Here is a 144179-nt window from a genome sequence, read left to right on the forward strand (position 1 = left end):
GAATTACGGCAAGATAGGACTGCATAACATCTAACCTTTCCCTCACAGCAAGTTGTGGCAGACTTTGGGTGAGCTTTTCCAGTAAAGTTGACCTATTTCCTAAAATGTTTAAACACAGTCAGCCCTATTGGCATAAACAGCAGGCACTATGCAGTCATGCACCTTTGTTAAACAAAACAAAGTTTGCTGTCTTTCCACTATGTAGTGTATAGAAATAAGCTTTTGTGAGCTCTTGTGAGCTGTACCCTTTTCACAAGTTAGCTGTTAATGGAAAGGCAACTTTAAACTATCTGCCTAATATTCTTTGCTCCAGAAAATAAGAGGAATCTAAACAAATTACTGAAAGAAAGGTGGCACAGTCAGAAATTTCACTGCACTATATCATCAAAGACTTGTGCTGATATGTAACATGGCAAGAGACAGAGAATGATGACCTGTTCCATGGTCTAATTTAAGAAAAATAAAATAAACACATCAGTTATCTGTTGATGGGTATGACCTTGCAATCTTTTGCTAATTCAGGTAGTTCAAGGCAGACTGGTTGTCTGAAGAGTAGCTAAGGAAGCAATCTATTCGTTAAATGCATTCAGGATCAGGACAACTGGTCTGAGCTCCAATGTGAACCTCTCCTTCTCCCCAGAGGGAACCACACACACCGGCATCATTTGAGATCACAACAGGGCTCACCAAAGGGGAGTACCTATCAAGATATTCAATAGGTTCAGCTACTGAAAAGGAGAATCTGGCACCACCATAGTAGTGGGGACTGTCTACTACTCCAAGGCTTAGGTACCATGGTCTAACATAACAGCAAATATGTGAGCTTGTGGTAGCTCTAAAGTCACTGATACTTCAAAATCTACAGTAAAATCTGCATCTTAATGCATGCAAACATTAAGAGGACTAACAGCCATCAAACTCAGAAGGCACAGAAAGTCTGATGTTGGACCCTGTGACTGCATCCTCACACACTAGGCTATAACCATGACCTCTTGAGTCCATATCAGGGACAGGAATGACTGACAACAGAAACTGTCCAAATGTTCCCGAATGAAGAACTTCCTTTGTTGGCATCAGACAGGTTTCTTCCAATTCACAGCTACCTCTAGTAAAAATATCCATAGCAGCCCTCAAACCAGGGCTAAATAGAGGGGAATCCTAGAACATGGCAACAAGGAGCTATACCCTGGGTACTAAGAAAAACCCAAATAGAAACATTTACCACTGAAGGGATTCCCACCAAGGTGAGTCCGGACAAAGTTCTTGTGTGACTCCAAATACTAATGTGAAAAAGACCATTTACCAGACTTAGGTGCAAAATCAACAAGAACTGTAGATGCAAAGGCATGATCCTCTGTACTATCTGTAAACAAAAGTAAAGGGTGTGCTAGCTGAAGCCATTGAGGTCTAAAATAGGATGAACATGAGCCATCTTTGTACTATGAGTACCCTTGAGCTGAGTACTATGAGCCATCTTTGTAGTATAAGTACCCTTTGTACTATGTATGTTTTCTACCTACATTCCAAATTTCAGCTGTACACCAATATTTTTTGTTTGTTCTCTCCACTGTAACTGTTGATGTGCTGCATACCACTGTAAAAACATGTCTTTTGTAATTTGTGCGTATACTGATCATGTCTAAATAACTAAATGTATCTGTAATTTTTCTATGTGGAGCTTTTCTCCCTGGGCCTCTGCTGAAAAGGGGCCTTTTCGGCTCAGTCAGACACCCACGGTTAACAAATGTAAAATAAAATAAAATCTCCTTTGGGACCAAGAATACATGGAAGCAAGCTATACATTTCTATTCAACCAGCACAAGAGCCTCTAAAGACCCTTTTCAGCAGTACTTAATTGCATGAGGAGCAACTGGTTCGCACATAAAGCAGCATTACCCTAGAAGTTTAGACCTAGATTGTGGTCTCTACCCATAAAACACCCACACAAATCAGACTTAGGGGGGTTGAAATAAGAAGTTATGTACTCACCATAACGTTCCATCTGAGTAGGTAAACTTCATTTGGCAGCAACCTATGGGTCTTCGAATCCATATTGGATCCGAGTTGGCTGTTTCCAACAGCTGAGATCCGAGCTTCAAGCTCCTCCCCTACCCATAATCCCCTGCCATCCCTACCTGACCTCAGATCGAGTTTGCCTAATGCAAGACCTGCATTAAATAGCCAGTCTATGGTCTGACCTCGATACAATCAGATGACAAAAAGAGTAATATAAACATCCGACGGTCAGGAGGAAGGAGGAGGGATGGTTGCTGCCAAATGAAGTTTACCAACTCAGATGGAACGTTATGGTGAGTACATAACTTCTTAATCTGAAGTAGTTAACTTCATTTGTGCATCAACCTATGGGACAGAGTCCCCAGCTACCTAAATCTTGGGAGGTCCTCATAGAAGGATGTTCCGGAGCACTGCAGAGCCAAAGGATGCTCTCCCTCTGGAGACCAGGTCCAACTTATACTGATTTATAAAGGTATGAGATGAAGCCCAAGTGGCTGCCGAACAAATTTCATCCAATGAGACTCTAGAATGAAAGGCAGCAGAGGTGGAAATTGACCTAGTCGAATGGGCGTGGACTCCCTGGGGTGCAAGCCGGCCAGAACTTTCATATGCTAGTAGAATACACTGTGAAATCCATCTAGAAAGTGTGACTTTTGAAACTGATTTTTCCAAAATTAGATTTAGCAAAGGAAATAAATTGATTGCCTATGACCAGCTGTTCTGTGTAAGCAGAAACGTAGTTGTCTATGAACATCCGAGTGCAACTTATATTTGCCTTTGTTTTGGTAAATGGGAAAGAAGACAGGTAAGTTAATAGTTTGATTGATATTCAATTCGGAAGCAATCTTAGGAAGAAAAGAGGGATTGGTCCTGAGGGATACCCTGTCTTTGTGAAAAGGCAAATACGGTGGCTTGGCGGAAAGGGCTTCTAGTTCAGAAACCCTTCTGACTGAAGTGATAGCAACAAGAAAGGCAGTTTTCCAGGATAATAGTTTAAAAAGTGATTATGACTTTTCTGCTTTTCTTGCTGTCTTAACTAATTCTGCCTAAAATGCCAGTTTTTTTTTCAGCGAATCTGTAATTTAAAAAGTTTGTTTTTGTAGACAACTCCGCACAGCTCTTCGCGGTGTCCTGCAGAGTGATACAGGCAACTGGTAGGCTACACACTCAAGTGCACTAGCCGAATTAAAGCATTTACTGTGTTTCTGTACCTAATTTCTGCTACTTAAAAAAAAATATATATATATATATCCTTGTTTCCCGCCTTTACTGAACTAGAATAGTCCAGTCTTCAGGTATTGCTCATCTCTGGGCTGTGTCATAGCTCCTCTGTTGCCCATATCCTTATTTGGATAGGAGGAAGCTTCATTGTTCACCACTGAGAGTGGGGAGCTCTGAGCTGCCTATCTGTCCCTTGAGGAGTGGTTCCAGCCCAGTGATTTGCAGCTTATTGGCCGTTTTGGGCCATTTCCTATCTCTTTCTAACCCCCTGCTTTAAAGCAGCTTTTGCTCTTGTAATTTAAAGTTTGTCCTGTTTGTTGCATTTACCTGTTGAGGCTACACACTCAAGTGAGCTAGCCTATGTTACACATTTATTGCATTTTCCTGCTGTTTGTTGCCAAAAATATATATATATCCTTGTTTCCCGCCTATCCTGACCTAGAGTAGTCCAAATACAGGCTTTGCTGTATTCTGGACTTTTGGAAAGTTCCTGTGTTACCCATCTCCTTTCTTGGATAAAGGGAGGCTTCTTTGTTCACCAGTGGCAGTGGGGAGCTTAGAGCAGCCTATCTACCCTGGAGGAGTGTTCTCAGCACAAAAATCTGGTAGTCTATTGGCTGTTTTGGGCCAAATTCTAGCTCTTTCAAGTCCTCCTGTATAAAACCCGGTTTAGCGCGGCTTTGCGCATAGCGCAGCATCAGGCAGCACCGCTTAATTGGGTTTAAAACTTTCTCTGCTCCACAAAGTCTCCTCTTCACTTTTTCCCTTAGAAATGATCTAGTTCTCATAATAAACACCCTATTCCTACTCTAAAGCCTGGCACTTGCTCACTAAAGCAATTATATAAGTCAGCACTAAAAAATTAAAAGCACTACACCCTCACAAACTCCCCTTGAGTACCTTGTTCCCCATTTGGCCCTTTTTTTTCAATTATAAAAGAATTCCCAATACTATTCTAGCATGCCCAAAGGTCACTTGTCAATCTCCTCTCCGGTCCAGCTGGTGAACCTGGGAATCTTGAGGCAATGTTACAACTGCCTCATGTACACAGACAACCCTCTCCTCCTCCCAACAAATTCCAACACATGTGAGAGATGCAACCATATAGCCAAACTGGAGGCTAAGCTCTTTCAACTCAGTACTGGCGTAACCAGTCAGGAGAAGGAAACCACACTCACTACAATTCCAGTCTCACATAGACCTACCACAACAGCAAACCAAACACATAAACACACAAAAACATACTCGGAGGCTCTAAATAAAAATCTGTCTAAGCAGCAAAGACCTACAAAGCAGACACCCAAGCAACCGCTACCCCAAAACAAAACACGTGCAACACATAGCTCACAAAGCCAGTGTGCCGAACAGTCACAGCCCTTAAGGCTAAATAACATACCTAATACATTTGTAATAGGTGACTCTATCGTCAGGCACACTGATTTCCCGCTCATCAGGCTGAACAAGGAGAAGGTCATGGTGAGCTGCCTGTCGGGCGCTAGGATCCGCCACATAACACAAGCACTCAGGTCACTCCAAGGCAAGTACAAATATGACTCAGTCATTGTCCATGCTGGTGTGAATGACCTGAGACATACCTCCCTGAACTACATGAAAAGAGACATAAAAGAGCTCTCTGAGCATGTAGCCCAGGCCAGTATGACCCTGACCTTGAGTAGCATCTTACCCTCACCAAGAATGATGCCACAATATGAAGACAAGATGATCAACTTCATCAATTGGCTTAAGTATTGGTGTCATTCAAAGGGGATCCAATGCCTGTCAGTCTGGGATGACATGCTCGACAAGCCACGATGCTTCGCTAGGGATGGCTTGCACCTATCACCCCTGGGCTTTCAGATATTGGCAAAGGCTCTTGCCACCCCCCATAGTGTCTTATTTAGGCAAGGCTCAAAAGACAAACCCACCTCCATAGGTATCACAAGGGATAAGAAACTAAGAGTAATGCTACTCAACGCCAGAAGTCTAAACCTCAAGATGCACGCACTCAAAAGTTTCCTTAGCATGGAGAACATCGATATCTGTGCAGTAACAGAAACCTGGTTCAAGGCTCCCGAGAGCATGCCAGCACTACCAGGTTATACCTCATACCATGCTTTTCGGCCCCAAAACTTGGACCAAACCACAAAAGGAGGGGGAGTATCAATATTCATCAAAGATACCCACACCTCCAGGTTGGTGGCACAGCACGGAACATCAGAGACTATCCATGTGCAACTAACTGTGGGTAAAACTGCCTTCCAGTTTATAGCCTGCTACTGACCACCCTCCCAAACCCAGGAACCCCACTCGGCCTTCCTGAGAATACTGGAATATATGAAGGTCTCTCCAAACACTATTATACTGGGCGACTTCAAATACCCAAACATAGACTGGGAGCATTACTCTAGCTCCAACACCCTATCCCAAAGGTTCCTAGAATTTATAAACTCAAATGCTATGGAACAACTTGTTACCACTCCCACAAGAGGGGAAAACATACTGGACCTGATCATCACCAACATGGGGACTCTCTGCTCCAGACCAGAAGTGTATCCCTCACTGGTAAGATCAGACCATAAACTAATCTCACTGGATATTCACATACCGACCCCACCCCGTACCCAGAAAACCACAGTGAAAAGCTTATCTAAAGCAAATTTCACACTCCTCAAAACCGAGATGGAATCCTTCAAAGCCCCCAGGCCTGTGGAAAATACGGCCCAGACCGCAGAATCCTTTATAAACGCATTCTATGAACACCTTCAGGAATGCATGGATCATGCAATCCCAAATAAAACCAAGACCCAATCCTCTAAAGGCAGGCGTCCTGTTTGGTGGACCCCAGCCATAAACAAACTATACAATAGAAGGAGGAAGCTACTACATGATAGAGCAAAATCCCAAAAAGGGAAGGCATCTCTGATCAGTATTAGGAAAAAACTACGGGCACTCATAAAATCGTCTAAGGCCAGCTTCGAGAGAAAAACTGCACAGGACACTAAGGACAATCACAAGGCTTTCTTTAGTTATGTTAGGAACCTGGGTGGGAATTCCCAGATATGCTCAGAATTCGTCCAAAATGACAAAAAATACACCGAACCCACAGACATTGCCAACATTCTAGCTGACAGGTTCAGCGCAAACTCCACCCCTTCCCCACCAAAAGGGCAAATATCTATCCCAGCAGAGTGCTGCCCCCCTGACATCTCAGATGCTTAGGTAAGAGCCGCCCTCTCCAAAGCAAAAAACACAGCATCAATGGGACCAGACGGTGTCCCGGGCTGCATCCTACATGAACTCCAAGAAGAGCTAAACCCAAACATAAAACTACTGTTGAATCTCAGCCTTACTATACGATATGTACCCAAGGAGTGGCGTACAGCAACAGTGGTCCCTCTCCACAAAGGTGGTGCATCAACGGATCCTGGAAACTATAACCCCATAAGCCTGACTAGCTTGGTCTGCAAAGCTATGGAAAGGATCATCATGGACCTCATAAATAAAGATATTGGGGACCTACAGACACTGGATCCTACCCAGTTCGGCTTTGTTAAGGGCAGATCCTGCCTCTTAAACCTGGTCGATTTCTTTGAAACAGTCACCAAGGCCATTGACGAGGGCAAGGTGGTCCACACAGCCTACCTGGACCTTGCAAAAGCCTTTGATACCATACCCCACTCGGGCATTATAGATAAGCCCACCAGCTTAAATATAAACCCCTATGTCACTAGATGGGTTGCAAACTGGCTCAAGGACAGAACCCACATGGTTAGAATTGCTGGAGCCATGTCAGACTCCAAACCAGTTACAAGTGGCATCCCACAAGGCTCAGTCCTGGGACCTCTCCTGTTCGGTATATACTTCTCGGAGTTACAGGCCAACACGGAAGGACTGTGGCTGACCAAGTTCGCAGATGACTGCAAACTGGGTGCCATAATCAACTCTCCAGCCAACACAAACATCCTACAAAAGGGCCTCATAGAAACAGACAACTGGTGCCAGAGCCATGGCCTCAAGCTAAACACCAAAAAGTGTATAGTCATCCCCTTTGGCAAAAACAAAGTGCCCACAAATTACCACATAGGTGGTAATCCATTAAGTATGGAAGAAGTAATTAGGGACCTGGGACCCAAGTTGATAGCAATCTCTCATTTGACAACCACGTGGCCAAAGTGGTTAGAAAAACATTTTATATAGCCCACCTAATCATAAAGGGATTCGCATCTAGATCAGGGGAGGTCATCGTGCCTCTTTACTCATCCCTCATCAGGCCCATTATTGAGTACAATGCCCCTTTTGGGATGTACCTTACCAGACACCTGCAGCAACTGGAAAGACCCCAAAAGTACCTCACTAAGAGGATCAAAGGGCTCAAACAGATGCCATATGCTGCCCGGTTAAAGAAACTCCAGCTCTATTCACTGGCATACCGCCTGCTCAGAGGCAATCTGTGCCTGACGTATAAAGCCATGTCCAACCTGGAATTAATGGACATGCTGCACCTCAGAAAATCCAAATCCCATTGAGCTACACGCTCGAGAGACTTGAACCTCAGCACTGAAATAAATAGGACATGCTGGAGGGACAGATTCATAACCCAGAGGCTTCCTTCACTCTGGAATAAAATCCCAGTCCAGGTTAGGCAGAGTCCCTCATTGACTCTCTTCAAGAGGAATCTTGATGAGTGGATAGGAAATCGTAGGTTTACCCCGGGTATCACTTCTGTGTCACTGTTAGACAGAGGCACAGTATACTAACCTCGAAAAAGGGCATAGCAAAATTCATTTAAAATGGGTGGTGAAAGCCAAACACACTCTGGCTAGGCTTATAAATGCCCTAGGGCAGATAGCCTAGTATGAACCTATGAAGCTGCAGGCTCAAAGGGAGGAGTTGTCGAAGCCTGGAGCACAAGCGCTAAATCCCAAGGAGGGACTACGTCCTTCACCGGTGGTCTTAGTAGGAAGGTACCCTTCAAAAAGGCCTTACACAATCTGATCGAGATCAAAGGGCCTAGGTCACTACCCACATGATAATGTGAAATTGCTGCCAGCTGAACTCTGACCGCGGAAGAGCTGGCTCCTTGGTCAAAAAGTCCTGACAAGAAGTCTAACACCGCAGGCAACGGAGCCGTAAAGGGGACTAAGCTATGCTTCTCTGCCCAAACAGAAAAACGTTTCCATTTGCTATCATAAAGTCTTCTAGTAGACGGCTTGTGGGCCGCCACTAAGATAGCTTTGACCGGGGAAGAGATACCGGGAGTCCTAGCTAGAAGTGGAACTGGAGCAACCAAGCTGTGAGCTTCAGATTGTCCAGATTCAGGATCGGAAGGTCTAACGGGTGTGAGATCAGATCCGGGATGGGATCTAGAATCCAGGGAGGATTCACTAGATGAGACCATAGATAAGGGAACCAAGCCTGACGAGGCCAGAATGGGGCAATGAGGATTATTCTGTTCCCCAGCCGACTGGCTTTCTATAAGAACTTCTGCATTAGAGGAAGAGGAGGATAAGCATAAAGGAGACCGGCCGGCCAAGCATGTACCAGAGCATCTCTGGGGGATTCTCTGGGTGGGGGAATTAGAGCGAAGTAGTCGTTGCACTTCGTGTTTGAGGGAGAAGTGAAAAGATCGCAACAAGTTTGACCCCATTTGGAGAAGATTTGTTTCGCTACTTCAGGATTCAGAGACCACTCGTACGGCAAGAGAATCATGTGACTCAGTCTGTCCGCTAGGATGTTGGACCGTCCCAGGATGTTCGTTGCTATGAGAAAGCGGTTAGTGGAGATCGCCCATTCCCACACTCTCATGACCTCTCAGTAAAGTGGATAGGACCTGGTTCCTCCTTGTTTGTTGATATACCAGACTACCGACATGTTGTCCGTCTGGACCGCAATAGTCCCCACGTGAAGAAGGCTCTGGAGTGCTTGCAACGCCAACAGCACCGCCCTCATCTCTAGGACACTGATATGCAGTGAGGTCTCCGTGTGGTCCCACGTGCCTTGGACTGACCTGCCTAGACAATGCCCCCCCCACCCAAGGCGAGAGGCGTCCGTGGTCACCGTGGTTAAGGGATGGGACATAGCAAAGGGCCGACCTTTGAGGAGGCCCGGGGACTGGAGCCACCACAAGAGGGCCTTCCTGCAAACCTTGCTGAGGTGAATGGGATGGTTTAGAGGGTAATGCAAGAAGGATCATTGGACTTGTAGGGTCCACTGCAGGACCCTCATGTTCAAACGCGCCATGGGCAGCAGGTTGATGGCAGCTGCCATCGACCCTAGGGCCCTCAGGAACAAAGCTGCTGAAGGAGTTGGGGATTGAAGAATAACCCGCACATGGAGTCTCAGGGTCCAAAGTCAAGAAGGCTAGGAGCCGGGGCTTGTATCCAATCTGGCCCCGATGAAGTCTATGATTTGGGTCGGCAGAAGGGAATATTTTTCTACATTGACTGTGATCCCCAGCCGGGGAGCTAGACAGATGAAAGAGTCCCTGGCCGCACAGAGTAGATGCCTTGTGGGGGCAGTCAGGAGCCAGTCGTCCAGGTAGGGGAAGACCTGAATTCCCTGGAGTCTCAGGTGGGCCGCTATCACTGACAAAACCTTAGTAAACACCCTGGAGGCTGTGGTGAGACCAAAGGGAAGGACCCTGAATTGGTAATGGCTGGCTCCTAGCCAAAAGCGGAGGAACCTCCTGGAGCGTCTGTCCATCAAGATGTGGTAGTACGCATCCTTGAGGTCTATAGAGCACATCCAGTCGTTCTCCTGCAAGAGGGGGAGAATGGATTGAAGTGTGACCATCCGGAACTTTTCCTTGGTTACAGACAGGTTCAAGAGGGATAGATCGAGGACTGGCCTCAAGTCCCCTGTCTTTTCTGGCACCAAGAAGAACCTGGAGTAAGAGCCCGATACGGACTGGTCTGGGGGGGATGTGCTGAATGGCTCTTTTTCCTAGCAGCTGCTGGATTTCCGCAGCCGCGGCCTCCCTCTGATCGGGGGGGACATCGGGGAGGAATCTGGGATTGTGAGGGAGATGAAGAAACAGGATTTGGTAACCTATTGATATGATACGAAGCACCCAGCGATCTGTCGTGATGGACTCCCAAGCTGCCAGGTGCCTCGAAAAATGCCCCCAGACTGCTTCCAGAGGGATGCAATCGGGTCACCCCTCAGGGTTGCTGTGTGGGCCGATCAGAAAGCGATTCTCTGGACCCAAAACTCCTCGGACCCCCTCTGCCCCTAGGGCAGCATCCACCCTGTCCTCCTCTGCCTCGAAAGGACTGTCATGGGGCTGTTGCGACTTACAGAACCACATCTTCTTCTGTCCCTTTTGGTTCTTAGAGAAAGACCTCTGGGAAGCAGAGAAGCGGACTCCAATGGCAGACGTCTTCCTGTCCTGCTCGCTCTGGACTAACGTTTCGCGTACGGTTTTGCCAAAGAGGGCAGAACTATCGAATGGGGCATTAGCGAACGATGCCTTAAAGGGTTCCATGAAATCACAGTGTCGGAGCCACACCTGTCGCATCATGATGACGCCCGCTCCGCTAGCTCTAGCGGCTCCTTCCGTAACATGGGATTGTAGCCGCATAGAGGTATTAAAAATCGACCTAAGAGTGGCCATTCAGGCAGAATACACCTGCTTGTCCTCCACCGACATGGACTCCGGGGGCGACCCAGCGTACTTTTTAATAAGGTCTCGCTGGAGCCGTATGACATGTGCCATGTAGTTCAGTGACCTTACCGAGAAGGTAGCTGAACTGAAGACTCTGTTCCCAAGGCGGTCCATCGCCCGAGACTCCTTGCTAGGAGGATGGACCAAGGGACTTTCTTGGGCCAGTTCCCTCTTGGTGGCTGCCGCCACCAACATGGCATCTACCGGGGATCCCTTACTCCAGTGCACTCTGTTGGAGGGGGGACTAAGTATCCTATCAGGTCTCTTCGGGACGGGCTGCACAGTGTCCGGCTCCTTCCACGCCCTGGTAGTGATCAGGTCTACCAGGGGGTCAGCTGAAGGGGACACAAGAGGTAGACTGGCCTGCTTCAAACGCCTCCAGGAACACAGACTCGTCCGAGGTAGGCTTTGGGGCGGACCACCCTCCCCTTATTCTGAGCATCTCCATGATGTCTCCAAAGGAGATATCTTCGGGGGGGGGTGATCTTGGGGAGCCTTCCTCTTCCTCCAAATCTGTGCCCTTGGTCAAGGACTCAGGGGAGTCCAAGTGCCTCCTTTTGCACTTGCGCTTGTGAGGGACCTCCTCGGGGGGGCTGTCCGAGGAGGCCTCACCAGGCTCATCATGTCCCAACAAGGGAACTACCTGGGACATTAGAGCAGGCTGTCCCTGGGGCCGGGTGATAGAAGTCGGAGCCAACTGAGAGGGAGTGCGAGGTGGAGTCATAGCTGTGGCCAGGGGCCTGGAATCCCTCAACAGAGCCCTCTCCACCACGTGGAAAGCCGAAGGAGAGCTGCTCTCTCTGGGATCCGAGTGCAAACCCTCCCTCAGATCCGACGAGCAGATCGGGCCGATGCTATCGGATCCGACGGGCCAGTATGCTCAGACACAGATGGAGCCGAAGGCACAATGACATCCTCGGATCCGAAGCTCAGCTCTCGGCTCTGAGAGCTCGGATCTGCCGAAAAGGGACCCGACAGACTCAAGGGGGTTGTCTGCGCTGAAGTACCCGATACTATCAGTGCCGACACACCCCCGGCTCCAACGCCACTCGGCTCCGAGGACTCCAAACCCGGGAAGTGGGTTGGAGAAGGAGCGACTGGAGCGAAAAAAGGGGTCGAGCTCCCCCCCGGAGGAGGGGGAAGCACGAGCACTCCCATCTGCAGCTGGGCCTGGAGGAATCTTCTCATCATCCGGTCCAAATCTGCGTCCGTTAAACTTTTGGTGGACCTAGAGGAGGCCACCGAGGCAGGACGGGAGTGCCGCCTCGATGACCTCGAGGGAGATCGGGCCTCCTCCTCCTCCGGTCCCAGTGAGAAGCAAGGTGACCGGAGCCGGGAAGGAGAAGGCGAGGAGGTCTTGGAGGGAGAAGCCCGCTTAGCTGGCGGGGCCGATGTAGAGGCCTCGGCCCGCCGCTTGTGGTGCTTCTCCCTGCTCTTCTCTTTTCTGGCTTCCCTATCTTCCTGGCCCGAGGTGGGAGGTTGAGTTCCGGTCAGGGGAAGGGAAGCAGTCGTGGGTACTGCCGCAGCTGTAGCAGGCACCACAGGGGGACTGGAGGTTGGAGCTGAGTCCGGGGGCAGAAGTCCTGCCAGAATCAACTTCGACCTCCGGTCCTTAAGTGTCCTGTGGTTGAACGCCGTGCAAATAGTGCAGCCAGAGGAGAGGTGTTCAACCCCAAGGCACAACACGCACCGAGTGTGGCCATCTGCTGGGGCTAGCTTATGGCCACACTCGGTACATTTCAAAAAAATGTCTTTGGGGCCTCAGACATTACATTAAGAAAGACGCACACACTAGGCCCCAACCACACACAGACACACGCCCTAACGCTCTCACGAGGAGGGGGAGGAAATAACTAAAATTAAAATTTGTAGAGAAAAAAACTACAAGGGGAAGCTAAACACACACACAACACTCTTTTTTGACAGGAAAGTTAAAGAAAAGGATCAAATTTTCTCACAAGTCTTGATAAGCAAAACCCAATGCCTGGAACTCAAAGATCAAGCTGCTGGCTTCAACCGCGGCAAACTAGATCTGAGGTCAGGTAGGGATGGCAGAGGATTACGGGTAGGGGAGGGGCTTGGAGCTCGGATCTCAGCTGTTGGAAACTGCCGGCTCAGATCCGAAGACCCATAGGTTGATGCACAAATGAAGTTAACTACTTCAGATTAATGGTTAAGGTGTTTACCTCTCAAACACAAACTAAAGGGTTTGATTCCTACCTTTGGGAAATTGTCGAAGCTTAAAATGACCCAGAAGAACAGCTAACCTAGTATCTACCTATGAACCTATGTACTGCCCTGTACGCCCCTTGTAGTTCAAGCAATAAGTATCTGAAACCATGGACATGCACTTTCATAGAATCTCTGTAGCTAGCTTTGTAGAAATGGGTATCCTGAAACAATGTTCCATTTGTTTCAAAGGTGATTTAGCATCCACTGGTCCTTTGTGATAATTCTCCAAGTTGGGTGCAAATGAAGAAAAAACTCTCTCAACCTCCATGGGCCATCCAAGACTGGAGTCAGGACTGCAGCAAGATGAGTGGGAGAGCCATCAACTTGGGTGAGTCTGTTAGCACTGAAGTAGCAAGAATGTAACATGACTGAAGGTCTGCCTCAAAGGCTCGGGAGAACACTTTTTCCAACTGGACTGGCTAGCTCTAGCATATAAAAGACTTTTATGGTAAGCAGGGGATCACAGAAGCCCTCTACAGAGTTAAGAACATGTTTCTTCCTCAGCAGATCAGTAAGCAAGTTTTGGACAGGGTGCCCAAACTGTGCTTTCCATAAACCATAGGCATTTAGGATCTTGTTTCCGAACTCCTTGAATGAAAACAGTTTCATACACACCATCTTGTGCACAGCAGATACATATCAATGTTTCTGGTCTTGGTTTCAAATGATGAATTGTTTGACTATGCTGTCTGAGTCTTCAAGCAACTTTTTAGGGTAGATCATAGTCTGTTAAATTAGTTGACGACATAACAGAGGAAGTGAATAAAAAAGATCAGACTCCTTTGCACCAAAACCTAGAAAGCCAATAAAACTAAAAGAGAAGGCTTGTGAGAGTGGAGGGTAGCCTAGTCTCTTCTGTGTTTAGATTTACAGAAGAAATCTAAGAGTGTGCTGTTGTGACTGGCCAGAAGGCTATTTTGCTTTGTTTGTTGATTTTCTCTGCCTGTATGACGTCATCTTATTTGTGCAATGCTCGGTTCAGTTACACAGAGTTCACAAATGCTTGGTGACCATGCCACTGAGATACAGTGATTCTGCAGATATTCAGCCTCCTTTTAGACAGAGAAGTACTTTACATGCTGCACTGCACTTGTTCCTATTATTCTGAAGAGTTGTTGATTTTAGACGGTGTTACTTGCTGAGATTCAGATAAAGTTTCATTAAGTGATCCAAAAGTTAGAGACGTTTGGTCTGCATTCTATTGGGAGTGGAGGGTAGTCTGATGCCTTCTGTGGTGATACTGGAGAAAGAAAAAAAAAATTAAAGAGTGTGCTGCTGTGACTGACCTAAGGGCTATTTTGCTGTGTTTGCCGATTTCCTCTGCCTGTACAAATCTGTTGCATTTACATGATGCTTAGCATCACACGGCTTTGTCTGGCAGTGCTCTGTATAGACAAAGGTGCATAGAATAAGAAGTTATGGATTCGGATCTGAGCCGGCAATCTTTCATAGCTTAGATCTGAGTTCCTCGCTCCTCCCCTTCACTCATAATCCCCTGCCATCCCTGACTGACCTCAGATCAAGTTTGCCCATAACCAATAAGGCTGAAAAGGAAACTAACTACCTTCCTTAAAGGGCAGAGTAAAAACTTCTGGCCAAATAACATCTGAAGGTCAGGGGGAAGGAGTGTGGGATGGTTGCAGACAAATGAAGTCTACCTACTCAGATGGAACGTTATGGTGAGTACATAACTTCTTAATCTGGAGTAGTTAACTTCATTTGTCAGCAACCTTTGGGACAGAGTCCCCAGCTACCTGTACCTTGGGCGGCCTTCATGGAAGGATGTTCCAGAGCACTGCAGAGCCAAAGGATGCTCTCCCTCTAGAAATAATATCCAATTTATAATGGTTGATGAAGGTATGAGGTGAAGCCCAAGTGGCTGCTGAGCAAATATCATCCAGGGGTACTCTAGACAGAAAGGCAGCAGAAGTAGACATGGACTGAGTAGAGTGGGCACGGACTCCCTGAGGTGCGGGCCTGCCAGAACTTTCATAAGCCAAAAGGATGCATTGTGAAATCCACCACGACAAGGTGACCTTCGACACAGATTTACCTAAATTAAATTTGGCAAAGGAGATGAACAACTGGTCGGATTGTCTAAGACCAGCCATCCTATGAATGTAAAAACGCAACTGTCTATGCACATCTAAAGAATGTAGTTTGTATTCTCCTTTGTTCTGGTATTCAGGAAAGAAAACTGGCAGGTTAATGGATTGGTTAATATTTGCCTCGGAAGCAATCTTAGGAAGGAATGAGGGATTGGTCCTGAGGTAAACCCTATCCTTGTGGAAGGTCAAGTAAGGAGGTTTTACACATAGGGCTTGAAGTTCAGAAACCCTCCTAGCTGAAGTAATAGCGACAAGAAGGGCTGTTCTCCATGACAAATGTTTGAGATCAGCTGAAGCTGCAGGTTCAAAAGGGGGAGCTGTCAAGGCCTGAAGTACTAAAATCAAATCCCAGGGAGGCACTACTTCCTTTACTGGTGGTCTGAGTAGGAAGGTGCCCTTCAGAAAGGTCTTGCATAACTTCGTGGTGATCAACAGGCCCAGCTCATGTCCCACGTGGTAATGAGAGATAGCTGCTAGTTGAACTTTGACTGTGGAACAGCTAGCCCCCTGATGAAAAAGCCCTGAAAGGAAATCCAAGACGCTGGGCAATGGGGCTGTGAAAGGGTCTAGGTTCTGACGTTCCGCCCAAATAGCGAAACGTTTCCATTTACTCCTATAGACTTTCCTAGTAGAGGGCTTGTGTGCTGCTACTAGGATAGCTTTAACTGGGAAGGAGATACCGAGAGTCCTAGCTACGAGTGGAACTGCAGCAACCAAGCCGTAAGCTTGAGATTGTCCAGGTTCGGGACTGGGAGGCCTAGGGGGTGGGAAATCAGATCCGGGAGGGGATCTAGAATCCAAGGCGGATTCACCAGATGAGACCAGAGATAAGGGAACCAAGCTTGGCGAGGCCAGAATGGGGCAATGAGGATCATTTTGCTCCCCAACCGACTGGCTTTCTGTAGAAGCTTCAGCATCAGAGGTAGAGGAGGGAAAGCATAGAGTAGACCGGGAGGCCAAGCATGCACCAGAGCGTCTCTCGGGAATTAGAGCATAGTAGCTGTTGCATTTCGTGTTTGAAGGAGAGGCAAAGAGATCGCAACAGGGTTGTCCCCATACGGCAGATATCCGCTTCACTACCTGGGGATTGAGAGATCACTCGTAAGGAGACAGTATGGTGCGACTGAGTTTGTCCGCCATGATGTTGGACCGTCCCGGAATGTGCGTTGCAATAAGAAAGCGGTTGGTGGAGATCGCCCATTCCCACACTCTCATAGCTTCTCGACAGAGTGGGTAGGACCTGGTTCCCCCCTGTTTGTTGATGTACCAGACCACCGACATGTTGTATGACTGAACTGCAATTGTTCCTGTAGGAAGAAGGCTCTGAAGTGCTTGCAACAACAACAGCACTGCCCTCATCTCTAGAACATTTATATGCAACGAGGTCTCTGTATCATTCCACATGCCTTGGACCGTCCTGCCCGCATAATGCCCCCCCCCCCACCCGAGGCGAGAGGCGTCCGTGGTCACCGTGGCTAGTGGAGGGGCCATGGAGAAAGGGCGTCCCGCTTGGAGGTCCGGTGATTGTAACCACCATGCGAGAGCCCTTTTGCAAGCCTTGCTGAGGGGAATGGGGTGACTGAGACGGTATCGACGGAATGAGCACTGGACTTGGAGAGTCCACTGCAATACCATCATGTTCAGGCGAGCCATGAGGAACAGGGTAATTGCGTACGCCATGGAGCCCAGCGCCCTCAGGACCAATCCCGCTGGGGGAGCAGACGATACTAAAATGGCCCGCACATGTAGCCTCAGGGTGTAAAGTCGTTCCGTGGTTAAGAAGGCTAGTAAGCTGTTGGTGTCTAATCTGGCCCCGATAAAGTCTATCACCTGAGTCGGGTTGAGAAAGGATTTGTCCATGTTGACTGTGATCCCCAGCCGGGGAGCAAGGTGGAGAAAGTAATTCCTGGCTGAAAGAGTAGATGTCTTGTTGGGGAAGTCAGGAGCCAGTCGTCTAGGTATGGAAACACCTGCATTCCCTGGAGCCTCAGGTGGGCCGCTATCACTGCTAATACCTTGGTGAACACCCTGGGGGCTGAGGTGAGACCGAAGGGAAGGACCCTGAACTGATAATGACTGAATGACTGGCTCCTAGCTGGAAGCGGAGAAACCTCCTGGATCGCTTGTCCATCAAAATGTGCTAATACGCATCCTTGAGGTCTATCGAGCACATCCAGTCACTCTCCCGCAACAGGGGGAGAATGGATTCAAGGGTGACCATCCGGAACTTTTCTTTGGTTACTGACAGGTTCAGGAGGGAGAGATCGAGGATTGGCCTTAGGTCCTCCGTCTTTTTTGCCACCAAAAAGAACCTGGAGTAGTAACCCGATCCGAACTGGTCTGGGGGGACGTGTTGGATGGCTCTTCTTCCTAAAAGCTGCTGAATTTCTGCAGCTGCAGCCTCCCTCTGATCGGGTGGGACGTCGTGGAGGCGTTTGGGTTGGTGAGGGATGTGAGAAAAGGGAATTTGGTATCCTCTGGATATGATGCGAGGCACCCAGCGGTCTGTTGTGATGGACTCCCAAGCTGCCAGGTGCCTCGAAAAACGTCCCCCGACTGCCTCCAGAGAGGAGCAGTCGAGCAACCGCTCAGGGTCGCTGGGTGGGCCGGTCAGAGAAAGCCTCTCTGGACCCACCATTCCTCGGGCCCCTGCTGCCTCTAGGGTGGTGTCCACCCTGTCCTCCTCTGCCACGGAAGGACTGGGGATCCAGAGCGGACTGGGATTGTTGCGACTTCTGGAACCACATCTTCTTCTGTCCCTTTTGGTTCTTGGAGAAGGACCTCTGGGGAGCAGAGAAGTGGACTCCAACGGCAGACAACGTCTTCCCGTCCTTTTCCCTCTGGACCAAAGTCTCACGAACGGTCTTGCCTAACAGGGCAGAACCATCGAAAGGGGCATTCGCAAATGACGTCTTGAAGGGTTCCGCGAAATCGCAATGCCGGAGCCATGCCTGACGCCACATGACGAGGCCTGTTCCGCTGGCTCTAGCGGCTCCCTCTGTGGCGTGGGACAACAGCCACATAGAGGTGTTAGATATGGACTTGAGAGTGGCCATCCGAGTGGAGTACAACCGGTTGTCCTCCACCGACATGGACTCCAGGGGCGACGCAGCGTACTCTTTGATAAGGTCCCCTTGCAGTCGAATAAAATGTGCCATGTAGTTCAGTGACCTTACCCAGAAGGTCGCTGAACTAAAAGCCCGCTTCCCTAAACGGTCCATCAAACGGGACTCAATCCTCGGTGGATGGACCGAGGGACTCTCCTGAGCTAATTCCCTCTTGGTGGCCGCCGCCACCAACATGGCATCTACGGGGGGACCCTTGCTCCAATGGGACCTCTCAGAGGGCGGACTGAGGATCTTGTCTGGGCGCTTGGGGACTGGCTCCACAGTGTCTGGGCTCCTTCCATGCCCTAGTGGTAATAAGGTCCACTAAGGGGTCGGGCGGAGGGGACACCCAAGAGGTAGATGGGCCTGCTTTGAATGCCTCCAGGAACACGGATTAGTCCGAGGAAGCCTTGGGGGCAGACCACCCCCCTCTGATCCTGAGCATTTCCATGATGTCTCCGAAGGAGACATCCTCGGGGGGTGACCTGGGGGAGCTTTCCCCTTCATCCAAATCCGTGTCATCAGTCAAGGACTTGAGGGAGTCCACATGCCTCCTCTTGCACTTTCGCTTGTGAGGGATGTCCTCGGGGGGCTGTCCGAGGAAGTCTCACCAGCCATGTCCTGTTCAAAGGGAACAACCTGGGACATCGAAGCAGGCTGTCCCTGGGGCCGGGTGATGGAAGCCGGACCCAACAGAGAGGGAGTGCAGGACGGAGCCGAAGCAAGGACCGGGGGCCTGGAAGCACTCGACAGTGCCCTCTCCACCACATCAAAAGCCGAGGGAGAGACGCTCTCTCTGGGATCCGAGAGCAAACCCTCGCTCAGATCCGATGGTCGGATTGGGGTCGCTGCCGAAGCCATCGGATCCGATGGACCAGTGTGCTTCGACCTAGACGGAGCCGAAGACACACACTGATTCCCTCGGATCCGACGCTCAGCCCACGGCTCCAAGAGCCCGGATCCGACAAAAACGGACCCGACAGGCTCGAGGGAAGTGTCGTTGCCGAAGTACCCAATACTGTCGGCGCCGACCCACCTCCGGCTCCAAGGCTGCTCGGCTCGGAAGACTCTAAACCCAGAAAGCGGGTCGGAGAAGGAGCTATCGGGGCAAAGAAAGGAGCACTCCCATCTGCAGTTGGGCCTGGACAAACCTTCGTATCATCCGGTCCAAATCTGCGTTGGAAAGGCTACGAGTCGATCTCGACGAGGCCACCGAGGCTGGCTGGGAATGCCGCCTCGATGACCTCGACGGAGATCGGGTCTCCTCCTCCTCGGGGCCCGGTGAGAAGCACGGAGACTGGATCCAAGAAGGAGGAGACCTGGAAGCCCTGGAGGGAGAAGACTGCTTGGCTGGGGGGGGGGGGCCGAAGCAGAGGCCTCGGCCCGCCACTTGTGGTGCTTCTCCCTCCTTTTTTCTTTTCTGGCCTCCCTCTCCTCCGGAGCTGCAGCGGGAGTTTGAGTCCCGACTGGAGGGAGAGAGGCAGGAGTGGCCGCTGCTGAAGCTGTGGAGGAGGCCACAGAAGCACCGGAGGCCGAAGCCAAATCCGGGGGCAAAAGTCCCGCTAGGATCAGCTTCGACCTTCACTCCTTCAGTGCCCTGGGGTTGAACGCCGCGCAGATGGAACACCCAGAGGAAAGGTGTTCAACCCCAAGGCACCGTACACACCAAGTGTGGCCATCCGCTGGGGAGAGCTTATGGCCACACTCGGTGCACTTAGAAAAGATGGGTTTTGGGGCCTCAGACATCTTACAGAAAAAACACACTCGTTAGGCCCCAAACACACAACACACAGAACTACGACCAGCGAAGGGGAGGCTGGGTAAGTTTAACCAAAAGGCATTAGCCAAAAAGGGAAACCAGACCACAAAACACACTCGTACACTTAAAGGGGATAATAAAAAAAATTTAAAAACTCTCACGAAACTCTCAAGACCCTATGAAACAAGGAGCTCAAAACCTAGCTGCTGAAAAGAAGCACGGCAAACTAGATCTGAGGTTAGTCAGGGATGGCAGGGGATTATGGGTGAAGGGGAGGAGCTAGAAGCTCGGATCTGAGCTATGAAAGATTGCCGGCTGGGATCCGAGATTGGATCCGAATCCCAAAGGTTGCTGACAAATGAAGTTAACTACTCCAGCTTCTCAATTTTCCCTATAAAACCTACCCCTGAATGTTCTTCAGTACTTAGCTGCATGAGGAGCAACTGGTTTGCATATAAAGAAGTACCCCATGAGTTCAGACCTAGAATGCAGTCTCTACCCATACAACCAAGCTAATCAGGTGTAAAACTGTCCTGTAACTCCCCCCCCCCACTTCAAGTAATAAGTATCTGGAACCATGGATATGCACTTTCCTACCATCTTTGCAGCTAGCTTGGTAGAAATGGGTATCCTGGAACAGTGTAGCAATTGACCCGTGTACTAACAACCACTTAATTCTTAAGCAAACTGACTGTGTCTGTGAGAGATGGAGTTCCATGACATCAATACAGACTAAGTTCTTACATAGAGACACTAACAGTATTAACACACTAACCACACACAGTACAGACCAGACAAAGACTCAGTCATGCTGAGGCTCTTAAGTATAACTTATCCCAAAAAAATGCAATCTACCTAAATGACAATGGCTTCTTAGTTGCACACATATTAACAAGCACCTTCGGCAACCTTGAAAAAACTCAACTCAAACAGCACCCATCGAAAAACATGCACTGATAACTCACAGTGTCTTAACTCGTAAGTCCATATGGCAAACCCCCATACAATCAAATGTTCTAGCCATAGAAGATTCCATTGTGAGATGCACAAATGCACCACTCAACAGTATGAGCAAACAGAAGGTCACAGTCAGCTGTCTACTGGGAGCCAGGATTTGCTACATGAGTGCATGCACTCAAGTCCTTGTGCCAAAAGTACACAAATGACACAATCATAGGACATGTGGGAGTAAATGACCTGAAGTATACCCCCTGGATTATATGAAGAGACATGATGAAGCTCTTAGAATATGTGTTCAGGGCAGGCATGAACCTATCCCTGAGCAACATTTAAGCCTTCGTCTAGTATGATGCCCTAATGTGATCAAAAATGATTGGCTTCAATAACTGGCTTAGCTCCTTATATCATTCGAAGGTGGTACAATGCATATCTGCTTGGATGACATGGTAGACGGTCCTAACTGCTTTGCCAGGAATGACTTGCACCTGGTCCTTCAAGGTTTTCAAAACCTTATCCACCCCACAGTGCATTTGTTATTCAAAGTCAGTCTGGAAAAGCTTGGAACTTATAGCAAATCAAAATTCAGAAAACATGAAAGTAGTACTGATCAATGCTAGGAGCCTAAACAGAAAACTGCACTCCCTGTGGGCATTCCATACCCTAACATGCATCATTACAGAGATCTGGTTCAAGAATACGAGAGCAAACCATCAGTACAAGGTTTCAACATCTATGATACATTTAGACCCACCTGACTAAATGGAGGCACTAAAGGCATTGGTGACTCTATATTTATAAAATAAAACTAAACCTCCATACCCATTAAGGAGGATAACAAGCTGGTACTCCTCCATGTTCAACTTAACATTAACAACATTCCATAACACAATGCAGCCAACTACACAACCCCTCTATAACTTCCTCACCTCATGACTCCTACCTATCTAATATGGAAGTCCTAAGCATTCAGCCAAACACCGTTCTCTTTGGTGAATTAAAATCTACCCCCAACACTACTACCATTAACTAGGAAATGTATACATCCCCAGACACATATGTCCAGAGATTTCTGGACTTTGTAAATACAAATTCAATGGACCAGCTAGTTTATTTCCCAACAAGGGGTGACAAAATCTTGAACTTGGTTCTTACCAACATGGGACAGCTCTGATTCCCTCTAGCTGTAACACTCTATCTAGTCAGATCAGACCATAAGTCAGTCATATATATCATAAGACTGAAGCTGGAAACATCCTCCAGTAGCTCATTATTCAGAGATTATGTCGAGGCACATTGTTTATTCCAAGAGTTTAAAATCGATAATGGAGTTAAGAGTACTTATTCCACAAGTTTAAAATCCACAAATGTACTTAAAAAGTTGCAAGTGCAGAAGACACTTTCACCCAGATAGACTTCATAAGGCAAAGAAACTGAGCAACACATTGTACTTAGCTTATATAATCAAGGTGTAGTCACATGATCTTGTCACATGGTAAGATAAAAATAAATAAAATATGTGTAAAATTGTATGTATAAAAATTTAGGTGACAATAACAGTAAGAAATGTGATAAATAATGAAGGTACTTGTAAAATTTTGATTTTTCATTTTTGTAAAATATATAGGGGTACAGACAAATGCAAAAAAACTTCAGTGTATTTGAGCATGTAAGTACTTCAAATAAAGCTTAATGGTAACCATGTCATTCAAGCTAGAGGGATATATGTGCCTTAAATCTAAAAATTCATTGCGGTTCTATCCTCTCCATGTGTAATCTTACGTCACCCCCTCTAAGCGGTGTACAAATAACTTGCAAAATAAATGTAAAAGTATGAGTTAGATCTATGTTTATATAAGGCATTTGTTTGAACACTCCTTCTGATGTCTGACAAGTGTCGGTTGACATATTCTCTCTTTTAATTTTCTATTTGTCTTGCCTATGTAGGATGCTTCGTACTTGGAGCAGTTTGCTATGTATATTAAGTGTTGTGTGTTGCAATTACCAAATGCTCTTGGTTCAAAAGCTGCATCTTTGACTGGATGTCTAACAAACTTGCCAATATTAATGTACTTGCAAAAAGTGCAATCATTACATCTGTACGTTCCTTGCTTATTAGTGTAAAAGCAAGATGTATTTTTGGTTGCTCTTTATAACAAAGAATGTTCTCTAAGTTACTAGCTCTTCTATAACTAAAACTTGGTGAATCTGATACAATATTCCTCAGCTCAGGTATCGCAGTTAGTATAAACCAGTATTTTTTAATAGTGTTCTTTATGACTGGTGTATTTCTATCATGTGTAAGAGTGCATCTTAGTTTGATATGATTATGACTGGTGGACGATCGTATGTCTCTGTTGGTGACTTTTGAAACATCAAATACTACATTTATCACTATTGATGTAATAGATCTTTTTTCTAGCATCCCACATTTAGAAGGGTTTATTGTTACTATTCAAGTTGTTTTATATTGCCTTCACTAAGTTGGTTCACTACCTATACGTTGGATTAAAAAGCAGAACAGAACACTTTGTTTCCCCTGGATGTTTTTTTTTTATTTGCTTTATGACTGGTGTATTTCTATCATGTGTAAGAGTTTTATCTTAGTTTGATATGACTACTGGTTATGCGTCTGTTGTTCCTCCTCCTTTCATTCCTGTTAGTCGGTAAAAATAATCCCTATCTCAGAAATGTGACATTTTATAAAAGGTTTGTGGATGACCTTTTCTTATTACGGAAAGGTACACTAGAAGAATTCAGGACATTTGAGTCATACATCTCTACAATCACTGATTTCTTAAAGTTTAAATGTGAAGTATCCTTTCAAACAATTATTTTTTCTTGACATAACCCTAAACAAACTTCATACTGGTCAAAAAACATCCAGGAAAAATACATATCTAGATAGAACCAGCTTATACCCATCACATATCTTTACAAACATCGTTAAAAATCAACTTGTTAGGACAGGTAAACTAAATACAAATGATTCACTAATGGAACAGCAACTAGAAAGAACCGTTTCAGAATTTATACAGAGAGGTTATAGTCAACAAGTTAAAACAATTAAGATATTATAAACAAGAGATCCACAGAATGCACACCTCTGCTAACCACCAACTTTTGAACTAAGAACCCACACACTGACCAAGAGCTTAATTTTAGCTCTCCCAGTGTGAAAAAAGAAACTGATAGACATAGGCTAGTAATTCCGCCCATTTTAGTAAAATTCAATTACTGGCTAGTAAGTACACTGCCTGGATGCCAGCAAAGAAGAAACCTATCTTTTCCTGAAAGAAAATTAACTACAAAAGGTGAATAGAAAATACTGACTAGGAAGAATCATGCAGCTGTTTAAGAAAAAAACATTTCAAGCTCCAGCTTTGGTATAAGAAATAATAATAATAATAACAATAATATTTTCCTATAAATTACTGGATAATTATGTCAAGTGTCCTCATACCTGATTAAAATAAATGAAAAAATGAATGAATATAACAGGCTTTAAACAACTATTCAGATGAACTGATAAAACTGCAAAAATCAAGAGGTCAAAATGAAGAAAAGGTTGGCTGAGTATGAGACTGTTGAATAAGAGCTGTTTCAAAAATGCTAGAGTTAGAGGCGAGTGTAAAGATTATACCTAAGATTTTCTGCTGCTCCACTAAAACTGGAAGGAACAGACTGTATTAATTTTATGAAAGCTCAGATAAGTAACTGGACTGGTACTTCAGGATTTGTTAGCTGAAAGTATATGCTCTGAATCTGTCCTTGAGAAAGCAGAAAAGACCTTTATTAGTAAAGATGCAACCACAACCAGCAGAAAGAATTGACCCTTCAAAACTGTGGCATAAGGGCAAAATATTAAAAACTGGAGTCAGTAGAGGGCTTGTAGAAAATGAATATGTGCTGTACATCAAGAAGAGAAGGAAATGTATCCCAGCAATTAGGGATTGTTGAGAGACAGGTGTGAGATTCAAGCCACTGTATCCAGCTGTTTTCAGAATAGTTTTTTTTCCTGGAGAATCAGCTATTTTGATATTTTTATTTAACATTTGTTGACCGGGAAAGTCCGACTAGGTTCCACAGATCCTGTTTTCAGCAGAGGCCCGGGCAGAAATGCTCCAGAAGCATGTCTTTAGAATGTAGGAGGAAACCAGAGTACCCGGAGGAAACCCACGCGAACACAGGGAGAACATGCAAACTCCACACAGAAGGCACCCCATCCAAGAATCGAACCGGAGAACCTCTTGCTGTGAGGTGACAGCATTAACCGCTGCACCACTGCACCGCCCATAATATGGGCCCATGATATGGAAGAGACAAAGAAGGAAATACAAAAGCAGAGAGCCATCCAACAGAATGGGACTCTGCTTCTCATTCTTCTGATAATAAAACTCAGAGAGAGAGTTTGAAAGTGAAACCATTTCCAATGTTCCAAAGGAAAATGCTTGAGAGTATTGGGTTGGGAGATGGTGATGGACAGGAAGAAGACCAGCGACACTGAAATTAGTTAATAAATGTGAGACTATAATGCATCATTTGTGAAATATGGATTTAGAAGAAAAAGTGTCTGAGGAAGACTGCATTTTACTGACAGGTATATATCTCACACTTATGTCATTAATGTTTGGAAGGCCACCTCAATAATGTTTGGAAGGACACTTAAATGGGGAAAAAAGCAACTGTAAGTAAAACAATTTTTGTTCTTAACAGTACTTGTTTAAAACTTTTCATAATGTAAATTGCATGTTGCAAAGTAAAGCATTTTCAAGTAATTATTGTAAGTGATAAAGATACTACAGTAAACAAGTGTTTTTTTCCCTTTTTTAGTTTTAAGAAACGTAGGCAGCAATATAAAAAAGAAGAAAGGCTGGACAAAACCATATTTAAGTTTAAAAGGCTTTAATCCTGGGCTGTTGGGGTGGGTGATGGGGTATAAAAGTCCATAGACGATAACATATGTACAGCTAAAACATTTTCTTTTACTTGTGCATAGGTAAATTTTTGGATTAATGGCCTTGGCTTAATCTAACGACAATTTTTTTTGTGTAAGCAAGTGGGTTTAAAAATTGAGATGCCACAATGTAATGAATAGTTTTTCTTTAGAAAATAAACGCTCAATGTGAGATCAGGAGTACATTCTGCTCTTATGTTTTCATTGGAAACAATCTGAGTAACGGTGAAGACAATACATCGAGAGGTCTGGATGTTGTTTACTGAGAGAAACAAAATTTCTCTCAGGGCAAGCACCTCAGTAAAAAAATAAAACTTGAAATTATTGGAAGAGAATAAGAGATAACAGTTTTCTGGTAACTAAATACTTAAATGCATTTACTACAACAGCACATAATTTAGCTTTATTTAAATATCACAAGTGCACTTCTTAAAGCTAAAAGTTAATGTTTTCAGTAAACATACAAGCTGTTTTTCATATCTGGAAGGGGAATAAAGATAGGACAAGACAGACACCAATTATTGTAAAGTAGTATCACAGGTTGTAACATGTGATTTAGTATGGGCAAATGAAAGTTATGTACTTGGCATAACGCTAGAGTTGTGTTGTCTGTTTCCATTCTTCCTCAGCTGATGGGGCTTCAGCTCGTACTTTGGCCATATTTTCCAGACTTCGACTATGAAGCTCAGGCTCCTCCCCTTACACAGAACCCCCTCCTATCTGCAACATTACCTAAAATCAAGTTTGCCCTTGAATCATCCCAAACCATTACATTAATTATAAATATGCATTACCAGAAACAAAGTATCAGAAGACTGTGTGACAGGTCAAAAGTAAATTTGCACTGAAATTTCAAGAGTATGTAATGCTGTATCAAAGGCAGCCCATACAGTCATACCAAAAGCCAAAAAGAAGAAAATTATTTTTTCATGAGATGGAAAGGGAGCAGAATGGAGGGAATTTGAGGAAGAACAGAAACAGACAACACAGAACTAAATGGTAAGTACATAACTTTCATATGGGATGTTTTTCCGTCTATTCCTCAACAGATGAAAAACAGTCTGCAGCTACTTAGTTCCACGGGTGGTCTCATGGAAGGATGTTCTGAAAGAAGCAGAACCTAAAGTTGGCCTATCTCTGGAAAAAAATCCAATTTATAATGGGAAATGAAGTTATGAACATTAGACCAGGTGGCAGCAGCACAAATGTCATCAACTGAGGCCTTAGAAAAAAGTCTGAAGAAGTGAAAACAGATCTAGCTGAATGTGTTTTTGGTGGCCCAGGTAAGGTCAGACCTTTTTTCTTATATATGTAGGAGATACAGCCAGTCAACTATCTTGTCAAGATAACCTTAGACACAGCTTGACCAATATTAGCTTTAGAACATGAAACAAACAACTGATCTGACCTCCTAAAAGATTTGGCTTGATGAAGGTAAAAACATAATTATTTGTGCATATCCAATAAATGAAGTGTGTATTCTCCTTTATTCAAAAAATTGGAAAGACAACTGGGAGATTAATACTTTGATTGAAGTTTGTGTAGCTGTTTTACACAAAAAAGGATTGGTGTGTAAAGAAACCTTGTCCTTGTGGAAGACAATTTATGGAGGTTGGCAAGACAGGCTTTGGATCTCTGACACCCTTCCAGCTGAAGTAACTGCAACCAAGAAAGGTGTTTTCCAAGTCAGAAAATTTAAGTCTATATTGCCTGCAAGTTCAAAATGAGCTTGGGTCAAATCTTGTAGCAAGATAGTCATGTCCCAAGGGGAGTAGGATCTTTGAGTGGAGGTCTAAGAAAAAGTACCACTCAGAAAAGCTTTACACAACTTAAGTGAGGCTAAGGAAGTGTGGTTCTCTCCAACATGGAAGTCTGATATCTCCGATGGCTAAACCCTGACAGCTGAAAAACTAGTTCAGGTAAGTTTTACACAACTCAGTGAGGCTAAGGAATTGTGTTTCTCTCCAACATTGAAGTCTGAGATCTCTGATAGCTGAACCATGACAGTTGAATAAGTAGCTCAGTTAAGGAAAATGGAGGCAATGAAATCTAACACTGCTGATACAAGTGCTGAAAAGGATTTAAATTTCTATGTTAAGCACAAATGGAAAATATTTCTATTTACTTTTGTAAACTTCCCTAGTGGACATTTTCTGAGAAGTAGTAAGAATACAGACAATGGACAGTGCAGTGGTGCAGAAGTTAACATTGTCACCTCACACCAACAGGTTCTCCGGTTCGATTCTCAGTTAGGGTGCCTTCTGTGTGGAGTCTGCATGTCCCTCCTGTGTTCACATGGGTTTCCTCCGGGTACTCCAGTTTCCTTCCACATTCCAAAGACATAGGTCTGGAGCGTTTCTCCACTGAAAATAGGCTCTGTCTTCGTCGGACTTTTCCAGTCAACAAATGTTAAATAAATAAATTAAAAACTTGAAATGAAAGCCTAGACTGATGAGCCATTACTGGAAGTGGAGAAACCAAGTGGATAGTTTTAGGACATGAATATCCAGATGAGGCATTCTGGATGGATGAGACATGAGATCTGGATTCGGATCCAGCAGCTAAGGGGAAAGGTGTACTAGAGGAGGCCCAAAGGAAGGTTAACCACATTTATCTAGGCCAAAAACAGGCAATGGTGATGATGATGTGATCTGCTGCTGCAATGCTTTCTGCAGGAATTTTGGAATAAGGAGAGTTGGTGTGAAGGCATATAGGAAACTGGAGTGCCAATCATGAATCAGAGCATCCCTTGGGGACTCCCCCTTCAGGGGGACAAGAGCAAAGAACCTGCTGCATTTTTATTTGATGGGAGAAGCAGAAAAATTGCAGCATGCTTGGCCCCATTAACAAAAGATTTGTGCCATCACTGTTGGAGTGACAGGCAATTGGGAGGTAGTAAAACATCTGCTCAACCTGTCCACAAGAATCTTGGTCTTCTCTGGTATGTGTCTTGCTACACAAAAGGTTGAAAGATATTGAAAGAAATTGGAAAAGAAAGGAGCCCGGAGAAGAAGAGACTAAAATACCACAAAAATGCATTCAAGGATTTCAAATATCAAAAACACTTAGATGACTCACAGCCTGAACCATGAATCATATCCAAACTCTGAATGGCAAGCAAGATGTGATATAAATGTTAAGGACAGTAGGGGATTATGGGTAAGGGGAGAAGCTTGAGTTACAGATCGTAAGTTTGGAAAAAGCTGAAACCCCATCAGTTGAGAAATGGATGGAAAAGACAACATCAGAACGTTAATTTTAGGTTAGTTAATGCTGTGGGTACAGCTGTTGATTTGGGACAACTGTTCTTATCAGAAGGGTTAAACTTCATTATTTGAAGATGTATATAGTTTAGTTTTGTGTGCTTGTTTTAAGTTAATATGTTATGGAGGTGTTCTGGGGGTCTGTTTTTTTTGGTTTGTTTGAGGGTTTTCCTTAAAACAAAAAATCTTGTAAAATGGAACATAGGTTCAAATGCAGATGAGAAGAAACAACTATATGAATGATCGAACTGCCAAATATCAGTGAGTGCATGTAAAACAAAAGCTGCAAACAGACATTTAAAAAAGCTGTCATATATAATAGATGGGAAATAATGAATATTTCCTTATTTTATCACACTTTACCTTGCTTTATTACAGGGATATCTACTGTTTTCTGAGCATTTTGAAAACATTTATTTTATTTTGTGGTAAAAATAGTAATTTCTCTGTTTGTTGGCTTTTCTAGTTCTGTTTGCCTCCTAATCACCTTGCAGAAGGGCGAATTAGCCAGGGACTTAGTTGGTGGTCGTAGTTTGTTGTTTAATCTGCTGAGAGCTGTTTCTGCTGCACCTGAACATTTATGATATTCCAGGCTCATCCATTCTGTGGCAGAAATTGTTTACCTGGTCTCACTGAGCTGGGAAGCACCCCAGGAAACTCACAATGTGGTTCTTTATTGACTAGAGGGCATATAAGTCAGCTTTCTAGCTTTTCTTATCTACTATACATCAGGCAAGTTTGCAAGACACACTGTTCATTTACATAGAACTCTGAAACATGTTTCATGTTTCAAGTGTTTCAACTGCATCCAGAGTCATCTAAGCTAAGATAAAATTGTTTTCTTAATTTATCACATTTGTACTTGCTTTACACAGTGATCTCTACTGGTTTTGAACATTTTCAAAGCATTTATTTTATTTTGTGTCAAAAATAGTAATTTCTTGGTGTGTTGGTTATTTGCTTCCTAATCACCTTGCAGAAGGGCAAATTAGCCAGGGACTTAGTTGTTTGTTGTTTAATCTGCACCTGAAAGCTGCTTTTGCTGTGCTCATCTATTTTGCAGCAGAAAGTCTTTACCTGCTTACTCTGTGTTGTGAAGCACACCAGGAAGCTAAAAGTGTGGTAGTTTATTGGCTAAAGGGCATAGAAGTCAGCTTTCAAACTTTTTTCTCTACTATAAATCAGGCAAGTTTGCATAGACCTGCCAACCAAGCAGCAGTGGTTAGCAGTGCCCTGTATAGTAGCAAATGTCTAGACAGTAATATCGCCCTATAAACTTATGATTAGATCAGAAATTTGTTTAACTATGTGGCATTGAATGGAACTCAGCTTAGAAGAGCTAACTTGTGCATCAAATAGCATTACCATATCCTAGCACATATTACTTCATGTCCTTAATCCCAGAACTAAGTACCCTAGGTGACCCTTCTTAAGACCTAATCCTTGATCCTAAACAGCCCATGCTATTCCAGGTCTGGGCAACATGAATATACAATTTCCAAATGTATCTGTAGTCAGTTTGGTAGACTGGGGCATCCTAAGGCAATGTAGTAATTGTCCCATGTTCTAAGACAACCAGTTAATCATTAAAAAAACAATATGATATGTGAGAGATGTAAATACACAACTTCCTTGGAGGCAAAAATCTCACATACTAACGAGGTTGTCAGGAATACCTGCACTATATCCCTAACACACTCTGCTTATCAGACACACACACAGATCGTCTTATGCTGAAGTGCTTAAAAGAAACTTTTCCAAAATCTCAAATAACTCCAAAGCCATCTAATGGCAGCATTGCTCCTCAGCAATCACTTAAACACACACCAAAAGCAACAGCAGCATTTCACATAACCCTATACCCAATGGTCCTCAAGATAAAAGCCCATAAGGCAAGCACATGCTTTCATTGGGGATGCCATTGTGTATCACACAGATACCCCACTCAACAGGTTAGATAAGGAGAAGAGAACGGTTAGTTGACAATGTGAAGCGACGCTCAGCAATATCAAACACTCAAGTCACAGCAACAACTCCACACCATTCTAGCGCTCCTGACTCTGGAGGATGTAGACATCTGTGACGTGACCAATATTTGGTTTAAAACCACAGAAAGTACTCCAGCAGTAGAAGATTACAGTGCTTCCCACACATTTAGACCAACAACAGCACAGACTGAGGCCAAAGGTGGAGATGTGTCGATCTATGTTAGCAACAAATATACCTTCAGTTCGACTAAACAGGATGATACCATGGAGATCATCCATGTGCAAGTCACCAAAAATAAGGTCCCTCACCATATCATGGCTAGTTACAGCTCACCAGCTGTCTCTTTAGAGTCTCGCGACTCCTACCTAAACCTATTACTCACTCACCAGCCAAACAAACACTCTATTCATGGGTGGCAAACTACCCACCCACCCATAGCCTGGGAAATGTACACTCTCTCAAACTCAAATGTACAGTGTTTCCTGGACTTTATTTAAACACAAACACCTTGGAAAAGAGACTACACACTCCAACCAGAAGACCAAGCATAATGGAGCTGGTACATACTAACATGGGACAGCATTGCACCGTCCCCCACCCCCGTGTTGTGACCTTACTAGTGAGGCCGGATCACAAAGTTGTCTCCTTTGAAGTAAAAATCAACCCAAACATACCAGTAAACCAGTAACAATTAGGAACTATTCTAAGGCAAACTACATCCTATTAAGTGACAGTTTGTTAAAATTCAAGACTCCCCTAACTCCAACACCACAGCTACCTATGCAGACATATTCATGGAGTGCCTATACAAACATGTGAATGGCTGCATAGAGGCTGCCATACCTACCAGAAATACACCCAAAACAAACACTAAAAATACACCCCAATGGTGAAATCCTCACCTAAACAGGGTAAATAATAAAAGAGGAAAACTCATGGCCAAAATCAGGAAAATCAACTCCCTTAAAGACAAGTGCTCTAGTATGCAACTAAATAAGAAACTCAGAGGTCTAATTAAGTCCAACAAGGCCAACTATGAAGTCAGGAAAGCCTTGCAGGCTAAGGACAAACACAACACTTTCTTCAGCTATGTCTGGAAACTTAAAGGCAATATAAAGCAGTGTGCCTAACAGGTGGTGAATGGTATTTGTCTTCATCATTCAGTGTGACAAAGCAAATCTACTAGTTGATAAATTTAGCTCAAACTTCACCCCCCTCCCAACTTGTGCAGGTGAAATCTCCTCACATGTACTCCCCTCCCCCAACTAAACCAGATACTGGTGGCACTCACTAAAGTCAAGAAGACTGCATCCAAGGTTCCTGATAACATCCCAGTTGCCTCCTGAGCAATCTAAAACACAACCTAACAGGACCACTCAAAGCACTCTTCAACTACAACCTTGAAAAAGGATATGTTCCAAGTGAATGGAGAAGTGCAACAGTCATTCCCCCTCCATAACGGTGAACCATCAAATGACCCAGGAAACTGCAGGACCATCAGTATAACAAGTCTAATATGCAAAGCCATGGAACAAATTATCATGGAAATGACAAACAAGGATACTGACAACCTGCAGACACTGGACCCATCCCAGTTTGGTTCTGTTAAAGGAAGGTCATGCCTACTCAACAGGTCCACCAAGGTAAATGGATGAGGGTAAAACAGTGCATTGTTGATAAGCTCTCTGAACTGGGCATTAAACCTTACATAACTCACTGGATGGCCGGCTGACTCACACACAGGACCCAAGAAATTAGGATTGATGACACTACGTCCACCAAGAGGCTAGTCACCAGCGAAGTACCCCAGGGATCTCTGCTGGGCCCACTCCTGTTTGGCATCTACTCCTCAGAAGTCAAGGTTAACATTCAAGGCCTCTGGCACACCAAGTTCGCAGGCGACTCTAAAGTGGGAGCTATTGTCTAGATTACTAATGGCAGCCAAGAACAATAGTAAAGTAACAGCTTGTGAAATCAAGAAACGTATAAAGATTTATTGATAAAAGCTAAAGCAAAGCTTTCAGGTATAACAACCCTTCTTCAGTGCAAGATAAAACACATATTCACTTTAACATTTAAATACCAACTATTAAACAATTATTCAATATAGCACAGCCAATAAAATCAAATCAGTTTCAACATATATTCATACGAATCACAATAATTTTTTATAAAATTATATAAAACATATATAAGTAGAACCAATGTATAATACATTTAGACTACTTATATTATTTTAAATGAAGTATTCTATCTTTCAGTACTGGTTTAAGTGTAACCATTTTAGTAATACCAGGAGAAATATCAGCTTGCAAGAGGGTAATCCATTCATATTCCTTAAGCTCCAGTTTGTTACTTAGATCACCTCCCCTAATATTTTTCAAAACCGCATGTAGAACTCTAAAGGTAAAATTATGAGGTATACCATTTTCATCAATAAGTTTAGCAAATTAATTTGTTAGGTTTCTTCTTTTTATATCCGATCTATGTTCTATTATTCTGTCTTTAAGATGTCTTGTAGATTTCCCTACATAAAAACTAGGACAAGCCTGACATGTTGCTAAATATACTATACTGCAAGTAATGCATGCTGCAAAATATTTTAAATTGTAAACGTCACTATTAATGGGAAGTACAAAGTTTACTTCACTATCTTTCTCAGCTCGGATAGATGAATATGACAAAATGCTACAGAGAATACAAAGCTATGGCTGCTACTTAGAAAATGGCAAGCGCAAAAAATTGAATCAGGATATACATGATTTTTCAAATGGACATTTTTTCATGGCCAAAAAATAATGACAAATCGAAACTAGGAAGTGGAAGGGTGATGAATATATATAAAGAGAGTAATTCTGCTTTAATGCAGTGTTCAGATGATGTATTTACTCCTTTAAATCAAGCTGTTCCTTTAAATGAAGAAATGAATGCAGAGACCAACCCTGTAACAACACGCGCTGTTATAGAGATGCCCACATCATCAATGAGGTCAATTAATGTTCAGGGAAGTTCCAATTCAGCAACTGCATCTGCCAGTCACTCCAACACTATGGCTTTTTCTCGGCAGGCTGTTTTTCAGCTAAAACTACCAAAAGAGATAAAAATTATGGCAAGCAAATGATTGCAATCAAGGGGCTGCTCTTTACAAAGAAAACGTGGGAGATCTTCAAGCATCCAAGAGCATGTGAACAGCAGCAAAAAAAAAAAAAAAAAAAATATACAACAGAGATGCTAATTCCCAGTTTTGGTATTGAAGGCAACTGTGAAGAATGGTGCCCCATTACTACTAAAAGTGGTAACTCTACTGTTAACATTTCTGAGTTTCCACTGAATGAATTTGTTATTTCATTGCTCAGTAAGGGGCTAAAATTTATACTGATTCTTTAACAAGTGCATTAACTGATTTGAGGATTTTTTGCTGTAATGTGAATTTGAAATTAACTTTTGGAAATTCAACAATGCCAGAAAATACTTGTTTTAAGCACTCTAGTCTGTTTATTCCGTTTAGTCATCCTATAGTAACAGCTTTTTATAACATTTGTGAGATACAATTACGCAAATTTTATAATGAGAAACAGAGTTTTAGGAACTTTTTTAATCTGACATCATGTGAAAGGGATGCCCTTGAAGCTTTACGTAAAAAAATAATGACATAATTATTAAAGTTTCTTTACTGTGCCATGTCCAGTAATACCAGTGCTGTATGGCCTCCCCAAGATCCACAAATCGGTTGCCCAGCCCCCTTTGAGACCAATAGTATCAAGTAGAGGCTGGCCAACTGAACCGATTTCACTACATTTGCAAAATACTCTGGCCCAGTACCTTAAATATGTGAAAATAAGAAGTTATATCTTACCATAACGTTCCATCTGAGCTGTTGATCTTCTTCCAGTCATTACTGATGGGTTCGGTTCCGACGAGTCGGCCTTATACCTAGCTTGTGCGTACCAAAAACTCTCAAGCTAAGCGGCTACCCACAATGCCCTTTGTTCAGTTACCTCAGATCGAGTTTGCATGCAATATACAGAGAAAGAATAAGCCGGAGGCCATCTCTGCACAGAATGCTAATACACCACGAAGACCCAGATCATCTAACAGGAACCTTAGGAGGGGGTCGTGGGAGGGACTGGAAGAAGATCAACAACTCAGATGGAACGTTATGGTAAGACATAACTTCTTTATCTGAAGATGTTAATCTTCTTCCTATTCATCACTGATGGGACAGAGTCCACAGCTACTCGGAGAACCTGGGTGGCCCTTATGGAAGAACCTTCCTGAGAACCATTGAGCCAAAGCTGCTCTTCCCCTGGAGATCAGATCCAATTTGTAATGCTTGATAAAGGTGTGGGGCTTAGCTAAATGGCAGCTGCACAAATGTCATCCATGGAGGCCCTAGAATGGAAGGCAACAGATGCTGCAATAGCCCTAGTTGAGCGAGCTTTGATTTGGCCCGGCTTACATCCTTCTGTAAGTGAATATATGAAGGAAATGCAATCCTGGAGCCATTTAGACAAAGTAACTTCTGATACTGCACCTCCCACTCTAGGGCCTGCAAAGGAAACGTAAAGCTGGTCTGACTCGCGGAATGATTTAGTTCTGTCCAGATAAAAGCGTAATTGTCTATGAACATCCAGGGAATGTAGGCAGTATTCTCCCTTGTTCGAGTAATTTGGGAAAAACACAGGGAGCTCAATAGACTGGTTAATGGAAAAGTCAGACACCATTTTGGGGAGGAAGGATGGGTTAGCTCGAAGTGATACTCTGTCCTTATGAAAGATCAGATAAGGGCTTTCGATACATAACGCTTGTAACTCCGAAATTCTTCTTGCTGAAGTTATAGCCACCAGGAATAAGGATTTCCAAGATAAGAATTTTAGGTCACAGGTAGCAGCCAGTTCAAACGGGGGCAGAGAAAGAGTCTGCAGGACTCAGGACAAATTCCATGACTCCACCAGCTGTCTGATGGGAGGCCTGCTGTGAAAAATACCCTTGAGGAAGGTCTTACAAAGACGAGAGGAGATGAGTGGTACTCTTTCAGACCCGTTATGGAAATTCTAAAGAGCTGCTAGATGGACTCAAATGGTGGAAGCCAAGGCACCTTTGTCGAACAGCTCAGCCAAATAATGAAGAATAGGGGCCATGGGGGTTGCAAACGGGTCTAGCTCCTGATCATGTGACCAAATAGAGAATCTTTTCCATTTATCCTTGTAAAGTTCTCTGGCAGATGGTTTATGAGAAGCCAAAATAATATTCCGAACAGGTGAAGAAATGGTTTCTTGCCTGGCAACTAACGGAAGTGGAGAAACCAAGCTGTCAGCTTGAGGGTGGACGGATTCGGAGGAGTCAGCCCTTGCAGGTGAAAAATTAGTTCCTGACGAGTGTCTAGGATCCAAGGAGGTCGTAACAGGTGAGGGCGTAGGAAGGGAAACCACACTTGATGAGGCCAAAATGGAGCAATGAAGATCACTTTGCTTCTCAACCGAATCCCCTTCCACAGAAAGAGGGGGATCAGAGGAGTCGGAGGGTAAGCATAAAGGAGACCCATGGGCCAATCGTGTACTAGAGTGTCTCTCTGTGACTCCCTGAGAGGGGGAAAGAGGGCAAAGTAGCTGCTGCATTTTGCATTTTTAGGGGAGGCGAAAAGGCCGCTGCATGGCTGGCCCCAGTGACTGAAAATTTCCGTCGCCACCCTCGAGTTGAGAGATCACTCATGCAGATGAAGTATGCATCTGCTCAGTCTGTCTGCAATCACATTGGAGCTTCCCGGTATATGTGTTGCGATCAGAAAGCAGTTGGAAGCTATCGCCCACTGCCAGATTCTCATGGCTTCACGACAAAGGGGGTAAGACTTGGTCTCTCCCTGTTTCTTTATGTACCAGACCACGGACATGTTGTCCGACAGCAATTGTTCCGGATGGAAGAAGCGGATGAAAAGCTTGCAATGCCAACAGCACCGCTCAACTCCAGGACACTGATATGCAAATTGACCTCTACATCTGACCACGTGCCTTGGACTGACTTTCCCTGGAAGTGGCCCCCACACCCCATCAGGGAAGCATCCGTGGTCACCGTGGCACTGGGCTGTGGAACCTGGAAGAGACAACACCAAAGATTTTCGTCTGTATGCATCCACTAAAGGAGGTCTTGTTTGCAAATGTTGGTGATGAGAATCTTTGAGTTCAGGGGGTGAAGATTGGGCATCCACTGGGTTGAAGGAGCCATTGTAGTAATATCATGTGTAGTCTGGCTAAGGGAACAATGGGGATGGCTGCGGACATAGATCCTAAGGCTTGAAGAATCTCCCTTGCAGACACCTTGCTTTGGCAGAGTATCACCTGAACTTTTGCCCTGAGTCTCTGAAGCCTGTGGGGAGGAAAAGAAATTAGGCTTGACTGCGTGCTGAATACTGCCCCTATGAATTCCAGTTGTTGCGATGGATGGAGGTTTGATTTCTTCCATTGTATGGTGATGCCTAATGACAAGGTGTAGAAGAGGGCCCTGACCAGGAGACACTTGGTGGGGGCAGACAGGAGCCAATCATCTAGATATGGAAACACCTGGAATCCATGAAGTCTCAGATGAGCTGTTACCACTGCCAGACATTAGGTGAACATTCTGGGGGCCATTGAGAGACAGAAAGGCAAGGCTCTGAATTGGTAGTGAATTGCTCCCAGCCGGAAGCAAAGGAGTCTCCTGGAGCGTTTGTCCATCCTGATATGGTAATACTCATCCCGGAGATCTAATGAGCACATCCAAAAACCCTCCGGCAGATAGGGGAGAATGGATTGAATCATGACCATGTGGAACTTGGTCTGAACTACTGATTTGTTTAGATGACTGAGATCCAGGATGGGTCTCCAGTCCCCTGTTTTCTTTGGCACCAAAAAGAATCTTGAGTAGAACACTGATCTGGGGGACCTTTTGGATGGCTCATTTTTGAAATAGCTTTCATATCTCGGAAGCTCCCTCCTCCCTTTGACTAGGTGAAACATTGGGAAGGAATTTCGGGGGTCTTGGATAGGATATTAGTGGAATATGGTAGCCTCTGGTAATGATTCTCTGCACCCACTGATTGTTAGTAATGGACAGCCAGTCGTCTTGGTACAGAGAAAAATGCTCCCCGACTGCTTCCAGAGGAAAGCAATCGGGCAGCGCCTCAGGAGCACTGATATGGTCTACCTGAGAAGGAATCTCTGGAGCACTGGTTCCAGGGACCCCCTCTGCCCCGAAAGGGGCGTCTTCCATTATTGGAACCCCCACTGCCTCTAGGAGAGTCCTCAACACGTGCGTCTTGGAAAGGACCTTGAGACTTCTTGTGCCACATTTTTCCACTCCTCTGGTTCCAGAAAAATGACCGCTGAGGTTTGGAAAAGCGTAGGACAATGGCAGACAAGGTCTTCCAGTCTTGCTCGCACCTGGCTAGTGTACCCTTGATCTATGCACCAAGCAGAGCTGAGGGCTTGATAGGGGCATTTAGAAAGGAAGACTTGGAGTCTACGAGGTCACCAATGTGCATCCAGGCGTGATGTCTCATGACTACGCCTGCACCCACAGCTCTAGCTGTTCCTTCGGTTGCATGTGACAGCAACTTCATGGATGAATTTGATATAGATTCTAGAGTGGCAAGTTGGGAAGCAAACTTATCTCGTGCTCCATCCGATACCTGACCCGCGACAGTTCCGAAGAGTTCAGAGATAAGATCTCTCTGGAGCCTCATAAAATGTGCCATAAAGTTCAGAGACTTAATCGCGAAGGTCGCTGACACAAAGACTCACTTCCGTAACCTGTCCACTGCCCGGGACTCTCTGTTGGGCAGATGAACAGCAGGACTTTCTTCTGCAAGGTCCTTTTTGGTGGCAGCCGCCATCACCATAGCGTCCACTGGTAAGCCTCTGGACCAATGGGGTTGATCCCTTGGAGGGGAGAGTACTTTGTCTGAACTTCTGGGGATGGCCTCAACAGAGCCGGGGTTCTTCCAAGCCCACTGCACAATGAGCTTAACCTGCTCATCAGCAGGAGGGGTCACCCAAGAAGTACAGGGCCGAGAGTGAAAGGCCTGCAGGATTACAGATTCCTCTGAGGAAGGGGTTGAGGACTTCCAGTCACCCCTCTGTTTCAAGATCTCAATGATGTCACCGAAGGAGACATCGTCAGGGGGTGACCGAGGGGACCCTTCCCCATCACCGTAGTCCGTATCTTCTGTGAGGGACTCCTCCAGGGAGTCCGTGTGTCTCTTCTTACACACCCATTTCTGAGGGGGTTCTTCGGTGGGAACATCCGAAGAAGACTCGGAAAGTGAAATTTCCTGAACAGGGGTCTCCTGGGCCTTGCACTCTCAGGGTCCTGGGAGGGAGGTGCACTTTGACAGCTGCAGCTCAGAGGGAACTGGGGAATAACCAACTGTGGAGGATTGCTGGCAGCAAGAGCCCTTTCCAACACCCGGAAAGTGGGCCTGCCCGAAGACGAATGGGAGACCAGAACCGAAGAAGATTGAATCAGAACTGGGGTCACTCCCCACACCAGATGGTCTGCCCCCGGGGACGGAGCCTCAATCACGCTCGGAGCAGTAGTCACCTTCAGCTCCGAAGATAGGGCCAACAAAACAGTCGGAACAGACAACAGGACCGGGGGCTCAACCCCCCAAGCATGAGATCAAGGAAGGGCGTGTTCCGACAGAACCGGCACCCAAAGAGATCTCATAACCTCAGACAGAGTTGCTGTCGGCGCCGAGGAAGGAATTCCTCTGTTAAAAGTTGGACAGATGAGCCTCAGAACCGAGGGGTCCAAGGGAAGAGAGTAAGTAGGGGTTGCTGGAGAAAAAGACCCAAAGCCAGGAGTGGGATAGGGTCTAGGCAGATTTGAAAATTCCCCTAGTAGTCAGCAGCTGACCAAAAAGTTGCACCACAAGCAATTTGGAAAAGCTCCTGGTGGATCTCACCGATGCACCTGAAGGGGAGTCAGGCTGGACCAAAATGGGGCTGCAGGCTTGTCCAGCAAAAGTACAGTTGTGTGCACTTACCATAAATGTAGATGTTAAGAGTGTATTCACTGTTGCAGTCACTACATTTGGGTAATCTGCTAGCAGGTTGCCCTCAGTCGGCCTGATTAACAAAGTCTTGGGTCCTGCGTCAGTTGCTGTTCCTTCTTCCATGACGTCAGGTCATCAGGGGTATATAACATGCAGCCGACGTCATTACATCAGTTTTTCTTGCCCCAGATGTCAGGAGCTCCCCCCAAATGGGGAGCAAAATATTATATATATATATATATATATATATATATATATATATATATATATATATATATATATATATCTATATAAATTTAAAACACAACAAGGCTTTTAAGCATAGTAAAAGAAAGTAGAGGTATAGTAAGAGAAAACAGGGGGCTGGAGGGTGGGTAACCAGGACTGCAACAGTGAATACACTCGAACATCTACATTTATGGTAAGTGTACACAACTGTGCTATGATCTTCATGTTTCACTGTTGCAGTCATTACATTTGGGTAGATTCCCAAAGCTAAGGTTGGGAGGATGGATTTATACAGCATAAGGACCAGCTATAAGGCCCTGCAGGACAGCAGTGGCAAAGCCAGCTCTGGATTTAGAGAAGAAAGGTAAGAGGTAATGCTTGGTGAACGTATGAACTGAGCACAAGTTAGCAGCTTCTAGAATGTCTCTGGTAGGAACACCTCTGAGAAAGGCAGTAGATGTAGATGCAGCCCTGCTGGAATGACATCTGATCCCCTGGGGGATAGTTTTACCATGGTGCATATAGCAGAAATTAATACAATGACTTATCCATTTGGAAATAGACTGCTTTTAAATAGCCTTTCCCTCTGCCCCCGCAGCAGCAAATGCCACCACTAGTTGTTCAGATTTTCTTAGAGATTTTGTCCTAAGTAAAATCTAAGTTGTCTGTGTACATCCAAGGAATGCAGAATTCGCTCCCCCTTGTTCTGTGGATTGGGAAAGAAAGTTGGTAAATGAATGGTCTGATTAAGAGCCACACTGGATACCACCTTAGGCATGAAGGATGGATTGGTCCTGAGAGACACCCTGTCCGCATGAAAAATAATGAAAGGCTCCACTGCTATACGAGCCTGTAATTCAGAAATCCTTCTAGCTGAAGTGACTGCTAAAAGGAAAGCCATTTTCCAGGAAAGAAATTTTAAGTCTGCAGTAGCAGCTGACTCGAATGGAGGGAGAGTGAGTTTTTCCAATACAAAATTGAGGTCCCAGGCAGGGGTTGGAGCTCTCCTGGGTGGTATTAAGATTTTGGCCACTCTGAGATACTGATTCAGCAGACGAGAGAAGAGGGGAGGTTCTGTGCTGTAATGAGCTGAAATAGCAGAGGCATGGATTTTTACAGAAGAAAAGGACAGGCCCTTGTGAAGCATCTCAGTTAAGTATTGTAAAATCTGAGGAATATTGGGCGCTTCTGTGCTTATTCCTTGTGATTGGTTCCAAGCACAGAATCTTTTCCATTTGTCAGCATAAGATTTTCTAGTACTAGGCCTTCTTGCCTCCAAAATGGCATCCATCACAGGTTTGCTGAGGGATGCTAAAGGTGAATTTAGGTGATTAGCTATGCTGCAAGATTCAAAGTTTGAAGCTGAGTGTGCAGAATTTGGTTGTTCTGCTGAGAGTGTAAGTAAGGGGTCTGAGACAGATGCCACGGTGGAAGGTGTGACACATTGCGCAGGAGTGGGTACCAGTGTTGGTGAGGCCAGTCTGGAGCAATCAGAATCATTTTTGGTTTGTCCTGTTTGACTTCTAGTAGAACTTTGAAGAGTAGAGGCAAAGGGGGAAAAGCACAGACTGATAGGTTTTTCCAGCTGAATGATAGAGCATCCACTTTCCAAGCTTTTTTGTGATGAGTTCTTGTGCAGAATTTGTCCAGCTGATAGTTCTGGGGTAAGGCAAAAAGATCCATGTCTGAACTCCCTCATTTGCGTGTCAACATGTTGAATATCCATGGTTCCAGTTTCCATTCATGTGGGTCCATGAGATTTCTGCTTAGTTCGTCTGCTAGAGTATTCAGCTTTCCTGGCAGGTATTGAGCTTGTAGTTGTATTTGGCAGGTCAAGGCCGTGTTCCACAATGCCATAGCTAGTCTGCATAGGGGGTAGGAATGTGTACCCCCCTGCTTGTTTATGTACCACATTACTGTGGCATTGTCTGTCTTTATTATTAATTGTCCTGGATGAAGATAGTCCTTGAAGGCTGTCAGTGCAGTCTGTACAGCTAGCATTTCTTTCTGATTGATATGAAGGTGCATTTGATTTGGGCTCCATTTGCCCTGAATGCACTTCCCTGCCAGATGAGCCCCCCCCCCCCCCCCAAGCATAGTCTGATGAGTCTGTAGTTAGGGTTTGGGCGGCAGGGGTTGGAGTGAATGGCAGTCCCTTGTTTTGGTGGCAGGCCTCTGCCTACCATAAGAACTCTAGTTTCAGACAAGGTATGATAGGAATCATTGTTTCCAGACTGTGACAATGTTGACTCCATAAACTTTTTAAGTACCACTGAAGTTTCCTCAAATGCAGTCTTGCATATGGAATTAGAAGAATGCAGGAGGCCATGAACTCCAAAGCTTGCAGAATTTGTCTTGCAGATAGCAGGGTTTTTGTGGCCACCTGTGTGAAGTAAGTCACCAATTGAATTTGCTTTTTTGGCGTTAGGTAAGCCATCTGGGCAGTTTTATTCAAGCTTGCACCCAGGAATGCAATTTTTTGAGAGGGAACCATTTATGATTTCTTTTTGTTTATTGTGTGCCTTAGACAAGTTAGAACCCTTTTTACAAATGCCAGATGCTTTAGAAGAATGTCCTTGTTTTTTGCCTGAATTAGACAATCGTCCAAGTATGGATATATTTGAATATTTCTTTGCCTGCAAAACGCAATTACTGTAGCCAGGCACTTTGTGAAGACCCTTGGTGCAGTAGATAAGACAAACGGCAGTGCAGAGAACTGCTAATGCAAATAGCCTGCTTTGAAGCGGAGGTATCTTCTGCAAGATTCCCTGATTGGGATATGTAGGTAAGCCTCTTTTAAGTCTAGAGTTACCAACCAAGCATCTTTGCCTAGCATAGGAAGTAACTGTTGAAGAGTCAGCATCTTGAATTTTGGAATGTCCAGAAATGTGTTTAAAGTAGGTAAGTCCAGAATTGGACGCCATGACTTGTCTTTTCTGGGCACCAGGAAAAGTCTTGAATAGAAACCTTGTCCCTTTTCTTCTTCTGGCACTGGTTGAATAGTCCCCATGTTCATGAGGGATAGAACTTGTTTCTGGGCCTCTGCCCACTGATTTGGGGGCAGGTCTGGCCATCCGTCTGGGACTGACAATGTGTGGAAATGAAATCTGTATCCCTGGGATACCATATTTAAAACCCATTTGTCCTGGGTTAAAAGTTGCCAGTTTCTTGCATGAAGTGCCAGCTTTCCCCCCCCCCCAAAGGGGCGGCTAAAAGATAAGTGCTTGGTGAGTGTAGAGGGAAGTCATTGAGACTGCTTACCATAGGGAGGTGCCTTGTCCCTTTTCTTCTTCTGGTAGAACAGGATTTGTCTATACCAGATTTGGAGGTGGAGGCACCCCATTGTTTTGTTCTAAAGGTCCCTTGTGACTGAAACCTGGAGCCTTTGGAATATCTGGGTTTGACTTGAGTGGCTCTCGAAGGAACTGGAAAGGACCAGTTCTTAGTAGGCCAGTGCCTACTAAATCTTGGAGGTTGCACCTGTAAGAAATCTTTCACAGTTTGCATAGATTTAGCTTCATCTTCCATCTTTTTTAAAACTTCTTCAGCCTTATTACCAAAAAGATGGTCCTGTTGTAAAGGAGCATCCAACAATTTTGCTTTAATATGATCAGGCAGAGTTTGCTCTTTGAGCCAAGCATGCCTTCTTAACACAGACCCAGTTACAGCAGCCCTGCAGGAGGCCTCCAAAGAATTAAAACCACATTGCAAAGTACGCTTTCCAACTTGTTCAGCTAAATGCAATAAATCCTGTAAATCTTTATTTTCCACACAGTCAGAAATTAATATCATTTTCTGTTTAAGCAGTCCCATAATATGCTGTTGGTATTTAAGCATATGAAATTGACAGTTTAAAGCCCTGATTGCCAAGGTTGAAGAAGTGTAAACCTTCTTATCCTATCTATCCAGCGCCTTGGAATCTCTATCAGAAGGGGTAGGATTCTTAGCAGTAGAGGCCTTAATGCCCTTGGGACCCTGAGAAATGGTTTCAGGATCTGCAATAGGATTTTTGAAAAGGAATTTGTGGTAGTCAGGAACCCTATAGTATCTGTCTGGCTTACAAGGAGCCGGAGGCAGAGAATCAGGAGCCATACTAGATTCTGAAAAAACTTCATCAACAATGTCAAGAAAGGAAGGTACAGCCAAAGGCATATGCTGAGAAAGAAGAAGAAAATCCCTAGGTCTCTTTAGATTCAGAGAAATCCTGACTTTCCAAGTGGAAATGTTCCCTTAAGGTATGTAAAGTTTCCCCAAAAGAAAAATCTTCAGGGGGAGAAGCAGAGGGAATGGAATCTTCTGCATCAAAGACCTCATAAGTAGGTATAGACAAATCCTGTTCATTAGAAGAGTCAGAAGAAATAGAATCCTGTTCAGAAGATTCATAATCAATGTCTTGCCTAGGCCTCTTAGAAGGAGGGGGTTGGCTGCCCCTGATCAGAGTAATTAAATCTTTAACCATTTTGATCATTTGCTTTTTAGGCATAGGGGCCTGCATATGTGGCTCATGCGTCGTTATTTTAGACATAGATTTAGATTTTGGCCTTAGTTTTTAAGATGGCATCGGTCTAATATACAAATCTGTAAGCCTGAAAACACCCTCAGAAGCTGGTGCCTGCACAGCGGCTCTGGACCCATCTAAGGTAGAGTTATCCATGGGTTCCATAACTGAAGCATCTTGCGGCATACCAGACTCCGAATGGGTCTCAGTAGAGGCCTGCGAATCAGAAGTAACGGATATCAGGGGCTGCGAAAGCACCTCACTTTGTACCGGTGAACTGGCGACTGGCTTAGGAAAAGCGTCGTCGTCAGTTTTAGACCTCGATGGCCTGTCTCTGTCTTTTTCTTTGCATTTTTTTTTAGGTATTATGGTAGTCGGATTGCTAACCAACGACATTTCTGGATAATTAAATCAAGAGCCAAAGTATTTAGAAGCAAAAATATACCGACGTTTAATAGTGTGTTGATTAAATTTAGCACAAAACCGACAGCAAGATACGTTGTGGTCAGGGCCTAGGCAAGGAATACAGTACAAATGAAAATCCTTATGAGGTATTTGCTTCCCACAAGTAATACAATTATTAACTTTTACTGACATCGGTAAGGAGCAAAAAAAAGTTTCCCCAATGGGGTACTTAGCTTTAGTTGAAGACTTCGGTTCTGAAACTCGAAAATGAAAATTTCAGGAGTCAGCTGACCGGCACTTGCATACTGCTTCAGGTACCGCGCAGCAAGAAAGACTGATGTAATGGCGTCGGCTGCATGTTTTATACCCCTGACGACCTGACATCATGGAAGAAGGGACAGCAACCGACCCAGGACCCAAGACTTTGTTAATAAGGCCAACTGAGGGCAACCTGCCAGCAGATTACCCAAATGTAATGACTGCAACAGTGAAACACGAAGAACATTGGGTCGGAGATGTGTCGCAGAGCGGCACCGACGATTCCAATTTTGCAACAGGTAATAATGGTATGGTCGGAGCCGTGAAAGGGCTCGGAGCAGAAGTCACTATAGGAGTGGACGATAGAAACAGTTCCGATGTCATAGTCGGAATTAATAACAGGGTCGATAGGAACGGTTCTGATGTCGTTGTCAGAACCGATAACGAGGTCGAAACGGGCAAAGTCGGTGCCGATAAAGAAATGGAATTACTGGTTGGTGTTGAAGATGTAATACTGGTCGGTATCGAAGACGTAATACTGGTCAGTATCGAAGACGTAGGCGGAGCCGTAATTGTCGGTGCCGATGTGGGCGCCGACGATGCTACCTCGGTAAACTTCATTGGAGCCGAGCTAGGAGCCGATGTAGTAGTCGGCACCGAGGCAGCAGACCGGTGTTTAGACTTTGACTTATTGGCCTTGTGCTTATGACCTTTACCTCTGTCACCAGCCGGTGAAGAGGGGTCCGATCCAGGACGTTTCTTATCCGAAACTGGGGGGGTGAGACCTCCGTCGCAGAAATGGCCTCCAAGAAAGGCGAAGCAAACAGGCCCTTTAGAGTAAGTTTATTACGATGTTCATTCAGCGTCTGCTGACTGAAACAAGCACAGATATCACACACGGGTTTCACCGACAAATGCAGAACTCCCAAAAAGTAGACACATTCCTCATGGAGGTCACTATTCAGCAGTTTATCATTGCAAGAAGAGCAGTGTTTAAATCCCGTAGTTCCCTTCTTTTCAGACCTTCCAAACGCGCACTCGCACACAAGGGACAGAGAGAGGAAAGAGAAGAGATGGAGGAGAGAAAAGTAAATACCAACAATGGTAACAAGATACCGTAAAGCTAGAAAGTTAGAGATACCAAGAAAATACCAACAATAGTAAGAGAGAAATACCTGTGGGTAGAGCAGTAGCAATATAGAGCAAGAACAAGTTATAAGGAAGAAAAAACTTTTTCAAACTAAGAAAAAAGCACTTAGCTGGAGAGCTTGGTGAAACACTGCTATATGGCTGTGCGGCAAACGAGATCTGAGGTAACTGAACAAAGGGCATTGTGGGTAGCAGCTGAACTTGAACATTTTTGGTGCATGCAAGCTTGGTATAAGGCCGACTCGGTTCCGAGGGCTCGGAACCGAACCCATCAGTGATGAATAGGAAGAAGATTAACAACTTCAGATGTTATATTAAGGACAATGGTGATTTCCTGCAACAATTATATCAGTTTTTCAACACTAGAGAAAGCAAACCATTTTTATTTGTTGTACTTGACATAAGATCATTATTGACAGTTATTCCTGTGGAATATGGTATTAATTCCATCCGTGAGCTACTATGAGCTACTATGTTTACACACACGGCTCTATGGTAGGGAGATAGAAACTGTTTGTGAACTGTTAAGATCTTGTTCTGAGAAATAATGTTTTTGTGTTTGATAATAAGTGTTATCATCAGACCTCAGGAGTTGCAATGGGCACTACGGTCGCAAACACGTATGCACATCTAGTGTTGAACAAATAGGAAGCAGAATTTGTGTATAGTGCTCCAAGCAACTATAGCTCAAAAGTGACCTTTTTTAAAAGATTTGTGGATGATGTTTTTCTTATTTGGGAAAACAATAATCAAGATCTGAAAAAATATGTAGATTTTTTGAATAAAAGTACCGATATGCAGATTGTTTGAATAAAAGTACCGATTTTTTAAACTTTACTATGAACAGCTCATCTGAATGTATCAATTTCTGGATATTGATCGGAATAGGCAGGGTGATAATATCCAGACCTCTGTGCACAGGAAAGTAGTATACACTAACAAATATGTTTACTACACTAGTATGCACCCCCCTCATATTTTTAAGGGTATAATTAAGAGTCAGTTTATGTGTATTTGCAAATTAAATACGGATAAGGAGAACTGTGTTCAACAAATTGATGCCATTGCTAACAAATTCATAGAGAGAGGGTATAATAAGAAACTCTAATATGATTTGAAGAAAGAAATACTTGATGCTAGGGATACAAAATTTTTACCTTATTTTGGTGATCAATATTTTGAAAACCAAGGTTCTAGTCTAACGTTAAATAGTAACAGACTACATTATCCCACAACATATAGTAGATGTAGTGATGGTGTTAAGAGTATAATTATTAACAATTGGTGTATTTTGAAAAGTGCCACTGAATTAAGTATAATATTAAGTATAATCTGGAAAACCTAGCTTTTCCTATCATAACTGTGAGAATTTAAAGCAGCAACTTTGTTACAAGGATTTGAAATGTACTGACATGCATCTATCAATAATGAAAAAAGGAACTGTGCCATGTTACAACTGTAGCTGCTGTACATCAATCACTAGTGAAGTAAACTTCGTACATCCCATTAATGGTGAAGTTTACAATTTACAATATTTTGCAACTTGCAATATAGTACACTTAGCATCATGTCAGGCTTGTTCTAGTTTTTATGTAGGGAAATCTACAAGACGTCTTAAAGACAGAATAATAGAACACAGATCGGATATAAAAAGAAGAAACCTAACAAATTCACTTGCTAAACATATTGATGAAAATGATATAACTCAATTTCACCTTTATAGTTCTAACTGTGGTTTTGAAAAATATTAGGGGAGGTGATCTAAGTAACAAACAGGAGCTTACGAAATATGAATGGATTACCCTTTTCATAGGTAGGTACTAGGCTATCGTCCCAAGGGCCTAAATAAGCCTAGCCAACAAGGTTCCCTGGCTTACGCCACCCAAGAAAGTTGAAAGCTGATATTTCTCCTGGTATTAATAAAATGGTTACACTTAAACCAGTACTGAATGATAGAATGCTTCATTTAAAATAATATATGTAGTTAAGTGCATCATACATTGGTTCTATGTATATATTTTCATATAATTTTATATAAAGTTATTGTGATTCGTATGAATATATGTTTAAACTGATGATTTGATTTTACTGGCTGTGCTATATTGAATAATTGTTTAATTGTTGGTATTTAAATGTTGAAGTGAATATGTGTTTTTTCTTGGACTGAAGAAGGGCTGTTATACCTGAAAGCTTTGCTTTTGCTTTTATCAACAAATCTTTATACGTTGTTCCAGTTTGTTCTGCAGCTGTTATACAGACTCCCGCCACTAAGACACCAACCTCTTGCAAGATGTTTAACACAGACAAATGACTAGTGCCAAATCCGTGGCCTAAAACTCAGTGCTGAAAAATCCATTGCAATGTCCTTTGGGAAACTATCAATGCAAGTTAATTACTCCATCAATAAAACACCTCCAAGCATTGACCTAACAGTAAGGGATCTGTGAAAATATGTAGACAGCAATTCAGCCTTTGACCCACACATATGTAAGACAGTAAGAAAATCATTCTATGTCCGCCATCTTACATATAAGGGTATGACATCAGGGTTCAAGGAAGTTATAGTACCCACTCTGCTAAGCCTTTATCAGACCTATCATTGAAAACAATGGTCCTTTGGCATGTTATCTAAACAAACTCTAGGAACAATTGGAACGTCCACAAAGGTTTCTCGGCAACAGAATTTAGGGCATGAATACCCTGTTCTAAACTGATTGCCTAAAGGCTCTGTCACTGCATTCTTTCTCCTACAGGCAACTAAGAAAGGATCTTTGTCTGGCTTACAGGTCTTCCTCATATCCAGCTCAGATGGATCTGCTGCACACTTGAAAAACAAACAGCACCGGAAGCACTAAATCCAGGCATTTGAACTTCGCTTGTGACATAAACTGAACTTGCTAGAGGGACAAATATGTGTCCAAAAGGATTACCGCACTACAGAATAGGCTCCCCATCCACATAAAACAGAGTTCATCATGGATCATATTCAAATGAAACCTTGACAATTAGATGGACCCCTATACGTCCCTTACAGACCAAGTCCATCAATAAGAAAAGTTTTATCATAACACCCTACTACAAATCCTTAAGTTACATCCCTACTAACATGCTCCTCCTCCCCGTATACACATGCATGATACTCAAGGACCCAAATAGTTTAGGATGTGAAGCTAGGATTGTAAGAGGCCTAGTGGTTGTTAGCCTAGTAACAACCCAACCTATGAAGCTATGAACATATTTTGGAGTGTGAATGGTTTCACAAGTATAGACAGCATGGTAAGAATATTGAATTACAGTGGATATAAAAAGTTCACACACCACTGTTAAAATGCCAGGTTTTAGTGATATAAAAAATGAAACCACAATAAATCATTTCAAAACTTTTCCCACCTTTAACATGACCTATAACCTGTACAATTCAATTGAAAAACAAATAAATCTGTTAGGGGGAAAATATAAAAAATAAAAAACGTACAATAAGCTGGTTGCATAAGTGTGCACATCCTTAAACTAATACTTTGTTGAAGCACCTTTTGATTTAATTACAGCATTCCGTCTTCTTCGGTATACACCTGCCATCAATTAAACAGACTCTGATTAACCCCAAATAAAGTTAAGTTGCCCTAGTAGGATTTTCCTGACATTTACTCAGTTTCCTGCTACAGCAAAAGCCACATGGTTCACAGAGAGCTTACAAAGCATCAAAGGGATCACATTTTTGAAAGGTATCAGTCAGAAGAAGGGTACAAAAACATTTCCACAACACTGTATATAACACAGAACACAGTGAAGACAGTCATCAAAAAGTGGAGAAAATATAGGACAACAGTGATGTTGCAAAGAACAGAACGTCCCTCCAAAATTGATGAAAAGACAAGACGAAAACTGGTCAGGGAGGCACCAAGAGACCTACAGCAAGAGTGAAGGAGCTGCAGGAATTTCTGGCCAGTACTGGTTGTGTACTACATTTGACAACAATCTCTCATAGTCTCCATATGTCTGGGCTATGGGGGTAGGGTTGCAAGACGGAAGCCTTTTCTTACACAGAAAAACATCCAGGCACAGCTAAAATTTGCAAAACAATACATCAAGATTCCCAAAAGCATGTGGGAAAAGGTGTTATGGTCTGATGAGACCAAGGTTGAACTTTTTGGCCACAATTCCAAAAGATATGCTTGGCGCAAAAACAACACTTCGCATCACCAAGAGAACATCATTCTCGCAGTGAAGCATGGTGGTGGCAGTATCATGCTTTGGGGTTGCTTTTCTTCAGCTGGAACTGGGGTTTTAAGTCAAGGTGGAAGGAATTATGAACAGTTCCAAATAACAGTCACTTTTGGCCCAAAACCTTCAGGCATCTGCTACAAAACTGAAGATGAAAAGGAATTTTACCTTTCAACACGACAATGACCCCAAGCATACATCCAAATCAACAAAAGAATGGCTTCACCAGAAGAAAACTGAAGTTTTGGAATGACCCAGCCAGAGCCCAAACCTAAATCCAATAGAAAATCTGTGGGGTGACCTGAAGAAGGCTGTGCGCAAGAGATGCCCTCGCAATCTGACAGATTTGGAGCACTTTTGCAAGGAAGAGTGGGAAAATACTGCCAAGTCAAGATGTGCCATGCTGGCAGACTCCTACCCAAGACGACTGATTGCTGTAATTAAATCAAAAGGTGCTTCAACAAAGTCTTAGTTTAAGGGTGTGCACACTTATGCAACCAGCTTATTGTACATTTTTTATTTTTAGACTTTTCCCCTAGCAGATTTGTTTGTTTTTCAATTGAATTGTATAGGTTATAGGTCAAATTAAAGGTGGGAAAAGTTTTGAAATGATTTATTGTGGTCTCATTTTTTTATATCACAAAAATCTGGCATTTTAACAGGGGTGTGCACACTTTCTATATCCACTGTATATATTCCTTAGCTTAACCATCCACGGACTAAAATTCTTACTTTATTTTTTTTATACACAGAACAACACATTCTAAATTTTTTCACTATTGCTATACTCTTCTATAACTGTCCACAAAAGTTCGTGTTGTACTACATTAAATGCTTTATTTATAACTCCTATCATGATCCTGGTTTCATCTGTCCTGTTTGTAATATCATCCACAATTTCCCTTACTATTAATTCCTGACATCCTTTTCCCTTTAAACTATACACACTAGCTTCCATGACATGTTCCATTTTACTTCCCATTCTCTTCTGAATTATTTTCATAAAAATCTTATAATCTGCATTGTTCAATAATGTAGGTCTCCAATTTTCAATTTTTACCTTTCCTTTTCCATACAAATCTAGGTATACCACTGCATAAGCTGTTATACATAAAACCTTTATTTTACTACTCAGTCATAACTTTTGTCCAGGTAACTTCTCTAATTCTTTTTGGTACCATCTTGCAACATTTTCTTTACATAATTTATTATGATATTCATACTTTGTTCCTGAGATCTTCTTACCTCTCCTCTATCATCTTTCATGTCTCTCAACACACTAGTTTTCTTTTTAACTATACTATGCACATAAGCTGATACCTCTTCTCTTTTGCCTTTTAAGTCATATCTTTGCTTAAATAATGATTTTTTTTAATTTCTCGATTCTTTTCATAAATTCTCCATTCTACCACATAATATTATCACTCCTTTCCAAATCATTTAAAGCATCTATACACATTGTTTTATAATTTGTTTTTTCTGCTTTTCTTACATCTGACTGCCATTCTAAAAAAAAAATTTTAATTTTTTAATATTTTTCTTTAAAAGCTAGTCACAACCTGGACCAATTTTTGTCATATGCTAGTGAAATTTGTGAGCTTTTCATAACTGCATATTTATTTTCTTTCCACTTTTATCCCATAATTTCTCATTTACTCTCATTTCTTTTCTCATTCTGATATACTCCTTATTTTCCTATATCTCATTTCATACGGCTAAATGATCAGTAAAGCATGTTACAAGTGTCTCTTTGTCAGCTATATTTAAAACTTGTGATGCAATAAAATAATCTATTTCAGTCTTATATACACCTCAACCATATGTCCACAAATTATTATTACAAATCCTTAAATTGCCACATTTTATAACTTCAAAAACATTTCTTAACGTCATTTTTTCTCTTCTTTTTACCTCTCAAATCACAATTAAAATCTCCCATTAATATTATATTCTTAAAAATTACTGCATATTCCAGAATTTTATGAAATAAATTTTTCCTTTCTTTATTTGTAACAGTCACATACAATGGAATAATTCTATTTATACAATACCCCCCCCCATTAATATTCCAAAACGTGCACACTGATTGGTCAGCGAGCACGCTGTAAATCAGAGTTATGGAAAAAGGTCCGGTCGCATGGATCTTTTCCATTAGTAAAACTCTTTTTTTACAGCAACGGAGAACGTAACATCTCCGTTGCTTTTTACACAGTGTCTCACTATGTTAAAAGAGTTTAACATAGCGAGACAGCTTTAAAAAAAGTAACTGAGATCTATTCCTTTTTTTAAAGGTGTTTCACTATGTTAAATGGGTTTAACATAGCGAGACAGCTTTAAAAAAAGCAACGGAGATTCTCTGTTGCTTTTTTTAAAGCTGTCTCGCTTTGTTAAACTCCTTTAACATAGCGAGACACTTTGTAAAAAACAATGGAGATCTTGCTTTCTCTTTTGCTTTTGCCCACAGCTCTGATGTACTGTGTAAGCATATGCATGGGCAGTACATCAGAACTGCCACAGAATACCAGACAGCTGCGTAAGGGCAGCAAGGAGGCATTATACAATGCCATTATTTAAGAAAAGTAATTTTTTTTTTTCTTAAATAATGTCATTGTATAATAGCAATAACCCACGCCTGGGTGTGGGTAAGGCTGGATTTACCCACGGTTGTCTTTGTTTGGCCACTCGGGATTCGCCCTCATGACCAAACCACGCCAACCGTGGGTAAATCCAGCATTACCCACTCCCAGGCGTGGGTTACTGCTATAATAACTGATCATGCCATCTAAGATCTACAATAGTTAATTTTCCCATCATTACCAATGTTACATTCAATATTTTAACTGACTTCCTACAAAGTATAACCATGTCAGAACACAGCTATTTTTGTCGGTTCCGTAGTGTATCTCCTCCATAAAGTTTCTTTGTAATCTCTCTTCTTGTGTAAAATATCTTGCATCTTCCAATATTATTGCATCAACATCACACTTACTACACCAATTTAAGATGCCTGTTCTTAGAATATTTTTAGTACTATTTACATTTACTGAAAGAACTCCAAAATTATCATTATGTCTATGCTGTAGCTTACCAGAAATAATGCACACAAAGTATTTATCTCATTTGCATTATCCATTTAATTTATTTCTGTCGTTCACATTTATCCCTCCCTTTAAACCTTTTTTTCTCTCTCTTACTCTTTTGCCAACAGAATTCTTTTTACTTTTCATTATGTTCCAGTTTATTTCTTCCTCAACACTTATTTCAGAACCTTCCTCTATATCGTCTGTTTCTTATCTTTATTTTTACCCTGACCTTGCTTCCCTACTTCATGTTTTACTGGGACCGTTTCTTCTCTCTGCATACTGTCCTCACTTTTGTCTTCTTTTTTTCCATACTTTTTCTGTAGATTAAAACCCATCTATAAATTTTGCTATATTTATACAAATTCAATTCACACTTTTTTGCATCATGACCCATTTACTCACAAAAATAAAATGTCCTCTTATCACAGTTACTTAACAAATGATCACCTTTGCGACAAGTAAAAAAAGACATGTTTTAGTTTGCCCACAATATTTTACAACACCCTTCATACATTCTACAGTTAACATACTAGGGATATTAACAGTTTTTTCTCCAGTTCTGTGAAATGCTTTAACCACATAAGAATTCCATGGATTACACTTCTTTTTCTTTTGATACTCCCTTAAAAAACTTTTCGGAACAAGCTGAAAAAATAATGTCACAAAATGTCTCTTTATGAATAAGAGTAAACGTTCTTACTTCATGACCCCTCACTCCGACTGGGACTATTAAATTATCCTAAATGTCATGCATGTATTTGCTTTAATACTGCTACATGATCAAGTGTGCCAGCTTGCACTGCACTTGAATGGTTTTCAGTGCTGTTTTTGCGGCTTTTCTGAATAATAATAAAAAAAAATTATAAGCTTGTTTCTTGCCTTTCCTGTAAATAGTCTAGTCCAGATACAGATTTGCTGTACCCTTGACTGTATGTAAGCTTCTGAGCCCACCAAGCCTTTCTGTGTTGGAGGGAAGCCTTCTAGCTTATCAGTGGGAGTAGTATGCACTAGGTAGCCTACCACAGAAGGAGTGGTTTCCAGCCCAGAAATTGCAGTTTACTGGCTGTTTGGGCAGTTTTTCAATCTCTTTCAACTTTTTGGTTTAAAAGCCTGCATTTGCGCTCGTTTCCCACATTTCCTGTAACCAGTCTAGTCCAGATACAGACTTACTGTATCCAGGACTGTTTGTAAGCTTCTGAGCCAGGTCTGCTCTTAAATTTTTCCCTTAGATCTACTAGATCTAGTTCTCGCCTCTCCTGCACTTTTACTAGGTTATTAATCTAGCACTTTACCAGACTTCTTGTAGCAATTATTGTACCACATAAAAGTGCTACCAGTACTAAATGTTCTACAAGGAAACAGCTCCAGTACTTATTATTAATGCCCGCCCATCCAGGAATGTCTAAAGGTTAGTTCCCTGCGCTTTCTCCTATTAACCTGGTGAACTTGGGCATCCTGAGGCAATGTAGCAACTGCTTCATGTACAGTGACAACCTCTCATCTTACCTCCCAACAACTCAGACTTGCGAAAGATGCACTTATATATCCAAATTGGAAGCCACACACTCTCCAGCCAAGATCAGAATAGCTGGTCAAGAGGATAAGGTCAACACCTGCACCACACCACATGGAACACATAGCCCTCCAAAACACACACCAGCACTGCCTTCAGATAAAAACATAAACCACACATCCACCTTCACAGAGGCTCTCAATAAAAATCTACTCAAACAGCAGAGACCTCCAAGGCAGAAAAGCACTTGACCACCACAACACAACACTAATCACGAGACACACAACTCTCCTAAACAGTGTGCCACTCAACCAAAGCCCCTAAAGCAAAACAGCATGCCCAACACACTAGTCATAGGTAACTCGACAGTGAGGCACACTACTAAAACACCACAACAGCACCAGGCAAAGGTGCAACAACAAACCAATGAACAAAAACGCACCAAAAATGCACGATGGAGACACCAATTCTAAGTTTTTAGCGTAGTCAAACTTTTATATTCGCTATTCGTCCAACAGACTTGTTCAGAAACAGTTTCTGAATAAGTCTGTTGGACGAATAGCGAATATTAAAGTTTGACTAAGCTAAAAACTTAGAACTGGTATCCCCATCGTGCTTTTTTGTTCAAGTGAGGCACACTGATGTTCCACTCACTAGGTTGAATAAGGAAAAAGTAACAGTCAGCTGCCTGTCAAGTGTTAGGATCTGCCATAACGCACGCACTCAGGTACCTCAACAACAGGTGCAAATATGACTCTGTCATTGTGGGTGTAAATGACCTGAGACGTACCTCCTGGACTACATGAAGAGAGACATGGAGGAGCTCTTGGACTATGTAGCCCAGGCGGTATGACTTTAGCCCTAAGCAGCATCCTACCATCACCCAGAATGATACCACAGTACAAGCAGAAAATGATTGATTTTAACAATTGGCTAAGTTTCTGGTGTCATTCTAATGGGATCCAGCATCTACTGCCTGGGATGACATGACTGACAGACTTCGATGTTTTGCCAGAGATGGCCTGCATCTGTCACCCCTGGGCTTCCAGATACTGGCCAAGAGTCTTGCCACCCCTATAATGCCTTTTTAGGCGGTGTTCCAAAGACCAAATTACCACCATAATAGCTACAAACAAATGCAGTCTGAGGGTCATGCTGCTCAACGCTAAGTCTAAATCTCAAAATGCACTCACTGGAAGCACTCCTTAAAATGGAGAACATCAACATTTGTGCTGTAGCAGAGACCCGATTCAAGGTAGCAAAAACCACCCCTGCACTACTACGCTATAACTCATTCTACACCTTTCGGCCCCAGAACTTGGACCGAAGATCCAAAGGTGGTGGTGTTTCCATATTCATAAAGGATGTGCACACCTCCAGAAGGGTAGCCCAACATAACGCATCTGAGATACTTCAGGTGCAGCTAACACTGGGTAAGAGAATGATTCAGGTCACAGTCTGCTATAGGTCCCTAACCATGTCCCAAGACTCACACTCCATGTTCCGAAGCACCCTGGAGAATATTAAGGTCCAACCTAACACTCTCATACTGGGCGACTTCAACTACCCCTCCATTAACTGTGAAAACTACTCATGTACCAATACACTTGCCCAATGTTTCCTGGAATTCATTAATTCCAATGCCCTGGACCAGCTCGTTCTTACCCCCACTAGAGGTAGCAACATCCTTGACCTCGTCATTACTAACACGGGCGACCGTTGCTCTACACCAATAGTCATCTCTTCCCTGGTTAGATCCGACCACAAACTAATCACCTTGGAAATCCACATCCCTCCCATCCCCACCCAAAGGTAACCACCATGAAAAACTTCTCCAAAGCTAACTTTGAGCTCCTAAAAACAGAGGTGGCTAACTCCACAGCACCCATGCAAATGGAGATCAGTTGCATGACTGCCGAATCATACACCAATATGCACTGTACGAACACATACACAAATGCATGGATCTCGCCATACCCAAAAGAATCAAGATGCTCTCCTCCAAAAAAAGGTAGCCAGTCTGGTAGTCCCTTGCCATAAGCAAACTCTATAACAGGAGGAGGAAACTGATGCGGAATAAGGTGAAATCCCAAGTCTGGAAAAACTCCCTTATCAGCCTCAACAAAAAGTTGAGATGCCTCATCAAATCCTCTAAAGCTAGCTATGAAAACAGAATTGCAGCAGATAGTAAAGACGACCACAAGGCCTTCTATTGTTATGTAAAGAATCTCCACTGCAATACCCAGATTTGCTCTGAGCTACTGCACAATGGTACCTCCTATACCGAGCCAACAGATATTGCCACTATACTGGCCGACAGATTCAGTGCCAAATTTACCCCCCACCCCCACCCCCACCAAGGGACCAGTCACAATACTAGTAGATTGCCAGGCATCTTGTATTACTGCTGCACAGGTTAAAACAGCACTGTCCAAGGCCAAGAATACAGCTTCTTTGGGACATGACAATATCCCTGGATGTGTTCGACATGAACTACAGAGTGAACTGGCACCTCACCTGTGTGCACTGTTCAATCACAGCCTCACCTCAGGCTTTGTCTCTACCGAATGGTGCACTGCTACAGTCATCCCTCTCCACAAAGAAGGAGCAAATACAGACCCTGGGAACTATTGCCCCATTAGCCTGACGAGTCTGATATGCAAAGCTATGGAACGTATCATCATGGACCTAATAAACAAGGATATAGGGAATCACCAAACTCTGGATCCCACACAGTTTGGTTTTGTGAAGGGTTGTTCATGCCTGCTCAATTTGATTAACTTCTTTGAGTCAGTCACCAGAGCTGTGGATGAAGGCAAGGTGGTTCATACAGCCTACCTTGATCTGGCCAAGGCCTTTGATACAATTTCCCACTCAGGAATCATAGAAAAACTCACTAAGCTAGGCAACAACCCCTATATCACTAGGTCGGTTGCAAACTGGCTCACAGGTAGAACCCACCGTGTGAAAGTAGCTAACTCCAAGTCAGACAGACTGCCGACCAGTAACGAGTGAAGTCTCACAGGCTTTGGTCCTGGGTCCTCTCCTGTTTAGTATCTACTTATCTGGAAGTCCAGGCCAACAAGAAGGGGCTCTGGCTGACAAAGTTTGTAGAAGATTGCAAGTTGGGAGCTATTATTAACTCCCCAAGTGATGTTGACAACCTACAGAAAGGACTCACTGAGACCAACGACTGGTGTCAGAACCATGGCCTTAAGCTTAATGCCAAAAAAAGTGTTGTCATCCCCTTTGGAAAAAAAAAAACTGGTTCCCATGAATTACCACATCGATGGTAGTCCACTGAACACAGAAGGCGTTATAAGAGATCTGGGAACACAGATTGACAGCAACCTCTCTTTTGACCACCACCATTGCCACTGTGGTCAGAAAGTCCTTCTATGTGGCACATCTCATTACTAAGGGTTTTGCATCCAGGAAGAAAGAGGTCATTGTCTCCCTCTACTCTTCCCTCGTTAGGGCAATCATTGAGTACAATGCCCCATTTGGCATGTACCTCACTAAACACCTGCAACAACTGGAGAGGCCGCAAAAGTACCTCACAAAGTGGATCCTAGGCCTTAAACATTTGTCCTATATGGACAGACTAAAAAACTCCAACTATTCTCAGTCTCATATCGCCTACTTAGAGGCGATCTCTGCTTGACTTACAAAGTCTGACTCAGCTCTGTTAGAAATGCTACATCTAAAGAAATCCCAATCCCTCTGCACCACATGCTCCAGAGACTTCAACCTCATTACCACAATCAACAGAACATGCTGGAGGGACAAGTTCATAACCCAGAGACTGCCCATGCTATGGAATAGACTTCCCATACATGTCAAGCAGAGCACCTTACTGGCCCTCCTCTTCAAGAGAGATCTTGATGAGTGGATGGAAAATAGAAAATTCACCCCAACAGTGGTTTTACTCGACAGAGACACTGGGAACTAAGGTCAAGTGGCACGATGGCAGGGTAATCTTATGGGCTACGCTTGTAAAGGCTCCAGGGTCATTAGCCTAGTCACACCTATGAACCTGTTTCATTTTTTTCTTTGTTCTGAATTCTTATGAAAAATTTCCTTTGCATGCTGACATTTACTTTACCCTGTTCATCTCTCATCACTTTCCCTGCAGTTTCCATTAACAGTCTCAGCACACAATTTCTTTTTTCTGGCAATCTTCTTTTAAAATGACTTCAGATTCCTCCAGTTGGATATTCTCTACAATTTCACCCCATAAACATCTTTTCCACTCTCCAGCTGACTCTGTAACAACAATTCACCCAAAATACCATCTTGCAATTCTCAAAACTGGAGGGATGTAATAAAACATCCATCATTGCTTTGAAAGCTTGCTTCTGATAAACAAATTTGCTGAAACAGCTCCTGAAAATCACATACAGCCTCAAATACCACACCAGGGCTCACCTCTGTGCTGCCACTTGAATTTCCTTGAATCCTTTTCTCCCCAGCCACCATTGTGCTAGGATTAGAACACTCTCCTAACAAGTAGTTTTTTTTTAATCTAAATATACATAGCTTATGTACAGTGCTTAATATTTACATATCTACATTTACAAACTTTCAAATTTTATACATAGTTTTAAGTATGTCCTCCCACCCTTTAGTCCACAACCCAAATCATATTTTCTCCAAAATCTTTGTCAACACCCATTTTCCATTATACTTTATTTCATTAACACTTTCAGTCCATATTGTGCATAAAACACAAAAAAATATGATTCTGTTAATTCCTTTAGCTTCTTCTTGTTTTTTTACCACCACAGAAACCAAATTCAATCATATTTATGTTTTATCTTTTCCACTTTTTATATTCCTTTAACATATTACATTTACATATTTCATTCCATACATTTTTTGCCCTTATACAGTTCAAAAACACATGTTCAATAGTTTCATATTCCCCACATGCATGACATATTCTATCTTGTATCCTTTTATATGGCATATTTGACTTGAGGCAAATTTCTTACGGACGATCTCCATATGAAATCATTGTATTCATTAATCTTTTTACACCATACAAATCTCATTTTCATTGCCTTCTTTTTCTCTCTTTCTACATCTTTCAAGGATCAATGTAATAGAAAGCCTTCATAATATTCTGGTACCATTCTTTTCTATCCTTCGCAATTTTTTTCTGTTTTTAATTTCCATAACATAATTTTATTTTGATACTCTTTAAATTCTTAATTTACATCTTAAGTTACCTTCCTCCATTTTTCCCAAAACACTTGATATTTGTTTTTGACAATAATGTCAATAACATTTTCTCCTTTTATATAACATTTCAAAGCTCAAGTTAAATGATGCTGCATAAACTATAGGACTCAACAAGCCTAGCACTCCTTGTTCTTTTTCCATGGATCTACTTCATATCATTGCATACCAAATCAGTGAACCACAGAACGTCAAGACCAAAACACAGAAATATCTAATCAACAAAACTTTACAATGCTGAACATTCACAACACTGAAACACCACTACGCATGTGCCAACCTAAACACTTACAAATGTTAAAAAAAAAAAGCAATAAAAATAACTATTAAACAGACTACTATACACTTCACAAGGATTTTTTTGCAGTGGGGCTCTGCCCCCCTGCATCCCCCACACCCCCTGAAAATTATATATACCTTATAGATACCAACTCCAACATTGCACTACAGAGGGGAAAAGGTTAAATGTCCTGATTTGCACTGTACTGTGATCTCCACCAAAAATCCTTGCAAGAAGTAAATTATCATAAAAACTTAAAACCTGTAATTTACCTGTTCTCCTATGTCTGAGCGAATTTACACTATCAGGGCAGTTAGGCCAGCACATGCATAGCAGTATTTCAGTGTTCTGAACTTTCAGCATTGTGACATTTCGCGGATTAGAAAGTTCAGCGTTTTGGTCTTGATGTTCTGTAGTTTGCTGATTTGGTATACAATGATTTGAAGGGTATCCTTTTTCATATAAATATTCCTCTCTTAACCTAATCCAACATGGAACCCCATATAAATAAAAGTAATACACTCATTAACTCTTTTTCACATTTTGTAGGAATCATGTAATTATTTGCTATGTAAGCAATTTCTCCTATCATAGTATTTATCAAGTAGAAATTATGTATTGTTCCTAATATGCAGTAAGCCTTCTTCCTATATGAGAATAGACATGATTTTCAAAATAATGTGATATCTGTTATTTCTTTAAATATTTTAAATTGTTCTACATACAGATTTTGTCTAAACGTAATTCCCAAAACTTATATGAACTCCATATTAAATGGTATGTATTTTATGTCTCCTATCAGACCAACCACTTTACTTTTTTCTTTATTTATGCATAATCCAATTTCACTTAATATGTTTTGCTTTTGAATGACTGTTTCCATATATTCTTTATCACTTGTGACTGTTAAAATATCATCTACATAGGTATACATTAATGGTAATTGTAGTTCATTCAATAGTCTATATCCTTCCTTATCTGTCATTTTATTAATATTATTTACTATCATATTCATAATAAATGAAAATGCAATACTACTAGCTGGACATCCTTGAATAATTCCAGATTTTATTTGAAGCTCTTCACTAATCCATCAACTGACATTCAGTCTAACAATATTTCTATCATAAACTGATTTAATTACATTTATTAATGTTATATGCCTTTAAGAGTTCCTATAATGCTTAATGTTGAATTATATCATATTACGAAAAACAGTGTCCAAGCGAGTCCAAAGTTCAAAAATGTAACGCAATTTATTTAGCACAAGTAAACAAGCGTTTTCGCTCCTAAAACAACAGAAGCTTCTTCAGCATAAAAGAGCGCAAGCTCAAGTTATTTAAAAGGTGACGTGCTGTTGATGTCACACTAATTAAACAATTAAAATGCGATAAAACAAAGTGCCTCAATGTAACTAAGTGTTTTTAAGAACAACCATAAAAAATGCATAATAAATGTACACAAAAAGTGTAAAACATATATAAATATCAAAATCAAATTATGTGCAGATAGATCAAGCAAGCAACAAGACAACTCAACCTTGCTAGAATTAATTACGAAGGTAAAAAGTGATAAAACAAAGATGTGTATGCACACTACCTGACCATCCATTTCAAAACAGTATTCTGTACATGGAATAAGTGGACCTAGGTAAGTTTGACAATGTGATTATACTAACATAATTCACAAAGCACATGCACAGATCTATACCTTAAATATTAATATTGCTTTGCCCAAGGGACAACGTTGCATTAGTCAACAAAGTCCAAATGCAAAGGGCTCCCACTCTTAAGCATGGAACTAGGGACGTTAAGCCACAGTGGTAGACTAATCAAACCTAGTACGTACAACAAGTTTAAGGGGCTATACAAAGCAGCAATTACCTAAGGTAGCTTCTATACTTTAAAATAGAAGCAATATTGCAGTTATCATTGAGACCCGGGTAAGAGAAAGTGTCTAGTTGTAGTTGCCACTCTAACTCACGGGTCTCTAAAATTAGGGATTGCAGACCACCCCTGATGTCACACTTTACATTGTCAATGCCCATAAATTTAAAGCTATGGCCACAATTATTCAAAATGTGTTTAGAGAGGGCATTATCACTCCTCTTGTTCTTAATAGCATATAAATGTTGGTAAATACGGTCCCTAAATCGCCGGTCCGTTTTACCAACATAAAATGCTTGACAGCATTCACAAAGGGCCACGTAAACAATAGATTTAGTGTTACAGTTAATCTTGTGGTTAATGGCATATTTTCTCTTGCCAATTGTTTAATTAGTGTGACATCAACAGCACGTCACCATTTAAATAACTTGAGCTTGCGCTCTTTTATGCTGAAGAAGCTTCTGTTGAATCAGGAGCGAAAACGCTTGTTTACTTGTGCTAAATAAATTGCGTTACATTTTTGAACTTTGGACTCGCTTAGACACTGTTTTTCGTTTTATAGTTTTAGTGCTTTTTTAGTTGTGCAGTATGTCTTCTGGTGCACCATCGAGTCCGGGTTCACCTAACATCTTCGGCACTAATACTGCAGACAACCTTAAGGATCAAGCAAACATTCAGGCGCTTATGGTAGCGCTCTCTCAACGGCTGGATTCTATTAACTCTCGCTTGGATCATATTGAGAGTATTAGTGTTAATCAAGGTCGGACTAACGGTTCCGGTTTGTTGGATGGCAATCGCCTGTTGTCTGGAGCCAGTTATGGGGATATTCCACCTGGTCAAGCACAACGCATGACGCAGTCCGGCCTGCCTGTTTCATTTGGGACAGGAAGTACACTTCTGGCCGAGCCGCTTAACAATGGTCGAGGCTCTAATCCCTCTAATACTGGCAACAGTAGCAGTAACAGGAATTGCGGTCTTTATGCTGGCGATCTAACCAACACAGCTTTGCCTGCTGGCATCCTAGAAGGGGCTGGAGAAGTCGACTCACTTATTGGGATGCCCTCCATGTCCGAATGGGCAAAAAACTTGGCTGCCTTCTCTTTTGGCAGCTCTACAGGTTCGGGCTCTTCGGTGACGGATTCCTCCAGTCCAGGTAATTCCTCTGACAGTATTTCTGATAACTTGAAAGTTCTGGACAACACATTACTAAAAATTAAAAAACTTCAACTGGAAGTCTCTTACTTCCAGCAGTGCTTAAAGGAAGGGGTTATTCCTAAGGGACTTCGCAGCTCATTCACCCCTACAGGTTTATTCACTGATACTACTTTTCTTTCAGAATTAGAGGCCCTTTTCAACAAACAAGGGGCCGAACTTTTAGAGTTAATGATTAAGAATTACTCTAAACACATCAATGTTTTACTTGATGATGCTTCAAAACTTGATGATAGCATTAAAGCTGATATAAACTTTTACAGATACAAGTATGATTATCAACGGACTTTTACTAGCATTGATGCTGTGCTAGATAAACTGAAAGCTAATAAGCTTAAAAAGCTGTCGAGAGACAGGCAGGCTTATCAGACAAGCTCTGCTTACTTAAATTTGGTTAAAAAGTCTAACAGAACTGGCAATCACATGGTGAACGATGTGCATGCCTTGGACAATTCTAATGGGGAGGGGGTTGCACATGCTACCACCGAAGTAGGTCTGGGCAGCGATGGGGGCGCAGACGCAGATGTGCAAGGTCCTAGGAGAAGCAACAGGTTAAAATCATTTAACAAGAAGCACAATAATAATTATCAAAAGCCTTTTTTAGGGAAGGGCAGCAACCGCCATCAGAGGAACAAGAATTGGAACTAACTGAATCTTCACTTGAACTGGTTACTACCTCACCGGGTGATCCAACTGAGGTTGAGCGAACTCCGTCAGTGTTGTCTAACATCAAAGGTGACTTTTTCATCTACAACTTCTCTGACGTCACTGTTGACGGTGAATTAATTGAACTACTGGCTAAAGGCTTGAATTTTGTACCTGATTACAAATTCAGGCTAGCCAAAACGCTGATGGATTTAAAACTCTTTGTGCGCAAGCTCAACTTGAATGTCTTTTTTAATAATGACTTACCTGGTGATGTACCTAGTTTGAAGCTAACTAGTTCCTTTAATCCTCCTCTACATCCTAGCCTTTTCACTTTTGAGAAAGCATGTGAATTGGACTTTAGGCAGTTACACATAACAGGGAGAGATGAAGGGAATAGTAAAAATATTTCTTTTGACCAGCTTATGGCCTTGAATAAAATTTGTAGTTCGGCTGTGAGAGTTATCAAACCAGATAAGGGTGGGGGCCTAGTTATCTTTAACAGAATGGATTATTCTGCTAGAATGTTACAGGTATTAGATTCACCAGCCTATGAGAGGTCCTCGCTAAATGAATTAACGGGCACCTATAATAGAATCAAAGGTTATTTTAGGGATCTATACCTTGAGGGTAGGATTAACATTGACACGTACAACTTCATTGATATTTCCTACCCCAAGGTACCTGTTATGTTTGGGATCCCTAAAATTCACAAAAGCCTCATCGATCCACCTATGCGTGCTTTAGTGGATGGTAGATGCTCCATTACGCATCCTTGTGCCCGCCTTATCGATAGTATTATCAGTAACTATTTGAAAACAATCCCCCAAATCTGTAAGGACTCATGGTCCTTCTTGAACTTGATCAATGAAGTTCAGTTCGACAGCAGCCTCAACTTTTTGACCATCGATGTGGTTGATCTTTACACATCAATACCACACGAGGAGACTGTTGAATGGCTCGAACTCATGCTCCGGGAATGCGGAGCATCCAATAATGTTATCTACCTGGTCACAGTTCTACTAGAAATAGTGTTGTCTTCCAATTTTTTTATGTTTGATGGCCATTACTACCTCCAAAAGAAAGGTATAGCAATGGGTTCCCCATGCGGCAGCAGTGTTGCTAACATGTGCTTCGCGTATTGGGAGAACAAGTTTTTGTTCAACCATCCAACTTTTGCGGAGTGTTCTAAGATCTACACCCGCTTTCTTGACGACGTGTTTGTGTTATTTAAAGGTAGTGAGGCTGATGCCTCCACCCTACTTGCATACATGAACTCATCGACAAACTTTTTGAAGTTCACTCACCACTTCTCGACTTGCGAGATTGACTACTTAGATGTCCAGTTGGTAAAAGACAATATTAACAACAGATACTGCTCATCTGTTTACAGGAAGGCAACTTATTGCAATTCTTTTTTGCATTTCACAAGTTGCCACCCTTGGAGGCAGAAGCGTTCTATTGTCAAAGGCCAACTGGTCAGGGCTGCTCGCATGTGCAGTACTTGGGATGCCTTTGAGAAAGAATGTTCACTGCTAACCGACATGTTTTTTAATCGTGGTTACCCTGAACAGCTTATCTGTGACCTAGTAGGTGAAGTTTCAGCCAAACGGTTGAACGGAACTTATTTGCCATTGCTATCTCCCAAAGAACAGGTTGACTTGGTTGAAAGTGGCGCACTTACATCGAGCCTCTTAGAGAGTTCAACCATGATGACTGATAACAATGTTCTTAGTTTTAACACTTGCACCAAGTCGTATTTCCCTATTGGCTTCATTTCCCCGTTTAACTTGCATTCTGATGCTTTGTGCTCAATCATCCGTAAGAACTGGTATTTTATTACCAATGCTGGGTTACATGAAAGACTGGGCATTTCCCCGGTATTCACATTTAAAAGAGGCCACAACCTTAAAGATATGTTACAGAGAAACAGTTCAGCCGACCTTATGGTTAGACATAAGGGGACATTCACTTGTGGCTGTTGTAAATGGTGTACACATTTATGTGTTGGTTCCTTTCTCTCAATTGGCAAGAGAAAATATGCCATTAACCACAAGATTAACTGTAACACTAAATCTATTGTTTACGTGGCCCTTTGTGAATGCTGTCAAGCATTTTATGTTGGTAAAACGGACCGGCGATTTAGGGACCGTATTTACCAACATTTATATGCTATTAAGAACAAGAGGAGTGATAATGCCCTCTCTAAACACATTTTGAATAATTGTGGCCATAGCTTTAAATTTATGGGCATTGACAATGTAAAGTGTGACATCAGGGGTGGTCCGCAATCCCTAATTTTAGAGACCCGTGAGTTAGAGTGGCAACTACAACTGGACGCTTTCTCTTACCCGGGTCTCAATGATAACTGCAATATTGCTTCTATTTTAAAGTATAGAAGCTACCTTAGGTAATTGCTGCTTTGTATAGCCCCTTAAACTTGTTGTACGTACTAGGTTTGATTAGTCTACCACTGTGGCTTAACGTCCCTAGTTCCATGCTTAAGAGTGGGAGCCCTTTGCATTTGGACTTTGTTGACTAATGCAACGTTGTCCCTTGGGCAAAGCAATATTAATATTTAAGGTATAGATCTGTGCATGTGCTTTGTGAATTATGTTAGTATAATCGCATTGTCAAACTTACCTAGGTCCACTTATTCCATGTACAGAATACTGTTTTGAAATGGATGGTCAGGTAGTGTGCATACACATCTTTGTTTTATCACTTTTTACCTTCGTAATTAATTCTAGCAAGGTTGAGTTGTCTTGTTGCTTGCTTGATCTATCTGCACATAATTTGATTTTGATATTTATATATGTTTTACACTTTTTGTGTACATTTATTATGCATTTTTTATGGTTGTTCTTAAAAACACTTAGTTACATTGAGGCACTTTGTTTTATCGCATTTTAATTGTTTAATTAGTGTGACATCAACAGCACGTCACCTTTTAAATAACTTGAGCTTGCGCTCTTTTATGCTGAAGAAGCTTCTGTTGTATCAGGAGCGAAAACGCTTGTTTACTTGTGCTAAATAAATTGCGTTACATTTTTGAACTTTGGACTCGCTTGGACACAGTTTTTCGTTTTATAGTTTTAGTGCTTTTTTAGTTGTGAGTTATATCATATTCTTTAATTAAATCTCCTATCATAAGTTTTGCATTAACATTTTTGTTGATGATATCATCCACCACTTCTTTAATAATCCATAATAAGCCTTGTGCTCCTTTACCTTTTCTGCCAAATACAGTTTGCTCATATAACTTTCCTATGCTATTTGTTAATCTTTTAGTTATGATTCTCATAAAAATCTTATAATCTGCATTATTTAAAGTTATAGGTCTCATTCTTTATGTCATCTTTGTCTCCTTTTCTCCACATAAATTTTACAATCCCCTCTACATACATCTTTATACTTTATTCCCATTTCCAACCATTCATTCAATAATTCTACAAAATTAGCTTTTTGCAAATATTCCATATCATTACACATATTATATTCAATACCATCTAAGCCTGTTGATGTCTTCATATTTATGTCTTTTAACACTTTGTTGAGTTCTTCAATACTTATACTTTTCTCAAGATATACATTATCCTCCATATTTAGTTTGCTTGTTTCATATTTTCTTTTTCAGTTTTGATAAATAAATTAAATACATATTCCTTAATGGACTGCGGTGGTGGTTCTGCGGTAGCGCTGTCGCCTCACAGTAAGACGTTGTCCTGTTCGATTTTCAGCTAAAGCGTCTTCTGTGTGGACACATGTGTGAATGGCATACCTTCGTTGAAGGTTGTGCATCAGAGCTGGCAACTCGGCACATAAAAATCTGCTGCCAATCATTAGCGGACCGGAGTTCCGTTGTGGCGACCCCTAACCGGGAAAAGCCGAAAGACACAACAACAACATATTCCTTAATGATTTCTTTTGTATCTGTGTTTTTACTTGTATTCCATCTTTATTCTTTAACTATTTTATTATTATTCTTTAACTAATTTACTTAAATAAGGTGCTACTACTACTTTTTCCCCTTGTAAACAATATATTTGTTCATATAACAGCTTATTGATCTTTATTTCTTTTCATACTGTATATTTATTTTTCTTTCACGTAGAATATTCTCTTTTTTACTATACCTTGAAATATTTCTTGAGTTAACTTGAGTTAACACCTTATACGCTTTCTTTTCTTTCTCGTTGTCAATACATTATAAAAACATAATTTATATATTTTTGTAAAGCTAATCCACCATGTGGTCTAATTTTCATAAAATTCTTTCATATCTATACGATTCTCCCATAGTGTATACAATACTTTCTTGTCATCTTGCTCTAATTCATTTTCAGCTAGTCTTTTAATTCCTTTTCCTATTTTTATATAATCTTCCTTTTCATGTATTCTTATCCATATAGCTAAATGATAAGGAAATCCAGTCTATTTCACTCCTTACTGTATAATTCTTAACCCCTAAAAAGAAAATCTATTTCAGTCATACTCTCACTTCTCTTACATGTCCAATGACTATAGTCCCATATATATAATTTGCCATATTTCATTAACTATTATAACATCATATCCTTTTTTTCTGTCCATTCTTAAATTACAATTGAAATCTCCTGCTATTATATTCATGTTAACAGCTACATAATTTAATAACTTTCTAAACATTTCTTTTCTTCTTTGATATGTATATAATACAATAATTCTGAAAACATTTTTCCATCTTAAATCTACTATAGTAATTACTCTTCATTCCACTATTGTGACATCTACTATTTTAATGTTATCCTAACATAATATACATATCCCCAAACACATTTCCTTTCTCATATTCGAAACCGTTCCATTCTATACTTTTTCTACTTGTACTCTTTCTTCAGATGTTAATAACCTAATATCCTCTAGTATAATCATCTCAGCATCTAATAATGCACACCATTCTAATATGCCAATTCTCCTCAACATTTTCATATTATTCACATTAATAACTAATATTTTCAGTTTCTAACACGGAAGAGAAGAGAAATAAAAAGGAGGAACTCATCCTTTACCTTTTTATTCTCTTTAACATACCTTTTTATGTTCTTTTTCTTTAACTCTTTTTCCTACAGTATTATTTCTGTCTTTCACTTTCACTACTGGCCAATCCACATACTTCTCTTCACGTATATCAGTTTTTTCTTCCTCTCCTTTATTTTTTGCCTTCTTTTACATTTGTAGCTGTAATCTTGTCTACCTCATTCTGATTTACCTTTTCTTGTTCCCCATCTTGTATAACTTCTTCTACAATTTGCTGGTCCTCATTTCCAAAATTTAACCAAACATGCCCTGTATTACTACACTTTTTACATTCCATTTCACATTTTTCGCTTCACGCCTGTTTGTCCACATATAAAACATTTAGTTTTGTTACATTCACTAATCAAGTGATCTTTTCCACAAAAAGAGGTTTTAGGCTGACCCCAATATTTAAAAAAAAAACACTACCATTCACATTTATAACACTTGTTATATGTGTCACACTATTTTCCAATTTCAATATAACTCCACATTCCCAACCTCCAGTCCACAGTCCCCTCTTTCATCATAAATCTTTGTAGTGTCCATCACATCTTTACAGTTATTAAATGTATTTTTAATTCAGCTGCTTCTACTTCTGCTCTAAACTGTACCATTATCCTTTTCTTAGTTTGTCTAAAAAATACTTAAGTAACATACTTGACCAAGAATAGACATTCATTTTAGCTCACAATTTCAAAGCAATTCTCCATATAGTGTCCATTTTCACATAATAAATCACAAAAAGTCTCTATTAATCAAAATAAACACTCTTACCTCTTTTGCAAAGACACCCAATGGCAGATTCAAGGAGTCCCAAACTTCATACCTGTCAAGTCCTTTGTCCTTTCCACTACTTATTCCAATGATATACCCTTTCTTAATTTTTATTTTCTTCTCCTTTTCCCTTCTTTAATAGTTTGCACATAGGTCTTCTCTTCTGAGTCACTTTTTCTTCCTTCTTCTATCTTCTCCATTATCTCGCTTCATGATGCTGTTGCTCCATTTTCCATCTCACTCTGATCTATTAACTGCTCCAAATAATCATCCTGTAAACCCCCCCCCCCCCCCACGATGACTGGAGGGTTGTAATAATACATCCTGTTTGACTCTCCAACTCATTTTCAAACAGCTTCTGCTGAAACACCTCCACTGTATCAGCTCGCTCAGCTCCACATTCTTCTCCTCCGATATAGGCACTCCGAAAAGTTTTGCATCTGCCTCCACATTTGGCAGCAGTTCTACCACTTCTGCACTGCTTAACAGCTCCTTCGACAAGGTTTCTTCCTCCACTACTCCTCTGGTTTCTCCAGGCCACCTTCGTGTTGGGAACACAAACTGGAAGATGATAGCATCACACACAACACTTTTCCCCCTACGCTATGAGTAGGGGAAGTTTCTTAAACATTTGCATCTGTAATCTTGTCTACCTCATTCTGATTTACTTTTTCTTGTATTGCATCTTTTTCATGTTCCCCATCTTGTATAACCTCTTCTACAATTTGTTGGTCCTGTCCATCTCCAAATGTCCACTAATAGTATAAACAACACTTCAGGTCTCCCCTGAAAAGAGACTAGTAGAACAAACCCAATCAACAAAGGATAAATGAAAATAAAAATAAATTTACAATGTTCAAAAAATAACATCAGAAATATGTAACTCATTGGCTGGGCAGAACTCCAAGATCTTATTTAATAATGACAGTTCTTCATAATCCAAACATTTAACAAAACATTAACAAACAATGTTAGTACCATTTAAGACCTACTCAGTCAATTGTTTTTTGTAACAGTTCTTTGACAGTTATTACTTAGTCAATGCTTCCCTTACTGGTAGACAGAAGTTTGGCACTAAATTTAAACACAGGACTTTTGTAACAGCGTTCAACACTTGTACAGTCAATATTAGTCCATTTAGGTCACTGTTGCTTTTTACCCATTGGTATTTTATTGGACAAACAAACAGAATGAGCAATAGTATTTACACTTTTTTGTATCTGATTCACTGGTATAAATGAGTGATTGGCAACCTACTAGCAGGACTACTTTTGTCTTTTTTTAGTCATAACGGTTACTACTCTTTAATTAGCACAGAAGACATCATTTCATATAATGCAGCCAGCATATGTGATACATGCACAATATTTTACATGTTGTCCCTTCTCTTAATTGCCATCCTTTTGTATATTTTTTCCATTACTAATTATGGGATCAGTACTTTCCAGAATTCACAATTTTTAACCGGTCAAACAGATTAAATGCATTTTCTTACCTTACAGTTACAGTATTTACATAATTATTCCATGGTTACCACTTTCTGTTTGCAGAATACTCAGTTTCCTTTACTTGCTCTTTCTTCACCCTTTTGCAATTCTTTAATCAATTCAATTACTTCCGTCACTGTAGGCGTTTCCCTAGATTTACATTACACAGTGACTGATTTTTTTTTCTTACTAATAATAATACAGATATAAATGCCTGACTATGATTGTGTTGATTTAAAGTGGGGCCCCAACTCAACAAAAAACAACTCTCTTGATATTTTAACTTTATTGTCCCATGTGCTGACCATTATTTTATGCGCATCTTTCCTCCTTTGTCAACTTACTACGGCTTCAAAATACAAGTTTCTAGCTGCCCCTCTCTCCAGTATTACATCTCCAAGATCTTTTGCTTGCTATAAGAAACATTTTCAGCAGCCTAATAAGTGCATAAAATATCTATGCAAACACTTCCATGCAAAAATGCAGAACCTTCTTATGTTAGTTGAATATCTAGGAGGCTTATATATCACTACATTGTTTTTTCCTTATAATTATCCACAAATATTTTGTATGATCAATTTATTATATTTTTATATGAAGCCATTTCTGTTCTCATCTCTGTTAATAAGTCTACTAATTTAGGCTTTTCTCCTACTATTACAGGACTCTAGTCCTTTTTCCATTCTTCCCTCTTACCATATAACTCTTCATGTCTCCTTAGATTAAACTCTGCTTTGATTACGTTCACTGTCTTTCATGCCATCCCCTTGCTTCATCTGTACCCAATATCTATATTCCTTAACTTCCTCCATCTACTAATTGCTGTACTAATTGCTTTTTCAGCTTTTTTACTTGTTACACCAGTGGGTGCCAACTTCATCATTGTCCATGTGTGCATCTCATTTTTTACTGTATTTACTATCCAATTTTATATACTACTTTTCTGTACTTTTAGCATAATCTTGTTTTAGAGCTCAACTCCAAAAACTAAAGTCTTCTCAAGTCTTCACCTGGCCCCCTTTATGGCTCCATTACTTGTTTCCATTTTGGAATACAACATAAGTTCTGCATACAATAATACAGTCTTATCTATATGACTGTACAGTGAGAATACAGAGCCAGCAATCCCATACCTCCCTGCTCTACTGGCAATACCAATCTTTCTCATTTCACTCCTGGACTCTTACCGTTGTATACAAGTTTCTTAATCTCTTTATTCTCATTAGATATTTTCTTCTCCCGTATCTCATAGTATGCTTGACCTACATAAAAAAATAATGATGCCAGAAATGTTTTTATGACCTGGATCTTACTACTCGGGTCCACAGTGGTTATCTTTCAATTATTAACTTTCTGTATTACTTTTAATGTTATTTCCTCCAGTAGGTATTATCTGCAGTTTGCTTTGGTTCCACTTCAAACCTAACATCCAAATATCTCACTGTATTACTATGCAGGTCTTTCTAATAAGTGACAGTTTGTTTGGTACATTTCCAAGCATACACATCATTTTCTTTATAATCTCTACAGTTTCTATGACATTTACTTAACTTTTGGAGCTTGGTCTTCTTATACATTCAAATGGTGCTTTTTAATCTAACACTGAAAGAGTGATATTCACTAGTATCCCCAACACTTGCAAGTTGATCTTCCAATGCACTGATGATTTTTTTTTGGCTTTATTTCTACTAGGAATATCCAGTCCTTCTGAAAAAACCATCCTCTGTGAAATAACAAAACTCTCTGAATAAGGAAAGGGCAAACCTGTTAATCATAAAGTTCAGAATGCAAGAAGAATGATATTTCAAACTAGAAAGAACATGAGTAGCTTTCTTTAAAACTGCTTAACCTATCTTTGTCTGACACAGTTCTACCTGTATACGGTGATGTGATATGCAAAAATGCCAGAAACATGCACTACAATGGTGGCAAAAAAGAACAACCAAGTCAAAAGAGGTGTGTGAAAAAGGCTCAGGGAAATCTAATCAGCCTAGGCAGAATAGTATACCTCTCAGCCCAAAAAAGAACATCTCCATCACTTGGCAGAATATGCCAGGTAAAAGGGAAGGCTTCCAATCAGCTATAATCATGTCTGAAATTCCTGATGGGAAGTCCAGTGACAGGGTAGAAAAAGTACAACTGTGTACACTTACCATAAATGTAGATTTTCGAGTGTATTCACTGTTGTAGTCATCACATTTGGGTTATCTGCTTGCAGCAGCCTTCAGTCGGCCTGATTATCGAAGTCTTGGGTCCTGCGTCGGTTGCTGTCTCATCTTCCATGATGTCAGGTAGGGTAGTCAGGGGTATAAAGCATGCAGCCGATGCCATTACATCAGTTTTTCTTGCCCCAGATGTCAGGTGCCCCCCAAATGGGAAGCAATTCAATATATATATATATATATATATATATATATATATATATATATATATGCAAGGTTATACCGCCAACAAAAAAGCAAATACACCAAAAAGCTTTTAAGCATAGTAAAGGAGAATAGAGGTATAGCCAAAATAAGTCAGGGGGCTGGAGGGAGGGAAACCAGGACTGCAACAGTGAATACACTCGAACATCTACATTTATGGTAAGTGTAGACAACTGTACTATGTTCTTTGTGTTTCACTGTTGCAGTCGTCACATTTGGGTAGATTCCCAAAGCTAAGGATGGGAGGAAGAATTTAGATAGCATTAGGACCAGCTATAAGGCCCTGCAAGACTGCAGTGGAAAAGTCAGCTCTGGATTTGGAGAAAATTGGCAAATGGTAATGCTTGGTGAAAGTATGTACAGAACTCTGGGTAGCAGCTTCTAGGATGTCCCTGGTAGGGACACCTCAGAGAAAGACTGTACAGGTAGATGCAGCCCTGGTTGAGTGTGGTCTTATCCCCTGTGGGATAGGTTTTCCATGGTGCTTATAGCAAAAATGAATGAAATGGCCTATCCATTTAGAAATGGTTTGCTTTGAAATGGCCTTCCCCTCTGTCCTGCAGCAAATGCCACCAGCAGTTCAGATTTCCTTTGAGGTTTAGTCCTGTCCAAGTAAAATCTAAGTTGTGTGTGCACATCTAAGGAGTGCAGTATCAGTTCCCCTTTGTTCTGTGGATTAGAAAAGAAGGTTGGCAAATGAATGGACTGATTAAGAGCCAGACTGGATACTACCTTGGGCATGAAGGAAGGATTGGTCCCGAGGGACACCCTGCCCACATGAAAGATGATGAAAGGCTCCACTGCCATAAGGGCCTGCAATTCAGATACCCTTCTTGCTGAAGTGATTGCTAAAAGGAAGGCTGTTTTCCAAGAAAGGAATTTTAACTCTGCACTTGCAGCTGACTCAAAAGGAGGTAGAGTGAGTTTTTCCAATACAAAGTTAAGGTCCCAGGCTGGAGTTGGGGCTCTCCTGGGTGTTCTTAAGTTTTTGGCCCCTCTGAGGAACTGCTTGAGCAGTGGATGAGAGAAGAGGGGTGGTTCTGTGTTGTAATGAGGTGAAATGGCTGAGGCATGAATTTTGATGGAGGAAAAAGAAAGGCCCCTGTGAAGCATTTCAGTTAAGTATTGAAGAATCTGAGGTAAACTGAGCGCTGCTGTGCCCCATCCCTTGAGTTTGGTTCCAGGAATAGAATCTTTTCCATTTTTTGGCAGAAGTTTTTCTAGTACTAGGCCTCCTTGCCTCCAAAATGACATCCAACACTGGTTTACTGAGGGATGTTAACAGAGAGATTAGGTAATTAGCCAGGCTGCCAGGTTCAGGGTTTGAAGCTGAGGATGCAGAATCTGGCCCTCCTGCTGGGACAGCATGGTAGGGGTCTGAGGCAGGTGCCATGGAGCCAGCAGTGACACACTGTGCATGAGGAGGTACCAGTGTTGGCATGGCCAGTCTGGTGCAATCAGTATTGTCCTTGTTTTGTCCTGTTTGATCTTTAGTAGTACTTTGGAGAGGAGAGGCAGAGGAGGAAAGGCATAAACTGATAGATTTTTCCAGTTGAAGGACAGTGCAACCACTTTTCAAGCTTGTTTGTGGGGAGTCCTTGTGCAGAATTTGTCCAATTGGTAGTTCTGGGGGGAGTCAAACAGGTCTATATCTGGTCTCCCCCATTTGTTTATCAACATGTTGAAAGTCCTTGGTTCCAGTTTCCACTCGTGTGGGTCCATGAGGTTTCTGCTTAGTTCATCTGCCAGGGTATTTAGCTTTCCTGGCAGGAATTGAGCCTGCAGATGCACTTGGTAGCTCAAGGCTGTGTTCCATAAAGCCATGGCTAGTCTGCAGAGGGGGTACAAATGGGTACTCCCCTGCTTGTTTATGTACCACATAACAGTGGTACCATTAATTGTCCTAGAAGAATGTGGTCCTTGAAGGCTGTCAGAGCATTGTGTACAGCCAACATCTCTTTTTGATTGATATGCAGGTGCATTTGATTTGGGTTCCATTTGCCCTGAATGCACTTCCCTGCCAGGTGAGCCCCCCCATGCATAGTCTGATGCGTCTGTTGTTAGGGTTTGGGCGGCAGGGGGTAGAGTGAATGGAAGTCCCTTGTTTTGGTGGCAGGTATCTGCCCACCAAAGGAACTCTAACTGTAGGCAAGGTATGATCGGAATCACTGCTTCTAGATACTGAGAATGCTGACACCACAGGCTTTTTAGATACCATTGTAGTTTCATCATATGCAGTCTTGCATATGGAATTAGAAGAATGCAGGAGGACATGAACCACAAGGCTTGCAGTATTTGCCTTGCAGATAGCAGGGTTTTTGTAGCCCTTAGTTTGAGGTAAGTTGTCAAATTAATTTGTTTCTCTGGCATGAGGAAAGCCATCTGGGAAGTTGTGTTCAAGCTTGCTCCCAGGAATATAATTTGTTGACAGGGTACAAGATGTGATTTCTTTCCGTTTATGGTGTAACCTCGACAAGTTAGCACCTTTTGTAGAAATGCTAAATGATTCAAAAGTATGTCCTGGCTTTCTGCCTGAATTAGACAATTGTCCAGGTATGGGTATATTTGAATATTTCTTTGCCTGCAAAATGCAATGACTGGAGCTAGGCACTTTGTGAATACACTGGACGCAGTAGATAAGCCAAAGGGCAGTGCAGAGAACTGATAGTGCATGTAGCCTGTTTTGAAACGTAGGTATCTTCTGCAAGATTCCCTGATTGGGATGTGCAGGTAGGCTTCCTTTAAATCCAGTGTTGCCAACCAGCCATCCTTGCCTAACATAGGAAGCAACTGGTGAAGAGTTAGCATCTTGAATTTTGGGATCACCAAAAAGGTGTTTAGGATAGAAAAGTCCAGGACAGGATGCCATGAGTTGTCTTTTCTGGGTACCAGGAAAAGTCTTGAGTAGAAACCTTGCCCCTTTTCCTCTTCTGGTACAGTTTGAATAGCCCTTATGCTCAAGCGAGAGTACTTGCTTTTGAGCCTCTGCCCACTGATTTGGGGGTAGATCTGGCCAACCGTTAGGGGTTGGTAATGTGTGGAAGTGAAATCTGTATCCTCAGGAAACAATATTTATAACCCATTTGTCCTGGGTAATGAGTTTCCAGTTTTTTGCATGCAGAGCAATCTTTCCCCCAAAGGAACAGTCAGTTGAGAAGGACTTGGAAGTTTTAAAGTTAAGTCATTGAGACAGTTTACCATAGGGGGAGTCTTACTACTCCCTGATTTGGAAGTGAGAGCCCCCCACTGCTTAGTCCTGTGCGTATCCTGGGACTGAAGCCTGGGTGTTCTGCTGATTCTGGGTTTGGACTGAGAAGGCCTGGAAGAGGCAGGAAAGGATGAATTATTAGAGGGCCAATGCCTGCTAAATCTTGGAGGCTGTACTTGTTGGAAATCTTTAACAGTTTGCATAGATTTAGCTTTTTCCTCCATCTTTTTAAGTACTACTTCTGCTTTGTTGCCAAACAGGTGGCCCTGATGTAAGAGAGCATCCAGCAATTTAGCTTTAACACGATCTGGCAAAGATTGCTCCTTAAGCCAAGCATGCCTTCTAAGTACAGACCCAGTGACAGCAGCCCTGCAAGACGCCTCTAGTGAACCAAAACCACACTCCAAAGTATGTTTTCCAACTTGTTCAGCAGAATGCATTAAATCCTGTAAATCCTTATTTTCAGCACAGTCAGGAATCAACATCATTTTCTGTTTAAGCAATCCAATAATATGCTGCTGATACTTTAACATATGAAACTGGCAGTTTAAGGCCCTAATGGCCAAGGCTGCACAAGTGTATACCTTCTTACCACATCTATCCAGCGCCCTGGAATCTCTATCAGAGGGGGTAGGATTTTTGGCAGTAGTAGCCTTAATGCCCTTGGGTCCCTGTGAAATGGTCTCAGGATCTGCAGTAGGATTTTTAAAAAGGAACTTGTGAGAGCCAGGAACCCTGTAATATCTGTCAGGTTTTCTGGGAGCAGGAGGTAGAGTGTCAGGGGCCAAGCTAGATTCCGAAAAGGCATCATCAACAATGTCTAGTACAGGGGAGATAGTTAAAGGCCTGTGTTGGGGCAGGAGTAAGAAATTCCTAAGCCTCTTTTTAGAATCAGAGTAATCCTGGCTTTCCCAGTGAAAATGCTCCCTAAGAGTATGCAAGGTTTCACCAAAAGAGAAATCCTCTGGAGGGGAAGCAGAGGGAATAGAATCCTCTGCATCAGAATTCTCATAGGTAGATAAGGGTAAATCCTGGTCATCAGAGGAAACAGAAATTTCAGAATCCTGATCAGAAGTGTCATAAGCAAATTCAGTCCTAGGTCTCTTAGCGGGGGAAGGTTGGCTTCCCCTGATTAAAGTAATAAGGTCTTCAGCCATTTTTATCATTTGCTTTTTAGGCATACAGGCCTGACCATGCAGTCTGGGCGTCAGTTTTCTATTCATGGTTCGAGTTTTAGGCCTTGAAGAAGAAGATGGCGTCGGTTTAATATGCCAGCCAGTACGCCTGAATACATCCTCAGAAGCCGGTGCCTGCACATTAGCTCCGGACCCATCCAAGGTACAGACATCCGCAGGTTCCACAGTTGAAGCATCTCCCGGCATACTGGACTCCGAATGGGTCTCAGTAGAGTTCTGGGAATCTGAAGTAGCAGGTATCAGGGGCTGCGAAAGCACCTCACTAAGTACCAGTGAACTGGCGACTAGCTTAGGAGAAACATCGTTGGCAGCTTTGGACCTAGGCGGCCTGTCTCTATCTTTGCATTTTTTCAGAATGACAGTAGTCTGATGGCTTACCGAAGACATATCTGGATAATTGAACTGAGTACCAAAATATTTAGAGGCGTAAATATACTAATGACGAATAGTTTGTTGTTTAAATAAGGCACAAAACCGACAGCGAGGTACGTTGTGGTCAGAGCCTAGGTAAGGAATACAGTACGAATGAAAATCTTTATGAGGTATTTGCTTTCCACAAGAAATACAATTATTGACTTTTACTGACATCGGTTTAGAACAAGAAAAAGTTTCCCCAACGGGGTACTTAGCTTTAGTTGAAGACTTCGGTTCTGAAACTCGAAAACGAAAATTTCAGGAGTCGGCCGACCAGCACTTGCGAACTGCTTCTTCTTCGGGCACTGCACAGCAAGAAAGACTGATGTAATGGTGTCGGCTGCACGCTTTATACCCCTGACTACCTGACGTCAATGAAGATGAGACCGCAACCATCGCAGGACCCAAGACTTTGATAATCAGGCCGATTGAGGGCTACTGCAAGCAGATAACCCAAATGTGATGACTGCAACAGTGAAACACGAAGAACATCCTAAAAAAATTAAATAAATAAAAAAAATTCCAAACTCTGAAATGGTACCAGCTGTCACCCCAATACAATGGGATTATACTTACTTATTACATTTATTGTGCTTCTACATGTCTATCTGCAAGAGATTCAGCTGCTTGATAATATCTACAGTTCCACAGCACAAATGAGTTTGCTTTATGAGAGAAAGGAACTTGGCAACATCAAGGGCAAAATCCTGATTCTTAGGAAACCTGCAGAGCTGTTACCGATTGGCCGTGTATCTGTTCTTTGATGCTGTTACAGTTTTTGCCTACTGGATTAAAGAAGTTTTATTTTTACCATTTACTGCCTGATTCTCCTTCAGCTGCCTTTCTTTTGGTTACTGGTACTTTTTGGCAACTGTTTCTCTAATGGACAACATGTTGGAATGTTATGGCAATTTTTCATTCTGTCCTTCTCTGATGGGACACAGTCCCCAGCTACTCGAATCCCAGGGTGGCCTCAAAGGAGGATATTCCTAAGCACCACTGAGCCAAATGAAGCTCTACTTCTAGAAACTAAGTCCAGTTTGTAATGAGAGATGAAGGTATGAAGTGAAGCCCAAGTTGCTGCTGCACAAATGTCATCTATGGAGCCTCTTGAATGAAAGGCTGAGGAAGCTGCTATCAATCTTACAGAGTGAGCACACAACTGTTTAGTTAAAGGCAAGTTCAATTTATCGTAAATGAAGGAAATGCAATTAGTAAGCCATTTGACTAGGGAATCTCTAGACACTAGCTTGACCAATCGCCTTTTAGCAAAGGAAAGAAATAAGTGATCTGGATTTCTGAAGTCTTTTGTTCTGCGTAAACAGAAACAGAATTGCCTATGCACATCTAGTGAATGCAACAAATATTCGCCTTGTTCCTATAATTTGGGGAGAAAAAAATTGATAGATTGGTTAATGCTGGATTCTGATATTACTTTGGGCAAAAAGGATGAACTAGTTTGCAATGTAACTCTATCCTTATAAAAAAATTAGGTATAGAGGTTTCAACGACAAAGCCTGAATTTCTGAAATTCATCTGGCAGTGGTAATGGCTACAAAAACAAAGCCTTCCAAGATAGATCACAAGGATTTGGAGGTTCGAAGGGGGGAAGGACCAAAGCTTGCAGTCCCAGAATTAAGTCCCAAGGGTGGAGTCGGATCTTTAACTGGGTGTCTCAACAGAAGTGTTCCTCATAGCAAGGTCTTACAAAGTTTATGTGAAGCAATGGAAGAGCCATCAAGACCAACATGGAAACTGGAAATCGCTGCTAACTGAACCTTTACTGTGAAAACGAATGACGAGCGTGGCAATTGTGTAACCATAAATCATTTAGATCTGGATAGCTGTAGCGGCAAACGAGATCTGAGGTAATACCGCCTAGCATTGTGGGATATAAGGGGAGCCTCGAGCCGGTGGAACCAACTCTTGAGCTTTTAGAAGTGGCCGAGTCGGAGCCGAGGTCGGCTCCGAACCCATCCAGCAAGAATGAAGGCGAGATAGACAACTTAACATTGGTGGTTTACCTAGCTAAATGTCAGCATTGCCGATGTTTTTATGTGGGCAAGACAACTCGTAAATTAAAAGAAAGAATATATGAGCATGTTTATAGCATAGGTAAACTTAAAAAAGAAAATGCATTGGCTAAGTATATCCTAGAATATCCCAGCCATGCATTTAAATTTTGGATTTTGGATCAGTTGGTTCCAAATATGAGTGGAGGACCAATAGAAGTATAATTGGAGAGGCTACAATTATTATGGCAGATCCGGTTATATGCATATAATTTTCCGGGTCTGAATGATATGTGCTCCATTATTCCTATATTAAAGTTGAGAAGTCTTTGTAGATAGACTGTTTAATAATTTGCAGAGTCTAATATGTTGTATTAGTATCTTGTGTTTTTAGGAATTGGAGGTAGATAAAGTGATTTACTACTACACAGTGCTGAGTGTAAAATAGTCTGACATCTGCTGCTGCTGTTTAGACTGTCTTGATTTGTTAAAAGCTGTCAATAGTTTATATATTTTTAATTAACTTAGTATCAGTTCTTTTCCAAGTTTGGAATGGATTTTGGTTTTAATGCGATCAACATTTGTTAAATTGATTAATAATAGAACTATTTTATTATATAAAAAGTTTCTTAATATGAAGTATTTTAAATAAGGTTTGGCGCTTTAAATTTTGAAGCGTCAGCTGATGCATCTCTTTGCCTATTTAAAAAGTAATAAGCACTTTTGTTATTGGATCTGAAGAAGTTCGTGTACTGGATCAGATGAAAAGCGCTTCATTCAATAAAAGGAATTATTTTTTACATTGTTTGCCACGCTCGTCATTCGTTTTTGGAGTTTATAATTGTTTCTGTTTGAACCTTTACTGTGGAAAAACTGGCCACTTGACCAAAAAACGACAGAAACTCCAGGATTGTGTGAATTGGTGCAGAAAAGGGGTCCACATCATTTTGAAGTGCCCAGTGCACACATCTTTTCCATTTGCTAGTGTAACATTTTCTTGTAGATGGTTTGAGGAAAGATGATATAATTTGTTGAACTGTTGAAGACAGCATAGGTTGTCTGGCTATTACTGGAAATGGAGAAACCAAGCTGTCAACCTGAGCTTTGGAAGGTCCAGACGAATCATTTTTGTTGGGCGAGACAGCAGGTCTGGAGCTGGATCGAGAATTCAGGGTTGATAGATCAAATGAGGCCACAGGAAGGGGAACCAACTTTGTCGAGGCGAAAAGGGGGCAATGAGAATGACTTTGCTCTTTAACCTGGCAGCTCTCTGAGGGAAATTTGATATCAGAGGTAACAGTGGATATACACATAGTAACCCGGGGGGGGGGGGGGGGGGCAATTGTGGACAAGAGCTTCCCTCTGTGACTCCCTCTGTAGGAGGATGACGACAAAGTAGCTGCTGCACTTGTTATTTAGGGGAGATGCAAAATTATTGCATCAAGGCTGGCCCCACTTGCGAAAAATCATTTCTGCTACTTTCTGGTTGAGGGATTATTTGTGAAATAACAAAATGCACTTGCACAGATTTGTCTGCTAGCCAGGTGGTCTTGCCTGTAATGTACATTGCTAAGAGAAAGCAGTTGGAAGAGATTACCTACTGCCACAGCCTTAGCACTTCTCGACATAGGCGGTATGATTTGGTTCCTCCTTGTTTGTTGATGTACCAAACTACTGACATATTGCCTGTTTGTATTGCCATCGTTCCCAATGGGAGATCATCCTGAAAGGCTTGCAATGCTAAAAAGCACTGCTCTCAAATACAGAACACTGATATGCATACTGGCCTCTTTGGGGGACCACATGCCTTGAACTGTCTTTCCCAGGTAATGCCCCATATCTGTGGTCACTATGGCTTTCGGCTGAGAAGGGACAAATAAATAAATAAAGTGAAACCAAAGGGCAGCGCTCTGAACTGGTAGTGACTGGCTCCAATCCTGAAGTGTAAGAATTTCCTGGATTGTCTGTTCATTTTTAAGTGATAGTATGCATTCTGGAGATCTATTGAGCAGATCCAGTTGTCTTTTTCCAGCGATGGAAGAATGGACTGAACCGTTACCATCCAGAACTTTGTCTTCCGAACACATTTGTTCAACTGCCGAGACCCAGAATTCCCAGAATTGCTCTCCAGTCTCGTGTCTTCTTTGGCACTAAAAACAATCTTTCTGGATCAGTTCTGGATCCTTTCTGGTCTAGGAGGACCTCTTGGATGACTCTTTTATTTAGCAGCTTTTGTATTTGAATAGCTGCTTGTTCCCTCTGACTGGGTGGAACATCTGTGATTTTCCTGGAATTTAGAGGAAGGAGGGAAAATGTAACTATATATCTTCTGGTACAATTCCCTGCACCCAAGTATCTTTTGTTATTTCTAGCCAGGCTCTCAGGTGCTGTGACAAACAATCCCCAATTGCCTCCAGAGTAGGACAATCAGGCCCCCTTTCAGGAGCGCTGAAAGGGTTTGCCAAGGAACCCTTAATGTTGCGGGCCTCCTCTGCCACGAGGGCAGTGTCTACCATTTGAACTTCCCCCTCTGCCTCTGTGGGAAGACCCTTCACGTGTGTCCTGGAAAGATCCTTGTGATTTCTTGAACCACATTTTTCCACCATTTCGATGACTAGTGGGGTGGAAAAACATATGCCCATAGCAGAAAGGGCCATTCCATCCTTCTGACACCTGGACAACATATCTTTTACTTTGGGGTCAAAAAGAGAGGTGTCAAAAGGAGCATTAATGAACGTACACTTAAAAGGCTCTGCAAAATTAAACAAACGCATCCAAGTGTCTCTCCTAATGGTTACAACTGAACTCACTGCCCCTGAAGTTCCTTCTGCCACATTAAAAATAAGCCTCATGGATGAGTTGTTAATCGATTTTAGGGTCGCCAGCTGAGAAGTGATGGAATCTTTCACCTCTTCAGACACTGTTCATGTGACAGTACCTGAAACTTCCTTAATTAGATCTCTCTGAAGTCTAAAGTTCAGAGACCTTAAGGCAAAGGTCACTGAAGCATAAACGCTCTTCTGGAATATGCCCATCGCCAGTGACTCCTTGCAGGGGGATGAACAGATGTACTTTCGATAGCAAGTTCCTTTCTGGTGGCCGCCTCCATGACCATGCATTAACAGGGGGACCTTTTGACCAAAACTGTTTAATCTCAAGGTGTGTGTGTGTGTCATAATCTTATCTGGCTTACTGGGAATGGGATCAATGGTGTCAGGTTCCTTTCATGCCATCTGCGAGACCAACTCCAGGAGCTCAACAGCGGGTGGGATTATCCAGGAAGTAGATAGGCATGTACCAAAAGCCTACATTAGCACAGATTTCTCCAATGAAGGGTTGCTGGCCTTCCAGCCACCTTTCTGTTTCAGGATCTCAATGATGTCTCTGAATGAAATCTCATCAGCAAGTGACCTTGGGAACCCCTTGCCATCATCAAAATCTGTGTCCTTGGTGACTTGATTCAGGGGAATCTATATGCTTCCTCTTGAATGTCCTCTTCTTGGGAACCTCCTTGGTGGGATACTCAGGGGAGGTATCAGAAGAGAAGGGAATACCCACATGGAAAGCCTGGGGTTTTGGTATCGGCTGCCCTGTAAAGAGGATAGCTGAGACTCAAAGAGCAGAGGTGGAACAGAAGTAGATATGGGATCTGATGGGGGAGACTCTGCCTGGGTCTGAAGTGCAGACAGAGCTCTCTCCAAAACTCTAAAGGCAGACTGTCCTGGACAGGGATAAGGACCAGTACCTGACAGGCCAAGCCTCTGATTCCTAGTCCCACCTTGCTCCAAGAACAGCCATCCCGAGGCTGAAATCGGACCTGAACTGACCATCGTCAAGGTTCCAAGATGCAGAGATTGCTCCAAAACCCTCGGAGTCAACTGCAGCACCTCAGACCCAACGGGGTAGAATTGGCTATGAGAGCTGTCCGGATCAGATTGGATTGATGATCTCAGAGCAAGTCTCAGATCAGGAGATACAAAAACTCTGTAATCCAAAGTAGACAGTGCCAGACGACTTGGATCCAAGGGCTCTGAAACCTGGATAGGAGTCAAAGGAGGACTTGGTAGTGGAGCAGTTGTAGATGTATGGGCGGCTTCCTGACCCGATGGGGTAGGAGCCGAGAAAAGGGCAGGGTGGATATGTGTCAAGAGAATCTTTCTTAATAGCCTCTCTACATCTTCTTCAGTGAGACATCTAAAGGATTGGGTGGATAGAGCAGATGGAGATTTTGGCCTTTCCAAAAATGTAGAAGGCACTCTTGATGGAACTCGGTCCAATGAAGGTGAGTACCTTGTTCTACACACAGTCGGTAAGGTCGATCTTGATATGTGATCAGAGATCTTCAGAGCCAACAAATCTTTATTTTTCAGAGACTTCCGATTCAAGGACAGATGTTTGGACTTTGTCAGATCTGAAGTAGGAGCTGACTCCAAGAATTTTTGTTTCTTCTACATAGGATCCAATAGAACTGTAGGATATGAAGAAGCTCCTTTTACAGATGTTTCCAAGGACCTGGAGGAAGTAGAAGAGGTGCTCACAGAAGAATGAGGGTGTCTTTTTTGTTTTTTCTTTGGATGCTACAGAGATAGCTTCATCAAAAGATGAATGCTAAAGCCCCTTTAGAATAAGCTTATTTCTAAGATCTACCAATGCCCTAGGATTGAAAGCATGGCAGATCACGCAATTCTCTTGGAGGTGTAGAGGGCCTAAGCAAAAAAAACAGTGTGTGCGAGTCAGAAACGGGTATCTTCAGACCACATTTTCCACATTTCTTGAACCTCGCCGGGCTCTTTTCCTTGTCAGCCATTATGAAAAACAAATAACCACAAACCCTAACTGTAATACAGAGTCAAGATTAGAATTATAGACTAAGAGATTCTTCTTCTTCTTTTTTTAAAAAGTGAAAGAAAGGGGAAGAAAGTATCAACAATGGTAAGAGAAGACTATGATAATTCGCAGAAAAGGGGAAGTTACTAACAATGACAACTAGAAATACCCTTAATGGTAAAAACAGAAAATGTAGAATTTAAGAAAAGAAGTTAAGGGAGAATTAACAAGCCTTTTAAAAGTTATTTAAGAAAAATAAGAAGTTTTAAAGCAACTTATCAACCCCAAGCTCGACAGAAACAAGAACCGCATCTTTTAGTTGGAAATGCCAAACGAGATCTGAGGTAATAAGGGTTGGTGCATTCTGGGTAAGGGAGAAGATCGAGAGTTCAAGTTTGCCACGAGCTTTTACAATGGTTGAGTTGGATCCAGGGTCGGATCCGAACCCATCAGTTGAGGACAAAATGAAAACTGACATCACATCAATTATTCCTTTTGCAGCCTGAAGATGAATACACATGGTAATCATCAACAGCAAACTTCAGTAGTCAGATGAGCATTACTAATCAGGATATATAGCATTCTGGATGACTCAAGGAAGGAGGACAGAACCAGAAATTCACAAAACAATTTAAAAGGGCCATGTTACCTTAGTTATTTCTTTATCCTTTTTGAGAGGATTGTTTTTTACACAGATGATGTAACATGTATGCAAGAACCAGTCACTACAAAAATTGACTCATTTTTACAGATGAAACTCCAATTTGACTATTTCCCACTACTTGCATTTTAAGTGAATGGGACTGTGAGTGGACGAGGTAGACTACTGCATTGTAAAACTCATTATCTGTACCCTCACAATGCATTATGAGTGGGTCGTAGCCTTCCAAGAAAACAAGACATCAGCATTTCTTTCCCCATGAAGGCATTCACAGTTAGAAACAAAAAGAAAGAAAAATTAGTAAAACACAGTTGTGTAGCTTACTCAGCATAACAGTGCATGTCCAGATTGATCACTGTTTAGTAGCCATTACATATGGGAAGTATCCAGCCAAGGGATACCATATGTCCAACCAATTTATAAAAACTCAGTCTCCTTCCTTGTAAGCCTTAATCCGCCCTTAACACAATAAGACAAGCTAGTACAAGAAGGACATTCACAAGTGTAAAAACTGAGAGCCTTCTTGTCAAAACAGGGAGGTTGAAGCCTAAAGTTACCAGTAAAGTCATATTATAAATTAAAATGGAAGGATACTCTATCCCAGCCAGGGAAGGGAATAAAAAGGGTGAGGGAGTGAGTGCTAGTACTACAACACTGATCTAGTCAAACATCTACTGTTACTCTAAATAAACTACACAACTGTACTATGTCGTCCACTACATCTATGCTGCAGCAGCAACTAATTATGGGATTGCTTCTAAAGTGAACAACAGCTTTGATGAAACCTGCTCTCGTTTTGGAAACAGAATCCAGTTTGCAATGTTTAGTAAAAGTATGAACTGAGGACCAAGTTGCTGCTAATACAGACTTCAAGTTCACCCTTTTCTAGAAAGCCCCAGATGTGGCAACTGTCCATGTATAATGAGCCTTGACATTGTGAGATGGATTTTTGCTAGGACTGGAACAGCAGAACTAAATGCAATGAGAAAGCCATCTAAAGATAGCTTATTTAGATACTGGTTGCCCCTTTTTTGTAAGACACAAAAATTGATTTGATTTCCTGAAGCCTTTACTTTTGCGCAGTCTGTGAATGTCCAGGCAAGGGAAGACCCCTTTCACTTTGTTTACAGTCAGAACAGAAAACAAGAAGCTAAAGAGATTGATATAGAATAAATTCAGAGTCAAATTTAGGCATAAAGGAAAGGTTGGTTCTAAGACTCAGTCTTGTCTCTCTGAAAGATTAAATAAGGCTGAATAGACATAAGGTCCTATAATTTAGATAGCCATCTAGATATAATCAGGGTAGTCTAACAAGTTAGAAACTTTAGAGAACAGCTGGTTGTGGGTTCAAGGGGAGGCAGAGTTGTTTTTTTTTTTTCTAAAACAAAATTCAAATCTCAAGCAAGTACCACTTTTTTCTTGGTAGACAGATTTTCAAAACTCCCTTTAAAAAGTGTTTAAATTGAGACAAGAGTTAAGGGGGATCCAGTGGCAGCCAAACTAAAATAGCAGAGAGGTGTACCTTTACTGAAGTTTACGCAAGGCCAGAATTGAGTAATTCACATCAGTAATGAAGAACCAGGGGTGCCCCACCACCACCATTTGAGATGGGCCCCATCCTTTGCTTTGACACCAAAAAGAAAATCTCTTCCATTGGGACAAACAAGATTTCCTAATTTAGAAGTTATGTACCTACCATAACGTTCCATGTTAGTTGTCTTCTTGCCTTCTTTCTTGCTGGATGGGTTCGGAGCCGATCCTCGGCTCCGACTCGGCCACTCTAAAAGCTCGAGAGCTAGTTCAACCGGCTCGAGGCTCCCCTATATCCCACAATGCTAGGCGGTAACTCCTCAGATCTCGTTTGAAAGCTAAGCCCAGCAAGGAAATTCCATAAAAAGAACAAAAGAAAACTCCTCTAGGCCTGTCCAAGCTAGGGGGAAGGAGGGTGGGACGCAAGAAAGAAGGCGAGAAGAAGACAACTAACATGGAACGTTATGGTAGGTACATAACTTCTAAATGTTAAGTTGTCTATCTCGCCTTCATTCTTGCTGGATGGGACCGCGTCCCTAGCATCTTATCCCGGGTGGCCTATCGGAACAGGCTCTTGAGTACAGTGGAACCAAAGTTGGCTCGGTCTCTAGAGGCCAAGTCCAACTTATAATGAGAAATAAAGGTATGGGGAGAAGCCCAAGTAGCTGCAGAACAAATCGAATCAATAGGCAGCCTATCTTGGAAAGCTATAGAAGTGGCTAAAGCTCTAGTTGAATGAGCCCTGGGTTTGGATGGCAATTGTTGATGTCTGATCTCATACACAAGGGAAATCAACGAAGTAAGCCATCTAGAAAGAGATACTTTAGAAATTGGAAGGCCCATTCTACCTTCTGCATAAGAAACAAACAGTTGATCAGACTTCCTGAATTGTTTGGTCCTGTCTAAATAGTACCTAAGTTGGCGATGAACATCTAAACAGTGTAACTTTTGTTCTGACCTACTGGAATAATTAGGGAAGAACACAGGAAGTTCAATGGTTTGATTCAAATTTGCCAGTGAAGCTACCTTGGGCAAAAAGGACGGGTTAGTACGTAAGGACACCCTATCCTTATGAAACACAAGATAAGGGGGTCGACTACACAGAGCATGGAGTTCAGAGACTCTTCTAGCTGAAGTGATAGCTACTAAAAAGAGTGTTTTCCAAGATAGTAATTTTATTGAACATGAAGCCGCAGGTTCAAAGGGGGGAAGAATTAAGGATGCCAGAGCCAAGTTGAGATCCCATTGAGGAGGAGGATCCTTGATTGGTGGTTTGAGGAGAATTACTCCCTTTAAAAAGGCTTTGCAGAGTTTGTGAGACATAATGGAGGACTCTGAGACCCCAACATGAAAGTTCGATATTGCTGCCAACTGAACTTTGATGGTAGACGGGGACGAACCTGAGTGGAAAAGTTTGGCTAGGAAGTCTAGAACTGATTGAATGGAAGCAGTGAAAGGATCGATATTCTTTGACTGCGCCCAATAAGAAAAACGTTTCCACTTGCTATGATAAATCTTCCGAGTGGAAGATTTATGAGAGGCTATCAAAATATCTCTAACTGAGCGAGATATCAGAGGAAGCCTGGCTAGAGTTGGAATTGGAGGAACCACGCTGTGAGGTTCAGAGAAGGGAGGGAGTGGTGCAACTGACCCGACTGATGGGTCAAGAGGTCTGGAACTGGGTCCAGATGCCAAGGTTGCTCCAACAGATAACGGTGGAGAAACGGGAACCAAACCTGTCGAGGCCAGTAAATGGCAATAAGGATCATGGAAGCTTTCTGAGCGATGGCTTTCTGTATTAGTTGAGATATCAGTGGGAAGGGAGGAAAAGCATACAGAAGTCCCTGGGGCCAATCGTGTACTAGAGCGTCTCTGCTGGGGTGGCCTGGTTGGGGAAAGAGGGTGAAGAAATCGTCGCACTTGCTGTTTTGGGGAGTAGCGAAAAGGTTGCAGCAAGGCCGGCCCCACTTTCGAAAAACTTTCTCCAACACTGAATTCTTCAGAGACCACTCGTGAGGCATGAGAATAGCTCTGCTCAATTTGTCTGCAATCACATTGGACTTCCCGGGAATGTGCGTTGCTAACAGAAACCGCTGAGAAGAAATCGCCCATTGCCACAGTCTGAGTGCCTCTCGACATAGGGGGCAAGATCTGGTTCCGCCTTGTTTGTTGATGTACCACACTACAGACATATTGTCTGTCTGAATTGCTATAGTTCCCATGGGAAGAGAGTCTTGTAAGGCTTGCAATGCTAGAAGCACTGCTCTCATCTCTAGGACATTTATGTGCAAGTGGCACTCGAAAGGTTGCCACATGCCTTGGACCGTCCTGCCCTGGTAATGCCCCCCCCACCCGATCAGGGAGGCGTCCGTTGTCACTGTAGCAACCGGAGGGGAAGGGACGAAAGGTCTCCCTAGGTGGAGCTGGGGAGATGTGATCCACCAAGAGAGATGGTTCTTGCACGATTGAGTTATCCGAATGGGATGGGACATTGGAAGTCGTTGGAAAGACCATTGTGTGAAGAGCATCCATTGTAAAATTCTCATATGGAAGCGAGCTAATGGTAGAAGAGGGATGGCAGCCGCCATAATCCCTAAGACCTTCAGGATCAATCTGGCTTTGACTTTGTTGCTCTGCAAGACAAGAGAGACCTGTCTGTGTATGTCTGCTATTCTCTGCTCTGTGAGTCTGGCTGACATGTTGACTGTGTCTAGATTTGCGCCTATAAAGGTAATAACACGACAAGGCGACAAAACAGACTTTCCGTAATTTATTGAAATGCCTAATGTCTGACATGTGTGAAAGGTGTAGTCTCTGGCAAGAAGCAAAAGATGCTTGGTGGGGGCTGTACGGAGCCATTCGTCTAAATAAGGAAACACCTGGAATCCTTGTCGTCTCAGATGAGAGGCGACCACTGACATGCATTTGGTAAACACTCGGGGGGCTGTAGTGAGACCAAAGGGCAGGGCTCTGAATTGGAAATGACTGGTTCCCAGCCTGAAGCTGAGGAATCTCCTGGAGCGTCGACTCATTCTGATGTGATAGTACGCATCCTGGAGATCTATCGAGCACATCCAGTTGTCCCGCCCCAAAAGGGGTAGAATGGACTGTAGCGTGACCATCCGGAACTTTGTTTTCTTGACAAACTTGTTCAAGTTGCTGAGATCCAAAATGGGTCTCCAGTCCCCTGTTTTCTTTGGAACCAAAAAGAATTTGGAGTAGATTCCGGATCCTGTTTGGTCTGCTGGAACTGGTTGAATGGCTCTTTTTGCGAGCAGCTTTGAAATTTCTAATGCTGCTTGCTCCCTTTGACTGGGTGGAACATCTGGAAGGGATTTTTTGGATTGCTTCGGAATGAAAAGGAATGTGATTCTGTAGCCTTCGGAAATGATGGACTGTACCCACTTGTCTTGAGTTAGGGATAGCCAGGCTTCTGGGTACAGCGATAATCTTCTCCAGACTGCCTCCGAAGGTGGACAGTCGGGCAACACCTCAGGGATGCTGAAAGGGCTTGTCGGAAAAGGATTCTCAACTGCCCTGATTCTGCGGGTCCCCTCTGCCTCTAGGACGGCGTCTACCATTACTGCTCCCCCCTCTGCCTCTAGAGGGGAATCGACTCTGTGCGTCAGGCAAATCTCCCTGAGATTGTTTGTGGAACCACATCTTTCCCCCCTTCTGGCCTTTGGGGTAAGGCCTAGAAGGAGTAGAAAAACGGACTCCGACGGCAGAGAGAGTTTTGCCATCAGTCTCGCACCTAGTCAGGGTTTCCTTCACTTGAGGACCAAAGAGGGATGATCCATCAAAGGGGGAATTAGTGAAGGAAGTCTTGAAAGGGTCCGCAAAGTTACATAGCCGCATCCAGGCGTGCCGACGCAAGGCTACACCTGTACCTGCCGCTCTACTTGCTCCATCCGCCGCATATGAAAGGAGGCGCATGGAGGAGTTAGTTATAGAATTAAGGGTCGCCAGCTGAGAGTTCATCCTATCCTGAAAACCCGCAGCTGTTGGGTCCTTTAACATTTCGCTCGCTTCCTTGAGCAAATCCCTCTGAAGACGAGTGAAATGACACAGGTAATTCAGCGAGCGCATAGTAAAGGTCACTGACGAGAACATCCGCTTCCCGTACCTGTCCATCGACCTAGACTCCTTGTTAGGAGGATGAACAGGCACCGAAGGATCAGCTAACTCCTTCTTGGTGGCCGCAGCCACCAGCATAGCATCAACAGACACGCCTTTGGTTAAAAATTCCTTGTCCTTGGGGGCAGTGATAAATTTTGATGGTCTCCTGGGGGTGGGTTCCATTGAATCAGGAGCCGCCCAGGCCTTCTTTGCCACCACTTGCATAAGAGGGTCAAAGGGAGGGGACACCCAGGAGGTGGAAGGGCGAGAGCCAAACGCCTCAAGATACACCGATTCATCCTCTGAAGGGTTGAGGGATGGCCAATTCCCCTCTGTTTTAAGATTTCGAGGATGTCTGCAAAGGAGACATCTTCAGAGGGGGACCGAGGGGAACCTTCAGAATCCTCTAAATCAGTGTCAGAGGTGACAGACTCAGGGGAGTCAATGTGCTTCCTCTTGCACTGCCTCTTCCTAGGGGGCTCTCCTACAGGGTCAGGAGAGGCCTCGGAAGAGGAGGAGATCCCCACTGGGGAAACTTGAGGAGCTGGCTCTCTACGGTCGGGGATGAGAGAATGAGCAGAAATCACCGGAGGCACCGTGGAGGGAGGGGCAGAAGGAGCCGACTGTGGAGTTGAACCTGGTTCTAACACGCTCCTCATGACCTTGAAGGCACCCCTGTCGGGCAGAGCCGGAGGTCTCCGCTCCGAAAAGCTGAAGACCTCCCCCGGCACCGACAGTGATGGCTCCGAGGCCGATGTCGGAGCTGAACTCACCAGCGCCGAAGCACCAAGAGGGAGAGCGGGGTCGGACAAGGGTCCAATGCCACTCACCCCCACGGAGCCGACGAGGGAAGTCCGGCGCCGAGATTCTTCCAAGGAAGACATCAGAGCAGACGACGGCACCGAAGACAAAGGTATCGGTTCCGACGCCACCACAGTCTCGGGTCCGAGCCGCCCCGGCTCCGAACTCAGAAGAGTCAGAGGAGGAACATTTTGAGTAATGGGAATAGTTCTCGACTGTTGAGTCGGACTTTGAAGCATCTGGGCCAGTGCCTCGGACTTAAGAAGTCGACTCACTACTCTCTGAAGGTCATGATCCGATAGTCTGGAAGACCTAGAGGAGTGAGATCTATGGCTCCGTTCAGACAGCAAAGGTGATGCTGGAGCCGAATGAACGGAGCCGATAGATGGAAATCGGGACCTTTTTCCTGGATGTCGGTTCCGACAATTTGATCGGAGCCGACTCAGTTATGTCTTCCTTGGCTCCGGCCGGAGCCGAGGAAATAGTAGGGGCATGCGTTCGAGATTCATCGGCTCCGGCCGGAGCCGATGTTCGAACAGCCTTTGGACCCCCAGAAGACAGCTCAGAGACCGGAGCCGAAGGTCTGGAAGGCCTAGAGGGTTTCCCCGAGGATTGAGTCGAGGGACCCTCAGGTTTCAATAAACCCCTTAAAATGAGTTTATTTTTATGCTCCTGCAGGACTCTAGGGCTGAAGCCATGGCAAACAGCACATGAGTCCTGCAGGTGCAAAGGCCCCAGGCAGTATACACAAGAAGTGTGACCGTCTGTCAGAGACATCTTCGGACAGCATGAGTCACACTTCTTGAAGCCTGAGACCTTCGATTCTTTGGACATGTCCAAGAAAAAGTCAAAGTGTAACCACAAACACACACACACACAGATTACACTTGTAATATTTTTAACTTAAAATTAGTAATTAACTTAGAAATTAAATCCCTACAAAACACAGTCACTCCAACTACTAAGGTAGGGAGGGACTGGGCCTAAAGCCCAAGGGAATAAATTTAGCAAATTTAGGAAAAAAAACTGGGGAAACTTGACTATAAAGGAGAGTAAACTACTTAAGTTTTAAAACTATGAGGAAAGCTAACTTAAAAGGGGGTCTATCTGAGATACAACTCAATATTTCAACTAACCTGACGAGCCGGTTGAAAAAGCACCTCGATCGCTGTAGCGGCAAACGAGATCTGAGGAGTTACCGCCTAGCATTGTGGGATATAGGGGAGCCTCGAGCCGGTGGAACTAGCTCTCGAGCTTTTAGAGTGGCCGAGTCGGAGCCGAGGATCGGCTCCAAACCCATCCAGCAAGAATGAAGGCGAGATAAGACAACTTAACATATATTGTTTTCTTGCTTCCTTCAATACATGATGCAAAAAAAATGCCGAAGGGGATCTGTCTATCATCTGTACAAGTAAACTTGTCCTTTGTGTGCAAGTCCACTCTGTGAGGAAATTTTTGATAACTGTCCCTAGCTAGCTGAATGAGAAGAGAGAAACGGTTTACCTGGGCCAAAAGGGTAAGCACTTTCTGATCTTTTGAAGGACTTTGGAAATGAGAGAAAAAGGAAGGGGTTAAAGAAACAAGCCTATCCAGAGGATTAAGAATGCATTTGTCTTCCAGGCCTCTATGCAGGTTTCCTGGAGCAGAAGAGTTTTGGCTGTTTTGTTATACTGCAGGCAAACAGATCTATATGGGGAGTTCGCCAGTCGTGGACTATCTGTATAAAGACCTCTTGTGTAGTATCCACTCTTGGCAGTCTATCCTCAATCTACTCTGATGAGATGTTAGCTGCCTGAAGAAATAAATGCTGCTGAAGTGCTATGACCTATGCAACCATGGCTAGTCTGCAAAGGGGACAAAGTACAGTTGTGTACACTTACCATAAATGTAGATGCTCGAGTGTATTCACTGTTGCAGTCATTACATTTGGGTAATCCTGCTGGCAGGTTGCCCTCAGTCAGCCTGAATTACAAAGTCTTGGGTCCTGCGTCAGTTGCTGTCGCCCCTTCCCTGACGTCAGGTCGTCAGGGGTATAAAAGAAGCAGCCGACGCCATTTTCCTCAGTTTTTCTTGCCCCAGATGTCAGGTGTCCCCCAAAAGCGTAGGCTAGATATATATATATATATATATAAAACATACATACACCAAAATAAACTTTACCTTCATCTACAAGCAAATACACCACATAGGTTGTATAGATCTGAGAAGTAAAGATAAGTTCCAGCAGGAATAAGGGGGATGGCGGGTGGGTAACCTGGACTGCAACAGTGAATACACTTGAACATCTACATTTATGGTAAGTGTACACAACTGTACTATGTTCTTCGTGTTTCACTGTTGCGGTCATTACATTTGGGTAGAGTCCCAAAGCTATGGTTGGGGGCTGGAGCTAAACAACATTAGGAGCGGCTATGAGACCCTGCAGAACTGCAGTGCCAAAGCCTGCTCTGGATTTACAGTAAAGTGGCAGATTGTAATGCTTTGTAAAGGTGTGCACTGAACTCCAAGTAGCAGCCTCTAAAATGTCTTTGGTTGGTACTCCCCTGAGAAAGACTGCAGAAGTGGCTGCAGTTCTGGGTGAATGTGGCCTAATGCCCTTAGGCACTGGCTTGCCATGCTGTGAGTAGCAGAAACGAATGCAGTGACCTATTCACTTTGAAATAGTCTGCTTGGAGATGCCTTTCCTTGTGATCCTGCAGCATATGCCACTAGCAATTGTTCTGTATTTCTGAAAACTTTAGTTTTGTCCAAATAGAATCTAAGTTGTCTGTGTACGTCCAAATAATGCAGAATTTTCTCCCCCTTGTTCTGTGGATTTGGATAAAAAGTTGGCAAATGAATAATTTGGTTAAGGGCTACACTGGACACCACCTTAGGCATAAATGTAGGGTTTGTCCCCAGAGAGACCCTGTCTGGATAAAAAATGATAAAAGGTTCCACAGCCATGAGAGCCTGTAGCTCTGACACTCGTCTTGCAAAAGTTATTGCTAGGAGCAGAGCTGTTTTCCAAGATAAAAACTTTATATCTGCAGTAGCAGCTGGCTCAAAAGGAGGAAGGGTGAGTTTTTCCAAGACATAATTGAGGTCCCATGCAGGTATTGGCGATCTCCTTGGAGGCCTTACATTTTTGGCTCCTCTGATGTACTGCCTTAATAAGGGATGAGGAAAGAGTGGTGGCTCTGTATTGTAATGAGCCGAAATGGCAGAGGCATCTCAGTTAAGTACTGCAAAATCTGAGGAATATTTGGTACAGCTGTGTCAGTTCCTTGGGCTTGGTTCCAAGCACAAAATCTCTTCCATTTTCCAGCATAGGAATTTCTAGTACTAGGCCTTCTGGCTTCCAAAATGACATACATCACAGCTTGACTGACAGAAGTGCTTTGTATGGCTACATTATCCGCCGTGCTGCCAGGTTTAAAGTCCTGAGTTGGCTGTGCAGAATCGGATTGTTTTGTTGGGCCAGTAGATGAGGTATTTGAGGTAAGGTCCAGGCTGGGCATTGAGACAAGTTCCTTAAGATCGGATACCAGTATTGGCGGGGCCAGTCTGGGGCAATCAGGAGTACTTTGGGGGGGGGGGGGTAGTGGAGGAAAGGCATATATTGATAGGTTTTTCCAGTTGAAAGATAAGGTGTCCACTTTCCATGCTTGTCTGTGATAAGTCCTTGCACAGAATCTTTTTAGTTGATAGTTGTGAGAGGACACAAATAGATCTCTGTCCGGGCGTCCCCATTTCTTTGTTATCATGCCGAAGACTTGTGGATCCAGCTGCCACTCATGGGGATCCATGAGGTTTCTGCTTAGTTCGTCTGCCAGAGTATTGTCCTTTCCTGGCAGGAATTGTGCCTGCAGATGAACTTGGTAAGTCGATGCTGTGTCCCATAAAGCCATGGCTAGTCTGCAAAGGGGGTAAGAATGCATGCCCCTCTGCTTGTTTATTTACCACATGACCGTGGTATTGTCCGTCTTTATCAGTAGTTGTCTCGGATGAATTAGGTCCTTGAAGGTTGTCAGGGCATTTTGAACAGCTAGCATCTCCTTTTGATTGATATGTAGATGCATTTGATTTGTGGACCAGGTGCCCTGAATGCCTCTTCCTGCCATGTGGGCCCCCCAGGCATAATCTGATGCATCCATTGTTAGGTTCTGCCTGGCTGGGGGTAGTGAGAATGGCTGTCCCTTGTTTTGGTGACAAGCCTTTGCCCACCATCAAAACTCCTGTTGCAGGCAGGGAATGAGAGTAATCATTGTTTCCAGGCTGTGGCAATGTTGTGTCCAGACACCTTTTAGGTACCATTGAAGTTTCCTCATATGCAGTCTTGCATATGGAATTAGAATGATGCAGGATGCCATGAAGCCCAAAGCCTGCAGAATTTTTCTTGCAGATAACTGGGCCTTTGTTGCCATTTCCTTGAAATAGGTAGTCAGTTGCCTTTGTTTGTCTGGCGTGAGATAAGCCATCTGGGCAGCTGTATTTAAGCTTGCACCCAGGAATAGTATCTCTTGAGAGGGAACTAGTTTTGCTTTCTTTTCGTTGACTGTGCACCCTAGACACGTTAAAAGTCTTTTCACAAATGCCAGATGCTGTAGTAGAATGTCATTGTTCTCTGCTTGAATGAGGCAGTCATCCAAGTAAGGATATATATGTATTCCCCTTTGTCTGCAGAAAGCAATTACTGGTGCCAGGCACTTTGAGAAGACCCTGGGGCCCAGTAGATAAGCCAAAGGGCAGTGCAGAGAATTGGTAATGCTTTGAACCAGCCCTGAATCTGAGGTATCTTCTGCATGATTGTCTGATTGGGACATGTAGGTATGCCTCTTTTAGGTCTAAAGTCACAAGCCAAGTCTTTCTGCCCAGCATGGGCAGAAGCTGCTGCAAGGTCAACATCTTGAATTTTGGTATAGCCAGGAAAGTGTTTAGAATAGATTGGTCCAGTATTGGTCTCCATGCTTTGCCCTTTCTGGATACCAAGAACAATCTTGAGTAAAATCCTTGCCCCTGCTCTTGCTGTGGCATTTGTTGAATAGCCCCCATGTCCGTGAGGGATGAGACTTGTTTTTGAGCCTCTGCCCATTGATTTTCTGGCAGGTCTGACCAACCGTTTGCCCTTGGCAGGGTATGGAAGTGAAACTTGTAGCCTTGTGACACTATGTCTAGAACCCATTTGTCATGGGTTAAAATGTGCCAATTTTGAGAAAATAGTGCTATTTTCCCCCTAAGGGTGCTGCCAGTAGATAAGTGCTTGGTGCAGGCAGGGGGAAGTCATTGGGACTGTTTCCTGTATGGTTGTGATTTGTCTTCTCCACTTTTGGAGGTAGAAGCACCCCATTGCTTAGACCTGTACAAACCTTGCGGCTGGGATCTGCCTCTAGGGCATCTGGATCTACCCCTTTGAGGTCTGTCTAACACTTGAAAGGACCAATTTTTTGTAGGCCAGTGACTGCTAAACCTAAGTGGCTGTACTTGTAAAAAATCTTTGACAGTTTGCATAGATTTAGCTTTGTCCTCCATTTTCTTTAACACCTCTTCTGCCTTAACACCAAACAAGGTATCATGCTGTAATGGTGCATCTAATAATTTAGCTTTGACATGATCAGGCAGATTTTGTTCCTTCAACCAAGCATGCCTCCTAATTACAGAAACTGTAACAGCGGCCCTGCAGGAGGCCTCCAGAGAATCAAAACCAAATTGCAAAGTATGCTTTCCAACTTGTTCAGCTGCATGCAATAAATCCTGCATTTCTTTGTTTTCTGCACATTCAGAATTACCCAACATTTTCAGTTTAAGCAGTGTCATGACATATTGCTGATATTTGAACATATGAAACTGGCAGTTTAAGGTCCTTATAGCCAAGGTAGCAGATGTGTAAATCTTTTTTCCCCATATATCCAGTGCCCTAGAACCTCTGTCAGAGGGGGGTAGGGTTTTTTGCAGTGGAAGCCTTAACCCCTTTGGGACCCTGAGAAATAGTTTCTGGGTCTGCAGCTGGGTTTTTGAAAAGGAATTTATGAGAGACAGGAACCCTGTAGTATCTGTCAGGCTTAACAGGAGCTGGAGGTAAGGAGACAGGGGTCAAACTAGACTCTGAAAACACATCATCTACAATGTCTAACACAGGTGAAACAGCTAGAGGCCTGTGTTGAGGTAGTAGAAGGAAGTCCCTGAGCCTCTTCTTAGATTCTGAAAAAACTTGGCTCTCCCAGTGGAAATGCTCCCTCATGGTATGCAAGGCTCCCCCAAAGGAATAGTCCTCAGGAGGAGAAGCTGAAGGAACAGATTCTTCAGCATCAGAATCCTCATAGGGGGAAGAGAATATTCCTGATCAAAAGAGAGGAAATGGAAACCTGATCTGAAGATTCATAGTCTGTCTCCTGCCTAGGCCTCTTATCAGGAGGGGGATGGGAACCAATGATCAAGGTAATTAAGTCTTCGGCCATTTTGAGCATCTGTTTTTTGGGCATGGAGGCCTGTCCATGTGGCTGGTGAACTTGTTTCTTTGCCTTTAAAGGTGCTTTAGTCTTTGCCTTTGACGGTGAAGTTGGTTTAATGTATAACTGTTTAGGTCTGAATACACCCCCAGAAGCCAGTGCCTGCTCAGCGGCTCCAGACCCATCAGAGGGAATAGTCTCTGAGGCTCCAATACCTTGAGTTTCCAGCGGCCTGACCAACTCCACGTGGGAGTCGGTAGCGGCCTGCGACTCTAAAGTAGCAGGCGTCAGGGGCTGCGAAAGTGCCTCACTGAGAACCGGTGAACCGAGGACTGGCTTAGAAGAAGCTTTGTCAGTTTTGGACCTCGGTTGCCTGTCTTTTTCTTTGCGCTTTTTGTGAACTCCGGTAGTCGGATGGCTATCTGACGACATTGTATAATTAAATCTGCACCCAAAGTAGCTTAATGCAAAATCATACCGACGCTTAATAGTGTGTTGGTTAAATCTAGCACAAAACCGACAACTTGAAAAGTCATGGTCAGGGCCTAGGCAAGGAATACAGTAAGAATGAAAGTCCTTATGAGGTATTTGCTTCCCACAAGAAATACAATTATTAACTTTTTCTGACATCAGTCTGGAGCAAGAAAAAAGTTTCCCCAACGGGGTACTTGGCTTTTAATGAAGACTTCGGATCTGAAACTTGAACACGAAAATCTCAGGAGTCGGCCGACCGACACTTGCGAACTGCTTCTGCTTCGGGCACCACGCGGCAAGAAAGACTGAGGAAAATGGCGTCGGCTGCATCTTTTAAACCCCTGACGTCAGGGAAGGGGCGACAGCAACCGACGCAGGACCCAAGACTTTGGAATTCAGGCCGACTGAGGGCAACCTGCCAGCAGGATTACCCAAATGCAATGACTGCAACAGTGAAACACGAAGAACATCATCTTGTTCTTCCCTGTTGATGTACCACATCACAACTGTGCTTTGTATGTCAATATTAGAGGGTTCCTGGAGATCAAATATAATTTAGAGCTTTTAAAGCACTTATCAAGGCCATCATTTCCTTTGGGTTGATGTGTTTGCACCTGTGCTGTGATTCCCAGATTCACTGCTTCTTGACATTCTATGAAACAGCACCACAGGCAAAGTCCAAGGTATCCACTGACCACTGTCGGGGGCAGGTTGAAGGGCAGAAAAATGACCCCAGTTTACATGGGGCTTAAACGGCCCACAAAAATATTTCTTACCAAACTTGAGAACTGAAAAAGGAAAGGAAAGGAAAGAGGATGAAAGTGTTGAGCTCAGACTGATTTGAGATACCACTAGGTCTTTCTAATGTGAAGTCTGACAAGTGGAAGTTTAAAGATAGAGGAGACCATGAAACCTGGAACTTGCAATAGATACTGCTTGAATAGAAAAGCTGAGAAAGTGCTGATAAAATGTGCATTTTCTCTGGAGGAAGAAAAGTTGTCATTAGAGATGTGTCTAGAAGTAATCTCAGAAGTATCAATATGTGAGATGATTCAAGGGGTGATTTTTTTTTTTTTTTTTTTTTTTAAAGATTCAAATTGAACACTAGATTGCTAAAAAGATTCATAGTATACTGCAGGGCTGTTTGATTGTCTTGACTAGTTGAGGTGATATCTGCCAATCATCCAGCTAAGGGAAAATGTATACACCTTGAAGCCTGCAACTAGGTATTACTGGTGCAAGGCATGGGTGTTTCACCCTCCTTCTCCCTACAGCTGTGGGAAAGGATAAAGACAGGCAGTACAAAACCAGGCGGCTAGAAAAAGCTGTTCTGGCAAAAGCCTACCTGGACCTAGAGAAGGTGTCTAGCTTATAGTACTTGGTGAGGAGGTGGACAGAGAACCAGGTGGCAGCTTCTAAAATGGATCTGGCATCCTCACCCTTGTAGAAGGCACTAAATGAAGCCACTGCTCAAGTTAAATGTACTTTTGTGTAAGAGGGCAAGATTTTCCATAGTGTGAATTGCAGAAGGAGATAGCCTTTGAAATCAAGGATGCAATAGTTTGTTTAGAAATTGATTGTCCAAACTTGGAGTCCATGAAGGAGACAAACAGCTGATCTATTCTCTTGATAGCCTTAGTTTTATCCAGGTAAAACCTCAATTGCCTGTGAATGTCTAAAGAGTGTAATATTTGTTCTACACTATTTTAGGGATTGGGAAATAAAGCTGGCAGGTTGATGGCCTAGTTGGGGTCAACTCATTAACTACTTTAGGCATGAAGCAAGGACTGCCCTTCAGGCTTATCCTATCTTTACAGAAGATGAGAAAAAAGGGGAACAACCACGACTGGATGAAGTTCAGAAACTCTGAGCTGAGGTCCAGAAGAAGCACGGTTTCCATGTGCAAAATTTGAGGATGGCAAAAGCTGCTAGCTCAAAAGGGGGCATTGTAAGTTTTTCTCAACATAAAGATAAGGTCCCATAGTGGAGTGATCAGCTTCTATGGAGGATTAAAGAGCAAAACAACTCTCAGGAAAAGTCTGACCTGGAAATGAGAGGATGCTCCAATGGTATATGTGCACTGATAGCCGATAAGGGCTGTAATGAAAGAATAAGCCAAACCAGAATGTAATAGTTCACAGAGGTATTGAAGTACAGTGGGAATGTCTGACAAAGGGACTGCAGTTTGTCTTTAAGGCACCAAGAAGAGAATCTTTTCCACTTGGCTATATATGATCTCCAGGTATTGAGTTTCTTGCAGAACCCAAATCACCTCTTCAGAGAAAACATGTCTTTTAGGGATTAAAATCTTACCATCCAGACTGCGACACTTAGGGAGGTCAGATTGGGATGAAGGAGCTACCCTATCTGTTGAGTGATGAGGTCTGATTGTAGAGAGATTCTCCACAAATTTCCTTTCACAGATGGAACAGGAAAGAAAAACAATGTTGTCTTGGTCAGATGCAGACGTTCTGGAAACTCCTTATGGACCTTGAGCAGTCTTGGATTCAGAGGAGAGGATGCATAGAAGAGCTTCCCTGCCTACTGGAAAGAGAAGATATCTGTCCTTTCAGGTTATTGGAGATGGTTTCCTGATGCAGGAAAAAAGGAAGCTGGTGATGGTTTGGGGATGCAAAAAGGTCTATCTGCAGTGTTTCCCACCAGGGTGTGATAGCTTTAACGACCTTCATGTTCAACGACCTTTCGAGAGGGTCCTCCAAGTCCCTGCTTTAAGAGTCTGCCATAATGTTCTCCTGAGAAGGAATATACATTGCAGTAAATGTAAGATTCAGGTGGGAAGCCAAGTGCCATGCCTCCTGTGCCAGCTTACACGGGGAGGGGGAAATTAAGATCTTGTGCTTTGCTGCTTGGTTATGTACCACATCACCTTGGTGCTATCTGTGTACACCAGCAGAGTACCTGGCTTCCAGAGATGTGAGAAGGTCTGCAGGGCCTTCAAAGTGCCCTCATCACTTTTAGGTTCATGTGTTCTTTTACTAGGTGGGAAGGCCACTTCCCCTGGACTTTGTGGACTCCTGACCAAGCCCTCCCATGCCTTAACTGAGGCATCAGTGAACAGGACTTGCTTGGGTGGGGCTGGAGTGAATGAAGACCCAGGTTGAGAGTGACGTGTCTGCTCCATCAAAAACGTTTCTTCTTGATGCAAGTAAGAATGGAGATGAGTGGATAAAGAATGTGTGAGTGTTGGGACCAAACCTATTTTAGATACCACTGTACTTTTCTCTTGTGAAGTCTGGTGAGGGGGAGCATAAGAATTGTAGCAGCCATGAATGCCAGAGCCTTGAGGATCTCTTTTGCCATGTAGTGAGTCTCAGGGGAATGTGTTCTGAAATAGTTGGTTAGGATAGTGACTTTCTCATGAGGGATAAAAGCATGCATGATGGAAGTGTCCAGCGTGCAGCTGAGAAAAGTGAAATCCTGGGTGAGATTCAAATGTGATTTTTTTTTTTGAAAATGACGATGGACCCCATGAATCAGGAGATGTGCACTGTAATGAAGATAACTAAGGAGGATGTTCTTGGACAGAGAATGGATTAGAAGGTCGTCCAGGTAAGGGAAGATTTGTATGCCCTGAGTGCAGCAAAAGGCCGACACTGCAGCTAAACAATTTGTGAAAACACTCAGAGCTGTAGAAATACCAAAGGGCAAAACACGGTAAATTGAAAATGTGATGATCCAGTAAACAATCTGTGAAATTTTCTGAAGGAAGGACAAATAGGAATGTGTAGATAAGCATCCTTTAGATCTAGGGATACCAAGAAAACTTGACTAAAAGGAAAGGCAGAAGATTGTGCAAAGAAAGCATTTTGAAAGTGGGGACTTGGGAAGGTGTTTAGTCACAAGGGGGCCAGAATGATTCTTCACTGGCCCTCCTTCCTTGGAACAAAAAAGATTCTTGAACATAACCCTTTTCTTAACAAGGTTAAGGTGACTTCATCTATGGTTCTGTGCTAGCAAGTCTTGGATGATATGGTCCAGAAGGTGAATCTGGTTGGAAGGAGGCAAAGGCATTCCCTCCCAGATAGGCAGAGATTTCCAAAGTCACAGCATGGCTCTCCTTGGTAGTGTTCAGAACCCATTTGTCAGAGGTCATTGATCTCACAGTGAGGGGGTTAGTCTTCTGGGGGGTGGAGAGACTGGGGATGGGGAGGAAGAGGGATGGAAGAGGGCCTGTTGCCAAACTGAGGCCTCCCCTAAGGAGTATCCCTCTGAGGCTTACCTGGCTAACTTTTCCTGTGTGTTTTCTTTTGCTTATGAGAGGGCCTTGATTCTCTCTTAACAAAGGAAGCAGATTTTGCTGAAAATTACTATGGTACCTAGGAACTGTGGAGAAAAGAATCTGATAGTCTTTTGTTGCTTTGCCTTGCTCTTCTAATGCTTTAAAAAGATTTTCAGATTGTGAGCCAAACAGAAGGTTATTATCAAAAGGAGAGTCTAAAAGTTTAGAATTTAAGTTTTTAGGAATAGGCTGACCTCACAGCCAGACACACCGCCTAATCACTGAGCCAGTAACAGCTGCCCTGGAAGATGCATCCACAGCATCATAGCTGCATTCAATAATATGTCTGGCTATTTGGGAAGCCTGGGCCACTAGAATCTGCACATGCTATTTAAATTCTAGTGTCTGTGGCTCTGTAATGACCTTACTCAAAGACAGAAGCACAGAGAGTAAGTATTTAGTCATTTGAGCTTGGTAGGTAATGGCTCAGAAAGCCAGTGTGGAAGATATGTACACTTTTTTACTTCACCTATCCATTGTTCAACTGTCCTTATCAGTGGGAAGGATATTAGTGCTGGGAAGCAGCTTGGAAGGTTTGCCCGAGGCCAGGGAAATTGCAGTGTGATCAGACACATTTTTTTTTATAGGTACTTAAACTCATCACGAAGGGCTTTTCATCCAGAAAAAAGGAGGTCATTGTCCCACTGTACTCATCCCTCATTAGACCCATTATAGAATACAATGCCCCATTTGGTATGTACCTCTCAAGACATCTGCAACAACTGGAAAGGCCTCAGAAATACCTCACTAAAAGAATCACAGGCCTAAAGCAGATGCCCTATGCTGACCGCCTTAAAAAACTCCAGCTATACTCTGTCGTATATCGTCTACTCAGAGGCGATCTCTGCTTAACATACAAGGCCATGTCAAACCCAGAGCTGTTGGACATGCTACACTTAAAGAAATCCCAATCCCTCAGAGCTACACTCTCCAATAAACAAAACATGCTGGAGGGATAGGTTCCTGACCCAGAGACTCCCCAGACTCTGGAATAGATTGCCCATACATGTCAAGCAGAGTGCCTCTTTGGACCTCTTCAAGATAAACCTTGACGATTGGATGGGAGAAAGGAAATTCACCCCAGGGATCATGTCAGTCGCCCTGCTAGACAGGGGTCCAGGAAAGTAAATAATGTGGGAAGAAATAGCCAGGGAATTGTTATGGCTAGGCTTGTATAGGCCCTAGGGCTGATAGCCTAGTACCAACCTATGAACCTATAAATTTATCAGGAACTTTATTGAACCTGTTTGACTTTTTGGGTGCTGAAGGTTAAGAATCAGATGTGGAGGCCATTAGCTTGATATGTGTCCAGGTAACCTTCTAGTGCAGGGGGGACTGGAGGCGGTGCAGGACTGCCATCTCTAAAAGGGTATAGTATCTGTTTTGTACCTCTAACACCTGTTTAGATTGACATTTAAAGTGCTTCATCATGCTTTGCAATGTTTCTCTAAAGGAAGCCTCTTCTAAGGGGGAAACAAAAGATAGCTTTTCTGAAGAGTGTAGCCGTGAAGAGTGATCCAAAGAATGGTCTGAATATGCCTCAGGTTCCTCTTTGGAGGATGAAGAATACAATACCAGTTTCTATGGCATAGCCTGTGTAGGCTGAGTTATAAAGAATCAAGGCTTCCAGCGCATAATGGCTTAAATTCATTACAGCCAGGAGATGCCTCCTGGTGTTTCTGCAGTTACATCCTATCTAGATGTCAAATACTGCGTGTTCATATTTGCATTAATAATACCAAAACCATGCTACATACAAAGTATTAAAAGATTTAATCTTAAAGCTTACATAATGGCAAACACAAAAGTAATGATATATGACCTCTTATTTGGACAGGTAAAGTTTAATTGTTCATATAATATTTATTTGTATTGACATAAATGTTATGTTTTTCTAAATATCTTAGCAACTAAGTACCATATACAAAACTGCTTAGCCTCATATGAAAGGTATCAGCTAAGTGAAAAAAATGCTGCTGAGGGTATGTGTGCAACTTGAATGGTTGCCGAGATATTACAAGTTGTTTACAAAATATTACAAAACTCAACACTTACTGTGTTTACTGGGACTTATAAAGTTTGAAACCTCAGTGGATACATCGGATTCAGAGCCGACTGAAGATAAATCCCGTCAGGGTATTTTAATTTTTTTTTCTTGGGCAGAAGGCCAGTGTCTTGGGATTCCAACATGGTAGAGTGGGCCAAGTGTTTTAAGAGCTGTGTCTCAAGATAGGTAAGAGTGGTGAGCCTGGACCGGAGAGTTTTAGGAACAACTGACTGATCAACAGAACAGAGACCTGTAGTTGTGTACAGGGCCAAGACAGAAAGTACAGTTTTGTACCTACCATAAATGTGGATGTTCAAGTGTTCACCCTGCTGCAGTCATCACACTTGGGTTATCCTGCCGTCAGGCGGACCTGCAGTCAGCCTGAATTCCAAAGTCTTGGTCCAGCGTCAGTTGCTGTCGCTTCTTCCCTGATGTCAGTGCGCCAGGGGTATATAAGAGGCATCCAACGCCATTTTCTTCAGTTTTTCTTGCCCCAGATGTCAGGTGCCCCCAATAGGTAGGCAAAATATATATACATATATAGCTAGATAAAAATAAAACAATACCTTTAGGCACAAGCAAATACATCACAGAGGTTGTATAGGATAGAGTGGTATAAATAAGTTCAGCTAGTTCAGAGGGGATGGAGGGAGGGTAACCTGGACTGCAGCAGGGTGAACACTCGAACATCTACATTTATGGTAGGTACAAAACTGTACTATGTTCATTGTGTTACCCTGCTGCAGTCATCACACTTGGGTTGAATCCCAAAGCTAAGGATGGGAGGTGGAGTTAAACAGGGTTAGAAGAAGCTAGTAGGCCCTGCAAAACTGCAGTGGCAAAACCAGCTCTAGTCTTAGAATACAGAGGTAAGTGATAGTGTTTGGTGAAGGTGTGCACTGAACTCCAAGTTGCAGCTTCCAGAACATCCTTGGTTGGCACTCCCATGAGAAAGGCTGCTGATGTAGCTGTAGCCCTGGTGGAGTGGGACCTAATGTTAGCAGGTACGGTTTCCCATGATGCGTGTAGCAGAAACGTATGCAATGCCCTATCCATTTAGAAATGGTCTGTTTTGAGACAGCTTTTCCTTGTGATCCTGTAGCATAGGCTACAAAGAGCTGGTCAGTTTTTCCTGAAAGTCTTAGTTTGATCCAAGTAGTAACGTAATTGCCTGTGAATGTCCAAAGAGTGCATGAGTCTTTCTCCTTTGTTCTGGGGATTTTGGAAAAAGGTGGGCAAATGAATGGTTTGGTTTAGGGCCACACTGGATACCACCTTTGGCATAAAGGAAGGGTTAGTTCATAGAGAGACTCTGTCTTGATGAAAAATGAGGAAAGGCTCCACTGCCATTAGTGCCTGTAGCTCTGAGACTGTTCTAGCTGAGGTTATTGCTAGTAGCAGGGCAGTTTTCCATGAAGAAATTTTAAATCAGCTGAAAAAGCTGGTTCAAAGGGAGGCAGTGTAAACTTTTCCAGAACAGATCTGATATCCCAAGTAGGTGTTAGTGCTCTCCTTGGTGGTCTTATGTTCTTAGCCCCTCTGAGGTACTGTCTTAGGAGTGGATGTCAGAATGAAGGAGGATCCGTGTTGTAATGAGCTGAAATTGCTGAGGCGTGGATCTTAATAGATGAAAAGGAAAGTCCTTTGTGCAACATCTCAGTTAAATATTGTAGAATCTGAGGAATGTTTGGATCAAGGGGATTTTGGCCTTTAGCCTGGTTCCAGGCGCAAAATCTTTTCCATTTGTCTGAATAGGTTTTCCTGGTGCTGGGCCTCCTGGCCTCCAGAATGACATCCATAACAGCTTTGGATAGAGGTGTTGGCTGGTTGTTTAGGTAATTTGCCATGTAGCCAGGTTTAAAGTCTTGAGCTGGCTGTGTAGAATCTGATTGTCTCGCTGGGTGAGCAGGTGAGGAATTTGTGCTAAAATCCATGGTGGGCAGTGGGCCATGTTCCTTAGAATTGGAAACCAATGCTGGTGTGGCCAGTCTGGTGCAATGAGTATCATTTGTGGCCTCTCTAATCTGACTTTCAGCAGTACCTTTGCTAGAAGAGGCAGTGGAGGAAAGGCATACACTGTTAATGTTTTCCAACTGAATGAGTGGGCGTCCATTTTCCAAGCTTGTGGATGGAATGTCCTTGTGCAAAATTTTTGAAGTTGGTAGTTTTGGGGGCTTGCAAACAGATCTATGTCTGGGCGTCCCCATTTTTGAGCTATCATTGCAAATACTTGTGGATCAAGTTTCCACTCGTGTGGATCCATGATGATTCTGCTTAGATCGTCTGCCAATGTGTTTTTCTTTCCTGGCAGGAATTGTGCTTGTAATTGAACTTGGTAAGACAGTGCAGTGTTCCACAAGGTCATTGCTTGCCTGCATAGAGGGTAGGAATGTGTGCCCCCTCGCTTGTTTAAGTACCACATTTACTGTGGTATTGTCTGCCTTATTATTAGTTGTCCTGGGTGTAAGAGGTCCTTGAAAGCTGTTAGGGCATTCTGTACTGCTAGCATTTCTTTTTGATTGATATGCAGATGCCTCTGATCTGTAGTCCATTTGCCCTGAATGCACTGTCCTGCCATGTGTGCTCCCCAGGCATAGTCCAATGCATCTGTTGTCATAGTTTGCCTGGCTGTGGGTAAGGTGAAATGCTGACCCTTGTTGAGGTGACATGCCTGTGCCCACCATAGAAACTCATGTTGAAGGCAGGGAATGAGTGGTATCATTGTTTCCAAGATGTGGCTGTGCTGAGTCCATACGCTTTTCAGGTACCATTGTAATTTCCTCATATACAGTTTTGCAATTGGTATTAGTAGTATGCAAGATGCCATGAATCCCAAAGCCTGCAGAATTTTTCTTGCAGGGAGTTGGGTATTTGTTGCCATTATTTTGAAATATTGAGTCAGCTGTTGTTGCTTGTCTGGCGTGAGATAAGCCATCTGGGCCGTTGTATTCAAGCTGGCACCCAGGAATATTATGTTTTGTGAGGGCACTAGGTTTGATTTCTTTTCGTTTACTGTGTACCCTAGGCAACTTAAAAGGTGTTTGACAAATGCCAGATGCTTTAAAAGAATGTCCTTGCTTTCTGCTTGAATAAGGCAGTCGTCCAGGTATGGATATATTTTAATTCTTCTTTGTCTGCATTATGCAATTACTGCTGCCAGGCATTTTGTGAAGACCCTGGGCACAGTAGATAAGCCAAAGGGCAGTGCAGATAATTGATAATCCGTTGAACCTGCAATGAAGCAGAGGTATCTTCTGCAATTTTTTCTGATAGGGACATGCAGGTATGCCTCCTTGAGGTCCAGCGTTACTAGCCACGCATTCTTGCCCAGCATGGGAAGAAGGTGCTGTAGTGTTAGCATCTTGAATTTTGGTACTTGCAGATAAGTGTTCAGAATTGAAAGATCCAGAATGGGTCTCCATGCTTTGTCCTTTCTTGGGACTAGAAAGAGTCTTGAGTAAAATCCTTGTCCTTGCTCCTGTGTAGGTAACTGTTGAATGGCTCTCATGTCCATGAGAGCTGTAATTTGTTTTTGTGCCTCTGCCCATTGATTTGGTGGCAGGTTTGGAATTCTTTTTATCCTTGGTAAGGTATGAAAGTGGAATATGTATCCTTGAGAGACAATGTTTAAGATCCATTTGTCTTTTGTGATGATGTGCCAGTTGTCTGCAAAAAATGCTAATTTTCCTCCCAAGGGAGCTGCCAGGAGAGATTTGCTTGGTAGTTTGAGGATTGAGTCATTGTGTTTGTCTTCTGCTAGCTTGGGGCCTGCCTTCTCCTCCTTTCTGGGTAGCAGTACCCCATTGGCGAGGTTTGTAAGGGCCTTGTGACTGACCTCTGCCCCTTGGGCGTCTGTATTTGCCCCTCTGTGATCTGTCAGAAGCTGGAAAGGACCAGTTTTTTGTTGGCCAATTTCTGCTGAAACGAGGGGGTTGTACCTGCAAAAAATCCTTGACCGTCTGTATAGACTTTGACTTCTCCTCCATTTTCTTTATAACCTCTTCTGTTCTGACACCAAATAATACATCCTGCTGTAAAGGTACATCCAATAATTTTGCTTTAACATGATCAGGGAGGGTTTGTTCTTTTAACCAAGCATGTCTACGTATGACAGAGCCAGTAACAGCTGCTCTGCAGGAAGCTTCCAAAGAATCAAATCCACATTGTAAAGAATGTTTGCCCACCTGTTCAGCTGCATGCAACAGATCCTGCATTTCCTTGAATTCAGATTGTTCAGAATGTGTGCTCATTTTTTCTTTTGAGACATTAGGAATTGCTGATATTTCAGCATGTGAAACTGACAATTTAATGCTCTCATAGCCAGAGTTGCTGAGGTGTATATTTTCGTTCCCCATCTATCTAGGGCTCTGGAATCCCTTTCAGAGGGCACAGGAATTTTATCCATAGAAGCTTTAGCTCCCTTAGGACCCTGGGAAATTGTTTCTGGGTCAGCCACAGGGCTTTTATAAAGGAATTTGTGTGAGTCAGGTACTCTGTAGTATCTGGTTTGGCTGGAGCAGGAGGTAGAGAGTCTGGATTTAAACTAGACTCCAAGTAAACATCATCCACAATATCTAAAACTGGAGGGATAGCAAGAGGTCTGTGCTGGGGTAGTAAAAGGAAAGTACAGTTTTGTACCTACCATAAATGAAGATGTCCGATAGATATGCAACTGCAGTCATAACATATGGGTTGTCCTGCCTCAGGCAGCCCTCAGTCGGCCGAATTCCAAAGTCTGGGTCTGGCGTCGGCTGGTGTCGCCTCCTCTCCGACGTCACAACGGCTGGAGTATAAAGGCATCGGCCGACGCCATCTTCTTCAGTGTTTCTTGCCCCAGATGCCAGGTGCCCTCTTAGGAAGGCTAAATTTGGTAAATGGATAAAAAATAATCCCAAACATGCACAACAGTAATAAACAGATACACCATATGAGATACCCCCAGCTGAAGGGAAAAGGGGTATGGACCCAAAAAGAAGGATACAGAGGGGTAGGAGGGTGGGAAAATCCGACTGCAGTTGTATATCTATCGGACATCTACATTTATGGTAGGTACAAAACTGTACTATGTCCTTCAAGAATGCAACTGCAGTCATAACATATGGGTTGAATACCATAGCCAAGCTGGGGGTGGATGGAACTATGATAAGGATGGTGTAGCTAAAATCCCCTGCAGGACTGCCGAAGCAAAGCCTGCTTGGGATCTGGAGTATAAGGGCAGGTGGTAGTGCTTGGTAAATGTATGCACGGAGCTCCATGTAGCAGCCTCTAAAATGTCCTTTGTTGCCACTCCTCTTAGGAAAGCTGTGGAAGTGGCTATAGCTCTGGTGGAATGTGGCCTAATATTGGCTGGCACACCTTTTCCATGAAAAGAATAGCAAAATCAGATGCAATGTCCAATCCATTTTGAAATTGTTTATTTGGAGATTGCTTTTCCTTGTACTCCAGCAGACAGCATAGGCTACAAACAGCTGGTCAGAATTTCTGGTGGCCTTAGTTCTGTCCAAGTAGTAGCGTAGTTGTCTGTGTATGTCCAAAGTATGCAGTAGTTTTTCCCCCCTATTTTGAAGATTGGGGAAGAATGTAGGTAGATGAATAGCTTGATTTAGAGACACCCTGGAAATAACTTTTGGCATGAATGTAGGATTGTTCTTAGAGAGACTCTGTCTTGATGAAAAATGAGGAAGGGGGGCACTGCCATAAGTGCCTGCATCTCCGAAACTCTTCTTGCAGAAGTGACTGCCAATAAGAAGGCCGTCTTCCATGAAAGAAATTGCATTTCAGAGGTTGCTGCTGGCTCAAATGGAGGAAGAGTTAGTTTTTCCAACATGTAGTTGAGGTCCCATGCAGGTACTGGCTGTTTTCTGGGAGGTTTGATATTCTTTATCCCTCTTAGAAACTGTCTTAGCAGAGGATGCGAAAACACTGGAGGGTCACAGTTGTATTTTGCTGAGATTGCTGAGGCATGAATCTTTATTGAGGAGTATGAGAGTCCAGTATGAAATAGTTCTGCCAAGTATTCTAATATCTGAGGTATACTCAGTAATGCTGTGTCCTGACCCCATTTGGCATTCCAGATGCTGAATCTCTTCCAATTGGCTGAATAGGTTTTTCTGGTGGAAGGTCTGCGTGCTTCCAGCAAGATCTCTTGAACAGATTTGGAAAGAGAGTTAGGTGTTGAAGTCATGGTAGCCTCCAGGCTGTTAGATGCAACGTTTTCAGGTCTTGATGTACAGTCCTGTAATTGTGTTGCGTTAGGAGCAGGGGCCATAGGGTCAGAGGCCATGGTTTGGTCCGAGTTATGGTCAATAGCAATGGGTACCAGTGTTGCCTTGGCCAGTCTGGAGCTAGCAAGATGCCTGTTGGTTGCTCTGTTTTGATCTTTAGTATCACCTTGGTCAGCAGAGGCAGGGGAGGGAATGCATACATTTTTAGAGAATTCCAGCTGAAGGAGAGAGCATCCGTTTTCCAAGCTAGAGGGTGGTGAGTCCTTGTGCAGAACTTTTCCAGGTGATGATTTAAGTGGGAAGCAAAAAGATCTACGTCTGGTCTTCCCCATGTCCTTGTCAGTTGAAAGAAAATGTGATGGTGCAGCATCCATTCGTGTGGGTCCATGAAGTTTCTGCTCAGATTGTCCGCCAGTACATTGTCCTTGCCTGGTACAAACTGGGATTGTAAATGTATCTTCAGGCTCAGGGATTTTTCCCAGAGAAGCATTGTTAGTCTGCAGAGGGGATAAGAATGAGTGCCTCCCTGCTTGTTTATTTACCACATGACAGTGGTGTTGTCTGTCCTTATTAGCAAATGTCCTTGTTGTAGTGATTTTTCGAAAGTCTCGATGGCATGTATCACTGCCAACATCTCCTTTTGGTTTATGTGCAGATGTCTTTCCTTTGGCGTCCAAAGACCTTGAATGCATCTGCCCTCCATGTGCACCCCCCATCCATGGTCTGAGGCGTCTGTTGTAATCATTTGGCCTGCTTGAGGTTTGGTGAAAGACATGCCTTTCTTTAGTTGACTGGCTTGAGCCCACCATAGAAATTCCTTCTGCAGACATGGAATAAGTGGGATTATGTCCTCTAGGCTGTTGTTGTGTTGAGAACATAAGTTTTTTAAATACCATTGCAGCTTTCTCATATGAAGTCTTGCCAAAGGTATCAGAAGGATGCAAGATGCCATGAAACCCAGGGCCTGCAGGATTTTCCTTGCAGTCAGCTGGGAAAGCTTTGCTAGGCCTTTGAAGTACTCTGGTAAATGCTGCTGTTTTTCCTCTATGAGGTAGGCCATTTGGGTTTCCGTGTCCAGTTTGGCTCCTAGGAATGTAATCTGTTGGGATGGTAGTAATATTGACTTCTGAATGTTGACTGTGTATCCCAAGGCCTGCAGTAGATGCATGACATAGTCCAAATTCCCTTTTAAGGTTTGTTTGTTGTCTGCTTGTATGAGGCAGTCGTCCAAGTAGGGGTATATTTGAATCCCCTGCTGTCTGCAGTGTGCCACTACTGATGCCAGGCATTTCGTGAACACTCTGGACGCAGTAGATAAGCCAAACGGCAATGCTGAGAATTGATAATGCTCTGTCCCTGCAAGAAATCTGAGGTATCTTCTGCAGCTTTGTCTGATTGGGACATGCAGGTATGCCTCCTTGAGGTCCAGAGTGACCAGCCAAGACCCCTTGCCCAGCATGGGAAGAAGTTGCTGCAACGTCAGCATTTTGAACTTTGGCACAATGAGGAAAGTGTTTAGATTTGACAAGTCCAGTATGGGTCTCCATTTGTTTTCTTTTCTTGGAACAAGGAACAGTCTTGAATAAAATCCCTGGCCTTGTTCCTGAGGAGGAACCCTTTCTATTGCTCTTATACTTAATAGCTTGGAAACTTGAGTGAGTGCCTCTGCCCTTTGATGATGTGGCAGGTTTGGCATGCCTTGTCTTATTGGTAATGTGTAGAAGTGGAATCTGTAACCTTTGTCTATCAAATCCAGAATCCAATTGTCTTTGGTTAAGATATGCCAGTTTTGTGAGAATAAGGCGAATTTTCCACCCAAAGGTGCTTCTCTTTGAACCCTTGTAGGCGGTACGAAAGTGAAGTCATTGTGATTGTCCTTGTGGTGCAGCTGAACTGTCTGCGTCACTTCTTTGATTTGGAGGTTGCCATTGGCGGCCCCTGTAAGATCCTCGGTATTGCCCTCTACCTCGGGCACGTCTGCTTTTTCCCCTTTGAAACTTGTCAGAGCCGGGGAAGGACCAATTCTTTGAGGGCCAGTTTCTGCTGAATCTGGGTGGCTGAACCTGAAGGAAATCCTTGACTGTCTGTATTGACTTTGCTTTTTCCTCTATGGATTTCAACACATCTTGTGCAGTAGCACCAAAAAGCTTTTGTTTTTCCAAAGGTGCATCCAGTAACTTTACTTTAACATGGTCAGGCAAAGACTGATCCTTCAACCAAGCATGTCTACATATCACAGCCACAGTCATAGCTGCCCTACATGAAGCTTCCAGTGCATCATAACCACACTGCAGAAAATGGTTATTAACCTGCTGAGTGTTATGAATATGATCCTGCAGTGCCTTTTTATCAATAGGCTCAGGAGAGGCTAACTTTTTCTGTAAATCATCCAGGAGAAAATCTTGATACTGAAACATGTGAAAAAGGCAGTTAAGAGACCTCATGGCTAAGGTAGTAGAGGTATATACCTTTTTACCCCATCTCTCCAGGGACCTTGCTTCTCTGTCAGCTGGCAGTGGGTTTTTGGCAGAGGAGGAAGCCACTCCCTTGGGGCCCTGTGAAATAGTTTCTAGATCCACAGAGTGGGCCTTAAAAAGGTGCTTGTGAGTGTCAGGGACCCTATAATATCTGTCCGGCTTGACAGGAGCAGGAGGAAGATAATCAGGGTTGGCACTGGAGTCAGAGAAAACATCATCCAAAACATCCATAACTGGAGGGATAGCCAAAGGTCTGTGCTGGGGAAGCTTGAGGAAAGTACGAAGCCTTTTCCTGGAGTCAGAGAATTCCTGACCCTGCCATTGAAAATGTTCCCTCATGAAATGCAGGACTTCCCCAAATGAGAAATCCTCTGGAGGGGAGGCAGAGGGAATTGATTCCTCCGCATCAGAGTCCTCGTAGGCCTGGAAGGGTTCTTCTTGAGTATCAGAATGCTCAGAAACCCCAGAAGCTTCATCCGAGGAGAGGTCGTCCGCCTGCTCAGTTCTAGGCCTTTTCTCTGCAGGTGGCTGAGAACCCCTGTCCAGATGAGGCTGAGACCCCCTGATAAGGGAAATAAGATCTGCAGCCAGAGACATGATCTGCTTATCAGAAGAAGGGGCCTGGGCAGGTTTAGGATGGGCCTTGGCCTGACTGGCAGCCTTAGCACGTGCAAAGGCCTTGATGGACATGGATACAGGAGGCCTAGCAGCCCCACGTGCAGGCGTTACCTTGTCCACAGGAATGGTGTCGGGGAGGAAAATCAACAACCGGCACCGAAGAGATCTCTGAGACTGAAGGTCGTGTTAAAGCTGTGTCGTCGGCCTGGAGCGGTAGATTTACCACTTCCGAAGGAACCGGAGCGCTAGCAGAGGGTTTAGGAGTAACATCGGTAGTGGACGCGGGCCGAGGATGTCGGTCCCGGTCCTTGCGTTTTTTAGCAGATTGGGTTGTCGGTTGATCCGACGGCATGATATACGCAAAAGATTCACCGAAGAAGTCTCGGCGAATTCTGCCCGGTGCCTGAGAGTGCGCTTATTAAAGCAGGCACAGGCAGCACAGGCCGAGACGTCGTGGTCTGGGCCCAGGCAAGGAAGGCAGAGAGAATGGAAGTCCTTATGAGGTATTTGTTTACCACAAGACAAACAATTATTAACTTTCTCAATTTGTTCTGACATCGGCTGAGGCAAGAATAAATGTTCCCCAACGGGGTACTTAGCTTTTAGATGACTTCGGTACTGAAAACACAGGAGCTGACCGACCGGCACTTGTGAACTGCTTCTGCTTTGGGCACCGCGCGGCAAGAAAGACTGAAGAAGATGGCGTCGGCCGATGCCTTTATACTCCAGCCGTTGTGACGTCGGAGAGGAGGCGACACCAGCCGACGCCGGATCCAGACTTTGGAATTCGGCCGACCGAGGGCTGCCTGAGGCAGGACAACCCATATGTTATGACTGCAGTTGCATTCTTGAAGGACATCTCTCAGAGCCTTTTCTTAGAATCAGAGTAGTCCTGGCCTTCCCACTGGAAATGTTCCCTCATGGTATGTAAAGTTTCCCCAAAGGAGTAGTCTTCAGGGGGAGATGCTGAGGGAATAGTCTCTTCAGCATCAGAGTCTTCATATGGTGGAAAAGTGTAATCCTGTTCCTCAGAAGACTCTGAGGAAATTGAAACCTGGTCAGAGGAAGCATAGTCCTCCTCTTGTCTTGGTCTTTTATCAGGAGGGGGATGGGAACCACTGATTAGGGTAATCAAATCTTCAGCCATCTTAAGCATCGGTTTCTTAGGCATGGGGCATTGAACTGTAGACTGATGTACAGTCTTCTTAGGTTTTAAAGGAGTTTTAAGCTTAGCATAAGATTTAATGGTGAGTGTAGTCGGTCTGAAGTCACCTTCTGCAACCGAAGGTGTTTCCACTACACTGGGGTCTACTTCTGCTCCGGTGTCGGAAGATGGCTGCGTCGGCCTAGTAGACTCCGCTTGAGAATCCACAGCTGTCTGGGGTTCCAGTTCAGCGGTAGTCAGGGGCTGCGTAGGCACCTCACTGATAACCGGAGAACCGGCGACAGACCCAGCAGAGGCCTCGGAATCTGGCTTGTTCCTAGGCTGCCTGTCCTTATTCTTGCGTTTTTTATGTATGCCGGTCATCGGCTGCTCCGACGGCATGATATAATTAAATTTCCTACCAAAGTAATGTTGTGCGAAGTCAAAATGGCGTTTGATAGTTCGTTTATTAAACCTAGCACAAAACCGACAACCTGTGACGTTGTGGTCTGGGCCTAGGCAAGGAATACAATAGGAATGGAAGTCCTTATGAGGTATTTGCTTCCCACAAGAAATGCAATTGTTAACTTTTTCTGACATTGGACTGAGGCAAGAAAAGGTTCCCCAACGGAGTACTTAGCTTTATTGAAGACTTCGGACTGAAATTCGAATCGAAAATCTCAGGTGTCGGCCGACCGGCACTTGCGAACTGCTTCTGCTTCGGGCACCGCGCAGCAAGAAAGACTGGAGAAAATGGTGTCGGATGCCTCATATATACCCCTGACGCACTGACGTCAGGGAAGAAGCGACAGCAACCGACGCCAGACCAAGACTTTGGAATTCAGGCCGACTGCGGGACCGCCTGACGGCAGGATAACCCAAGTGTGATAACTGCAGCAGGGTAACACGATGAACATCAGGCACTTAGCGTGCAAGTCCTTGTGCAAAATTTGCTTACAGCACTTGCACCTAGCTAACGTCTAATAACGGTTAATACACAGTCAAAAGGTTAGAAAGGAAGGATCTCCAATGGGACACATATCTGAATCCAAACAAGCAAAGCTACGGTACTAAATGATAACAGTTTGTTGGGTGAGACGGACTGCAATCAGGCTGGCAGTGACATAGTCCAAGGATCTCACACGAACATCCATTTATATACAAGCTGAAGTCATCTGGATTTATGCCCTCGGGAGGGTAAACCTGCAGTACCCAGACGGATGTCAGCAGATGACCACCCATCTGTTATGAATATCGCAACAGCAACTTCAATCAGGACATCTAAGGGGAAGATTTTGAAGTTTTAGTATGTTGAAATTTGGAAAGAGTAGAAAGGTGTCTGCTTTGAACAGATCGAAAATGGGTCTCCATGTTCCTTCTATTCTGAGAACCAAAAAAGCCTTGTTACTGGTGTGAAGGGACTGTTTCTATGATCCCCTAATAGATTAACTATGCAATGATCTGAGGCATAAGATGGAGCTGCATTTTGGTGGGTGAGGAATCCCATATGGTAACGGAGCAAACACCCACTGGAGTCTATCTGTGCTCTGTAATGACCAAGAGTCTGTGGTTATTGACTGCCATGCTGGAAGGCAAAAGAAACAATTCCCTGCAATTTTTAGAGGAAAGCTGAGGCAAGGAAAAGACAGAGGGGATGGGAAGCAAGGACAGTCAAATTTTTCTGTTGTGAGAAGGATCCTTGGGAATTGTCAGTTTTCTTTTTGACATCATGTTATCTTGTGCCCAGAAATGCCTCCTGCAGTTCAAATGGGGTTCATATTCAAGATCGATTGTAAAGTTCTTTTTTATTAATCCTGTCACTCGTACTACTATTGAAACTGTCTGGGTACCGTTCAACCACACTGCTCTCATTTCTGCTTCTAAATCCTGGTATTTTATGACTTGTGTCTCTGTATGGAAGACGCTAATTACTGGGTGTAGCAGTTTCAATAACCAATGCTACAACTGTCTTTTTCCTTGAAGTACTACATCTGCTTTTCTTGCACATATTTTTTGAACTGCTGGTAATGGGTGATCTCGTGATATAAACATCATTGTCTATAATGCTTTGTGATGCATGTTTTCAATGTTTCTCAGCTACTTTTTCATTGTAGTGTTTGCACAGTCCCCATTACAATAGTCTTGCCACTTTATTGCGCCTTTCAGTATACGGACCCCTCAGCTATGAGTGTACCACATCCAGAAATGAGATATGCAACTATTTTTAGTTTTGTTTTATAGAACCTACATTTGTCTGTTTCTCAAACGTGTACTATAGACTTTGTAAACCAACATGTACATAGTCCACTGTATTGGAAAGCCATTATTAGCTTTTTATTTTTAGGTTTCAATTCACCTCTCCCTAGCCACTCCAGTGTCAAAACTTTTTCCAGAGCATCTCTAAAATTGCAACTATATTTGTGGACTTCCCAGTTTTCTTTCATTATCATCTCATACTTTATATTTTTATTTTTTTATTTTTTTGGGGGGGGGGGTGCCACTCAGTTATTGTCTGATTTTTGTCTGCTTCTGGTTTGATTTCCATTCCCACTTTGTTCTGAAATGCTTCTGCTAAACTAAGCAAAGATGTCCTCTTAGACTTCTTTTTTCATGCTTTATAACTTTCATTATGTTTGGATCTGATCACATCAGCAAATCTTGCTGCAATCCCACACGTGTTGATCTATAGATACATTCAATTTCTAGGAGGCCTATACCTCCTTCAAAACAAGAGATGTATAATCTTGGTATGCACTATTCTTTTAATATAGCTGATTGGTATGAAGCATTTTTCTTGTTTTCTTGTCTAACGGATTCAATGCTTTTTGTGTCTAGTTAATCACACAATCACACCAAAGCTGTAAGTTAGAACAGGAAGAGCAAATTGACTTATAGCGTGGACTTTATTCCAAGATGTCAAAGCAGTTTTCGATATTAGCTTTAGTCTCCTAAAGTATTCCTTACTATTGAGCAACTCTGTGTAACCCAGCCAAGCAATGTACAGATTTCTTCATTAGAGGAGGCCAGTGATAATGTATACTCTGTCTCAAATTCACAACTTGTGGAGGAAAGAATTTGAGTTGCAAGATTTTTCTTTTTCCTTACATGCAGTGGAATGTCTACTGCCAGGGAAGTTAAAGACATGGTCGCATGAGCTCAGTCTTGTACTCATTAGTTTTCAAGAACGCTAGGAAGGAAGTTTAATCTACTTTAACAGTTTTCAGGGTAAAACATGGTAAATACAGCAGAAACTAAGGTAATGTTCAGCCCCCAAACAAAACACACAGGTAAAACTGGAGTATTTATGTGGTATTTGCTACCCATAATTGCAATTCCCCTTTCTGACAGACACAAGCAAAAATTCTGAAAAAAAAAAAAAAAATCAATTGTTACTTGCGTATTATTGCAACCAGATTTCGAAGTCGCCCTAATTCCTAATGTTATAGCGATTGTAGTTTATCCTGCACTGAAAAGGGGCATGTAAAGTCCAAATTACTTTTCTATCACATTGTTTCTGCAACAGGGACAGGAATAACAGCCAAATTCCTCCTTCTGGGTATCATCCTTTAGTGCCATAACTGAATGCCAGAAATGGTTAAGGCATACAGAAGCAGCTTGCCAGTAACAGCAGGTATTTAGGCTTTTGATAAATGTGGTTATTTACACATAAATGTTTAACCATTTTATTTTCCTTGTATGTAGGGCTGAAGTAAGGCGTGCAAGCAGTTTTTCTTCCATGCAGTCATGTATTCTTTTTAAATAGTTTTTTTTTTTTTTTTAGCACTGTGAGCCTAACAGGCTTCAGCTCAAAATGAGAAGTTATGTACCTACCATAACGTTCCATGTTAGTTGTCTTCTCTCGCCTTCTTTCTTGGTTGGGCACTTGCTAAGCTCGAGAGTCACTTTTACCAGCTCGAGGCAGCCCCATATCCCATGATGCAATGCGGTAAGTACCCAGATCTCGTTTGATGACAAAAGGGCAATAGCACCTAGCATAAAAACTTCCCAAAGGAAGAAAGAAGAAGAGAAAAACCTGCAGGATGGTAGAAGGACCAGTTCTGTATGGTTTTCAGAAATATAATTCTTTGTAGAGAAAGGTCTGTCCAGGCCTGGGGGAAGGAGGGAGGGTCGCAAGAAAGAAGGCGAGAGAAGACAACTAACATGGAACGTTATGGTAGGTACATAACTTCTCAATGTTAAGTTGTCAATCTCGCCTTCATTCTTGCTTGATGGGACCGCGTCCCTAGCACCTCTATCCTGGGTGGCTCAATGGAACAGACTCTTGAGAACGGTAGAGCCAAAACTGGCTCTGTCCCTGGAGGCCAAATCCAATTTGTAATGGGAAACAAATGTATGAGGAGTGGCCCAAGTGGCGCTGCACAAATAGTGTCTAAAGGAAGTCTAGCTTGAAAGGCTGTAGAAGTAGCTAAGCTTCTGGTTGAATGTGCTTTAGGTTTTGAGCATAGCTGTTTTCCCCTGAGCCGATAAATTTCAGAGATGACAGAAGAAAGCCATCTAGATAAGGTCACTTTTGAGACAGGAAGGCCTTTCTTGTTATCAGCATAGGAAACAAAGAGTTGATCGGATTTCCTGAATTGTTTTGTTCTGTCCAAATAATATCTGAGTTGGCGGTGGACATCAAGATAATGTAATTTTGTTCGATCTGTCTGAATAGTTTGGAAAAATACAGGAGATCAATGGCTTGATTCAAATTAGTCTTTGAGGCGACCTTAGGCAAAAGGTCGGATTAGTTCTCAATGATACTCTGTCTTTGTGGAAGACCAAATAGGGGGGCGAACAGATAGAGCATGAAGTTCAGACACCCTCCTAGCCGATGTAATAGCAACCAGAAATAAAGTTTTCCATGAAAGAAATTTCAGGGAACAAGAAACAGCTGGCTCGAAGGGGAAGAATCAAGGATGTCAGCACTAAATTTAGGTCCCATTGAGGAGGAGGACTCCTGACTGGAGGCTTCAGGAGGAAAATTCCTTTCAAGAAGGCTCTACAAAGCCTGTGGGACATAATGTTGTGATCTGCGAACCCGACATGAAAGTTCGAGATAGCAGCCAACTGAACTTTGACTGTGGAAGAAGAGGAGCCCGCGTGAAAAATCTCCGCTAAGAAATCCAAAACTGCTTGAACTGGAGCAGTGAAGGGATCAATATTCTTGGCTTTAGCCCAATAAGAAAAACGTTTCCATTTGCTAGTATAAATCCTCCTGGTAGAGGATTTTAAGGAAGCTACTATGATGTCTCTAACAGGGTTAGAGATCATAGGAAGCCTGGCTAAGGAAGGAAGTGGAGCAACCATGCTGTGAGGTTGAGAGAAGGAATAGACCGGTGCAGCTGACCGGATTGGTGAATCAGAAGATCTGGCACTGGGTCCAGATGCCACGGCTGCACCAAAAGGTGACGATGGAGGAACGGAAACCAAATTTGTCGAGGCCAATAAGGAGCAATGAGAATCAATTTGGCTCTCAAAACGGTTGCTTTCTGGATAACTTGAGGGATCAGAGGAAATGGAGGAAAGGCATAAAGAAGTCCCTGGGGCCAATCCTGGGTCAGAGCGTCTCTGGGAGATGGCCTGGCAGTGGGAAGAGAGAGAAGAAGTCTGGGCATTTGCTGTTTTGGGGAGTAGCAAAAAGATCGCAACATGGGCGACCCCATTCCAGAAAAATCTCTTCCACTATAGATTGTTTGAGAGACCACTCGTGAGGCATGAGAATAGCTCTGCTCAATCTGTCCGCTAAAATGTTGGTTTTCCCAGGGATATGCGTTGCTACCAGAAACCGATGAGAGGAGATCGCCCATTGCCAAAGTCTGAGCGCTTCTCGACACAAGGGGTAGGACTTGGTTCCGCCCTGTTTGTTGATATACCAGACTACAGACATGTTGTCTGTGTGGACTGCAATTGTCCCTAAGGGAAGAAAGTCGTTGAGGGCTTGCAGCGTTAAAAGCACTGCTCTCATCTCTAGGACATTTATGTGCAGGTGGTATTCGAAAGGTTGCCACGTCCCATGAACCATCCTGCCCTGATAATGACCCCCCCACCCGATCAGGGAGGCATCCGTAGTGACCGTGGCTACCGGGATGGGGGTACAAAGTGTCTGCCTTGGTGAATCTGGGGAGAAGTGATCCACCAAGCAAGATGATTCTTGCAAATCTGTGTCACCAGTATTTGGTGACGCATTGGAAGTTGTTGGTAAGACCACTGAGTGAACAACATCCATTGAAGAAGGCGCATATAGAAGCGAGCCAGGGGAAGAAGGGTAATGGCCGCAGCCATGAGGCCTAACACCTTTAGAACCATTCTGGCCTGTATCTTCTTGTTGGCTAGAATGATCCTGACGTGACTTTGAATGTCTGAGATTCTTTGATCTGTAAGGGTAGCTGACATCCGAACAGTGTTTAAGTTTGCGCCTATGAAAGTAATAGACTGGCAGGGCAATAAGGATGATTTTTCGAGTTGATCGAGATGCCCAATTGAGAACAAAGATTTATTGTGTAATCCCTGGCTTGAAGAAGCTGATGCCTGGTGTTGGCTGAAAGGAGCCAGTCGTCGAGATACGGAAACACCTGGAATCCTTGACGTCTCAGGTGAGCCGTGACCACTGCCATACATTTGGTGAACACTCTGGGGGCTGTAGTGAGACCAAAGGGCAGGGCTCTGAACTGGAAATGACTGGACCCCAGCCGAAAGCGGAGAAATCTCCTGGAGCATCTGTGAATTTTTATGTGATAGTACGCATCCTGAAGATCTATTGAGCACATCCAGTTGTCCTTCTGTAAGAAGGGCAGAATTGACTGAAGAGTGACCATTCGGAATCTTGTCTTCCTCACAGACTTGCTGAGTCTGCTGAGATCCAATATTGGTCTCCAGTCTCCCATCTTTTTGGGGACCAAAAAGAACCTTGAGTAGATTCCGGGCTCTGAATGATCTGTTGTAACTGGCTGAATGGCTCTTTTTTGCAGTAGTTTTAAGACTTCTAACTCTGCAATTTCCCTTAGACCGGGTGGTACATCTGGAAGGGAATTTGAGTGATAGAAAGGACTTTCCTCGAAAGGAATTTTGTAACCCTTGGATATGATCGACTGTACCCATCTGTCTTGAGTGAGGGAACGCCAGGCTTCTGGGTACAGCGATAGTCTTCCCCCGACTGCCTCCAAGGATGGACAGCCGGGCAACATCTCAGGGATGCTGAAAGGGCTTGTCAGAGAGGCTCTCTGCTTCCCTGGTTTTGTGGACCCCTCTGCCTCTAGAGCGTCTGTTATTGTTACCCCTCTGCCTCTAGGGGTAAACTGACCACGTGAATCCAGCGTGACTCCTTGGGATTTGCGGAACCACATTTTGCCACCCTTCTGTCCTTTGGGGTAAGGTCTAGAAGGGGTGGAAAGACCGAGCCCCACGGGAGAAAGAGTCTTGCCGTCCTGCTCACACCTGGTCAACGTTTCCTTCACTTGAGGGCCAAACAAAGCTGACCCATCAAAGGGAGAGTTTGTGAAGGACGCCTTAAAGGGATCTGCAAAATTACAGAGCCGCATCCAGGCTTGGCGTCTAAGAGCCACACCTGTACCTGCGGCCCTACTCGCTCCATCAGCAGCATATGATATCAGTCGCATGGAGGAGTTAGCAATAGAATTAAGGGTTCCTAGCTGCGAAGCAATTTTTTCTTGAGCCCCTGCAGCTGTAGGATCCTGTACTACTTCACCTAGCTCCTTAAGGATATCCCTCTGGAGTCTGGTGAAGTGACATAGGTAGTTCAGCGAACGCATGGCAAAGGTCGCTGAAGAGAACATCCGCTTACCATATCTATCCATGGTCCTAGAGTCCTTATTAGGAGGATGGACAGGTACGGAAGGATCTGCAAGTTCCTTTTTAGTGGCGGCCGCCACCACCATGGCATCAGCAGGGACACCTTTTGTGAGGAATTGCTTGTCCGACGGGGCAGTAATAAAATTAGGCGGCCTCCTAGGGACTGGCTCTACAGAGTCAGGAGCCGCCCACGCCTTTCAATCAATAACCTGCATAAGGGGGTCGAAAGGCGGAGACACCCAGGAGGTGGAGGGCCGAGATCCAAACGCCTCCAGGTATACTGACTCATCCTCAGAGGGATTATTGGTGGGCCAGTTTCCCCTCTGTCTAAGGAGTTCTAGGATATCTGAGAAGGAGACATCCTCAGAGGGGGATCTTGGGGATCCCTCTGACTCATCTAAGTCAGTATCTGAAGTGATAGACTCAGGGGAGTCTACGTGTTTCCTCTTACAGGTCCTCTTTCGCGGAGGATCTCCTGACAGATCAGGAGAATCCTCGGAAGAGGGGGTTCTTCCCAGTGGGGAAACCTGAGGCGGAGGATATCTGGGTCCGGGAGCAAGAGAAGTGGTAGAGATGTCGACAGGCACCATAAAGGGAGGAGCTAAGGGAACAGACTGCTGGCTGAGTCCCGTGGCCAGCACACTCTTCATCACCTCGGCTCCCCTCCCAGGGAGGTCCGAGAGAACCCATTCCGAAGAACCAGGAACTCCAGGACCCACCGAAAGGGAAGGCTCCGAGGCAGATGTCGGAGCCGAGCTCACCAAGGCCGAGGCTCCAAGGGGAAGAGTGGGGTCGGACAAGGGTCCGATGCCACTCACCCCCTCGGAGGAGACCAGGAAGCCCGACCACCGAATCCCTCTAAGGAAGGTCTCAAGAGGAGATAAGAGTAGAGGCTGAATGAGCAGAAGGGTATCTGTCCCTCAGCCGTAGCAGAAACCATTCCCGAAGACTCCAACTCCAAACTCTGGGGTAGAGTCGAAGGAGGAACTGCAATGGGGTGTGGACTAATAGTCGTCTGTTGAGACGGACTATGTAGCATTTGGGCCAGTGCCTGTGATTTTAATAATCTACTGACCACTCTCTCTAAATCATGGTCAGAAAGCCTGGATGACCTGGATGATCGGCTCCGATGGCTCCGTTCCGAGAGGAGAGGAGAAGCCGGAGCCGAGAGTATCGGTTCCAAGGAAGGGGACCTAGACCTCTTCCTCGAAGGAACCATCGGAGCCGACGAAACCATGGAAGCTGTCGGAGCCGACAACTTTTCGGCACCGACAGAAAGTTTCGATACATCGGCTCCGGCCGGAGCCGATATGGACAAAAAAGTAAGGGCGTTGGAGCCGGTCGGCACCGACACCGAAGCCTGAGCCACATGGTGATCGGAACCGATCGGAGCCGACACCGAAGTGGTCAAACCAGAATCGGCACCGATAGCCATCGGTGCCGAAGGTTTGTGCAAACCAGAATCGGCTCCAGCCGGAGCCGATCTCGACTCTGAAAGAGTCGGAGCCGAGGCCGCAGGCTTGGACACAGAAGCCTGGGCCTTGGAAGACTTAGAAGTCTTAGATGGAGCCGACTTAGCCGGAGAGCCCTCCGGCTTAAGTAGGCCCCTCAAAATAAGCTTATTTCTCCTTTCCTGCAGGACTCTCTGGCTAAAAGAATGACAAATCGCACAGGAGTCCTGCAGGTGGAGAGGTCCCAGGCAGTATAAGCAAGAAGTGTGACCGTCTGTCAGAGACATCTTCTGACAGCACGAGTCACACTTCTTAAAGCCTGAGACCCTTTCCTTAGACATGGTGTAAAAACACACACACACAACACCTGTCCAAGAAAAATTACAATCCCAAGAAAAAGGGAAAAACTATTCTCTCACAAACACACACACACACCCTAACAAGGGGGGGGGGGGATGGGATGGGAGAAGGCCTGATAAAAACTTTTTGGAGAGGGAATTTTAGTCAGAAAAGGACTAAAAGTAGTTTAAAACTATAAAATTTAAGTTTAAAATTAACTTTAAACTGAAAGAGGGGCAAAAGTAGTAGTGTATAAATCACTTACCAGGAGCTGGTAAAAGGAGGACCTCATCAGCGAAGCGGCAAACGAGATCTGGGTACTTACCGCCTTGCATCATGGGATATGGGGCTGCCTCGAGCTGGTAAAAGTGACTCTCGAGCTTAGCAAGTGCCGAGTCGGAGCCGAGGATCGGCTCCGAACCCATCAAGCAAGAATGAAGGCGAGATTGACAACTTAACATCAATACTTCACGACCCAAGGACAAAACACCAAACGAAACTGTCGATAAATCCTTTACTGGAAGCCACCACACTAGAACAAGCGCTTTCGCTTGGTACTTGATAAAGCTCAGTATTGAACCGAGCGAAAGCGCTTGTTCTAGTGTGGTGGCTTCCAAAAAAGGATTTATCGACAGTTTTGTTTGGTGTTTTGTCCTTGGGTCGTGAAGTATTGTTTTGGTCTTCTGATTTCACTTGTTTCTTAGGCTTCAGCTCAAGACAGGGTAGAATCCAAATGCTGTTTTTATGCGTTTCAATGATTTGTATATCAGTAAATCGGTTTTCCTACATTAGTATTCAATAACAGTAAAGACAATCCTAACTCCATTTCACTGTGGAAGAATCTGTACTTCTTAATGTAATAACGTTGCATTTTTTCTTCTGCTCTGTTCATTTAATTTTCCATTAAGTCGCAATGGTAAAGGATGGCACATGGGAAGACGAATTTGACAACTATTGCTGTTCCTGTTTCACACGGTGATAGAGTAGTGATTTGGAGTTTACACACCTCTTTTTACTTTACAATACACTTGTTTCGTAATAACATAAGAAATTATGCCTTGTTCCTAATCTGGTTGCGATAATACGCAAGTGCCAATCTCTTAAAGAGGAAGGGTCCACAATTAGCTTAATTATCTGCCCTAGCCAACCTTGAGGTTACACCAAATACAATGTTGACAAAAATCTGCTAACACACACAACAGCAAGAAAGTTCTGAATTTTGGCGTGTCTGTATGTCACTTATACTAGCATGTCCTCTTGTGATAAGGGCAGACATACAGCACATGAGAAAGGAGCATGAAGCATTGTATACTGGCCAGACATATGGGTAACCCTTTGCTGGATATGCCCCATAAGTAATGGTTGTGATGAACTTCAAGTAGTTGCTGTGGAGCTGGCAAGTATGGATTGTGTAGAATGCCATGGCAAAATAAAAAAATACATACTGTTTTCAGTTTCTGCCTGTAGTGGTCCTTTACACTCCTGTGAATTGCATGTTTCTGCAACCACTTACTTAGGCTATAGACAGCTGCACAACAGGTCTCCTGCTGTAACTGAGTACTGCTTCACTTGACTCGTTTATGAATCCCTTTACTGTGGGTATATCCGTTTATCTTACTGTGTTTCAGTTTAACTAACTGCAACAGATTTTACTGCTTCATATAAGTGGTGTTTCACAAATAAGACTGCTTTATGACATAAAGGATCACTACTGTGTCTTGGGCACAGAAACATAGCTAGAGTAGAGCAAAGGGGGTACATCACAGGTGTAAGGCATTAGGCAGCACAACTGTAATACTGAGGCTGAGAATGGATTTTCTTTTTTTTTTCTTTCAAACATCAATGTGTGGGTGTAAGACAGATAATGTGGCACTCCTGGCCAGAAAAGGAACCGTTTTTTTCCTCCTCCTCCTCACATCAATGTGATGCGAGTGTGTGACAGGAATGATATACTGCTTATCTTCTGAGGAGGTCCAGTCAGAGAAAGGGTGCCAAATCAGAGTGTGGCACAAGGTGCCATATAAATCAGCTACAGCTCTACCTCTCCACACTATTTTGTTGAAACAGGTCTCTGTTGTGATTGGTTGTTAATGGACTTCTCCAATTTCCCAATCAACCACCTTCAGGGAAGTAATGTTGTTGTGTCTTTCGGCTTTTCCCAGTTAGGGGTCGCCACAGCAGAACTCCGGTCCGCTAATGATTGGCAGTAGATTTTTACGTGCCGAGTTGCCAGCTCTGATGCACAACCTTCAACGAAGGTACGCCCATTCACGCATGTCTCCACACAGAAGACGCTCTAGCTGAGAATCGAACAGGACAGTGTCTTACTGTGAGGCGACAACACTACCGCAGCCCCACCACCGCAGTCAGGGAAGTAATGTACTTATTTAATTTACTTTGACTACAGTAATCTAAGTACAAGAGGTTTGGCTGCTTGATACAATTGCTATTTCACAACATAATTAAGTTTGTTTTTACATACAAAGTAATTTGGCTAAGTCCTGGTCAAAATCCTGATCACCAAACAGGCGTGTAGAGCTGTTTAACCTTTCTTGTTGCTTAAACTGCTGTGACCTGTGTGTCTCTGTACTCTATTCGGCTAAGCTACACCGAGATGGATGGCAGCAGAGAAGTGCACTCCACAGGAGGAAATCATTTGAACTGAACTCATGCTATAGCCTTAGTGACCTTATTACACTCATTCTACTTGATTTTACCTCTAAACAGTTCCTTTAAAACCAGGGAAGGAATTATTTCTTCCTTGGTTAGCATCTTAAGCCACCTTATTGCTGATACTCCCTGCTTCTATACTAATTACTGTGCCAAGCTTCCATTTTTGACCACATAGGGTAAAACGTGAAAACCTTTCTGATACATACTTCAAATTAAATACAAATCCCTCTGCTACCACTTTTTTCAACTAAGTAAAGTAGAAACTATCTTATCCCTCATCTAGGTGCTCCAAATTCATCACAAATCCCTCTGCAAATGATAAAAAGAAATTGTGTTTTACCATAACATTCCGTGTTGTCAATCTTCACTAATCCTTGACTGTAGGCATAGTTCCGAGCCTTAGAGCTGCCTCAACTGTTTACTTCAGCTTGCACCTTCCAAACTCTCAAGCTAGGCTCTACCCTTAATGGTCCTCTCTAAATTACCTCAGATCGAGTTTGCATAAATTTCTCACAAACAGATAGCAAATAGCAATAAGGAAAAAGAGACCAGATCTGTAACACTACTATGAAGCTGGTCTCGAAAAGAAATTTGATCCACTAAGAAGCCCAGGCAAGGGGAAGGGAGGGGGGAGTCTAGGATTAGTGAAGATCGACAACACAGATGGAACGTTATGGTAAGGCATAATTCATCATGGAAGAATATTCCTAAGCACCATTGAACCGAATGATGCATGTCCCCTAGAGACCTCGTCCAATTTGTAATGAGTGCTAAAAGTATGACGAGACCATCATGTGGCTGCTGCACAAATGTCATCCAAAGAAGCTCTGGCATGAAAAACTACAGAAGCTGCTACAGCTCTAGTTGAGAGGGCTTACACAGGGTGTGGAGGGTGAAGTCCATTTGAATGACAGATAAACATGATAGAATCTCTGAGCCAGTTAGTTAAAGTAACTTTGGAAACGGGGCCACCTAAGGAAAGTGAGGAAAAGGCAACAAATACTTGGTCAGATTTTCTGAAATCCTTTGTTCTATGAAGATAAAACCGTAATTGTCTATGAATGTCTAATAAATGTAGACAATACTCTCCCTTATTGGAGAAATTAGGGAAAAAGACTGTTAGGTGCAATGTTTGAGTGATATTAGATTCTGAAACTACCTTTTGGCAAGAAGGAAGGATAAGTCCTGAGGGAGACCCTGTCTTTATGAATTATGTAGGGGGATTTGCAGGACAAAGCTTGAATTTCAGATACTCTTCTTGTATAAGTGATAACTACCAGAAATAAAGTTTTCCAAGTCAGGAATTTTAAGTCACACACAGCTGACGGTTAAAAATGGGAAAGAATAAGAGATTGTAGAACTGGGGCCAAATCTCATAGAGCAAGGGGCTCTTTAAAAGGAGTTCTTAACATAAGGATTCCCTTCAAAAAGGCTTTACAAAGTTTATGTGACATAAGTGAAGAACCATCAAAATCAGCATGGAAATTAGATATCGCGGCTAGACGGACCCAAATGGTCGAGGCTGAAGAACTACTTTGATAAAGATCAGCCAGAAAATCCAATAATTTATGCATGGGGACTGTGTAAGGATCCAGATCATTGTTAAAGGCCATCTAGCAAATTTTTCCCATTTACTCTGGTACAGTTTCCTAGAAGAAGGTTTGTGATGGGCCAAAATGATATGATGGGTGGGAGAGGAAAGGGAAGAATGCCTAGCAATCATAGGAACTGGAGGAGGCATGTAGTGAGCTTGAGATGCTGGAGATTCGAATGAACCATTCCTTCTGGATGAAATAATATATTTGGTCCTGGGTCTAGAATCCAAGGTTTCCGAAGTAGGTGAGGCCAAATAAAGGGAAACCAAACCTATTGAGGCCAGAACGGGGCAATGAGGATTATTGTGTTCTTAGACCTCTTTGGTTTCTTTAGAAACTGAGATATCAGGGGAGTTGGGGGAAAGGCATACAGGAGACAGGGGGGCCAATCTTGGAGAAAAGTCTCTCTTGGTGACTCCCCAAGAGGGGGGGATAAGATCAAAGTAACTGCTGCACTTGTTCAGACAGGATGCAAACAGGTCACAGCAAAGTTGGCCCCAGTGACAGAAGACCTTTTCCACCACCACAGGATTGAGAGACCACTTGTGAGCCATCAGAATGGTTCTGCTGAGTTTGTCCACTATCACATTGGGGCTCCCTGGAATATGCATTGCCGTGAAAAAGAGGTTGGAAGAAATCATCCATTGCCAGACTCTGAGGGGTAAGAATTGGTTCCTCCTAGTACTGACATGTTGCCCATCTGAATTACCGCTGTTTCTAGGGGAAGGTCATCTCGAAATGCTTGCAACGCTAAGAGCACCTGCCTCATCTCTAGAACACTGATGAGCAAACTGGCCTCCAGTTTGGACTAAGTGCCTTGGACTGCCCTTCCCATATAATCCCTCCCACCCTATGTGGGAAGCATCTGTGGTCACTATGGCCTGAGGCTGTGGAAGGATGAAAGAACTGCTCGAAAGGATCTCGGAATGAAGCCACCACTACAGGTCTTGTTTGCAGTGATTGGTGATCAAGATGTGATGCGACATCGGCTGATTCATTAATGACCACTGGGAGGCGAGAAGCCATTGGAAAATTCCCATGTGATATTTGACCAAGGGAACTAGAGCAACTGAGGCTGCCATCGAGCCTAGTGAATGTAGACTGAGTCTGGCTGGAACACTTCTGTTCTGAATAATATGGTTGACTTGTGATCTGATCTTTTGGAGCCTTTCTACTGGAACTGAAGCAATTCCTGTAACTGTATTTAACAGAGCTCTGATAAATTCCAGCTGTTGTGTAGGTTGCAGATTTGGCTTTTTGTAATTTATTGAAATGCCTAAATAAGTGCAAAGATGCAGGGTGTAATCTCTTGCCCATTCTAGTTGACGCCCGATGGTAGCATTAAGGAGCTACTCGTTGAGTTAAGGAAAAACTCGAAATTCCTGCAGTCCGAGATAAGCTGCTACCACTGCCATGCATTTAGTAAACACTCTATGGGCACTGGTGAGACCAACGGACAGTGCTTTGAACTGGAAATGACTGGTTCCCAGCCGGATGCGCAACAGTCTCCTGGAGCATTTGTCCATTTTTAGATGGTGGTACGTATCCTGAAGATCTATAGAGCACATCCAATCATCTTTTTCCAAAAATGGAAGTACTGACTGTACCGAGACCATCTGAAATTTGGTTTGTTGAACTAGCTGAGATCCAAAATGGGTCTCCAGTCCCCTGACTTTTTGGGCACTAAAAAGAATCTTGAGTAAAAACCGAATCCTCTTTGGTCTGGTGGGACTTTCTGGATGACTCTTTTTATGAGCAGTTTTTGGAGTTCTACAACTGCTGCTTCCCTGTGACTGGGTGGAACATCCGTGACTTTTTTTGTGTTTTTGGATTGAGGAAAGGAAAACAATGTAACCTCTGGAAATGATTCCCTGCACCCATTTGTCCAATGTTATCTGTAGCCAGACAGATTGGTGCAAAGATAATAATCCCCCAACTGCCTCCAGAGGAAGACAATTGGGCCTCTGTTCAGGAGTGCTGGTACGAGTTATCAGAGAAAGAATCTCTGGACCCCTGGTTCTGTGGACCACCTCTGCTTCTAGGATGGCATCTTCCATTGTTACTTCCTCCTCTGCCCCGAGGGATGTCTTTGCCACGTGAGTCCTGGAAAGACCCTTGGGACTTTTTGAACCATAGCCTCCCACTTCTCTGGTTCCTGGAATAGGGACATGGAGGAATGTATGCCCATGCCAGAAAGAGTCTTTTCATCTTTCTCACATCTGGCCAGTGAGTTTTTTACTTTGAGTCCAAAAAGGGATGTTCCATCAAATGAAGCGTTGACGAACGAAGATTTAAATGGCTCCGCAAAGTCACACAGGCGCATCTAGACAAGTCTCCTAATGGCTATGCCTGAACCCGCTGCTCTTGTCGTCCCTTCGACTACATGGGCAATTAGCCTCATGGAAGAGTTAGAAATTGCTTCGAGGGTGGTGAGCTGAGAGGTAACTTTGTCTTGTACCCCTTCAGCTACTGCTCCTATGAGAGTATTTGACAGCTTCTTGATCAGATCTCTCTGAAGCCTAGTGAAGTCTGCCATGTAATTCAGAGACCTGAGAGTGAAGGTCGATGACGTGTAAATGCACTTCCCGAACCTATCCATAGTCCTGGACTCTTTGTTAGGAGGATGGATAATAGGACTTTCCTCTACAAGTTCCTTCATTGTGGCTGCCGCTATCACCATGGCATCTAAGGGGATTCCCTTAGCCCAATGCTGCTCTTCCTTAGGCGCAGAAGGGATCCAGCCAGGCCTCTTGACGATCAGTTTGATGGAGTCAGGAATCTTCCAGGCCCACTGTGTGATCAGTTTAATAAGTTCGTCAGCAGGAGGCGAGATCCAAGAGGTTGGGCACGAAAAGCCTCCAGGTATACAGACTCCTCTGAGGAAGGCTGGTGGGAAGGTCGGTCACCCCTCTGTTTCAGGATCTCCAGGATGTCTCCGAAGGAATCATCATCAGGGGGTGACCTGAGGTAACCTTCCCCCTCATCAAAATCGGTATCACTGGTGAAGGACTCCTCTGGGGAGTCCAAGTGCTTCCTTTTGCACTTTTCTTCACATGTACTTCCTCGAGGGGATGTTCCAGGGAAGTTTCCGAACAGGAAACCAGCAAGGTGGGCGTTTCCTGGGGCTTTTGTGCCCTCTTTCCCAGGGATGACGCTGACAATATCTCTGGTCGAGGGGATGCAGAAATTTGTCCTGACAGGGATGGTAAGGACTGGGAGCCCACAAAGGACAGGCCTTCTCCATGATCCAGAATGCCATCAATGCCCTTCCCCCGTGGATGGATGGAAGCCAGTAACTGAAAAAGACTCCTTCGTAGCCATGGTCCCACCCTGCACTGAAGAGGCAGCCCCCAAAGCAGAAGCCTGTGTTGGGACAACGAAAGCTGAAGCAATGAGGGGGCATGGACGTTTCCGATAAAATGAAAGTCGAACCTTGCCCCTAACAACTGGTGACGAATTCTTGACCCCAGGAGACCTCTGGTTCTAAAAAAAAACAGAGGAGTTCAAGGCAATTCTTGCTTTCGGAGAAGAGGCGCTTATCGGAACCGAGACAGTCGGAGCTGGGTAGGTTGGTGCCAGGGGCTACAAAGACTCAACTGGAGTTGGAGGAGGAAGATGAGACAGTGTCAAGGAAGGTCAGGTTCCCGGTGCAGATTTGGCTAGGAACCGAAGAAGGTAATCCCCTCGCTGTCAAGAGTTGATCCACCAGCCTCATGATGTCCGATTCCAACAGACTTTTAGTGGGTCAAACAGAGGTCAGCGAAGGAGACCTAGGTGGTCTCGGTTCCAGGAATAGACTAGATGGTCGGTCCAAAAAGAGATCAATCGAAGGAGAGTACTTTGCTCCTGGTATCGATACTAAAGTGGTCTGCTTCGGCACAGACAAAACTTCTTGTGCTGAGGCAGTAGTTGTCATCTCTGAAGTAGTGGTAGGGCCAAGTCTGTCTTGCCTATCTGTGCCAAGAGAACTGTCGACACCGTAGGTTGTTTATATAACTTTTCAGGCGGTTCTGAGGAACTGCTTGGAACCAAATAGGAGCGTTTCTTTGGTTAAGAAGAGGTGGAATAAGAGGATGACAAGCTGGCTTCGGTCCTAGACCCAGATATGACCTCTCTAAAATCCCATTTTAATAAACCCTTCAAAATGTATTTGTTTCTCTGCTCAGTTAGAGTCCTGGAGGAGAAACCATGACAGATGGAGCAGTTTTCTTGGAGGTGTACAATGCCTAGGCAAGACACATACCAGACATGCCCATCTGAATTGGGCATTTTCCTGTCACACCTCTGGTACCTCTTAAAGCCAGCAGCACCCTTAAAAGGTTTATCAGGCACCTTGGATTTATCAGTCATGCCGAAAAAGAAGGCTTAATGCTGAAAAAGGCACACTCACATACACACACTCGCAAGAGGGAACAGCAAGGGGGTTTATTTATTTATTTTTGCAGAAAGAGGTGTGAGAAGAGGTACCAAGACTATGGTAGCCAGAAAATACATAAACAGGTAAAAAAAATAAATAAATAAATAAAAAGACAAGAGTACCAGCAATGCTACGTACAAATATCTACCTCATGGTAGAGGAAAAGGGGAAAAAAATCACACAGACACATGCACAGAAAGAAAGCAAGAGAAGCGGGTAGAAAGAAGTATTTAGGAAGATAACTATAAACATAAGAGAATTTCAGAGAAAAAAACTTACTTTGAATAACTACCAAAGCTCGAGAGAGGTTTGACATGTCTGACACATGAAGTAGCAAACGAGATCTGAGGTAATTTAGAAAGAAGCATTATAGGTAGCGCCTAGCTTGAGAGTTTGGAAGGCGCAATCTGAAGTAAACGGCCGAGTCAGTTCCGAGGCTCGGAACCAAGCCCACAGTCAAGGATTACGTAAAGACTGACAACATCAGATCTACAGTTTCTATTATGTGCTCTATTATGTGCCTACAAAAAGTAAAACTTCTAGCCTGCTATTATATATCAGCCTGATTACTATTTAATAGTTTTTGTCAGCCATGGGATTTCATTCTGTCTTTACACCATAAATAGCCAGCCTATTACTGACAACAACTGACTTCTGTCCCACATTGACTCTACATGTGAGAGGTGCAGAATCCTACTACATCTAGAAGCTGGCCTTTCACTAAAACATACTGTCAGTATCCACCATATTAAGAGATATCCACACTCACCCCATCACTAAAAAACATCCCCCAAGCCTTAAGGTTCTCCAAGGCATAAATCTGATAAATGATTCCATCTGCATCACATCATCACCTGTGCACACACTGATAATTGGTGTTATCGTGCTGGCACCACTGAGCCCTTAAAGTCTATCCAGGCAACCATTACTCAAGGAAATGTCCTAGTCATAGATGACTCCACCATTAAATGCAAAGTGATGCACCACTCACTAAAATAAGCAAGGAAAGGATGACAATAAGCTGTCCACCATGTGCTAGGACACAACCAATTTCTAATGCACTCGGGAGAGGAGGTGACTCAGTACATGGCAAAGGTGTAGTTTCACTACTCTCTTTCCTGAGCACCAGTTCTACCTTTTTTTCCCATGTAACTATCAGACTTTTGTGGCTTTATCATTTTCATATGCATCAGTAATCTAAGCTGAATGGCATCCAGAAACCCGGCTATAACATCTGTTATCTTACTGCTCTGGACCACAAACGTGATATCACAATGGCTGAAGACCGAGCAAACTCAGAAACAAAACTGGATGCACTGTCCACACTTATAAATCAAGTGCTAGCTGACTCAAATTAAATTAAAGGACTGGTTGCAAATAACTCAGAAGATATAGAAACCCTTACGACAGAAAACAATTTCTTACAATCTGTCTCCTCCAAGGATGCAACTAATCTCCAGGCCCGTCAACAACAACTAGATGCCCACAAGAAAGAACTGTCCAGGCTAAGGGATGCTCTAGATAAAATGGAGAATCGCCACTGGAAGTACAATCTTAGACTTCTTGGCTTAAAGAAAGATATGGAAGGTAGGGATGTAAAATACTTTCTACAAAAGTACTTGCCTGACTCAATTCAATGCTCATAGAAAGTACACACAAGGCTCGACCATCAACATCAAAGGATCCACGCCATATTATTTTTCGGCTGCTTACTCTTACTTAGTAAAGCTAGAGACGGGAAAACTCTTATTACTGGGCCAGAAAGGAAAACTGATAAAAGCTTTCTTACTGCTTGTGTTAGATTAACAATGCAACTTTGCTCACATTTGTAAGCTGTGTTATCAGAATAACCTCCCTATGCATTTTCAGTGCACAGTCACGTTGGTGATTGTAATTAACAACAACAAATAGATTCCTACTGACTCAGCTTCCCTTTTTTTTTTTTAAAAGACAGTTAGGGGAAGCAGTTGCATCTAACCTTTCAAAATCAACATGAATATCAAACCATGGGACTGTTATGGAGGTTTAGTTCAGTGTGCAACAGGACTGCCTTCACAGCGACCAGCCTTTGCATTCCAAGAAAGTCACCCAGCCAAGGAATTTTGCAGTAGTGCCTGGGAAGCCCTCTGGCCTTACAAACGGTGCCTTTAATGGTGAAGCTCTTCCAAGAGAGGTCAGTTCTCCAGTACTCAGAAAGAATTTATTTGACCAATCTGTGGCTCCTGACACTGGATCTTCACCAGATAAAGTCAGTAGTGATCCTGCTGGAGATGACTCTCTCTTGACTTCTAAATCTGCCAGTGACATCACCAAAGCAAGTAATACAACTACCCCTACACACTGCAGCTTAAACCTTTGCACCATGTCTTTTCTTGGCCAGCCCCCCCCCCCCCCCAAAAAAAAAACTTTGGGTGGACCAAAGGACCTTACAACTCAGAAGCCACATAAATCTAAGCCTAAATCATCTAAGACACGATGGCATTATAACATTTGATGTATGCAGTGTACTCAGGGAATTACTTCACTCATTCCAGTGTTTTGGTCTAGTAAATTATTTGCTGGAGTGAGTTTCTTTAAGTTTCTTCTACCCTCCTATTAGTAAATTATCAGTACCTTGTGTGTTAGCTGTGGCTACACCACTAGATTATGCACCAAGTTTATTATTACTTCAGTGTTTTTCATTAATTTGTATAACATAGTTCCACTCAAGTAATAGAGAAAATATTTTTGGGCATGGCATTCATTAATGTTTTGTCACTGAATGTGTGGGGCTTATGTTCTAAAATAAAAAGGAATACCTTTAAGCATTGGATCAACAAACTGAAGAATGACATCATTCTAGTTTAGGAAATGAAAGTCAGGAGGAAACATAACAGATGTTTAGGCAATATAGTTGGGAATCAAATGTCAGTTAGTTCAGATGTCCCTTAAGCAATAAGTGGCAGCAGTTTTCATCAATACATGTTTAGGATGCCAAATTCAAGAAGATATTACTGATAAAGAAGAGAGGTGGGTTTTGGCCAAGTACCTGTCCCCTGATGGTCCAGTTATTACCAGGACCATTTACGGCCAAAACTAGGACGTGCCATCCTTTTTTGCTAATTTCTTTTCCTAATCCTCTTCAATATGACATTCTTCACGGTGGAGAGTTTAATGTGGTTTTAAACTCCTTGGAGGATCACTCCATCCCACAGTCGGAGTGACACATACACTCTTAGAGACTTACTGATGAAAAATAAAAGCCTTGGGTCTTGCAGATTGCTGGAGATTAATACACCCTAATGAACCAGGCTACCCATTCACCACCACCTGGGGAGAGCAGCAGGACTGATTATATTTTACTCGTCTTCTCTTGTGGGTCACATGACAAATATAAATGTGGTTCCCAGTACAATTTCTGATCATGAAGGAATCAGCTTTTCATTTAACTGGGGTCCCTGCCATGCACTGAGACCTGATTATGGAGAGATGACCCCTTAATTCTGGCAGAAGTAGCTAGTAAATATTTTATCATAAACAAAGTGAAAATCTATATTACCCAAAACCCATCACATTCCATCCCTATATTTCCTTGATAGAATCCTTTAAATTTATTTATGTATTTATTTGCATTTGTTTAACAGGATGGTCCACTGGGCCGAAATGAGCCCATTTTCAATGGAGGCCCAGGGAGAAAAGCTCCACAGAAAAAGTACATACAATAGAAGAGACACGGTCACAGTTGGTTAAACATAGGTAGAAAAAAGCAACATTAACAGCTACACTGATTACAGTACAATAAGAGATACAGTTGAATACATATGTAAGAATTCACAGTTAATTATATTAAGAAAACATGTCAATTACATAGCTTCTAAAAATTTAGTAAGGATATTAACAACTAAGAAAGGTTTTGCAAGAAGTAGCGTGAACATAAAGCATAAGAGTACATGTTGATTATATCAAGTCAGAAATACAGCTCAGGAATTCACGAAAGGACATAAAACCAAAAATGCTTTCAAGTAGGCATTTCGGCATAGTAGGCCAAGAAAATATTTTATAATAATTATACTAATAGGCAGTGGAGTTTAAATAGAGAGAAGTAAATCAACAGAGCTGGTAGTAGTGGTGAAAGTGGGGAACTCAGGTTTTGTGAGGTGCAGGACTGGGACATAAAATCTTAAAGGTATCTGTTCAATTGCCTTATTCTACGTGTAAGTTGTGGATTATTGTCCTACTCAAACAGGTAAGGGACCATTCCTTAGCAACTATAGGCCCATCTCAATGATTAACATAGAGGCAAAATTATGAGCTAAGATTTTAGAAGACAGAGATAAACTCTCCTTAATTCAGACCACTTAAACTGGTTCTGTTAAAGCTCGATCCAGTATTGACCACATCCAAGCTGTCTTGTTGTACCTACAAGCAGTTAAGTGATATAATCATCTTGCAGTAGCAGTACTGGTAAATTCTGAAAAAGCCTTTGATTCTATCAGTTGGGATTTTTGTGTTATGTCCTAGTCTAACATGGCTTCCCCATGTCTTTTAACAGGCGTAGCCAGGCACTTTATAACTCTACTTTTTTAAGGGTCTTATCAGACCAGACAATTTAACTGCACTTTTTATTGGGCAGATGCACTAGACAGGGATGGTCTATCTGGCCTTCTCTTTTCTGGCTGGCTACTGAACCACTATCCATGCTGGTTGGACAGCACGCCAACTTACATGGCTGGCAGCTGATGAGACTTGAACCCTGCATCTTTCTAGTGGTTGATGATCACCTTTTATTAACCGAAGACCCACTGAATGACATTCCTGTTATAGTAAACTCTCTATCCATGTTCCATTTATGCTCAGGTGTAAATTTGCACAAAACAGAAATCTTTCCAGCCAATGACATAGCTCTATCCTCTTTAGCAAGAGAACATTCTTCTGGCCTTTGATGAAAGTCCCCACAATGTTATCTAGTTTTAAAACTAAACACTATATATGGGGATATAATTAAACTGAATCTGAAACCTTTACATGATTCTCTGTTCCTTCATGTATATTCAAGGAGGAGAACTGTTTTTTTTTTCATGGTGGGGCAAGATCTCCTCCTTGCAGATGATATTCTGTTCAAATCTTTTATTACATTCTTAGACATCTGCTGACTCCTACTACAAACAAATGGTTGCTGAGAAACAAACATTTAATGCAACAATTTGCATGGGATAGGGATCATCATGGTTCACCTCGACAGATGCTTTCTCCCGAAAAGGTTTCGGGGAGAAGGCTTTTCTGATGCAGGTCATATATGTCTAAAACTGCTGTATGCTATCCTTATCTAGCCCCAGCTCAAACATTCCCACCCATGTGGACAATCTATTGCCAAACTGTTAAACAGTACAACTCACCAGACCATCCTTTGCTATCTGAAGAGCTTCATCAACATCTTCAGGGGTGGTTTACCCCTGATATTGCACATAAGGCACTGAATAAACTATTCTGCCTCTTTCCTAATTTAGAAGTCTGTTATACTGATGTACCAACTTGGGGTAATCCAGTCATAAAAAGAGACAATAAACCACCTCTTTGGAAATCATGGATTCAACTTGGCCTTACCAAGACTGGAGAGTTGCTGGGCACTAAGGGTTCCTCCCATTTACAGAATAAATATGGTCTTCCCTCTTAAAACATTAGAAATACCTCCAATTGAGACATGTTTTCTTCTATTCTCTCTCCCTAAACCAAGCCAACAGACCAACTGCTATTATCTTTCCAATCTGCTTTAAATCTGTACCCAGGCCCTAAACAAACTCTTCAATGCCTAAAGATTTTGGATAAATCACTCCAATTAATAACCAAACATACTGACCAGTTTTCAGAGGTAAACTGTAGTGCTAATTATGATCACAATATATGGTTGTATGGTCCCTATCCAAAACTTCTTGTCTCTTGGCCCTCTAACTCCATCTAACTTTTCAGGGGTACTGAACACCAGCCAAATTACTAAACAGAAGCAATGGCAAATCCAAGAAGTGCACGGAATGTCCAATGGATACTGCCAATAAATCTCATCTTTTGGTATTGCTAAAAGGTTAGACCTCTACAGATAGTTACCACCAAGTTAGCATCAGAAGTCTCAGTATACCCCTTCCCTACTGTACCCTCACTGAGGATTCTGGTTTCCTTCACTACTGAGATAAGACTTTCATGAACCCAGAAACACTATGGCAATATGTTTGTTTACTGGGTAAGAACAAGAGCAATGAAATACTCCCGTTTTGCAGCAAGTAGTAAAGGTTATGCAAATTGCAACCTACAGGCCTTTTGGGACCACACCTTACAAGTTTGTACCAGTTTTAAAATTAATAATATCCAAGCAACTGATAAGATTCCCTAAGCAGACATACAACTATATTCCACCCTTTACTATGAATGGTTATACCCCTCTTAATAGATTTTGTGTGTGTGTGTTTGTGTTAGTGAAGCCATGCCTTGGTTCACTGATGTGTTTGATGTTCATGAGTTTACTTGCTCCTCATTGCTTGTTTCTTAATAAATTAACTATTATACTATTATATGTTGGCTCTGTTATACCTTGCTATCCTCCCACTGTAGATATCAATTATTGTTATACTGTTTTTTTTCAATTAAAAAACTGCTAAAGCATTTAGGTCCCTGCAGCAAAAGTATGCATACAACACGGTTCCTGTTTATGTTGGTGAGAATGACTTGAAACATACATCCTTGGATGATCTAAAAGTAGAGCTGCCCAATGCTACAAGCCTCAAAAAGAAATTACCTTCCCTACAGGCCTTCGTGTACATAGAAAATAATGACACTGTTCCAATACACTGACAACACACTCCCTTCCAGGATCCCATGCCTACAGTTCATTCATACCCACTAAGGACATCACTGCTATTAGTGGTGGGTCCCTATCCCTTTGCAATTCCAACACATTCAAACTAATACAGCAAAATAACAAGCTGAAATGCCCTCACATCACAAAAACTATCAATAACATTCCCTACCAACTTCTAACTACAAAAGTAAATACCCAAAAAAGATCAGATCTGAACATCAAAGATTATTACTTTCACTATTAATAACACTGCAAAGATTGCAAAGCTTTCGGGAACACCATTACTTAATGCATAAAAACATTCACTTATAACAATCATTTTATACACAGCACATGACCTTAACAGCCATTGAGAATCAATCCCTTCTTGCCATTTAAATCAATTTAGAACAGCAGCACCATACATAAACATAAATACTAAAATTAAAACCACACGAGCTAGGGAACTCACTCTGGGCTGTAAATATATAGACACAACCCTAAAACCAACAACCAGGTAGCATACAGCTCAAATAGAACTCTATTAAAAGATTAAGCACTTTCATCCATTACATAACATAGACATCATCAGAACCATTTTAAAACTGAATCAACAGAATTTAAAAAGACATTAATACACCCACTCTCACTAAACCAACAATCAGTGACAATGTTGAAAAATAACCCGCCATTTAAATTAAAAATACAAGCACTTAATTATAAGTTACAACACAGCATTCTAATAATCACCATGTTGAAAAATATAATCAATAAAAATTAAGAAATCATAACAAAGAGGCTCTATATTTAAGTTCACTTGCAACAGATATAGCCTCATTCAACCCAGGTGAATTGGATGCCTCTCAACATAGCTGTCAAACCATTTCCCGTTGTATCAGCAGATTCTGCCAATCGCCACTATAGCCATCTGATTGAATCTTCTCCAGAATGTTGTTGTGTCTTTTGGCTTTTCCCGGTTAGGGGTCGCCACGCTGAATCTTCTCCAGAATACAAAATGCAAACATACTTCTTCTTTCGGCTTTTACGGGTTAGGAGTCGCCACTGCGGATCACCTGTCTGCTCATGACTGGCAGTGGAGTTTTTACAGTGTTGAGTTGCCAGCCCGATGCCCAACCTTCCACAGAAGGCACACACACGCACTCACGCCTAGGGCCAATTTAGATTGTTCAAGATTGCATGTCTAGCTAAGGCACCATGGTTGTCTTTTTTGCTTATACTATACAGATGCTGATAAATTCTCTTGTTAAGTGCATTACTGATCTTTCCGACATAAAAAGCTGGACATGAGCAGCATTTTGCCAAGTAAACTACCTTATCAGTAAAACAATAGTATCTGCCCTTGATCAGCCATCTGTTTTACTAAATAATTCACTCTCAAGATATGTATCAACATATGGACACTAATTACAGTGTCTGCACTTGCTGGTTTTAAAAGAACCATTATAAAAAGTTTTAAAAGGTCTTCCTAGTATTCTTTTGATGTTTGTTCTGTTTTTAAAAGTAAAAAGAAGGGGTGTTTCAAAACAAACTTTAAAATCATCAGCCCCTTGTATAATAGACCAATTTTTGAGCATAATATTCTTTTTATCTCACAAATCAAAGGAGTAATGCAAACCCATGTTATTAGAATTGTAGGAACATTGTAAGTTATGGCTATCGCAGTTAACCTCACTACCAGTTAATGTGTAATGGTCAGAATTATGCAGTCCCTTATTAATAATTGGAGAAAATTCATTGTCTCGTTCAGAAAATCTTTTTGAATAAAAATAATCAATTAAACTATCTGGATAGCCACGTTCCAAAAACATTTAATTTGTCAAACTACACTACACATTCATTATCATATGATGTTAACATTGATATTCTTATAAACTAACTCTTAACACCTTTCCTTTGATGGGCTACATGGCAAC

The sequence above is a fragment of the Protopterus annectens genome, chromosome 2.part0, assembly GCF_019279795.1.
Source record: "Protopterus annectens isolate FY-2018-M chromosome 2.part0, PAN1.0, whole genome shotgun sequence".
Classification (NCBI taxonomy): domain Eukaryota; kingdom Metazoa; phylum Chordata; order Ceratodontiformes; family Protopteridae; genus Protopterus; species Protopterus annectens.